This window comes from Electrona antarctica (assembly GCF_951216825.1).
Source record: "Electrona antarctica genome assembly, chromosome: 10".
Classification (NCBI taxonomy): Eukaryota; Metazoa; Chordata; class Actinopteri; order Myctophiformes; family Myctophidae; genus Electrona; species Electrona antarctica.
In genome coordinates, this window is record NC_136791.1 from 16241285 (window position 1) to 16370108 (window position 128824).

General features: G+C 43.6%; 9 protein-coding genes and 1 pseudogene across 11 annotated transcripts; 7 read left to right on the top strand and 3 right to left on the bottom strand.

Moving 5' to 3' along the window:
- Positions 1 to 7227: 7227 nt before the first annotated feature.
- crls1 (cardiolipin synthase 1) lies at positions 7228 to 13835 on the bottom strand. Its single transcript, XM_079512537.1, has 7 exons — positions 13207 to 13835; positions 11957 to 12094; positions 10793 to 10922; positions 10259 to 10344; positions 9912 to 9980; positions 8919 to 9010; positions 7228 to 7745 (listed from the first exon to the last, which is right to left on the bottom strand). The coding sequence occupies exons 1-7, from the start codon at positions 13654 to 13656 to the stop codon at positions 7643 to 7645; spliced, it is 1068 nt and encodes a 355-aa protein (XP_079368663.1). The 5' UTR covers positions 13657 to 13835; the 3' UTR covers positions 7228 to 7642.
- Positions 13836 to 26548: 12713 nt separating this feature from the next.
- Positions 26549 to 54122, bottom strand: mcm8 (minichromosome maintenance 8 homologous recombination repair factor; the record flags this gene model as incomplete). The annotated part of the gene is made up of 21 exons (XM_079511822.1): positions 26549 to 27438; positions 28430 to 28619; positions 29052 to 29128; positions 29540 to 29749; positions 30949 to 31168; positions 31459 to 31654; positions 33895 to 33975; positions 40889 to 40949; positions 43303 to 43440; positions 44057 to 44087; positions 45221 to 45377; positions 46900 to 46974; positions 47828 to 47973; positions 48438 to 48523; positions 49097 to 49295; positions 49825 to 49922; positions 50871 to 51020; positions 51318 to 51400; positions 52049 to 52117; positions 52607 to 52660; positions 54113 to 54122. The coding sequence occupies 21 exons, from the start codon at positions 54120 to 54122 to the stop codon at positions 27346 to 27348; spliced, it is 2424 nt and encodes an 807-aa protein (XP_079367948.1). The 3' UTR covers positions 26549 to 27345.
- A 1092-nt stretch (positions 54123 to 55214) lies between these two features.
- LOC306931255 (uncharacterized protein) lies at positions 55215 to 63033 on the top strand. Of its 2 annotated transcripts, none has more exons than XM_079512551.1 (5): positions 55215 to 55309; positions 57290 to 58153; positions 59745 to 59935; positions 60525 to 60651; positions 61672 to 63033. In XM_079512551.1, the coding sequence occupies exons 2-5, from the start codon at positions 57294 to 57296 to the stop codon at positions 61823 to 61825; spliced, it is 1332 nt and encodes a 443-aa protein (XP_079368677.1). In that variant the 5' UTR covers positions 55215 to 55309; positions 57290 to 57293; the 3' UTR covers positions 61826 to 63033. The 2 variants fall into 2 exon arrangements, with proteins under 2 accessions (XP_079368677.1, XP_079368676.1); XM_079512550.1 differs by having other exon boundaries at positions 55232 to 55408.
- A 1722-nt stretch (positions 63034 to 64755) lies between these two features.
- On the top strand, positions 64756 to 65757 carry LOC306930728 (putative E3 ubiquitin-protein ligase makorin-1; the record flags this gene model as incomplete). Its single annotated transcript, XM_079511823.1, has 1 exon — positions 64756 to 65757. The coding sequence occupies one exon, from the start codon at positions 64756 to 64758 to the stop codon at positions 65755 to 65757; it is 1002 nt and encodes a 333-aa protein (XP_079367949.1).
- A 3467-nt stretch (positions 65758 to 69224) lies between these two features.
- On the top strand, positions 69225 to 70499 carry LOC306930729 (phosphatidate cytidylyltransferase 2-like; the record flags this gene model as incomplete). Its single annotated transcript, XM_079511824.1, has 1 exon — positions 69225 to 70499. One exon carries the CDS (start codon positions 69225 to 69227, stop codon positions 70497 to 70499), a length of 1275 nt encoding a protein of 424 aa, XP_079367950.1.
- Positions 70500 to 75008: 4509 nt separating this feature from the next.
- On the top strand, positions 75009 to 76703 carry LOC306930730 (uncharacterized protein; the record flags this gene model as incomplete). The annotated part of the gene is made up of 5 exons (XM_079511825.1): positions 75009 to 75357; positions 75443 to 75673; positions 75835 to 75918; positions 76092 to 76220; positions 76423 to 76703. 5 exons carry the CDS (start codon positions 75009 to 75011, stop codon positions 76701 to 76703), a joined length of 1074 nt encoding a protein of 357 aa, XP_079367951.1.
- Positions 76704 to 78978: 2275 nt separating this feature from the next.
- Positions 78979 to 81884, bottom strand: rps27a (ribosomal protein S27a). Its single transcript, XM_079512417.1, has 6 exons — positions 81838 to 81884; positions 81672 to 81736; positions 80962 to 81016; positions 80344 to 80429; positions 79877 to 80008; positions 78979 to 79185 (listed from the first exon to the last, which is right to left on the bottom strand). Exons 2-6 carry the CDS (start codon positions 81717 to 81719, stop codon positions 79036 to 79038), a joined length of 471 nt encoding a protein of 156 aa, XP_079368543.1. The 5' UTR covers positions 81720 to 81736; positions 81838 to 81884; the 3' UTR covers positions 78979 to 79035.
- Positions 81885 to 82258: 374 nt separating this feature from the next.
- On the top strand, positions 82259 to 93478 carry LOC306931183 (clathrin heavy chain linker domain-containing protein 1-like). Its single transcript, XM_079512413.1, has 11 exons — positions 82259 to 82301; positions 83843 to 84030; positions 84708 to 84847; positions 89407 to 89608; positions 90049 to 90164; positions 90400 to 90502; positions 90706 to 90812; positions 91125 to 91347; positions 91561 to 91763; positions 92467 to 92655; positions 92956 to 93478. Exons 2-11 carry the CDS (start codon positions 83969 to 83971, stop codon positions 93150 to 93152), a joined length of 1542 nt encoding a protein of 513 aa, XP_079368539.1. The 5' UTR covers positions 82259 to 82301; positions 83843 to 83968; the 3' UTR covers positions 93153 to 93478.
- On the top strand, positions 87103 to 87984 carry LOC306931429 (beta-1,3-galactosyltransferase 2-like; annotated as a pseudogene). Its single transcript has one exon. The product of its transcript is annotated as a beta-1,3-galactosyltransferase 2-like (transcript).
- Positions 93479 to 99515: 6037 nt separating the features above from the next.
- LOC306930731 (uncharacterized protein) lies at positions 99516 to 121406 on the top strand (the record flags this gene model as incomplete). The annotated part of the gene is made up of 20 exons (XM_079511826.1): positions 99516 to 99621; positions 100223 to 100425; positions 100830 to 101024; positions 101435 to 101653; positions 101885 to 102111; positions 102527 to 102685; positions 103236 to 103404; positions 103569 to 103640; positions 103820 to 103865; positions 106000 to 106188; positions 106526 to 106718; positions 113564 to 113574; positions 115181 to 115318; positions 116142 to 116344; positions 118471 to 118689; positions 118939 to 119165; positions 119577 to 119735; positions 120567 to 120735; positions 120903 to 120974; positions 121201 to 121406. The coding sequence occupies 20 exons, from the start codon at positions 99516 to 99518 to the stop codon at positions 121249 to 121251; spliced, it is 3027 nt and encodes a 1008-aa protein (XP_079367952.1). The 3' UTR covers positions 121252 to 121406.
- Positions 121407 to 128824: the final 7418 nt, after the last annotated feature.

The window sequence follows — 128824 nt, forward strand, 5'->3', positions numbered from 1 at the left end:
TCTTGGCATCAAAATGTATCAAAAGTAAATGTCCCGTTTTCTAATGTATAATAATCTTTTAAAAAAAGCCCATCTGCAAGCTCAAAATGTGCCGCATTGCGCCGCATCTTTTCTAATGGTCGGAATATAGTGCTGAAGTGCTTAATGTATGTTTTGTAATAATAATCAAAATCTACAAAGTATCTACAGTAGTAACTAAAGTTTTCAAATAAATGTAGTGGAGTAAAAGTACAATATTTGGATCCGAGATGTAGTGGAGCAGAAGTAAGTATTGGAATGGAAATTGTACATACTCAAGTAATATACAAATACCTCCAAATTGTACATTACTTAAGAAGTGAATGTACTTTCTACCACTGCATGGTGGTTGGGTTGGTTTTTCGGCTTCAGCGTTGCCTCCAGCGTGACCGGGCAATTGATCGAGAGTGGGAACCGATCTCTCTTTTGCATTTTAGTTTTTTGCATTACCAACTCCTACAGGATTTGTTCGGGGGGTTGGATGAGTGTTCCTCCCCACACGTTGCTTACGTCCTCCTGGTGTTGAGACCTGAGACCAGAAAACCTACGTTTCTATGTCAGTGGTTCTCAAACTATTTCATGTCACGGTCCCCCAAGATGATATGTTATTGGCCGCCGACCACCATCTGAAAATATGTTGTTCCAGGGACCCCCAGAAGCAAAATTTGAGTTAAAAACGTTTGCTGTGGCCTGGGCCGTGGCTCAGCGGTCCAGGCACCTTGGCTGGCAATCCAGTCTGGCAGTGTGCCGCGGGTTCCACTCCCGATCCCGACGGCCTTTACTGCATGTCATCCCCCCATCTCTCTCCCCATTTCCTGTCAGCCTACTGTCTGTCCCTCCATAAAAAATATAAAATAAAGGCGAAAGCCACAAAAAAAAAACATTTAAAAAAAACAAAAAAAGAAAATAAACGTTTGCTGTGAAATGATATATATTCAAATATCGTTTTCACGATAAAAAAAAATAGCATGCTATTTTTCCAACAGATAAATAATAGATCATCTTTCACTCAATGGGGCAAAACTGTCGCAAGTTAACAATGTCCATATAAATGGTAAATAAATGGCAAATCTGCATTTATATAGTGCCTTTATCCGAGGCGCTTTACTGTACAATAGATTGTGCATTACATTGGGATCCGCTCGTAATAATTAGTCCGACAACATGGCTTCGCATGCGGTTTGCTCCATAGTCTGGTGGAACGACTATTGATGCATATGGTGTTGCTTACACACGACTGTAGTTCCTTTTGTCTTCCCTTTCTCTTTTTATGGAAACAACAAAAAAAGGATGGGAGCTTGCACAAAAACAAATTACACCAGTGTTAATTCTGTCTTTTGAACAACACACCATTTAGTTTTAGTCCACATGTAGTCATCTGATATTGTTTATACTTGAGTCCAAACCACACTAGTTGCCGTTTTAAGGTCAATCACACCAATGGAACTCCTTGAGTTGCATTGGTGTGGTTGACCTTCAAGCCTCATCTTAGTCGACTAAATATCCCAATCTTAGTCTTTTAGTGTCTTATTTGACAAGCAAATACTTGTACACCTGTAAAAGCAGCTCACCTGTCAGATGGTGCAGTGCAGTGGTTCGTCCTCACCACCCTCTGCATCGCTGGACGGTCAAGATGGCCGTCACCACCACCCTCTGCATCATTGTACAGTCAAGATGGCCGTCACCACCACCCTCTGCATCATTGTACAGTCAAGATGGCCGTCCTACCCACGGCACCCTCTGCACCGCTGTACGGTCGAGGGGCGTGCAGTGGGCAGTCCACACCACCCTGTTCATCCTCACACTCAGCTGGTGACGCAGCTCATTGGGATGCAGTTGCAACCTATGAGGATGCATGTTTCTTCAGCCAGCTGACTCCACCCAACACTTTTAAGATGAACACTGTGTCGGCAAAGCTCTCAATATCAGCAATGATCACAGGCCCCTCCTGCAAACTTTGTAAGCAAATAATAGACAGAATATTCGCACCGATACGTTTATCGCATTAATACAGAGATTATGTGTACTGAATGGATTTGGGTGAAATTTGGACAAAGTATGCAGGAGTTATAGCAAAAGGTGTGTTTTTCTTAATGGCATAATAATATGGAGAATTGCGTTTTTTATGATGCAAGGAATCATGGGGAAATATGTTTTGATTGTACAAAATGGTTCAAGAGTTATATGCCAAAATGTACAGCAGCCGGGTATAGGACGACAATGAGGCCGATTTGAAAACACTGGTGTGGAGTGTCATATCCTTGGCCTATTGTCATAAGATGTACAGTTTCACATCGAATGGTCTAGCGGTGAATACACATGGGGACAAGGGAGAAATATAGTATTCGCCTCTCGACCCAGCAAAGACAATTACAATTTAACTCACCTCAACTCAACTCAATTGAACCGCTTCCGTTCGTTTTTTGCTCCCCAGGCAGGCTCTCTGTAGCCTGGCTAATAAGCCAGACCGAATCAGCCATTGGCAAAAAAAATAAACGGTCTGGAGAGGCTCAATTGTACGCCCATTTCCTACACCAGAGAACTGGTGTGGCCAATCGGGACACGGTATGCAATATGGGCGGGCTTTGGTACAGTGACGTTCAATGCTTGAGACCTTTGACTGACAGTAGCTCTGACCAATTGCGTCAAAGAGAAAATGTTTGAACCCGCCCCCCGGGAAACAAGATCCATACACAGCATCTCCAGACTCAAATACCACACGACAGTGTGATTTGAGTCTGGCTTATTAGCCAGGCTAGGCTCTCTGACCATTCAGATATGCCGTCCCTATTTACAATGGCCCTGCTTAAAACTGGTGGAAATGCAAGTTTGCGGCCGGTTCCGTGAAAGAAACCAAGGTTCCAAGAATCTAGAATGGAACCAGTTCTAGAACCAAAGTTATTTTGGTGGAAAAATGTCTCTATATAGAACTGCTATTCATTCTATGCCATCCTGCCAAGTTGGGGCACCCATGCTAAGATTCTGTCATCTTATTTTCTCTTTCTAGTATCATTTCTAAGTCTGGCAGAAACCTCCATATAGATGGTATGCACATACATAAAATAAGTGGCAAATCGAGTGCCAAAGTGAATTTAAAGGGGAATACCACTCATTTTCAACATTTTACTGTCATTAATATACCTTAGAGCTGTTGTGTGGAAACTATAAAAACGTCCCCCCCATTCTGTGTTTCCTAGAACTGTAGGTCTGAAAAGAATCATTAACATTGTGAATCACATCTTGATGACATTGGGACGTTTTTATTATTTCCACACAGCAGCTCTAAGGTATATTAATGACATAGTAAAATGTTGAAAATGAGTGGTATTCCCCTTTAACGTTGTTTAATGCAATCAGATAGGACTTTAATCTGTTTAAATGTATGGGCTGAAAGTATTTTTTTTGCCACTCAGTAGGCGTATAACTTGCGGGTATGATGATGTCACGCACAAAACCTCTAACTTTTAGTTGTTTGTTTTTCCGTAAAATGAATGCCCTACAGCTTCACACAAAAACATTAAAAGTAGCAGATCTCTACAAGCTCTAAATGCTCCGATGCTTTTTGAGCTTGTAGATCTGCTACTTTTGCTATTTTTGAATTTCCACCCGACAGAGAGGATATGGTATTTTATTTCTGAACGTGTCCAACAGTAAGTGGATCTCAGCCCTGTGGTATTTTGCTCATCAACAGCAACCGGCTCATTTGCATGTAGACAAAAATCACACCCGTGTGAAGTAAGTGGTGCAACTCCGTGTGGGGGTCCCCGGAACTTCCAGACCCGCAGGAACGCGCACAGGGTGCCGGCCCGGTTCCGGCGATAAATCGGTCGATAAATGACAGTTACCGTGTGGGGGTCCCCGGTGGTCCCCGGAACATCCAGACCTCCAGGGGGCCGGGCTGGTTCCGGCGAGCCGCCCGCGTCCGAAACGGTTGAGAAATGACAGAGTTACCGTGTGGGGGTCCCCAGGGGTCCCGGCCTCTACTGTACTGATACACCTGAAATCATCATATACAGTTAATATGTATGTGTGTGTTAGGCTGCACAACATAGACACTTGGTTTTGAAAACCAACCAGACACGCTCAGACACGGCCAGCCAGCCAGCCAGCCAGGCACACACAAGGCTACTTAATGAAGTGGTTGCACCACTTATTTATTTTTTTGCATAATAGTTAAAAGGTAGTCAGGGGCAGCCATGAGCACTCTGCCTCCATCCTTACCGGAAACCACAGACCTACAGATCTATTCAGAACCACAGATGTATTCTCTCTAAACCTCCGCCTCATCTCCTCCTCACCCCGTTTGAAGCGAGCTGTTCAAGAATAAATCTCCCTCGCTTAATAAGCAGCGGGGGCAACCCACTCCTCTTTTGAACATGTTTTTTTCCTTTTTCTTCCTTTGTGACAAACGTTATAGGAAAGCAGAGAGGGAGACTGCGTAGGGGGGCGACAAGAGGAAAGGCGGTCTGGTGGGACTGGATTCTAGGCCAGTCATGTAGCGCGCAGTTCTGAACGAATCTGCAGGTGAGCAACAACACACTTAATAGGCGTGAGTAGGAGCTTGGGTTCATGGAGCAAACTAAATCTTAAAGGAGCACTATGTAACTTTTTTTTAATAACTAAATAATAAAATGGGTATGTTAAGACAATATAATTATATAATAATAATAACATATACAATTGGGGTGGTTATCGTTTGTCTCCTCTTTTATCAACATATTGGGATACTGTCAAAGGTCATGTCTCACCTAGACACAGGATCTGACACAAATTCAATGTATCCCTGCCTAAGCAAGCAGGCAGGCTCTATTAGCTCGATGGTGAAACATGTCAGCACGTGCGCCCGAAACCAGGTTCAAATCCGGGGTGGAAGAGGAAAGTTACAGAGTGCAGCTTTAACCACTTAAACCGTATGCACTTTGTCGTAGGAAGAATAGTGCAGACAGCGTGTCACAGGTTCCAATCCCGACGACCTTTGCTGCGTGTCACTCCCCATCTCTCTCCCGATTTCCTGTCAGTCTACAATCCTATCAAATAAAGGCATAAAAAGCCCCAAAATATAAAACAATATATAATTAAAAACATAATAATAAAACAATCTGTAGCATGTGTTGTTTCTCGTTTTGTATTCGTTTCATAACTACTAGATCATAAAACAGCGTCACACAAAAGTATCAAAAGATATGCGACACGCTTTGAGCTTGTAGATCTGCATGCTGCTTTTGTTACATTTCAATTTGAATCCTGAAAATTAGCAGTTTGGGACATAATGAGGTTTCCACCAAACCTCATTGAGTGGATATATAGCATACGCACATTGGCCCTCATTTATCAATCGAGTGTAAAATCTGCCCCAAATTCGAGTGTAGGTTTTGTAGTACACTCACGTCGCCACGGCATTTATAAAGTGATCGCAAACAGCTGATCCTACCTTAATTTCATTCCTAGCAGTGATAAATGTGACGGCTGAAATCAATCTGGCAAAGCCTATGAAATCAAGCCTCGCCCTCGTTTTTGCGACATGCACAACTGCAATACGACCAAACAACGTATGGAAAACATAGTTACACGATGGAAAAAGCCAATAAAAAGATTTCCCCCGCTTGCCTTGCTAGCATGTCGTCAAGGCAGTCATAATCAATGTTTATGGAGTGATTTGATCATTGATGAACGACTCATAAACATATGGATGAAAGGCTTGCATGTGTGCTGGTATGTGCTGGCGACGCACGGCGCGGTCCCGTCCCCTCGACTTCCCAAAATTATCTCGCTTTTATCTGAATGACTGTCAAAGCACTTATTTAAATGGTGAATGATTAAGCCCCTTACGCCTATAGCCTACAATTGCAAATAAGCAAGCTGTATGCTTGTCATTGTCACTCGGAAATAAAGGCGTGCAGTCCATTTATGCTAAATATTTTTTTTATAATATCAGTGATTATATAGGCTGCATCTGATGTCACGCTCATGCGCTCCCAAATCATCTCACAAATGCGCTCGCATTAACAAGGCCACTAAAGCACTGTTTGATTAAGCACAAACTAGTACATTGTAAACATGTTATAGTTTTTAATTGCGTGTAAAGTTGGAAATCTTACTTTTTTTTTTACATTTATACAGTACATAGTTTTATATTAACATTTTAGGAGTGAATACATACAGTATGCTTAGATGCCTGTGACAGGAAGTCAGCAGTTCAGACAAAGCTGCTCCGCTTTTCTACGAGAGAGAAAAAAGCTGAGGACAAAGCCTACAGCTCCCGACCTGACGTGATTTTTGTCCTGGCTCACGTTCAAGGTTTTGCGGAAATGGTAAATGTAATTCCGGCGTACACCCATATTTTGGCATACGCTGAGTTGATAAATGAGGGCCTATATATATAATATAAACTAGGGCCAATGACTATAGCAGTTAGCTCCACAGCGGTATAGTGACTAACAGCTACCTACCAGAATAACAGCGAGTCTCTGCGTGGGCCACTGTCTCCTTGATGTCTTTCCACTGGGTAATTAGCAGCAGTGCCACAAGGAGTTTCAAATACGATTAAAAATAAATCTCCTCCCTTGTTCTTAGCTTTGTTTTTACCCTTGTGCTTTACACATACAAATTTGACACATACAATACTATGTGTACAAAAAACACATTGTTACCTCTTTAACTTGGTGTATAACTCCCCTCCTTGACTCAAAGATGGACTTTTTGACCCAGTCAAAAAGGGTGCAAAACTGTTACTTTTCAGGATTCAAATTCAAAACAGCATAATTAGCAGATCGGTTGGAGATAAGAGGTTTCTGCCTGCAAAGACGATAAGAAATCCAACACAATAACTGGAAAACGTCTCTGCACAAGCTGTAGGAAAAGCTTTTTTTGGGGTTTGGTTGAAACTTTTGGGATAATTTTAGTTCGGTGTGACAGTACCATAATACATTATTGAAGGTGGAATCCATTCAAGTGTTTGTGCTGGTTCTTGCTCATGCTAAAAATGCATGTCTATTACCATGTTGACTTAACGCTGCTGATCTGCTGAAAAACCCAGTTTCAACCCTATCCATGTGAGCCAGTCTGCCACACACACACACACACACACACACACACACACACACACACACACACACACACACACACACACACACACACACACACACACACACACACACACACACACACACACACACACACACACACACACACACACACACACACACACCCTTTTTGTTTTTTGCTTTTAATCATCGCTTTACAAAACCGTTAATCACATGACAATGATTTTGCTTGGCATGATAACCATGCTAAACTCTGGGTTTAAAAACAAAACAAAACAAAACTCCAGCCAGAGGACTTGGTATGCGTGCGTGTGTGTGTGTGTGTGTGTGTGTGTGTGTGTGTGTGTGTGTGTGTGTGTGTGTGTGTGTGTGTGCACACGTGCGTGCACTGTGCATATCCACACAGCTTTAACTGTGGCTATGTCTCTTAAGTCCACAGCCAGTCAAGTCATTAGTCCCCCGTCATCGTTGATAGCGTGCAGCATCATCGGGCTTCCCCCAACCTTCCATCCGTGCGTACGGGTGACCGTTACATTTCCGTGACATTCCTGGCGGTTGCTTCGGTTCAGACTTATTCCGACCTACTGTTCCGGTCGTTTTTGGGCGTTTAGCACCTCGACCGTCTTGCGCCCGTAGTGCCAGTAGCTGTAGCCTGACGCAGCCGTGGTCACCGCTGTGATGTACCTACAATACAAGACACTGTAGTCAGTCACCACTGTGAGGTACTTACAATACAAGACACTGTAGTCAGTCACCGTTGAAAAGTTAACCGGCCACAGGCGATCAACGGACATGTTTCGGCTTCATGGCCAGTGTATGGAACTCCAACATACCCCATCAAATCAAACTCAGCTTCTTATATGCAACGCAGAGTAATATAGTAAGAGAGTGGCGACACTAGCGTCGACTCCCATTGTAACAATGGAATGCGGAAGTGCTCAATCTATCTCAATAGGATAGATCCAGCCATAGGACCAATGTTTGGAACTATAGCCCATAGGCACCCGCTTTGCGGGGAGATCAAAGCGTGTCGCTACTCTCCTACTCTACACTCTGATGCAACGGTAAGAGTCCGTTCTCCTATACGGCAGTGAATGCTGTACCCTGAAACCAACCCTGCAGAAGTCTCTAGGAGGGTGATACTGTATACCAGAATGTTGCGTTCAGTACTTACAGACACAAATATGACGTTTAACCGCCTGGCCGCCTGGATTAATTAATCTATCCATCGCGCATTTCCAAGGTTTTATCACGCGCAACCCTTATTTTGAAGAGCCAAATATCCGTAACTGGATGTTACAATGACAAAATGCTGTGTGATGTCTTCACCGGTTGTTGTTCTCTCGGTCGGTGGTGGAAAAACCCAACCGTGAGTATCACAGCGCCTGCTGTCGGCCGTTTTCACCAGAATTGTGCCGATTTGGAGATAAAGGCCATTGAAAGCAGCACATAAGAGTGCAAGTGGATGCTCGCGCACTTTGACTGTTATGCTAACGAGAGGCAGCTAACAATTCGATCGGATCAAAACATGGATTAAAGAACGATCTGATCTGCAGTTCTGGCAGGCTAGACGATTAATTTAATCCTACGGTTACTACGGTTCTGGCGGGCTCCGTGTTAAGACGAAATAATTGCGATTATCTCAAATAATTGCGATTAGACGAGTATGTAATAATTGTGACAGGCCTACACAACGTGGGCGCTGGCAGCAATCGTTAGGCATTAGTATCTAACTACTGTCTAATGACTGCTTACAGTATAAGGAACCTTTCGAGTGTGAAAATAAGGAAAGAACTCCAACGTTGAGACTAAAAGCATGGAATGTAATGTATGTGTTATGAGTGTGTTGTTAGTTACCATAGTGACTGCAGCAGCATACTGTCTGTGTAGTGGAAGACCGGAGAGGCCAGCGACGCTGCCACCAGGAGGAGCTGGATGGCTGTGTTCACCTGCAACACACACACACGCACACGTCATGTTTATTATTTGTGAGCCATTTTTCACCCCAGAAGAACTAAAGCCAAAAAATAGCAGATCAACAAGCTCTGCGACACGTTGTGAACTTGTAGATGAGCTATTTTTAGTGCACAACACCAGCACGAATAATCAGCCATAACCCCCGCGCTAACCCCCAACACCTACAACTAACCTCTAAGTGACTAATCCTAGCCTCAACACAACAAAATCCTAATCCCAGCCAGAATGTTTTCCTAATTGTAAACCTAACCCTAAAACGTTTTTAATCCTAAAACAACCATTCCCTTGTGAATACCAGGTCTATTTCTCAAGTTCTACCATACCTGAAGGAGATTTGGTCCTCACAAGTATAGTGACAAAAGTAAGCTCACATGCATGTGCACACAGTTAACACAACGGTGCCACCTAGTGGCAGAATACAATCTAAATCAAAGCTTGGTTGTTGATAATTCTATTTTTATCACTCTCTGCCTGTCATACTAATCTAAAGTAGAGACTTCAGTCTAAACTAGCTCAGACTAACTGTTAATAAACAGCAGTAATCAATAGTGTCCTGTTCTGTTCTGTCTATCTGACTTGTTGCTACATATTCACTTCTGTTCTGTTCTGAGTTACTTATTGCAGTGTCCAGTGGAAACCTCATATGTCCAAAACTGTTACTTTTAATGCTTTTGTTTGACGCAATGCTTTTGTATGATCATATATAGAGTGTTAATTTACGAAAGAACACACAATTAGAATATGTAGATAAGAGGTTTCTTCCCGACAGCAACGATATCCATGCAGGTGCAGTACATGATCTCTAATGTGTTCAAAGTCCAGGAGGCATGGGCGGTGTGTGTGTGTGTGTGTGTGTGTGTGCGCGCGCCTCACCTTGCTAAACAACGTGGGTTTGAGCTGGGCTGTGGCATAGCAGGGATTAAAAAACTTGCTCAAGGTCACCTAGAGAAAGAGAGAGGTCAAATAACAGTACTTAAAAGTGTATATTTAACAGAGAAGGAAAACACAGAGTAAAGCTGCACTATGTAACTTTCCTCTTCTACCCCGGATTTGAACCCCGGTTTCCTGTCCAAGTGTTGACATTTATACCATCGAGCTGTGTGTGTGTGTGTGTGTGTGTGTGCGCGTGCGTGCGTCTAATGTGTAAAAGATGTGTCCATAATTGTATTTTGTACCACTAAATAAATAAACATTTGAATTATAAATACAGTATGTTTTACCGGTGGGGGTACAGTCTTGTATCGGACCCAGAACACTGCAGCTATCAAACCAACGTCTCTGAAGATCACCAGCGCTGTCAGAGGAGCTGGGAGACGTACGAAGATTATTATTGTTTTCTATTTCTATTTATTTAGTTACCAAGGACAATGAACATTTCAGTTTTCACATCCATGTAAATGTGCCACAGTTAGCTAAGAGCTGTAGTCCTGAGCAGGCTGTTAAAAATAGTGAAAATACGTAAAGCGAAAAACGGCACAAAACACCACCACAAAACACAAGTACAAAAGATAAAACAGTACAGTAACAGTATAATGTCAACTTATAAGAAACATGACAACAATGAAAATTGAGGTGATGATAATTATCACACACACACACACACACACACACACACACACACACACACACACACACACACACACACACACACACACACACACACACACACACACACACACACACACACACACACACACACACACACACACACACACACACACACACACACACACACACACACACACACATCATACCTGGTATAAGCTGAGCGTAGGTGAGGCTGACATATAAAAAGCTGATGAGGATCTTGTCAGCCAGCGGGTCCAGAGCACTGCCCATAGCCGATTTCTGACTGGGCCACGTCCTGGCGATGTAGCCATCTAACTATAAGTAAGTAAGTAAATTTTATTTATAAAGCACCTTTCGAAACAAAGTTACAAGGTGCTGAACAATTAACACCGTATAAACAATAGAAGCAAATTAAAAACAAGGAACATATCACACAGTTTGTGACAATATAATACAGTGGTGCAGTGAGCAGAACAAAAACAAACAGCAGAATAAAAACATAGGGCTATAAACACAGAGAACCAACAAGAGATGTACTGCAGCCGTCTAACTGTGAGACACAGAGAACCAACAAGAGATGTAGCCTAGGGCTATCACGATTACACATTCAAGTTAATTGTCACACAAATAATTGCAATTAACGATTTAATTGTGTTTACAATTTGTATTTTTGTTTGTCCTTTTAGGCTTCATAATCAAATTGCACAGGGCAGATATGACAAATAACTTAAATATACAAAGAAATCACTGACATACAATACATGTTTCTTTCCAAAAAAACAATAGTGGAAGTGGAAATAGTTGATCTACAAGCTTACAACATGTCACAAAGTGACGTATTTTTTTGAAATGTGTGAAAATGAATGGACATTCCTCTCTACTACTGCACAAGATCACAAGCTCAGTGTGATGCATTGTGATCTTGTGCAGTAGATATTGTAGATTTCTCTACTTTTTGGTACATTGGAAAAGCTTTGGTTAAAAGAAAAGCACCCTTTGGCGTTTGGCCCCATCCTACCTGAAAGACGGTTGGATATTTCCGCTATTACAAAGATATAGGGCTTAATGGTAGGGCACGTGATTTTCTCTTGTTAAAATCGTTAAAAAGCGTTAAATAGCTCTATTGTGATAGTAATCATAATCTTTGCTATATATAAATAGTATAGAGTGTTTGTTCAGTAACAGTAATGAGTTTGGCGTTTTGTTTTAACCAATAAATATCTCTTACTCTACCCAAAATAGGGTTAAATCAAATGACTTGGTGAAATGTGTGTGCACAGTCGCACACATGCACAGCTTTACTAGTAGTAAACACTAGTGTGTGTGTTTGTTTGAGGTGAGATATTTACCATGTCCGTAGCTCCAGCCAACGTGAACAGAACAAGGCTCAAATGAAAGTGCTGTTCGATGATCAGGTAGCCCAGGTACGGCGCCAAAACGATCCGACACACACACAACAGGTTTGGGATTGTCCAGGGATTCTCGTACTGCAGAAACACAATGAGTTCACATCAAGAATAAATGGATACAGGTGAATAGGTATTCATTCACATATTTATTCAGAGACTAGTCCCTACTAGAGGCCAATTCTACAAATGGCTTCTTAATCAGTCTCCACTCGAACTTGTCAAGGACCAACAGACCCTACCCATTAGAAAATGTTTTGATTTTGCAAGTGTGTGTCGCTGGGACAGAGAAAGGTCGATGACGTTTATTTTCTCCTGTTTGTCACCCTGAAAAATGCCATTATAGGGTCAGAATTTTGGGAAGATTGTGGGGCTTGTGACGATCGGGTCGGTTCCTAAGTGTCCGCTCTCACAGCCTACTACTGGTCTCCTAAAGAGGCAAGCGCCACCTACGTGACGTCATATGGATATGAGAAGTAAAAGCGAGACTGACTGTCCTTTTCTATTGTCCTAGTTTTCCAGAAGGTGGCATAGATAGTAAGATACCCATTTCCTGTTCCAGTTCATTTTGGGACGTCATGTAACGAGTGAGTGAGTGATAGTCAAGAACCAAATGGACCCTAATGTAAGTTATTGATCTGTAACTCTGAGTGTACAAATTGAACCAAATGGAGCCTTTTATATAGCCTGATCACAGCTGATCAGGCTATATAAGACCTTGCACCACTCAGTTCACACGGGTGTGATTTTTTTTATTTACCCAGGGTAGTAGCTGAGCACAAGTGCTCATTTTCAGCAACGCCCTGCACACACACAAAGCCTGGGAGCTGACCACCAGTACAAACATGTCTTATACTGTCTGGCTCAATGGCACTTCGGCTGTGTTGGAGGAGCATCTGACTCCAACAGTATATCAATTGAACCAAAAACTGGCCCGTGGATCTTATGATGCATAACAAACTGGGGACAGTTCATTCCTGTATCATGGAATGTACAATATTGTTCTATGTGATTGTGAACTTTTCTTTAATGGCATTCTATTTTTCTAGATCATGCACACGTTTTGTAACTTTTGTAGGTGAACTACAAGTCTATCTGTTGTACGTAAAGTAAAGTTTGAGAACCACCAATGGGACATATCACATAATTTCCTTCCCTCCCAGTCAGTCAGTAGTCATACCACTATTACGTACAAGTTCTTTGAATTTGAACAGGCCTTGTCCCGCGTCTGTTGTTGTTGTTGTGGTGGTGGAATCCTCCCGGGGCTCGTGGGGTTGTTTACCACCGGGGACCTGGCTGCACAGATCCCGTGTTGTTGACACCTGAGACCGGCGTAGGCCACCATGGTGACCTCCTCCCAGTCCTCCCCCTCCTTCCCAGTAGAGCTGCCGGTGGTGGAGCGACCAACGGTGTCCAGCAGCGCGCCGCAAGGACGACCTCCACGGGTCCGACCCGTGGAAGTTGTCCGTGCGCGCTGGTGGAAACGCCGTGGGAGTCGGACCACCGCAGTGTCTCTGTCTGGTGACCGTGACGGGTGCGCGTCGTGCGGCCTCCTCCTCCAGAAAACAGCGGACTCCTCGCCTGCACAGCAGCACGCTGCCGTGACTCCTTCGAGCGCACAAGAACAACACCTCGAGCCCCATTGTTTTCTTTTTTGTTTTAGCGAGCGGACGACTGAGGTCTCTCGCTGTCCGTCAATGTTGTTAATGTCTTCATGTTTTTATTTATTTATTATTAAACACAAAACTTTGTTTCCTGGCCGTTCTTCTTCACGAGCGAACGGACGACGCCATGTTGTTGCCGTATGTATGACGGAGCTGTGTTTTACTTTACGGCAGCGTCGTGAAGCTGTCATCATGAGGGTGGAACTTTATCCATCCAGTTTTTGTGCACTGGTTTCATTAACAGCCCTTACATCTACATAAACGTTCATAATTTCAAATGTAAAATGCTCACCTTAGGGCCACGGATGTTACAATTCTCATCGGCGGGTATAAGTTCCGTAATGTTGAATAAAAATCATTTTTTTCTCCGATCGGTGGCGATTTTCTCAAAAGGTTATAATGTATCAGAGTGCAATACACCTCCCAACCGATAGGGTCGCGTAGTTGAAAGCATGGTGAAAAACTGATAATCTGATGTAAATGCTTAGCTTGTGTGTGTGCGTGTATGTGTGCGTGTGTGTGACATCAGGGATGGAGATGTGGAGACCCTGATGTCATAGTAAATGTGACCTGCTGTCGCAGTTATGCCCATATATGGAGATCCCTGATGTCATAAATATTGGCAACTCTACATCTGACCTCAAACCCTTAGATCTCCATATATGGATATATTGTCAGAACCTGTTCTGACATTCCATATGTTGATCCTTCCCCATCAACCCTTCCTCTTCGATGTCTCCCTTTTGACTTATACCTGTCCATTCAAATTTCAAACTCTTGACAGGCCTGCCCCAATGTTATGAACCACACTGAACCAGGTGGGGGTAAACGGTAGAGAAGTTGGAGTTTGAAGCATCATTCCAGGGGAATCATTTGGACATCAGGGGATTGCCACCACTAGTGTTCACATTTAACCTTAAATTCAGTTATTTTATACCCCCCCAACTCTGAATATGTGTGCAGATTAATCTGATTTCATCACAATCGATGCCTGTCCATCTAGGGACTGTGACAATTTTGATAAGCATTTTATTGTATGCAACCATTCATTTATTAACCACTTTCAACAACGTGGCATCCCTATCTTGGGAAGGTGATTATAGGCAAACATTTTCTCTTTTCGGCCCCAAACAAATAGTGAAAATAGTTGATCTACATGCTCTCAACGCACATAGATCCTCTATTTACGCTATTTAAGAAATTATATGGTAACTTATTTTTTGCCACCCCGTATTTCTTTCTGAAATTATGCCAGGCTCTGCAACATTCACCAGGGTTGGTCCACAATTTGAAACATGCAGGAAACCACACTGAGCGAAGGAGGAAGGAGTGCACGGGTGCACACTGGACTGGGGAGGAAGTATCGCCCTGAGTTCGTTCACATTGAGCCAGCCGTGTGGTTACGAACAGTGACAGATCTCAGAGTATGTGCACTCAAATTCGTCGAGTTATAAGCTGTTTCTGTAAATACACTTATGTTAAACTACAGTGAGAAGCAAGAAGAGGCGCACAAATGATTATAATGACGCTTGGTGGTCAGGCATCATATTGGGGGACCCTCTCTCCCCTGACTCACCCTATATTAAAATTGGCCGACCACACGGTCACTATGACTCAGACGTAAACCACATATAGATGCCGGCTGTCAGACGTAATAACCCTGTGTCACACACGCATATGGGCATAAAGGGGACAACGGCTGACACATACAGAGATCTCCATACATGGTACAGACACATGCAGAGGGGGTTGCTTTGGGTGCTTGGGCACCTGCCCCATTGCTTCTGATGCCCAAAAGAAAAATTGAATATTTATTATACTGTATACTAAATGTAATAAATACCCATTTTTCCGGTTTTCAATTATCTTTTGACGCAGAATCAAATGTTTTATGGTCATGATTCACCAGGAGCCGGGATGCCGTGGTTCCAGACTTAAAATAATTTATATAAATATTTTCAGAAATATCAATCTTCGCTTGGAAAGGAGCCAGCTTAGGTGGTTCGGGCATCTAGTAAGGATGCCTCTCGAGCGTCTCCCTAGGGACGACCTTGTTGCACATCCCACTGGAAGGAGACCCCCAGGCAGACCAAGGACCAGATGGGAGGATTATATCTCCAAACTGGCCTCCGAACGCCTCGAAAGGTAAGTCTGGAGCTCTCTGCCGGAGCTGTTGCGTCACACGTTGTGAGCTTGTAGATCAGCTATTTTTGGTGAACGTTCCCCCCGGGATAGGGATGCTGGGTTTCAAGTGGTTAAACGTCAAGTATAAAAGTTATTTTCAGTCTATCCTATAATGGAAACTGATATCCTCTCAAGTTTTACTCCATGACATAGTGTATCTTAGGGGGAAAGATTTGCATATTTATGTATACCGTAATATAACATAAGAGTCTAAAGATTAACAATGTAATTTAGGGGTGCCGTGAGTGCCCTGAGTAAAAAAAATTGAATCTATTGAATTATATTGAAACTATCATTCTTTGTTTTCTGCATAATGAATGGCAAAATGTAGAAACTAATTGAAAATACATTTAAAATCAATAGTATAATTTGTCTTTGATTGGCACCATAATATGTGCTAACACACATCTAGAACAAACAATTACTAATTGTACTATTTGGTTAGATTTGAACAAAAAGGTACAATTTAGGCATTTGGCAGAGGTTCTTTATCCAGATGGATTTACAGTAAGCAAGGTACAGTAAACACAAGGTAAAACATTGAATGCATAGAGACAGTGTAGTGCCTCGGTAATCTATAGTATCATAGTTCATAGGTAAACCAAACTAAACATTAATAATATCAAAAAATAATAATATGTACATTAAAACTATAAGATGCCAGGTCAACAAATGAACCTGCCATCTGTCTACATAACATAACAAATAAGATAACATAACATAACAAATTACATCTTAACCGTTGTATAAGACTGCTGCTTGCATGGTTGTCAAGGCTAGGAAAAGTGCTAAGGCAAGGTGTCTGAAGAGGTGAGTCTTCAGATTACGGTGAGAAATTGGGAGTGAGTCTGCAGTTCTAACTGCAAATGTACCCTTTACTCCACTACATTTGTTTGATAGCTTTAATTATACTTTGCAGATTTAGATAAATATTGTAATGTTAAATTGAGGACATTATATATACATATATACATATTACACCAGTACTTTTGTACTTTGACGTAACATTTTGAATACAGGACCTTTACATCTATCAGATTATATCTACACTGGTATTGTTACTTTTACTTTGGGTACTTCTTCCACCACTGCTCTGCAGAACATCTTCACTCTCTCTGTTCTTTGGCCAAATCTTCCGGAAAGAAAAGGCGTAGAGAAATGGGTCGATGATGGCACTGAACACTGGCAACCCGTCGACCACTCTGGCGTTGTCTGTGAAGCGCAACAGTTTAGAGGCCACGTCGGGTTGTGATGTACGGAGTGAAGTCCCCACTAGCCCCACGATGCTGACGATGTGACTCGGAACCCAGAGAACGACGAAGGTTATGATGATTCTCGAGATCAGCTGGCTTGTTCTCTTGTTGCTGGACAGAGTTGTCTCTTTCACCTTCCGGTAAAGGCAGACGTAGAAAGACGACATGACAGAGAAGGGCACAATGAAACCCAACACTAGCTCAACTACGGTGGCGGTCAGATTTTGCCCTTCCAGCTCGACTGGTCTGCTGCAGACCGGATGTCCATTCTTTATCCTGCCCATTGAAGCAACTGATGGCCATGTCACAAGACAAGACACCACCCACAGTCCCACCAACAGAGCCCTCTCACCCTTTCTACCTATTCGTGCCCAGCTTCGATGATGAAGGACCTTCACAAAGCGCTGTACGCTCATCAGAGTTATGGTGAAAATGTTGGCGTAGAGGCTGCAAAAAACCAAGAACGAGATAAACTTGCAGAGTCTATTGCTTATGTCCCACGGCCGTAGCAAGTCAACGATCCCCGCAGGAACAGTCATCAGACACAGTAGGTCACAGCAAGCCAAGTTCACCATCAAGAGTTGAGTGAAGTTGTTTTTCTCCAGTCTGCGTAATAGAAGCACCAGCACAGCCACATTCCCAGGAATGCCCAAAGCACAACACAGGCCTAAAAGCACAGCTGTGGTCACTTCTGCCGGGCTTCGGGTAAGTTCCACTTGGGTTAGGTTGGTTGAAGAAGCCGGGAGACTTGAGTTGTAGAAGAGGGAAAGCTCTTCCATTTTGGTGGAGAACGGAAGGTGTTGATGTTGATGACTGACGAGTGGTTTGGTCTTTGGGGTTTATATAGGACAGCACATACAGCAATTCTCTTATACCACTCCGCATCACATGACGTCAATCAATGCAGGAAGAAAGAACAGTTAGTCCATGAGCCAGACAAGTTTTCATTACGAAATGAGTGGGCAAAACCATACCTATATTAAATTGTTTAGAAGGTCAATATAAGTAAATTAATATATGATAACACTTCCACAGGAGCAGCTTTTTCATATTTATCACACATTTTGTTATTTTCACCTATATACAGTACATGTGAATAGGATGAAAAAACTTAAGAACTAGTGATCACCATGAAACTTCCCTAGTAGGCCACATTGAAATGCTCTGATGTATGATATACATCTATCTAGAACACTCTAATATACACATTCATATTGATACAGATAGGAGTATTAAATAATTAATGCACAAAATCTCTGTACGTGCATACACACGTCCATCTAGTAGACCATGGGTTTTCAACAGGTGGTCCATGGACCACTGGTGGTCCGTGGAGGTATTGCATGTGGTCCCTGACCATGCATTTAGTAATGTAGGATTTGTTGATTTTTTTAAATGTTCTTTCCACTAGTTGAGAAACCGTGAACTGAATGACCTGGTGACCTATGATGAGTCCATCCATGTCATTTACTGACAAGTTGGAGTTCAAGAAATTCAACAGAAAAAGGGAGTTAGAATCTCAAGAAAGGGGAAGTGCACTGAATGACCTGGTGACCTATGATGAGTCCATCCATGTAGTCATTTACTGACAAGTTGGAGTTCAAGAAATTCAACAGAAAAAGGGAGTTAGAATCTCAAGAAAGGGGAAGTGCACCGGATTGTCTGGTTGAGTCATTATTATTAGGACATTTTACCAGTAGTAGTCAACGGTTGAGAAACAGTGGGATGTTGTATACACATGGGATGCATGTTAAGTTACAAAAGCACTAATCTTAGCCCATATCCCCACCCAACACAATAGTGGTCCCCAGGTTGATTTGAAAAAATGCATTGAATGAGTAGTGCCCATGACGCGGGAACGAAATTCATTTTCTAGGCACTTTTTCTGGGGTCCCAACACGGCCTATAGTTGATTAATTACATGAAAACAATGATTTATTGTATTACAAGTTTTCTGAAATTGTATATTTAAATATGCAAATTAGGCATTACATAGGAAAATATGCCTGATTTTGCATGACTGTCAATTGAATATTGTATTGACAGAGTCAACATTCTTATTTCATTTTGTTAACATGTCAAAATCAAAGGTTTTAAATGAGGGAATATTCAATGTCCATATAGTAGCCAATGTATCATCTAACTATAAATGCAAAGTCTCTGTGTCTGTACAGCTGTACGTCTGTAATACATGTAACACCAAAACCGTTCGCCCCACCTACTTCAAATTCGACACACGCGTTCTACACCCCCACAGGGAGTGCAGTGCCCGGTGTTGAGTTGGTCGGACCCATGATTGTCCAGAACCGCCACAAAAGGCCTCTGCCCGGGCCACAGCTGACATCACAAGGCCTCTGCCTCTGCAACTCCATATTTGGGCACCGACTTCTGACATCTGCATAGACCCCATATTTGGGCATGCCTGACAAAGATGGGCATAAAAGGTGATACCGCTGACATCACCATGACTTGACCAGCTCAACAGAACGATGAATTGGCTAATAGATGGCAGTTACAGATCACCTTTTTTACATGCCAATATGCCCAAAGGTACCCGAGCCTATACTGCAACCGGATGCGTGACGCACAACAACGTGCATAGAGAGCTGAGTCAGACAAAGCACGAGATGCACGCCTAAAGCTGCAAGATCTGTGGTTGGTGTCAATGCGGGATGCAGTCCACGGCCACGCAGTGTGTCCAACCAACATCATCTATCCATTCACTCTGCCCCACCAGTTTCCAGTGAGACCCTGCTTCGGCATGACTGTCAATAAGTCTAAGGGCCAGACACTACAATGTGTTGGGGTCTTCTGCATGAGGAACTTCTTCAGCCAGCCTGGTGTCGAGTTTTAAGCATATATGAAAGTATTGAATAAGTAAAATGACTATTCCAGTCAATTACCCATACTTGAATTATGCAGAAAGGTGTGATTATAGGTCTCTACACAATAATGGCTCAAACGTTTATCATATATTTTTGTAAGAATGTGTGTGGTAATATAGGGGGCCACATATTCAATGCATGATAACGACCACTAAGCTATGTGTCTGCAATGGTTATCATGCCAAACTGTGAAGTAGAGATGCACAACAAGTCAAAAAAATCACACCAGCTTTGCCCACCGATTTGATTCTATAGCTATGGCCCTGGCTCGTGTTATCACACTATAATAGTGTTTCTGATTGTATCTCTAGAGTTACAAAACGTACAAACACATGTTACCACTCATATTAAAGCTTAGAATGGTGAGCAGTTTTCTATAGCCATTAGGAACATGTTGGTTCTTAGCACACACTTCCAAAATGGGGATATTTGCAAGCCTTATTTTAAATTTCTTAGATGTGTGTGCAAAATACTGCATTAAAAGCCCATTTAAGCATATATGGAAGTTTTGTGGAAGTAAAATAACCATTCCAATCAATTCCCCATATTTGAATTATGCAGAAAAGTGGTTTCATTGGTCTCTGCACAAAGTAAGGTTCAAAAGTTGATCATATATTTGTTGTCACAATTTGCATGTGGCAATATAGGGGTGCATGTACTCAATGCATGATAACTACCACTAAGCTGCTAGTCTGCGATTGTTATCATACAAAAATGTGAAGTAGACAAGTACAGCTAGTCAAAAATTCAAACAAGAATTTGCCCACCCATTTCGTAATTAACGCGCAAATTAGGGGGGTCTGGCTCATGGACTAAGTTAAGAAATGGTCATTCAGGAAGGGGAAGTGGTTTTCAAATTGTCAGCATACAGTACAATGTCAAAATAGAATCAAAAAGGCCCTGCCCCGAAAAGGATATTGACTGAGTCATTCTTGCTCTTTCAGGTGACAATGACAATTATCTGGATAAACCTTACCCCTATCTGAAAGACTATATTTCTTCTAATTATACTGTACACCCCTAATTGCTAAGATAAAGCAGGATTTTTTTTGACTATTGGTCAGCCATTCCAAATTCCTTTCTTGATAGAATTAATGTAACCTCAACTATTTCAAAACCTTACCTGTCATCTATCACACACATTATTTCAGAAGATCAATGATTCTAAGTATGTGTAGAACGAGAAAAAGGCCAGATTAAAGCTTTCCATGGTTGAAAGTTAAGCCTGCGGAACCAAGCCATGTGGCTCCTGGTGAATCATCATGACCAGAACTAACACATTTGATTCTAAAAACTAAATACGCATTTTTTGTGATGTTTTGTGACATGTATATGGTCATGATTCACCAGGGGCCTGGATGACTTGGTTCGAGGCTTAAATCATTCATATAAATATTTTCAGAAATCTCTATGGGACAAATGAATAGGGTTTCTATCTGTGGCACAGCAAATGGACCACTTCTATATACCGTGTATATACAACTAGATTAGACAGCCTTGCTGTTATTCTCACTATAATACATTCATTGTTTGGAAGGATGAGGAAACATTTTAATTGGGTTTACTCACCAATATTGCACAACCCATATTTCCCCCAGCAATTAAGAAATATTGTACTTTCTGTTTTGAGGGGCGTTAGCTAATAGCGCTATAGTAATAGTGGCTGGCTCTAGTCAATGTGCATAGTTACACATGCACTGATGCACATACTGTATATATGCATAAACATTGTTCAGTTGGTCAGTAAACATCTGTACACAATTTCACATACATAAAAAGGTGTACATGATCACAGAGCAGATTTGGTCATCTTTATTGTCCCAAAAGGGATATTTCTAAATAAAAATAAAATCACCCCCATGTGAAGTGAGGGGCGCTCTTATGATTATACATCATCTCATGAACAACTGAATTTATTTGATTGGTTAGCCGATTTGCTCGTGACGTACATTTTCCCTTCATTGTCAATGGCATTTAATGTTTGTAACTGCCACAAATTTCCGTCATATTTGACGGACATATGACCTAATTTCTCCTTTCATTGTTAATGGCAAATATGAGACGTGTGGGGACAAAAGCTGTATATAGGAGGGGCTAAAACAAACAAAACAAAAAAACCACATGTGAAGTGAGGGGAGCTCTTATCATCATACATCATCTCATTCTGGCCAATCACAATTTGCGCCCTCACCTTTGTCTTCAATGTTTGTGTTTACACACTTTTGTCAAAGCTGGACATAGGAGGGATAGGAGGACTAGAACCCCTAAAAAAAAGAAAAGTAGAAAAAACAAAACAAAAACAGCATACAACCATAACAACATATCACACGACACACCACCAAGACAATAAATGAGGTCCCTACTACACACAGAACAACATTCTATCAGCAGGGTTGTTTGTTAATGTTTTATGGCTGAGGAGACAAAATCCCTGCTGAATTTTTTTTTCCCTAGGTTCTGTATCTTTGTCCAGATGGCATGAGTTTGAAGTTGCGATACAGGCGATGATCAGTGTCATTTGTTGTTTTAGGTGCTAAGCGTGTGATGGCCTTATTGTTCATATCAGAAAGTGTGGGTGTCCTTGGAAGAAGTACGGACTACGGGTAATACTGAAAGTTTTTTAGGCATGGACAATATAGTGAAAAAACATGGGGAACAATACAATGGAACAGGTTAAAGAATGCTATTATCACAGAAAATGAGGGGCAACAGATAATAATCTTAATTTATGGATTACATGAAGTCTTTGCTGTGTGAAAGAGTGTATAGACGTATAATGTGTTGATCAAACCTAAGTCTATATTGTCCAAAGTGAGTCCAAGATATGTGAAACTATCAACCTATTTTACTGTTTTACCATGAATGGGGAGTGGTGTGGGTTTGGTTTGTTTGTTTCATGACCACTTATTTTGTTTTGTCCACAACTCACATTCAAGTTGTAAAATGAGAAATGGTGAGTTATTGTCATGAAGCAGTCAGAGAATGGCAGTGTCAGAGTATTTAAGTATGTGATGTTAGTGGGTGAAGGGCCAATACAGTTATCTGTGCATAATGTGTAGAGGAAGGGACTGAGGACACAACCCTGAGGGGCACCGTGCCTGTGTTGATGAGAATGCGGTAGGCTACCTACATTATTTAAACTGTTTGTGGTCTATTACTCCAAAAGTTGTGAATCGGGAATGCTGAGGTGATGCAGTTTCTTAATCATGTGGTAGCGTCAAATGGCATTGAAAACAGAACTAAAATCAACAAAAAGAATAGTGGAAAATGGCCTCCAGGTGGAATAAAACAGATACCCGTTTCCTTTCAGTGTGAATCAGAATTCTTCCAGTTTTATGTAGGATCTTGTGTACTGTGTAGCTATTGCATGAGTGAAGGTGGACACATATCTTTGCACTGCAACAGTAGGCTATACTGTACGTCACCTTGCAAGTATAGAGTTGAGAAATATTGGACTTCTTGTTCTAAAATTACCCAATCGCTGCAGACAGGATGCCTGCAGCGTTTCATGAAAAACATGAAACATTGTAATATGAAGAAGATACGAAGACGTTTTCTCAGGAGGACAGCAGCTATATATTGTGGCCAGAAACCTCTTAACTCATATTATAACTTTATAGTTTTTTTGACCATAAGTCAGACATCCCGTTAGTCAGATGTTAGTCAAATCACCTGTGGCTCCCGACATGTGTGGCGTGTTACAACTAATCTGTGCTGCGGGTTAAAAATCACCCATGGCTTTCTGTGAGGTTAGGGTTACAGTATTTGATCATACTACAGCCTCACACAAAAGCATCAAACGTAGCAGATCTACAAGCTTGAAGTGCGGCTTGAAGCAATGTGTTTTGAGCTTGTAGATCTGCTACTTTTGATATTTTTGTCCAGCTTTGAGGGTTTGTGTAAACACAAACATTGAAGACAAAAGTGAGGATGCAAATTGTGATTGGCCAGAATGAGATGATAACATATGATGATAAGAGTGCCCCTCACACGGGGGATTTAAAAAAGAATGAATCCTGAAAAGTAAGTTTTGTACATAATGGTTTCCACCCAACAGAGAGATAATATATTTTATGTTGTTAGTACGGGTGCCTCTGTAGCAATAGTGTCTCAGATCCTCTGCCTGAAGACCAAGAGCCTAATATCTCCCCCGTCCAAGGGGAATCAATGGGGATTCCCCTTTAGACTAGCATGTAATGCTGCGTTCACACGGGCAGATGTAAAGATACAGTCTACCATTCACTGTCAATGGAAGCCAGCGACATGACGGTACAAAGAATACGTCAGTGTCTGAGCAATCGGCTTAGTGTCTATTTTACGTCATGATGGTGCACGATGATAAGAGCGCCCCTCACTTCACACGGGTGTGATGTTTTTAAGTTTAGGTTAGGTTTTAAGTGGTTAGAAATACAGACATCTCCATGAAAGGGACACAGATGGACAAACGGGTATTCTGACAACGGGTATTGCAAAACCAAGTGGGGCACGCATTAGCAAAGGCACCGTTTGGGTGCCTAGTATTTCCACCTCCCATTATTAAATTGTTTCCGCTGTGTTGAAATGTTAACTGTGTACATGGCAACAGTGTGTTGTGTGTGACATCGAAGAAGAGCTCTTCCTATATAAGGTTTGAAGATGCCTTTACACTTCCACGTACCACCAGGCGACAGCTGGAGTCACACAGAACCTGGAGATACAGATAATCATCCAGGAGGACACTCCCTTAAGGCTCATTCATAGTCTGGATTTTCGGTGGTGAGGTGACCACCGAACTACAACATGACGTCACGAGCCGCGGTGAAGAGCAAACCACCGCCCCAGCCCTTCTCGCTGTTTTTACTAACCACCTCTTTAACCAGGCAGGAACAAGGAGACACCGACAAAACAATTAGATCTTACAGTCATCAACCGTTGAGAAAGACTTCAACTCAGCTCAGGGAACAACCGAGTAAACCGTGTGAAGAGAGCCTCACTTCAGGGGACTTGAATGTACACCAGCGCATCAATACAGGAGAAAAACCCTTTGTCTGTAAACAATGTGACAAGAGTTTCAGCCACTTAAATAATCGGAAGACACACCAGCGCATCCACACAGGAGAAAAACCTTTCTTTTTATTACGCTAGGTCACCTGAAGGTTCACCAACCAGTCCACACAGGAGAAAAACTTTTCCATCGTGAACAATATGAAAGAAGTTTCAGTCTGTTAGGTCTCCTGAAGACACACCAGCGTACCCACAGTGGAGAAAAACCTTACGTCTGTAAACAATGTGACAAGAGTTTCAGTCGGTTAGACAGCATCTCCACACCAGAGAAAAATCTTTCCACTGTAAACAGTGCAACAAGAGTTACATTGATTTAGGTAGTCTGAAGAGACATCACCGTATCCATTCCACACTGGAGAAACACCTTTCCACTGCAAACAATGTGACAAGAGTTTCGGTCTGTTAAATAGCCTGAGACACCAGCGTGTCCACACTGGAGAAAACCTTTCGTCTGTAAACAGTGTGACAAATGTTTGTGTTAGGTCACCTGATGAGACATCATCGTACTACACGGCCTACAGCCTAGGCGAAGGCTACCTAGCGACGGGGGCACTGGCTGCTAGACGCTAGTAGCTATCACCGATCTCTTTCTGAATGAATATAAAGTCGTCAAAATCGTCTTTGGCAGGGAGCGCCATTGGGAAAAAGGTCATAAAAGCAGTCTTCGGCAGTAAGTTAAAGGGACAGTTCTACCGATTGCTCACCCCATTTGGTCTTGAATTCATAGGGATTTATTTTTGTATTTGTCGCATTCCTAAGGCAATAATTTGATGACCGGCGGAGACTCAAAGAATCCCTTACTGGAGCTGGTCATCAATCAGAGAACAAGACTTGCATGAAATTTACATGTAATTTACAGCATGGTACTGTTGTAAATTATAAAAATGCTTTACCTACTCACCAATACAAAGGCGGTTTGTGTTATTAGAAAGCCTACTTTCCTTAGTGGACGCACTCTGAGCCCCCCACCACATGTATAAAATGCACTTTTTAGTTACTCCACTGCACCCTATACCGATATTGTCAAGAGAACATCAGACAAGATGTTTCCTTCCGGTGAAAACAAAATCCCCTTCTGGCAAAAAACTGCATTTTATTTGTACCTTCTTGTTTACTGTCAAATGCACTCTTTTTGCAGAAGGGGGTTGGGTGGGAGGGTTTGTGTTTGTCCTGCAAGCTTTTTTATTTTTTTTACTTTCACTGACCGTCCTGTGAAATTCCTTCAATAAAGAATATGTGAAAATAGGCTTCATTTGCTTGTCCACTTCACTTACTACATGTACGCACACACAGTATACTGTATATACACACTACTGCTACCACCCTAAAAAGGGATACCTCGAGACTGTATCTCAATAGGACTTCACTGGCACGCGCACACAAAATGCTTAAACTTTACAGCATGCCCCTTACCTTAGAAAGATTAAGGAATTCCTAACAAATTATTCAAATGTTTACAACTGATGTCATTAGCATTACCTTAATTTGTTTCATTGTCATACACACTGCTTACTATAATAGTAGGCTATACTACTATACAAAAAAAGTCAATTTATTCAACAGAACATCGCACAGCTTATATTAGTTAGAATATAATTTACAAAACAATAAGCACTTATTCAACCATAAGAGAACCACAGCTTTACAATAGTATACTTTACAAAACAATACGTCCGTATTCAACTTTAAGAACATTCAAATCATATCCACTATTACAATAGTGTTAAAATGGAAGAAAAGAAAAGGGTCCTCGGCCAAATGTTAATACAGTATCACTATCATCACACTTTATCCATTTATATGTTGACAATTAAAAAATAGCAGATCTTCAAGATCACAGTGAGTCACTTTGTGACATGCAAGCTTGTACATCTGTTGCTTGTACAACATAATTTTGCATTTTTTTAACACAAATCTCCTATCCTGCAGGTCCCTGGCACAGAATATTTTCAAATGAGGGTCCTCGACCAAAATACATATCATGCTGGTGCCTGGTGGTCTTTGACAGGAAACGGTTTGAGAAAGACTGGCCTAATTCACTAAACTGGGGGTCCTCGTAATGAAAAGGTTTTGGTGCAGTGCTTCCCAAACGTTTCAGCTCGAGACCCAAAAGAGAAATGTGATGTCTTCCTGGGACTCACTAGGTAGTGAAAATAGCCGATCTATTTTTCACTACTAAAAATAAAGAGGTATTCGCCCACAACCCACATGGGTCCCTCCCGAAGCACTGTTTGGAAAACAGTGATTTAGAGTGTCTGTGTGTGTGTGTGTGTGTGTGTGTGTGTGTGTGTGTACTGCCATGCTCAGACAGTCTGCAGCTGGTACAGCTTGGCTCCTCTCTTCAGCAGGAAGCCCTGCTCATTTAGAGAACACACCAGACCTTCAAAATCCAACACCTGAAATACACACAAGAACACTCAATAGAGTATGCAAATGCAATTCTCCTTGTTCAGAGGCCGACCTCCACGCAACGAGGGGCAGAGGTGCGGTGCCGCTCTCTCTCCTGGACACCCAATGGTCTGTGTCATGGCCGTTTTTTTGCGGTCCACTCCCTATCGGTCCCGCGCCAGACACACAGGCAGACTTTCTGACTGTTTACAAAAATAATAAGTTATTGCTTGTGTGAGCTTGTAGATGGGCTATTTTTGGTGAGCACAGTATGGACACCCGACCCACACAGTGCGCTGCGTAGCCATAACGCATTGAATAAGCGTTCTTCTATTGGTTCATTTAATTCAAGTTTTGTGAATTGAATTCATTAATAGAAGAATGCTTATTCAAGACTATTTCAAGACTAGCCTATTAGCTTATTGCTAAATCCGATTGCAATGTAGGCTATCATTTGATTATATATTGTATTAGCCTCGCGTAGCGATACTATCATCACTGCGTGGATATTAGTCTCGTCCCTCTCAGTTTTGCAATGCCCTGCCCCATATTGCATACTGGGCCCTGGTTGGTTATAGCCTGGTTCCAGACGAATCTGGTTGGCTCGTCACCACTTCGGCCGTGAAGTCCTCCCACAATTGAGAGGGGCCAGACTCAATCTGCCTGGGTCAATATGCATAGCAAAAGCAGATTAAGGCTGGCTATGCAAGGCTATAATTCTGTTTAACTTTAGATTCCATGACTCCAAGAATACATGTCAACACACTAGAATTGGCCTGAGTTCTAAAAGGCCATAATATTATACATTATACATTAACATTATACATACTTATACATACATTCCATGACTCCAAGAATACATGTCACACACTAGAATTGGCTTGAGTTCTAAAAGGCCATAATATTATACAAACATCAATACTGAGTTGACCGTTTTAGTATGTATGGGTGTGTGCGCGTGCGCGTGTGCGTGTGCGTGTGTTTCTGTTTTAGTGATACCTGTATGTTCAGTCTCTCTGCCACTGATCGGAGTTGCTGCAAGTCAAACAGCTTCTGATTGGTCCTCTGGGCGAGTGAATGCAGTGCGTTGATCAATCGCTTCGCAACGCTCCGCTGACTCATGCCCGCACCCAGCTGAGAACGCTGGAAGTCCAGCCCTCCCAAACCGTCCGAGTAGGTATCAGCTAGACTACAACATGAAGAAACAACAATCTGAGTAGGTATCAGCTAGACTAACATGAAGAAACACCATCTGAGTAGGTATCAGCTAGACTAATATGAAGAAAAGCAATCTGAATAGGTATCTGAGCCTATAAATAGCAGCCCGTCATTGACTGCCAGTGAACTTCTGTGTTTTGGTAGATGACTATGATTGATGCACGACTACCGCGTGACCCTCCCCACCCCTCTGTCCACAGCCCTCCTCTGAGACGCAGAGCAAGTAGACAGAAATTGTGCTATTTTATTAGCAAGTGAGGACCAACTATATGAAGACAATGTGACAATATGACAAAGTACAGTACAAAGAAAATGGATGGATGGATGGATGGATGGATGGATGGAAATAACCTCTTACACACGGAAACACACACACACACACACACACACACACAGTCATTACCTGTGTTTCATGATCTCCACCACATCTTCTGCATCACTCTTGGAGGCACTTTCTCTCAGTTCCAACCTGGCTCTGGCCTATAAGTTTTGTGCGCACGCACGCACGGATGCACGCAGGTCATTTCTTTGTGTATTTAAGTTTTTATCATATCTGCCCTATGTGCAACTTTTGTTTACAAAGCCTAAAAGCCACACAATTAGTTAATCGCAATTATCTGTACATTGTCAAGTAACATTTCATAATTGTGACAGCCCTATACCTCAGCAGTGTTAACAGTGTTTGACAGCAAATTCAGATGTAGTCTTAATCTTAGTCTTTTGAATAACACACCATTTAGTTTTAGTCCTATTTTAGTCATCTGAAATAGTCTAGTCTTAGTCGACTAAATATCAAAATCTCCTCCGTAATTATTACAAATCACCTGAGGTCCCTACATAATACTATTGTGCTTACAAATTGGGTGTTAGTCAACAAACTTAGCACTGCACCTCAGTCAGTCTGACCAGTGACTCCAGCTGTCGAGTGGTGATGGGCGTGGCGTCTGCAGACTGGGCCTGGGAGCGCAGCTTGAGGTAGAACTCCTGAAGTGTCTGCGCTGCGTCCGCCGAGAGACGCGGATGCACATACTGGCGAGCGTAGCTGACGTACTTCCGCAGCAGGCACGCGGGAATCGGGTCCACGGCCTCGGCGGCAGAGATCTGTGAAATTAAACACGACAACTGAATGGGTCTAACTTCTTGGCAATTATCTTTGCCAATATGATAGAGCAGTGATTCTCAAACTCGTCTGTGGTCCCCGAGACCCCAGTGGTCCTTGTGGAGTTATGGGACTGTAACTCTGAGAGAGTACAAATGGAACCATGTCCAGACATCCATTTGGTTCCATTTGTACACTCTCAGAGTTAGGATTTCATAATATAGATTGCAGTCCCTGAGATAGAAAATGGTATCAAATGGGGGTCCATGGCATGTATGCTACTTTATCATATTCATATAGGCTAGTGTATGTTTATATATTATAATATACAGTATGCTCCCAAACCTTTCACGGCGAGACCCAAAAAGAGAGATTAGATTTTTGCCTGGGACCCAAACTAGTGAAAATAGCGGATCTACAAACACCCAACACGTTTCTTCGCGCCATGTTGCATGCTTTTAACTATTCAGAAATGTTTTTCAAAATAGAAAAAAAAAAGAAAAGGCAAAGTAGTTTAGGGATAAGGGGTTTAGCATGGACCTAGATAGAGCCCTTGGGGCTATATCGTGCGCCACCCCTTAACCCTTATTCCTAAAATAATTTGCCATTTTTTACTATTTTAAAAAACCTTTTAAAATAGTTCAAATAGCCGATCTACAAGCTCACAATGTCTCGATGTAGATCGGCTAGTTGAACTATTTTAAAATATTTTTCAAAATAGTAAAAAATGGCAAATACGTTTAGGGATAAGGGATAAGGGTGGCGCAAGATGGAGCCCTTGGTCTCCATTCTCTTCCACTGAGACAGTTAGAGCCAGTGGTCAGGTGGGACACCTACTGGTTGAAAAGATGTACTGCATTTCCATCCATTCCTTAGAAATAGAAATTAGAAATACTGTGTGATGGACACGTTGCGAGCATGTAGATGCTTTCCCCTATTTTTGCGTTTTAAGAATAGATGCAGTGGTGGAAAAAGTACTCAAATTTTTTACTTAAGTAAAAGTATCAATACTACAATGTAGAAATACTCTGTTACAAGTAAAAGTCTGGAATTTAAAATGTACTTGAGTAAAAGTACAAAAGTATTGGTATCAAAATGCACTTAAAGTACCAAGTACTGAAAAATCGAAACACTATGTACTGAGTTACTGTACACCACTGAATAGATTCGTGTGTATATATGTACGGTACGGTGTTCCAACCTGCAGACGTTCAGAAAGGGGCGCGTCCGAGGCCTCCAGCAGCACGGAGCTCTCCGATTGGCTGACGTCGGCCCTGGTCACCACTGCGCTGCTGCAGGCTCTGCCCCTCCCCGTCCTGGCCGCCATGACGTGCTCCGACAGGCGGCGGTCATGTGACTCCTCCGGGACGTCCAATAGGAGGAAGACGATGTCGAAGCGGGAGAGGAGAGCCGAGCCCATTCTAGAGGGATAGTGCACAAGGGATAGTGCACAAAACAGGGTCACTGAAGGTGGGTGCCTTGGTTTCTGGTTGGATAAACACCTACATTTTAAATGTGATATTGATTCCTTGAGCAAAAAGCTTAAATTCACTTTGGGCTTCTTCTTCTTAGTTTTAGTCATCATAGATTCGTTTTTATTTCGTCAGTGAAGAAGTAGTCAACGGACAAATTTTTTCAGTTTTAGTCGACATAATCAACACTGGTCTTGAGCGATTGAGGGAGGGCTTTTGACAGACTTAACTAAACGTACTTCAGATTCTCTGAGACGGTCTTGGCCCTGTTGTAGTGCCCTCCGGTGGGGTTGGCAGCGGCTATCACCGAGGTCCTGGCGGGCAGAGACGACACGATGCCAGCCTTGGCCAGACTCACCGACTGCTGCTCCATGGCTTCCAGCAGAGCCTGCTGCTGCTGCCCCAGCTTGTCAAACTCATCGATGCAGCACAGACCTGCACACGCCAGAGAGAGAGGGAGAGACAGAGAGAGAGAGAGAGGGGTTACAGATCAAGTATAGATGGAAACCTCACATGTCCAAAACTGTAGCATATCAAAATGCGGTGCAAATCTGCTGCTTTCGATTATTTTGTGTGACGCTGTACTGTAGTATGACCAACAAGTAGGGTGTTAATTTCTGAAACAAAAATCACACTCGTGTGAAGTGAGGGGAGCCTGGTAATGTTTGTTTAAAGTGATCTAAACAAACAAGTCCACAGACTTGGCTGCCATAGGACGTGATTTCAAAAGTCAGACGTTGGAGGGGCTAGCACCAGCAGTGCAGTGGACGTATAGTCACAGAGCCGAATCCATGTATGTGGAGCCCTACTGATAGTACTGATGTCATGTTGTTTTGGTCTGCATCTGCAATCCCGATATGGATGCCAGCATGCCAGGATGCTGGCCTGCTATTTATGAAAAAGCCCACACAGGGGCAGTATTATGCTGGCTTTGTTTGCACTTTATACCACATGTATGCACTCACCACTATACACCAGGGTTTCTCAAAGTGGCTATGAGCCGTAAGTCCAGGGGTCTCTCAGAATACTTTGTTAATATATGGAATTCTTTTGCTATTTTGAAAAACCTTTTAAAATAGTTCAAATAGCTGATCTACAAGCTCACATGTTGATGTAGATCAGCTAGTTGAACAAGTTTACAAATATTCTCTCTAGTTTTCCTCGTGACATACTGTATCTTTGGGGGAATGATTTACATATTTACCGTTAGTATGACAAAAGGTGCTATAATAAAGTAACAATGTAATTCAGGGATGCTGTGGATGAAAACGGTATTTACAGGGGTGACCTGAGCCTGGCTTGGCCAGAATAATATCACTGCCGAGCACATTCTTTTTTTCTTCTTTTCTGCAATGGTAGATTCATCTGGTTTTCAGGCTAGGGGTGACCTGAGCCAAAAATGTTTGAGAACCACTGAGTAATGTCATGCACCACCATGCACATCTCATACTAATGAGTAATGTCATGCACCACCATGCACATCTCATACTAATGAGTAATGTCATGCACCACCATGCACATCTCATACTAATGAGTAATGTCATGCACCACCATGCACATCTCATAGTAATGAGTAATGTCATGCACCACCATGCACATCTCATACTAATGAGTAATGTCATGCACCACCATGCACATCTCATACTAATGAGTAATGTCATGCACCACCATGCACATCTCATACTAATGAGTAATGTCATGCACCACCATGCACATCTCATACTAATGAGTAATGTCATGCACCACCATGCACATCTCATACTAATGAGTAATGTCATGCACCACCATGCACATCTCATAGTAATGAGTAATGTCATGCACCACCATGCACATCTCATAGTAATGAGTAATGTCATGCACCACCATGCACATCTCATACTAATCAGTAATGTCATGCACCACCATGCACATCTCATAGTAATGAGTAATGTCATGCACCACCATGCACATCTCATACTAATCAGTAATGTCATGCACCACCATGCACATCTCATACTGAGTAATGTCATGCACCACCATGCACATCTCATACTAATGAGTAATGTCATGCACCACCATGCACATCTCATAGTAATGAGTAATGTCATGCACCACCATGCACATCAATTTACAATTACAATTTAGGCATTTAGCAGACGCTCTTAATCCAGAGCGACTTACATTAAGCAAGAACAAAAAGCATGGGAATACATCACATATGTAAAATGCATTTATCGCGAAACATGCGTAAGCTAAGAACGTGACTAGAACATATCTATATAATGACACTATACATATAAACTATAACTAGAACATATCTATATAATGACACTATACATATAAACTATACATATATGCTATACTATGCTGTACATATATACTATGAAGTGCTATGACTACATACAATGCACTTATTGTGCTGTCTACATGACATGCTATAAGTCTGTTTCAAATGCTATATAAGTCTAAGAAGTGCTGTCTAAGGGGGGTAGGGTAAGTGCTATGGGCCATGATGGAGTCTGAAAAGGTGGGTTTTCAGACTACTACTACTACTCATAGTAATGAGTAATGTCATGCACCACCATGCACATCTCATAGTAATGAGTAATGGCATGCACCACCATGCACATCTCATACTAATGAGTAATGACCGCAATTGAAACAAGCTGCGGTTATGCAGTGTTCATTCTTCCTACCTTGGTCGGCCAGGACCAAGGCTCCAGCCTCAAGAGCATAATCCCCCGACCCTGGATCTCTGGATAAACTCACAGTAAGTCCTGCACGCGCACGCGCGCGCGCACGCACGCGCGCACGCGCGCACGCACGCACGCACGCACGCACGCACGCACGCACGCACGCACGCACGCACGCACGCACGCACGCACGCACGCACGCACGCACGCACGCACGCACGCACGCACGCACGCACGCACGCACGCACGCACGCACGCACGCACGCACGCACGCACGCACGCACGCACGCACGCACGCACGCACGCACGCACGCACACACACACACACACACACACACACACACACACACACACACACACACACACACACACACACACACACACACACACACACACACACACACACACACACACACACACACACACACACACACACACACACACACACACACACACACACACACACACACACACACACACACACACACACACACACACACACACACACTCAATCAATCAATCAAAAATGTATCTTGTGATTATTAAAATGTTCAATATAGGCATTTAGCAGAATAGAGCACCTTTAAAACTATAGGTTACGAAGGTAACCCTGGTTAATTAAATAAACAAGCGAGGAAGCTCGCTATGAAGATTGCGTCTTCTGACGTGATCACAGAAGCATTCTAATACACTCACAGGCAATCCATTGGCTGGGTCTGAGACTAAGGTGCACCTTGACCACCCCCCCAGGTAAAGGTGATAAAGGTGCCAATAAACCAATTAGTCTCCACTTCAAACATGTGGAACCTTCTCATGAGGCATTGCCTACAAGAAGGGCGTTTTGGCGAGCTTCCTCGCTTGTTTATTTAATTAACCAGGGTTACCTTCGTAACCTATAGTTAATTTAAACTAAACTGCACGAGGAAGCTCGCTATGAAGACCCGATACACTCCCTTCTTGCCACCACAAAGTCTAGACTCACGGGTCCCGACCTCTGCCTGTAGGGTGACGGGAGCGAAAAACCACCCGGCTCAAGGGGCCGGCGGAAAAAAGGAAGGAACCTCGGACCCAGGGCCACTCCAATCAGAGGCCCGACAGATCCAAACCTTACTTTGAAGCCACGCTGAGGACAGCATGCGCCACTGGCGCAGCCGTCACATCCAATCTGTAAAAATTGGCAAACGTCGAGGAGGATGCCCAGCTTGCAGCCGTACACACCTCCTGGATAGACACTCCCCTGGAGAGAGCCCAGGACGTCGCCATACCCCTCGTGGAGTGCGCCTTCACCCTTATGGGAGGCTGCAAACCCCTGGCCGAGTAAGATCGTTCTATGGCTTCCACTATCCATTGTGAGATCCTCACCTTGGATACTGCCTTGCCCAAGGTCTTGGGGCCCCAGGACACAAACAACTGAGTTGTCTTCCTGTGTGCCGCCGTCCTGTCCATGTAAGTCCGTAAAACCCGTACAGGGCACAGAGTATGCCTCCTCTCATCCTCTGCCGAGGAAAAGGGAGGAGGACAGAATTCCACCAGGTCCACCGGTATACAGGTGGTCAACTGGTTCTTAGGCACAAAAGCCGGGTTGGTCGTAATGACCACCCTCGTCCTGTCCACGGAAAAACGTGTGCACTCCTCGCTCACTGAAAAAAACCGCTTAGCAGTTACCAACGCCAGCAGCAGCGCCGTTTTCAACGACAAAAACTGCAGCTCCACTGACTCCAATGGCTCGAATGGCGGCCGAGACAAGGAGTCCAAAACCAGTGCGAGGTCCCACGAAGGAACCATAGACTTCGGTACCTGGAGAAGGCGCATGGCACCGGCCATATATCGACGCACTAGAGGGTGCACCCAGACAGTGCCATTCCCAAATCCAACATGGCAGGCTGAAATAGCCGCCAGGTAGACCTTCAGGGAGTTGTAAGACAGGCCCTTGTCCATCAGACTCTGAAGGAAAGACAGAATCACTTTCACAGAAGCCTGAAAAGGCACCGCCTGCGTCTGTAGACACCATTTCTCAAACGCACGCCACCTCCCGTCGTAGGCCTCCCTGGTCGACCGAGCCCTCGCACTCTGTATAGTGTCGATGACACCCTGCGGCAGGCCCTCCGCGTCCAGGTTCATCCTCTCACGGGCCAAGCCCATAGATCCAGGTCTTCCGGCCGTGGATGGAAGATTTCCCCTTTCGCTTGCGTCAGCAGATCCCTGCGCAGCGGGATTTGCCACGGATGGTCGTAGAGGAGAGGTGATATCTCCGACCTCCAAGAGCCCCACCCTGGAGCGATCAGTATTACCGCCAGGCCCTGGGTTCTCACTCTCTCCAGGACTGGAGATATCAGGGAAATGGGAGGGAACGCGTACAGCAGACTTCTGGGCCAGACGTGCGCTACCGCGTCTAGGCCCAGAGACTCCTGTCCCGCTATGGAGAAGAACTCCGGGCATTTCACGTTCTCCCCCGAGGCGAACAGGTCCACTTGTGGTCGGCCGAACCTGTCCCAGAGCTGAGCTGCCACCGCGTCGTGTAGGGACCAGTCCGCATAGTGGCACCTCCCTCTGGACAGAAGATCCCCTGTTCAGTATCCCCGGGACGTGGGAGGCTCTGATTGACCTCAAATGCGTGTCGCACCACAGAGTCAGGTCTTGTGCTAGCGCATGCAGCAGACGGGATCGTAGACCCCCTTGCTTGTTGACGTAGCACATGGTCGTCGTATTGTCCGTCCTGACCAGGACGTGACAATCCTTGATGAGGGGTTCGAAGTGTCATACGGCTAACCATACTGCCATCAGCTCTAGGTAGTTGATGTGGGCGGTCCTCAGTTCGTCGCCCCACACTCCTCTGGCGGTTCTGCCCTCGTGGGTGGCGCCCCACCCAGTCATACTGGCATCCGTAGTGATGATCTTCCTCAACACGACCAGACCCATGGACACTCCTTCGGAAAGAAATGACCTGTCTCTCCATTGATGTAGCGCCGATATACACTCCGTTTGGACTGTAACCAGGCGATGACGACGATCGTTGGGCACCCTGAGTGAGAGCATCCACCTCTGAAAAGGTCTCATGTACAGTCTGCCTAACCGTAACACGGTTATAGCAGAAGCCATGAGTCCCGCCATTTTTTGGCACGTACGAAAAGGGACCCTGTGTCCCACCTGGAACGAGCTCGCGCACTTCAGAACGGAAGTCATTCTGTCCTGTGACAGCCGAGCCGTGAGGGTGACAGAGTTCAGTGTCAAACCTATGAAGTCTGTTGACCTCGCTGGTATGAGCACGCTCTTTTCGTAGTTCAGACTGAAACCCAGAGACTGCAGGTGACTCACTACCCAGCTGGTGTGGAGTCGTGCCTCGCTTTCCGACTGCGCAAGCAGGAGCCAGTCGTCGATATAGCTCGCTATGCGAACTCCCCGTTGTCTCAAAGGGGCTATGGCCGCTTGAGTACACTTTACAAACACTCGGGGGCTCAAGGACATCCCGAAAGGGAGAACTAGGTATTCGTAAACCCGTCCTCCGAACCCGAACCGCAGGAACTTCCTGTGCGGCGGGTAAATCGGGACATGAAAGTAGGCGTCCTTGAGGTCCACTGACGTGAACCAATCCCCTTTGCGTATCATGCGTAACAGTGCCGCATTTGTCAGCATCTTGAAACGAAAATCCTTCAGATATCGGTTGAGGTCCAGAATAGGACGCATTCCCCCCCCTTTTTTCTTTACCAGAAAATACCGACTGTAGAAACCGTTTAGGCTCTGATCTGGAGGTACTTCCTGAATGGCATTCTTGGCCAGCAGGGAAATTATTTCGTCTCGCAAAATGACGGCTGCCTGTCCGCTTGCCTGAGAGAATATTATCTTCTCGAATGTGGGTGGTTCTGCGGAGAATTGCAGCTTGTAGCCTTTTCTCACGGTGTCCACCACCCAGGTGTGTGCGCCGCACTCTATCCATTTTGAAACGCACCGCGTCAGAGGATTTATTGTCAGCCCTACTCTTTTTTGAGTTAGAGTGGGTGCCTCCCGCGGCAGGCATTGTGTTACCTTGGTTAACACTGGCACCATGTTCTGCCGTGGTAAAACGGCGCCCCCTAGCGACGGGGCCATCAAACTGGCATGGTGCTTGTGCCTTTTTGCAGCGCTCTGATGAGCTGTCAAAATATCTGCGTTTCGTCCGACTGCCGCGGGTCGTTTCATTGACCTGCGTGGCAGTGGGCTCATACCCCGTGTGTTCTGGTAAGGATTCAAACATTTTGTTCCACACAACATTTTTATTTGAATCAGGGAGGGGGACAGGGGAGGTACAGTATGCAACGACATTTTTTCCGCAAAAATCGGTGCAACAACGCTCATTCTGTCCGGTGCTCTCTGCGCTAGTGGCGTAAAGCCCGAGGCTACTACGCCGCCAGCGTAAGCTCTTCCCAGAACGTGGGGGCGGAGGGAGACGGATTCCATCAACGTCTCCCCGAGGCTCGGCGCAATGTCATTTACGCTGCTGCTTGTTGTTGTTGTGCGCGTGGCGTTGACGCTTCCGTCCCGCCGCCGCGGAAGGAGGCTGACCGTGAGGCCCGGTGTCCTTCTTGCGATCCTGCTGTGACTGCTGTCGGTGTTGGTACTGGCCTCCCGAAGCAGAGGGGGCTCTGGCAGCCGCTGGAGCTTTGAAAGGAGGCCTGGAGCCGCGCTCCCTCTCGTTGTCCCTCCGGTTCATAGAGCGGCCGTACGAGGATCTATTTCTTTTGTTACCTGGCGGAGGCTTTTTCTCTGTCGGCATGAAAGCCTGCGCCGCCTGCTTCTTTTTCTCTCTATCTTCGTGCCTGGCCGTGAGATCGGCCACCGTGCCAGAGAAAAGATTATCTTGCAGGATGGGTTGGTCCAGGAGAGTTGCTCTCTCTTTGGTTTCGGAGTGGTTTAGCCATCTAGCTCGCTCTAGTACTACTAGAGTAGCCATTGCTTTTCCCGTCATCTCCGTGTTGTACCTCGTCAGCGCGAGCGCCTCTTTATGAAGTCTCCGTAGCTCGTAGAGCTGCTCCAGATTCAATGCCTCACCCGATGTTTTGAAGATGTGGGAGACAGAGCCCTGGAGTAGTGTGATGGCGTTGATGGCTTTCACGGAGCCCGTCAGCGTCGCGTATGCCTTCTTCACCATTGTGGACATATCGTTTTCCTGTGTCAGAGCGAATTTTGGCTCTTTTGGTGGGGCGACTTCGGGGACATGTAGGAGATGAGAAGCCAGGAATCTGTCCATCTCGGGCAGAGATTCCAGACCCACTTTCTTCATAGCGACACAATCAAGCTCTTTCTTATGTGTGGGTAGGAAGGAGTGGGTGTAGGGGTGCTCCCAGGATTCACCGAGCGCCCCCGTGAAACCCTTAGCCAAGGGTAGGATTTGTTTAGCTCGGGGAGCGTCCGGATCCTTGCCGAAATCATCCCAGGCCGTGTCCGTCGCAGCCGCCGCAGGAGTAGCTTCAGCTGGCCATGTTAGACCGCTGCGTTCGGTAGCCCTCTTGAAGACATCAATCAGCTTTGACTTGTCCATCTCTAGGAAGACTTGGGACTTCTGAACATCGGTCTGGGGTGCCGTGTCGGGCGCCGCCGTGCCCTGTGGCTCGGCTTCATCCGGAGCTGTTGTAGCCAGAGCCTCGGTCCCATCCCGGGGCTTGGGCTCAGTCCGGGCCGCCGTCTCAGGCTGCATTCCTGCGATGAGAGTGGCTCTGAGGCGTCCCTCAGACTCCGATTCTGACTCACTCTCAGAAGAGCCCTCAGAGTAGGAAGAAGAGGAGCTACCGCTGGAGCTCTGGCTCTGATCTCCCTCCGAGGACTGTTCTTCATCGCCGGCGTGTTGCTTGACGGGGGAAGGACGATCTGTGCGCCTCGTACGTTGGCGAGGCGGGGAGTGCGGGATGTCGGCAGCCGCTGGAGCCGTAACCTCGTCAGCCGGAGCTTTCCTAGCTGCTTGTTTGGCTTTCTTAACCGCCCGCTTCGCGCGGGAAGTAGACGGTAGGTCGGCATAATCACCCTCAGAGTAACGAGCGGGGTCCAATGCGTCCCGTCTCTCCTCCGCCAATTGATCGTCCACCTCTCGGTCGTCTACCGGCTCTGGTTGTCGGATGGCTCCGTCGAAGAACTGCTTAGCACGCACTAGCCTGCGGGTTATGATGCGTGCGTCGACGCCGTCACACAGGGAGCAGGCACCCGGGTTATGAACGGCGTCGAAGGCGTGCTGCAGGCCCAAACAACGGACACAGTCCTCGTGTTTGTCCTCGCCGGCCATCCAGTTGGAGCATGTCTCACAGTGCTTCTGCAGCACCGCGGGCTTATCGTTAGCCTTGCGACGTTGGTTTCTGCTCTTCCCCGACATCACTGCTTTGGCGTTCTGCAGGCCGTTAGCAGGAGTAGTACGAGGGGAGGGTAGCTTAGCGGGATGCTAACAATAGCTAACACCGGGCGTCCTTTTGCAGGAACCACGCTAAGTTGTTATTAGCTTAGCTTTAGCAGGCTTGTGGCTAGTCAGGGCCGTGTGCTGGCCGTCCAACTAGTAGCCAGCAGCTAGCTTAGCTGTCACTAGAATATAGAATATAGTGTAGCTGTAGCTGCTAGATTTATAATCAGGGCCGTTTGCTGGCCGTCCGATTAATAGAATTTTATAGTGCAAGGAAATTCTTAACCCCAAAATCAGGAACTCACCAGTGGTGCAGTTTGTGGAACCAGAATTCGCTCCTGTCCTAGTAAACTCAAACACACTGAAATCAAGACTTTGTAGCAATGCATGTGATCTTCATGAGAAGTTACACAGAAGTGGAGACTAATTGGTTTATTGGCACCTTTATCACCTTTACCTGGGGGGGTGGTCAAGGTGCACCTTAGTCTCAGACCCAGCCAATGGATTGCCTGTGAGTGTATTAGAATGCTTCTGTGATCACGTCAGAAGACGCAATCTTCATAGCGAGCTTCCTCGTGCAGTTTAGTTTAAATTAACTTAGTGTTATAAAAAGCACTGATACAACATAACTGCATTTACCTGATGTGGTGGTGCTGTTTCCACACACATAGATTCCTCTGGGAGCCACGTTGCATACTGCCTACACATGAGCACATGCACACACGTACGCACACAGACAGACAGACAGAAAGACAGACAGATTGTTGTCTAATCAAATCATCAAGTAATATCGCCTAGCCCATATTCATGCATCTTTAATGTGTACTCAGTAGGGGTGGAAATCTCTAGGTACCTAGCAATTCCATTCCGATTCAATTATGAATCGATAATTGAATCGTAGCCCTTTTTTTAGATTTGTTTTTTGGCTTTTTGCCTTTATTGATAGATACTAGTGAAGATAGACAGGAAAGAGGGATGGAGAGAAGGGGAGAAACATGCAGCAAAGGTCGGCATGAACTGGACTCGAACACGCAACACGCTGTCAGGCCTACTGTATATGTGGCATGCGCCTGGGTCACTAGGACAGGGCCTATATGTGGCATGCGCCTGGGTCACTAGGACAGGGCCTATATGTGGCATGCGCCTGGGTCACTAGGGCAGGGCCTATATGTGGCATGCGCCTGGGTCACTAGGACAGGGCCTATATGTGGCATGTGCCTGGGTCACTAGGACAGGGCCTATATGTGGCATGCGCCTGGGTCACTAGGACAGGGCCTATATGTGGCATGCGCCTGGGTCACTAGGACAGGGCCTATATGTGGCATGCGCCTGGGTCACTAGGACAGGGCCTATATGTGGCATGCGCCTGGGTCACTAGGACAGCAGGCGCCACCCATGCGCCTGGGTCACTAGGACAGGGCCTATATGTGGCATGCGCCTGGGTCACTAGGACAGCAGGCGCCTGGGTCACTAGGACAGCAGACGCCTGGGTCACTAGGACAGCAGGCGCCTGGGTCACTAGGACAGCAGGCGCCTGGGTCACTAGGACAGCAGACGCCTGGGTCACTAGGACAGCAGACGCCTGGGTCACTAGGACAGCAGACGCCTGGGTCACTAGGACAGCAGGCGCCTGGGTCACTAGGACAGCAGGCGCCTGGGTCACTAGGACAGCAGGCGCCTGGGTCACTAGGACAGCAGGTGCCTGGGTCACTAGGACAGCATGCGCCTGGGTCACTAGGACAGCAGGCGCCTGGGTCACTAGGACAGCATGCGCCTGGGTCACTAGGACAGCAGGCGCCTGGGTCACTAGGACAGCAGCCTGGGTCACTAGGACAGCAGGCGCCTGGGTCACTAGGACAGCAGCCGCCTGGGTCACTAGGACAGCAGGCGCCTGGGTCACTAGGACAGCATGCGCCTGGGTCACTAGGACAGCAGGCGCCTGGGTCACTAGGACAGCAGCCTGGGTCACTAGGACAGCAGCCTGGGTCACTAGGACAGCAGGCGCCTGGGTCACTAGGACAGCAGACGCCTGGGTCACTAGGACAGCAGGCGCCCTGGGTCACTAGGACAGCAGGCGTCTGGGTCACTAGGACAGCAGGCGCCTGGGTCACTAGGACAGCAGACGCCTGGGTCACTAGGACAGCAGGCGCCCTGGGTCACTAGGACAGCAGGCGTCTGGGTCACTAGGACAGCAGGCGCCCTGGGTCACTAGGACAGCAGGCGCCTGGGTCACTAGGACAGCAGGCGCCTGGGTCACTAGGACAGCAGGCGCCTGGGTCACTAGGACAGCAGGCGCCTGGGTCACTAGGACAGCAGGCGTCTGGGTCACTAGGACAGCAGGCGCCTGGGTCACTAGGACAGCAGGCGCCTGGGTCACTAGGACAGCAGGCGCCTGGGTCACTAGGACAGCAGGCGCCTGGGTCACTAGGACAGCAGGCACCTGGGTCACTAGGACAGCAGACGCCTGGGTCACTAGGACAGCAGGCACCTGGGTCACTAGGACAGCAGACGCCTGGGTCACTAGGACAGCAGGCGCCTGGGTCACTAGGACAGCAGGCGCCTGGGTCACTAGGACAGCAGGCGTCTGGGTCACTAGGACAGCAGGCGTCTGGGTCACTAGGACAGCAGGCGCCTGGGTCACTAGGACAGCAGGCACCTGGGTCACTAGGACAGCAGGTGCCTGGGTCACTAGGACAGCAGGCGCCTGGGTCACTAGGACAGCAGGCACCTGGGTCACTAGGACAGCAGGCGCCTGGGTCACTAGGACAGCAGGCGTCTGGGTCACTAGGACAGCAGGCGTCTGGGTCACTAGGACAGCAGGCGCCTGGGTCACTAGGACAGCAGGCACCTGGGTCACTAGGACAGCAGACGCCCCGATGCATTTCAATTCCAATCCATGATTTGTTTCCCCCTCACTGTGTGACTAATAAACAATGTGCTTTCTCACCAACATTCATTTGTGAATCGATCCCGATTAATCTATGAATTGTCCACCATAGTACTCAGTGTGTAAAACAAAACACCTGTGGTCTCCGAGGCTACTACTGTGTTACCTGTAACATCTGGCTCTTTCCCAGTCCTGGGTCTCCCACCACCAGGATGTGTGGGTCCGCTCTGACGGAGATGCCACTCCTCTCCATCTGCTTCTGTCTGCCTCCAAACAAGGCCAACGCTAGGCCCGCTTTCACTAGCTGCACGCACGCACAGACACACACACACACACACACACACACACACACACACACACACACACACACACACACACACACACACACACACACACACACACACACACACACACACACACACACACACACACACACACACACACACACACACACACACACACACACACACGCGCGCGCACACGCACACGCGCACACGCACGGATTGGATTGAAGCAAAAATAATATCTAACAACCTAGTCCTGTTATTATGTGAGAGGAGCACCCCACACTAGAGCTGGTAAATGGTGCATTTATATAGCGCCTTTATCCAAGGCGCTATACATAGATTGGCGGCAGTAACCATGCAAGGCACCAACCGCACATCAGGAACAATTAGGGGTTCAGTGTCTTGCTCAAGGACACTTTGACACCAACTCTGGAGGAGCCCGGGTTCGAACTGGCAACCTTGCGGTTACCATCCGGCCACTCTACCCCTGAGCCACAGCTGCTGTTACCTTACCAAGACAATTAACACAATATGTAAAATGATGATGTTTTAGTAATATTGTTCCTGCTGTTTTCACTAGTTTGACCACTTCAAGTAGGCTAAAAAAAAAGTAATACATTTAAGCCAATTTACCAGATGTCCATAGATTGCAGGGCACAGAGAGCTGAAACAGAAAAGAAAGAAAGAAAGAAAGAAAGAAAGAAAGAAAGAAAGAAAGAAAGAAAGAAAGAAAGAAAGAAAGAAAATGTTTAGCAATATTAACAAGTGCTGTGTTAACACACTGTTGAACATAGTGGTTTTAGCATAATCATAAAGCTTTCCTTTCTAAAAATTAACAGTTAACTCTTTCAAATATAATCTAACCATTCATTTAGATCAATACTATGTCAGTGGTTCATAAAGGGGGGTCTGGGGACCCATAAGGGTCCTTGAGGAGGTTCCAAGTGCTTCAACAGAGTAACGAACCAAATGGACCCTTAGGGGTGCGTAACTCTGAGAATGTACAAATGGAACCAAATTAATCCGTAAGGATTTGCTTTTAACCATTTGGTGGGGTCCGTGGCATACTGAATTAGCCTGGCGCAGCCACACTTCACCCGCCCCTATTGCATATGCATATGCCCTGAGGCGGATGTAGCCCAGCGCAGTGGTATATTAGTATCGCAACGCGAGGCTAATACTGAATACAGCTGGGGGCCCTTGCAATTTTGAGGACTGCTGATCTTTCAATGTCTTTAATAAAGTATAAATAGTAGCATATAATCATATCATTCAAAGCAGCAAAACTAATCAGTGTTATCGTCTCTGTCGGGTGGAAACCTCATGTCCAAAGCTGTTACTTTTCAGGATCCAAATGCAAAAGCACCAGAAGTAGCAGATCTACAAGCTCAAAATGTGTTGATTCGCACCGCATTCCGAGCTTGCGGATCTGCTACTTTTTTATGCTTTCGTGTGACGCTGTATGATCAAGTAGGGTGTTCATTTACGAACAAAAACACAAAAAGTTAGAATATGGAGATAAGAGGTTTCTGCCCATCAGCAACGATAATCATGGTGCTATAATACAGTAGTACCAGGAGTCTCACTGTACTACAAGCCTCAGCAGTATGTTATGGTGCTGTATACAGTAGCGGTGTTGCCAGGTGTACGATAATTAACGTATCTGTACGATGAGTTTACCCCCCGTACGATGTACGATCCAGAATTCCAAAAATGCCCAAATGTACAACAATTTACTACAAGCCTCAGCAGTAGGCTATGTTATGGTGGTGTATACAGTAGTACCAGGAGTCTTACTGTACTACAAGCCTCAGCAGGTCAGGCTGGGACTGGATTTCCTGGATGGCGTACAGCTCCTTCAAACTGAACTCCTCCCCTCCGGAATGACCCGATGACCCGGAAGCACTGTCGCCCGACTCCCCCCGACCTCCTCCTCCCGCTGCCGACCGCCGACCTGGAGATTAAAAAAACGACGACAACAACAACAACGCTTTTGACACGGGATATTAAGCCAACCACACAATCCTCACGACTGTTAAAAATGATAGCTTAGAGCTCTAAGGCTTAGAGCACACAATTAAAAGCAAACTTTGCCAAGCTTGAACATGATTCTCATTGTTATAAGGCGATCTTACATAATTTCACCTAGAGGTGTACCGATACCAGTTTTTTATTCCTGATACCGATTCTGATACTCATAACTTGCTTATCGGCCGATACAGACTAGTACCGATCCGATAGCAGTGTGTAATTTAATCTAGGACAGTGGTTCTCAAAGTGGGTTCCAGGGACACTCGGTGTTCCTTGACGGGATTCCAAATGGACCCTCTCAAGAGCTATGATGGTCCTTGAATGTTTAATAGTTTGAGAGGCACAGATCTAGGAATACATCTACAAAGCTACAAGTTAGTAAACAAATCATGGAAATAGTACAGTATAAACCAGTTGTGCATTACTGTACACGAAATATCATGTTTCATCCACTGTAAAAATGTGATGTGACAAGATTCTGATTCTGATGGAATTCTTAGAGACAGACACACATACGGATACGGGTATTTTGGGGGCGTGGCCAAATCAGCCGTTCATTCGTGGGGTAAAACAACACCGCTTTCACCACTGGAATGGCATCACGCAACGTACTGTACAAGTTACATTTTATGGGTAAATTAGTCGTTCTGCAGTAGAGTTCTCAACGGGCCTGGAAATTCGGTCGGGTAGGGTCGAGTTCGGGCAGAATTTGAGAACGCTATTTTGCGGGCGCAGTTAAAACTGTTTAAGTGCCAGGGACGTTAAGACGAGCTGAATCTAATTATGCACTGATTTCTTTTGTTTTTAAATTCTTTTTTTTTTTTAATCCATATTTTGAAAATTCCTCTAATCTGGTGTGCAGTTGATGACATGCACATGACATCAATAGAATTACATTTTCTTTATTTTATTTATAATGGGCTTCGGTGGCACCAAGGACCTAGCCTGGCTAATAAGCCAGACTAATATCACACAACACTGTCGCGGTATATCAGTCTGGGCTGGCTCCACTTGGATTTCATTTCCCGGGGGGCGGGTTCAAACATTTTCTCTTTGACGCAATTGGTCAGAGCTACTGTCAGTCAAAAGTCTCAAGCATTGAACGTCACTGTACCAAAGCCCGCCCATATTGCATACCGTGTCCCGATTGGTCCGACCTGTTCTCGATTGTAGGAAAGAGGCGTGCTACTGAGCCTCGCCAGACCGAAATCCGCTGGTAGGCAACTTTTTTTTGCCAACGGCTGATTCGGTCTGGTTTATTAACCAGGCTACCAAGGACCAAAACTGGTGTCCACCAGGTGGCACTGAAGGAGTGTTAATGTCCAACATCAGAAGAAATTCTAAGCAACCAGAAAAAGGTCGAAAATATTGAAGGTTGAGAGTTTATCGACAGACAGGTGATGACAAGGGAATAGGAGACGATGAGAGGAAAGCAACACACACACCTTTACTGTTGCTGACTGAGTTGGCTTCAATGTAGAGGAGGAACATACACTGGTCCTTCTTGCCCTTGGAGCTGCCTGCCCACAGAACACACAGCGTTAGTGTTAAATCACAGTATATTTAGCCACGAACCCCCATCACACACCTCCGCACTTTGTAGATTTTCTATTTTCTAAATTTTCTTATGTGAAATTCGAGTATTTGGACAATGTTTGACCATTTTTATAGTACTAGAACAGTTGGGCACCGGCCTACTCGTGAATGATTGGAAATGCATGGCACACCCAGTTATGCAATGATTTTTCTATGCAGAATTATGTCTGTATTCCTTTTCTGGCCTTATATATGGCCAGGGGTCGGCAACCTTTCTGACATGAAGTGGCAATTAAGGACGAGGTTGCCCACATTGTGATGTCAGAACAGGCCAGCTCCATATATGGAGATCTAGGGGTGATCAGGTGCGATCAATTGGAAGTTTGGGCCCTGTCCAGAGCCTGGGCAGAGGCTTTTGTGCTGGTTCTGGACAACCGGCTATCCGACTCGAAGTTCAACAGACTCAAATTTGAAGTCGATCGGGCGAACGTTTTTTTGAGTTACATGGATTACAGAAGTACGTACATACACGCGTACAGAAACTTGATTCATTTATAGATACAGATAGATACTATTGTTGTTTACCCTTGTTTACAAAGGGTCTTAATCATTCATTTATTTTTCATTTTAGAGGTATTAAAAAGGTTGAAAAAGTCCTTAAATTGTCACTTTAGAAATGTGCGGATACCCGCAACAAACCAACATAGAGTATACCGTACAGGCGTACATCAATGGCGTACATACATGTATACAGCTGTATGTTGCTCTGTTTACTGAATTACAGAACAATGTTGTTGTGCACAGTCTGAAGAGGTGATGACATATAGACACATGTACCGTCGTTGGTGACTCTGACTATCCCCGTCACCGTCACCGTGTCGCCGGGGACGCAGCTGTCACACAGGTCGGAGGTCAGGTGACACTCTACGGTGCGCGGGATTCGTCCGGCCTCCCTCCGCTCCCCACCAATCAGCTCCTGCACCCTGTGTCGGCATGGAAGGTACAATTAATGTACGCTGAAATATGTGTTTCTTCATTACCAAGCAAAATATGTGAAATGATGATTATGTTTTGGTAGCCATACGGTCAGGCAGCCAGTTGAAGAAATTGCAGCATTGATCATTACTTTTATGAAACATCCGTGATCAAAAGGATTTTCTGGATGATTGGACATGTATTCTATCGCTAGTTTGACCACTTTAAATACGCTTTAATCTTAAAACTAATTACTGAGAATAAGTCATTAGTAATTGGACAATAAGCTTTGTAGATTGTATTTCGGTGACACAAACTCATGCTGACTATTATGGAATCCAAATAACTGAAATCAATTGTGGCGACTGAGAACTTTATCTGTGTGTGTGTGTGTGTGTGTGTGTGTGTGTGTGTGTGTGTCTGTGTGTCTGTGTGTGTGTGTGTGTGTGTGTGTGTGTGTGTGTGAACCTACTTGATGGTCTGCCAGTCGACAGTTTGTGTGAGGGGAGAACTTCTATTGGGAATGAAAGAACGGCTGCGACACTCATGCCCGAGACACTAAGAACACACACACACACACGCACACGCAAACGCACACGCACACGCACACGCACACGCACACACACACACACACACACACACACACACTAGTGAATATAAATCACTACTAGTACATAGCATGCATTCAATCCTCTATCAACTATACTGCATGCAGTAGTGTAAGTTAAGGGGGCCTTCGCCAAAAATTGTTCTGAGCTTGTAGATCTGCTATTTGTGTAGCGTGAAATAAGAGCGTACCAAGTGCGCTGTTTACAAGTTAGTTTTATCAATTAAACATGGCAGTGGCTCAGGGGTAGAGTGGCTGCTTGGGAACCGCAAGGTGTACTTGAGAAAGATCGTAAATTATCGTCCCATCCCTGTGTGTGTGTACCTTGGAGGGCAGTGTGTATCTGCCATGGGCCAGCGTCTGTGTGTGTGTGTGTGTGTGTGTGTGTGTGTGTGTGTGTGTGTGTGTGTGTGTGTGTGCGCGCACCTTGGTGGGCAGTGTGTATCTGCCGTGCGGCAGCGTCACAGCCTCTGTGTGTGTGTGTGTGTGTGTGTGTGTGTGTGTGTGTGTGTGCGTGCGTGCACCTTGGTGGGCAGTGTGTATCTGCCGTGCGGCAGCGTCACAGCCTGTGTGTGAGAGCACCCCTGGCACCGGAAGGCCAGACGGGCACACAGAGGTCTGATGTTGCTGACTCGGACCACGGTGCCTCTCACGCACACAAAGCGACCGAACACGCTGGCGCGCAGCGTCCGCAGGGCCGTCAGCGGCTCGTAGTTATACAGCCTGGAGAGACAGGAGGGACAGACTGGGAGAGCTAGCAACCATTTTCATGTCAAGGTCAATCATTTATTCAGCATTTGAGTCAAGGATGGGATTGATGAGATTTAGCATCTCAGACCCAAGACAGTAGAATATTTTGTTATTGTTGGATACGATTTTTTTTGTTCACAATTCCATAAACGTTGATCAAAATAACAATTCTTCTACATTCTCTAATTGTGTACATAATTATGCATTACTTAATTTACAAGACACTGTTCTTGTAAATTAAGTAATGCAGATGTCAAGTTTAACAATAATTGAACTCTTAGAAAGCGATTCGCACCACGTTTCGCGCTTGCAGATCTACTACTTTTGCGTGTGACGCTGTAGTATGATCAAGTAGGTCAGACAATAATTTATCAAAACACAAAAAGAATATGGAAATAAGAGGTTTCTCCCCAACAACAACGCTATAATAACACGGTCAAAATAGGGAGGCCAGGAAGAGAGAGGTTAATCTGTGGCGTAAATGGGTAGGTTTGGGTTTCACCTGGCACTGATGTGAGGTATGCTGATGATGGCCGTGGCTCCAGGTAGCTCCTCTCCCTGCAGCTCTGCAGCTTGTTTCTCAAGGTCTGAGGTCAACACCTGAAAACGCACGCACACACACACACACACACACACACACACACACACACACACACACACACACACACACACACACACACACACACACACACACACACACACACACACACACACACACACACACACACACACACACACACACACACACACACACACACACACACACACACACACACACACACACACACACACACACACACAAATTTATTTGGATCTGCGCAAGAAGCACAACATAATACATCCAAACATTGGTCAGAAGGTTATACGGACTATGGTCAAAATTCAAACCAGATAAAAGCATGTGCTTATTGACACACAGAGGGGAAAAGAAGATAACATGATTTCTTAAATGATCATATAGGCTACAGAAAATGGCATATGAACATTTCTACTACGCTAGTACGCAAGGATATATGAAACATTGTCTTGTCCAGACAGAAGGTAGAGCAATATTTAGCCAATTTTTCCTCCCAGCTGCAGTCAGAGCAATTCAGTCAGGAGAGCAATTTTGTGTATTGTATGTATGTATGTAGAGTAACTGATTTATCAGCTTAATTTTTATAGTGTTCAAGTTCCAATTTTGCCTGCTCATTTCTCTGTGTCATCACTTCCAATGTCATGTGTTTAATCTGTATCTTGACTGAGTTCTCTATCTATTAACTGGATAAAAATGGTATCCCTGAATATGCATTTTCTGTTTAATAAAGAGCTGGAGAGACATGGAGACTCATGTTACATAACAAACAGTAGTATCTGAATATAGAGCTATTTAACAATTATTTCAACCAAAGAAAATCACTTACACTACCTTTAATGAACAATATGTGGGGTATTTGGAATAACCTGCAATGTATTGTGGTGTGTGAGTGTGAGTGTGAGTGTGAGTGTGAGTGTGAGTGTGAGTGTGTGTGTGTGTGTGTGTGTGTGTGTGTGTGTGTGTGTACACACCTGGTTAACAGCCAGCCCCAGACAGTTGAGGATGTTGTCTGGCTGCTCATTCAGCTGGTTGGACAGCTCTGGCAGCGCGTCACACACCAACATGTTCCCTGTCAGGTCCTGGAAATCCACCAGCACACTGCCCTGACGCTCTATCTCATCCTGTCACACGTGCACACATATGCGCGCACACACACATACACACACACACCACACACACACGCACACGCACACGCACACGCACACAATGTATGTATTTTATTTATGACCACCATGAGAGCAGTGCAATCTATTATGAATCAAATTAGAATAAATTCCATTCATATACATTTCTTGTTTTCTTTTCTCATTTTAACATCACAGTGATTGTGCTGACAGAATTACATGATCATGGCGGCTAGCAGATCAAGCAGTTAGTCATACAGATAGACATACAGACAGACGGGCGGACAGACGCACCTTGTCATAAAGGTGAATCTTGGAGGTGAAATACTTTTCAAAGACTTTGATCTTCTCCACACATGGTGCGCTCTCAATGAAGCCTGCACAGAAACAAAACACGCACGCACGCACGCACGCACGCACGCAAATTAGGGACGCCAGGTTGGAAGTTGTTAAGTGCGTGGATGACGTGGAAATAATGGAAATATGCAATCACCAATCAGTCTATTGTGTAATAATAATTGTGACAGGCCAATGAAGGCTAGTGTACAACTCATTCAGTTATGCCAAATGCAAAAGTATCTCTACTATAACATGCATACACATTACTAATATCTTTGCAGTCGGGCAGAAACCACCGATCTCCAAATTGTAACTTTTGGCCTACTTGATCATACCACAGCGTCACACAAAAGCATCAAAAGTAGCAGATCTACAAGCTCAAACTATCTGTTACTTATTATATTTTAGAATTTGAATCCTGAAAAGTAACACTTTTGGACATATGAGGTTTCCACCCGACAGAGACAATATGCAATCGTGTCCACTTTTTACTCTATGCCACTTGTGGATGTACCAATACATTGTACTCAAGGGAGCTACTGTGTGCTGACATTCTTTCATATGTATCACTTTTCATTGTCAGACCTATCTGCAAATCAATGATGTAAAGAATCTATCGTTTTGCATTCAATTATTCAACATAATAATGTGTAGTCTTTTAATACCGACCCACAGGTCTACAGTACCTTCCGTAAAGTAGAGGGCCCATCCTTTATAGGGACACAGCCGGTCTAGAGTGGACTGGCACACACCTACTGTAGAAGAACAGGGTGACAGCAAAAATGTGTACTTGTGACAGTCGTGCAATATCATGTAATATCATAAACGTCAATGGAACTGGATTTACAGGCGTGTAAAACCTTTGGCTTAAGCCCCATTTTATAATTTGAAAATGCAGACTACAAGTTCACACTAGATCATCTATTTCGAAAAGAATTATGTTGAAAGTGAACTGTGCAATTTCACTATCCTGCATATCCTGGATGAATTTTCGGTACAATTTGTTTCCGGATCCAGAAATGTACTAGGAGAATATAGTGCTATTCAACACTTTAGGTTGTCAAATATCACTTCAATAATTTCACTTCAATTCACTTAAAACCAGGATAAGACAGCACGTATCACAACATATCACAACATTACGCCCAGACAATATCTAGTCTCTTATCACAATACCGATATTATATAAATATTATTGAAATATTTCCCAGCCCTAGCAACAACTGTGGGAAGACTGAACTCACCTCGCTGACTGCTGAGGTATTGGCCACCTCCTCTCCCTCCTCCTCCTCCTCCACCTCTAAACGGCCTACTCCCCCTGCCTCTCGACTCACTTCCTCTCCCCCCTCCTCCTCCCCCTCCTCTCCATCCTCCTCCAGACCCTCCCCTCCACCCTCCTCTTCCTCCCCCATTCCTCCATGCTCCGCTCGAGCCCCTCCACGTCGTCGAGCCTCTCCCGGAATGCTCTCCGCTCATCTTTAGCCTGAGAGTTGACAGGATGAGGAGAAGTATTTTATTTATTAAAGAGACTGCAGAAAGATGGAGAATGACTGAAACAGTTTGAAGGGAGACCTCACTCAGTCAAGTGTCGACTTATTATCCACCTAAGCCCGCCCACTCACAAATAGAAGCGATGCGTAGTGAGTTTGTAGATCTTTTATTTTAGAACATTTCTGAAATCTTGTTGAAAATGTTCAAGTTCAACTATAACGACTTATCCAAAATAGGGATGCTCAATGGTTATAATTGACTTATAATACCAGTACAGTGAACAATTCAGGCAGTTATCAGACGCTCTTATCCAGAGCAAATATTGCAGAGTCAACAAATGACAGGGTGATGGTCATGTTATGTACATAGAAAATAATGTAGTGCTTCACAGAAACTAATACTAGTTTCTGTGTTACTGCAACATTAAAGTGACTGATGAACACACTATTTAATATAATTAAAAATGATAATATAATTAGTTACAAATTTACAATTCAATATTGTGAAATTGTGTGCTATGCAGGGTACATACGAGTTGTTCTGGTTTCCATATTACATTGTAGTAACAAAACTTTAGCCTTTAACAGATAATGTCCACAGACTAGTACTTGTGGTGTATATTGCTATACATATTATTATTATTTAAATGGAATACAACAAGACAACTATAACCAATATAAGTGATGGAAAGTAACTAAGTACAAGTATTACAAGTACAATTTGGTGGTGTTTGTACTTTACTTGAAGTTTCAAAAGATTATTATTATACATTTGAAACTTGAGTTGGAAATTGAATGGGGCATTCATTCATTCAAGTACGAAGATTTTGATACCATTATACATATGCATACTTTTGTACTTTTACTCAGATAAAAGTAGCCTATATTTTGAATTCCGGACTTCTACTTCTGCATTGCAGTAGCTGGGCTATCGATATTTATTTATTTTTTACATGTGAGTACTTCTTCCACCACTGAGTGCCAACCTAGGTGCCAACTATCACCATCACTATTAAAGTATAACTATCACTTGACTTTACTGTACACGTATGCAAAACGTTCGGGTCTTGTATTATATTGTACAGCCTGCCAGACTCACCCAATGACAGCAGAAACACACGCTGTTGTTTGTTTATGTGTGTGTAGTCCTGTGTACTGTGTTCGTAAATAAATAGTAGTAAATACATTGATGAACTCATTGCGCTATTTTGACTTTTTGTAAACAAACTTCCCTCCAACGTCGCAGGGATATGACGTTACCGCGTCCCATTGGTTACGCAAGCACGTCGCGGGGCTGGCGAATAATATTCAACAAGCGGTGTTGCCATGTCCGCTTGTTATAAGCTACTTTGGGATTGTTTTTCTGTGAAGTTACTTTTAAATATTGGTGGTTGATTGATTGATTGATTGATTGATTGATTGATTGATTGATTGATTGATTGATTGATTGATTGAAATATTTATTAACAGTTTGCAGAATTACAGTACATTTCAAGCACAACTCAATACAAAGACTGTTAACTGTGAGTGGACGACCCAATAAAGCATTGATTGATTGATTGATTGAAATATTTATTAACAGTTTGCAGAATTACAGTACATTTCAAGCACAAACTCAATACAAAGACTGTTAACTGTGAGTGGACGACCCAATTAAGCATTACACTTGTTTACAAGAGGGTCCACCTTGTTCAAATCATCAAAACATTTAGAGACGTACAAATAGACACTTCTATATAGCAAAAAAAAGAGAACAGGAATTCATCATAAAGGAGGTAAAAACTTAGAGTATACTCTAAGGTTAAAAAGGGAAAATAAACATATACAAGTGAGAGGAAAAGGGGTGGGTGGTGGGAGGGCGTTTTACGGGGCCAGTTTCGAATTGCAGTCGTCCGTAGGTGCCAAAATGCAGTCGTTCCTATGCCACCAAAATGTGGAACGCCCTACCTACAGTCGTTAAGACATGCGAATCCCTTGACTCCTTCAAAACTGCTCTCAAAGGGCACCTACGGACGGCTGCAATTCGAAACTGTCCCCCGTAAAATCTGAATCCCCCACCCACCCCTGTTCCCCCTCACTGTATATGTTTCTTTTCCCTTTTTACCTCCTATGATTATTTCCTGTTTTGACTATTGTGTATATTCGTGCGTCTCTAAATGTTTTGATGAATTGAAAATGGTGGGCCCTATTGTAAACAAGTGTAATGCTTTATGGTGTTGTCCACTCACAGTTAACAGTTTTTGTATTGAGTTGTACTTGAAATGTACTGTAATTCTGCTAAACTGTTAATAAATCAATCAATCAATCAATCAATCAAATATAGTGGCTTAGCCTCGGTGACCGCAATGCGTTTAGTTTTCATAGACCTGATTCAATTGCTTATTGCTGTCGCACATTCTGGCAACACTGTCAACCCCACCACATTCTGGCCTTGTTTCTGGCAGAAGCCTTTGACGGGTGATTTCTCTATTATTCTGTCCTCAGTCCTGCATGTCTGTTCTGCTGCTCCATTACAAAGTTATTTACGTTACACATACATACAAGCTTTATTCATTGGTAAGTACATGTTTGGAGAAATGCTAGCTCTGGTCCATAGCTCTAATGTCTTTGCATTAGAAGCATTAGAGCTATGGACCAGAGCTAGAGAAATGCTACATTTAATATAAACATTATTGGTCCCTTAGTGTAACTGCTAACTAGTAAGTGCGTGCACTACTAACTTAAGTTAGTAGTGCACGCACTTACTTGAACTAGTCTGTAGGCCTACCCATTCTGCAATCTGTTAATAAAATATTCAATCAATCAAGCAGTTGAAGGCAAATTTAGTACTGTAACATTTCGACCATGTTCTCTTGTAAGAAAATGCTACTACTAATTATCTTTCTGTAGTCTTTTTGCTAGTGATGTTAGGAATTTATCACTTTGTATTACCCCTTAACAGTTTAGGGTAAATTGTGTGGACAGTCTTTGACGTGGGTTTGGGGGAACCCACGTCATAGTAAAATATCCATAGACATGACATCACAGGGACACGCACAATGCAAGGGCACACAAAGCAAGGCATTGGAAGTGTTGTATAGTTCCTTTATTGTAAGAGAGCTTGTGGATCTGCTATGTTCACTAGTTTGGGCAGGCAAACGTCTAATCTCTTTTTTTGGGTCTCGAGATAAAAGGTTTGGGAACTACTGCTGTATACCACCTCTCTCAGGCAGACGATTGTAGTTTGAATGAGCTTACATGTTTTGTCAAATGTTGCATGCTTTCTTTCTCTTAACCCATATGGAAAAGATGTAACTAAATGTGTATGTTTTACATGAAACTTGTAGTTAATATATTATGACAGTCAAAGCACATAAGAGCCATAGCATTGTTTTGTAAAGTGAAACCTATATAATTTTGTAACGTATAAGAACTATATGTGGCAGTAAATCCACATACAATAAAAAGTGAAACGTATATGATTTGGGAACTTATAATTTCTGTATATGACAGTAAATCCACATACAAAAATCCTTAGTATTTGTGTGTTGTCAAACTTATAGAGTGTCCCCCCAGCCAGTCCCCCCCCAGCCAGTGCCCCTCCCCACCCGGCCAATGCCCCCCCCCCCCCCCCCCCCCGCATAGTTATCAAACACTTCACATATGCCTTTAGACCACAAGATCATGGGTTCGATCCTGGGCACTGGCAACTCAGCATATGAGTAGCACGGCTTGTGTGCGGCAAGTGATGCGGGAAGAATTGGGAGCTGATGGTAGGTCTGGCGCTCCATCTCAGCAACTATCTCCCAGGGGTTTATAGCACATTGTATGTTAGTTATACCTATACACTTCACAAAAACTTATATATAGTCATAGATAAAACATATGTTTTTTTTTAATACCTATAAGGTATAATGTATTGGCTGACATATAACAATGTTATAAAAATCATATAAAAGAAGCATACTTTTCTTGTAAATTAAATGGATACCAACATATAAAATACATACTATAATGGTATTTATTTATATATGGAAAGGATATATCTCATATAATTAAAAACTACAAACATTGTATGGAACATGTAAGGAAAAGACAATTTGCCATGTACTTACCTCAGATCACATACATGTTTACTTGATTCATACATGATTCACTTTATTGTCTTATATGAGGATTGTATAAAAGGTGTCACTTTCAAGAGTTCACATATCAAATGTATGTACTTTACATGACATACATGTAAATGACATACATATAAAATGTAAAGACTTACTATTGGAGGCAACAGGACAACATATATGTTTCTTCTACTTTCTTTCCATATGGGACCATGACACACACCACATTCTATTGTACTGTTGTAATGAATCACCTACAATTCCTTAGTGTTATGGTTGTTAACTCGTTATAATAATTATCTGACTACTTAATACTTATTTTCTTTTTGTATTTCAGTGAAATGGAGTCTCTCTGGCAGCAGAAGATCGACCGCTCCCTGAGGAAAGACAGAAACCTCGGCGTCAAAAGGACGGTACACGTCATACCCAAGAACCAGACTCGAGACGAGTTCATGGACAGACACCTGACTCAGTTAAAAGACGAAGGCGTCGGGAAATTCTCGGCCTTGTGCAAGAAGGGAGTGGACCGGATCCACTGGCGCTGCGAGAGATCCAACAAGTGCAGAGGGAAGTCGACTGGGGATCCCGCGACCACCAAGGCCAACGGCTGCAGAGCCTACGTGTCATTTTCGTTCGCTAACAAGGACACGTTCAACAGCTGCGTCGTGCGCCTAATGGACACGCACTCTGGACACCCCCAGGAGCGTTGTTCGGATTGGATCGTCAGTGATGTGATTGCTGCTCATCAGCTGGGAGATTCCAATGAAGATGCCGTCGCTTCTCATCAGCTGGGAGATTCCAATGAGGATGCCATGGCTTCTCATCAGCTGGGAGATTCCAATGAAGATGCCGTCCCTTCTCATCAGCTGGGAGATTCCAATGAAGATGCCGTGGCTGCTCATCAGCTGGGAGATTCCAATGAAGAAATCTCCACACAGCACACTCCCTCGACTACTACTACCACCAGTACCGCCAATGAAGAAATCTACACAGTTGTTGTCGGTGGCACCAGTACCGACAACACCACTGCCACCACCTTCACCACCACCACCTCACAAACAACAACAACAGCGCTCGCCATCCCCGATCCCTCCAAACATCATCATCACACTGATGCTCCTAACACCTCCACCCCTACCCCTACCGTTTTTAAAGAAATCGCTATGGTTCTTCCTTGTTTATCCGCTGGTAAAAAGAGAAGGTATGGTTTTCCTAACTGTGTTTTCATATTAACGTAGCGATGACCGATAACCAGTTTTCCTTAAATTCCCCGATACCGATTCCGACACCTGTAACTTGCACATTGGTGGATAACTGTAACATTTAATACAATCTAGGACAGTGGTTCTCAAAGTGGTATCCAGGGACTTTCAGGGTTCCTTCAGGGGGTTTTCAAATGGACCCTGATGAGTCTGTAAGACTGAGAGTACAAATGGAACCAAATGGACGCGTAGGGTACATTGGTTCCATTTGTACACTGTCCTTGAAATGAAATCGTTTGAGAACCACGGATCTAGGAATAAATAAAATGTCTATTGTTAATTGTTAAAGTGCAGCTACAAGTTAGTAAAATAATGTAAATACGGTAGTACAGTAAGAGTATAAAACAGTAGGGTATATGAATAGCCCCAGAATGTCTGTGAACTTACATACAAAGTATTCCAAATACACAGCCATAGGTCGGTCCCATCCCTGCATCCCTGTTAGCAGACTAAATGGCCCATGGTGCATTTATATAGCGCTTTTTATCCAAAGTGCTTTACATAGATTTTGCATTACATTCACCCATTCGCACACACATTCATACACCGATGGCGGAAGAAACCATGCAAGGCACCAACCTGCACATCAGGAGCATTTTGGGGTTCAGAGAGAGTAGGACTCTTCGGCACTAACTCTGGGGGAGCCCGGGATTGAACTGGGAACCTAGCAGTTCCCATCCAGCCGCTCTACCGGCCACTCTACCCCTAATTAGCCCCACAGCCCCAGACTAACGTGCACAGCATAAATCTGCTCCGCACGGTGTGTATACTCGCCCAATAATTCATTCCTAAGACTTGGAGTCAGATATTATCCTCTCTAGATTCATTGAAATGTGTTTAGTAAAATATCTCCACTTTTCCACGGTCTGCTCACGGTACTCTAAGGGCAATGGGGCCCTAAATGAGTGCAAGAGTGAACATATCAAAACTGTCAATTATGTGCCCCATCGGCTGTTCCCAAAGGAAGTTTTCATATGTTAAGTTCTGCACTCATGTCGGGTCCGGCCTCGTCGCTGACAGAGAACATTATCCGTGCGAAAAAGTGGAGATATTTGACTAAACACACGTTTTCTGTCAGGGTGAGTACACACTCTGTGCGGAGCAGGTTTATGCTGCACACATTAGACTTCTAACCGCACAGCGCGCACAGATGGGGCCGATCTATAGCTGTGTATTTAGGAATACATTAAAATGAATAAATGTATATAAGATCACAGACAGGGTTAGGTTATGCACAGCAGCCATTTTGGAAAGAACTCTTCCTACTTCCAGGCCCTTCTGGTCCACCCTTACGGGTCCATTTGATTCTATTTGTACACTCAGAGTTACACACCCGTACGGGCCCATTTGGAACGCACTCAAGGACACTTCTGTTTGACCAGAATGGAACAGAGCCTTCATTAGTATAACGTAGTAATTAGTATAACATTAGGTAATGGTAACACCTAGGAATCGCCTGGAAGTTACCGAGTTATTCTGTGTGCCACTGCCTATTGTACTGTTTTTCATGTAACGCAATGTGATACGCAGATGCAACATCACAGTGGAGGAGTTGGGCCGGCGGGTTGGTCCTCCAGAACACATGTCTCTTGCAACCCTCGTGGGGTACCTCAGGACCGACAACAACAAGAGGAAGGAGCTCAAAGAACAGCTTCTGGCAGCCGGCATAAAGCCCAGCTCGCACACAACCGAAACGTCCATGTTTTCTCAGCTCTGTGAAGGCAAGTCTATTGACAGACAGCACATTTTGATTTATTTAGTTTAGTGTCGACGTGTTGTGAGCTTGTAGATATGCCATTTACAGAGCGCAACACCTCAGAGCACAACCACACAGAAAATTACTTTTCTTTTAGTTCTACTGGATCTCTTCTCCATTACACTATACTAGTCCCTCCCTAACATTTTTGCCTAGTTTTTATTTGTTGACTAAATTGTAAATATATTTAGTTTTAGTCATCATAGCTTAGTTTTTATTTCGTTTTTCCGTCATCGTTTTCTGTCATAGTTTTCCGTCATAGTTTTAGTCGACGAAATCAACACTTAGGAGAAATTAATGCTCGCACACGGAGGGCTCCAAATAAGTAAGCTTTGAGCTCGAAATGTCACAGCTTTTTGTGGTGCAATAAAGCATCTGTCGCATCGGAGCCCTCAGTGTGCGAGCGTTATTTTTCTCTGCTTACTGTTTGTCGCTCAGCACCTGCCCAAGTTCAGGTTGGGGATGTGCATGTCGTTTACCTTTTTTCATGTATTTTTTTTTACCCCATAATCTTCATAATATCCACACTTAACGTAAAAACTTCCTCTTTTCAGAAGAGGTAGATGCTTTATGCCAAAGCCTGGCTGGCCTGGTGCAAAGCCATCTTCCTTTTGAAGAGCTCAATGTCATTCCTGAGGCCGAGGATGTGGAGCTGACTCTGGGGAGCCTGTTGGTGTTCAAGTATGTTTCACGCTCCGTATAGGCCTGGCCAGGGAATAGCAGTGGAGGCCATTGACCTTTTGCAGACCGCAGCCATCTTGCCGTCAGAGTTTGGAAGTGCTCATTTTCAGTAAAGCAACGTCCTGCTGCCTCCTGCATTATGTGCAAATTCAAAACAGGTGGTACGCAAGGCAGTTGAGTGATATCCAACAAGCACTTCCGAACTCCAACACTTAGAAAAATAATCACCTGCAAGGACAGAAAGTAACTCATAATGTGTCTACAGTGGACAACAAATTGCACTTTACCACCCTGCATATTAACTTTAATATTGCAAGTTGTCTGCGGTGTGCATATGGTCAATTGTGTGGTGCCGCTCGAAAATAGGCCATTCATTTTTTTCCATAGAGGTTTCCAAAACCAAGCCATCCAGGATCCTGTTGAATCATGACAATAAAACCTTTGATTCTGTGAAAAAATATTTTGGAATATTTAATTATAGATATGCTATATTTAAATTAGCGTTTTTCCATTTTATATATTTTTTTTTACAGATTCAAATGTTTTATTGTCACGATTCACCAGGATCCTGGATGGCCAAGCTCAAGCTCACAATGTGTTGCGATGCAACGCATTGTGACCTTGTAGATCGGTGATTTTCAAATGGCCGAAATGTATATAAGGCTGAAGTATAGTTACTGTATATTTTGTAATAATAATTACAATCTACAAAATAACTATTAACTAGTGTTGTAGTATTCGAGTCCGGTCTCGAGTCCACATTTTAATTTACTCTCTCGTCTCGGTCTCGCCCATAATTTGACTCGGTCTTGACTTGGTCTTGGACCAAGGGACTCAGGATTCCTCCCCCACCGAGGCCAATATTTGGATCTAAAATGCAGTGGAGTAGGAGTAAAAGTATTGGAAGTTGGAAATACTCAAGTAAAGTACAAATACCACAAAATTGTACTTAAGTACAGTACTTGAGTAATTGTACTTAGTTACTTTCCACCACTGATGTATGTATTCTATTCACTACAGGTCCCACCTGAGGAGAGCCATAGAAGCCATTAAAGACAAGGTGCAAGTTGTGGACCTGTTCTCTCATGGATTTATGTCCAAAATGTTGGACATAACACTGTCCATATTTGACACATGTATAGAAAACCAAATCAGCAGTTTAAAACAAAATTAAGTAAATTGGGTAACTCAAGTCATGGGGCATTCAACTGATTTTTTATTTTACTTGTATTTTGATTATAAAGAACGTGAAGGACTGACAGTCCAGAGAGCTTTGCGTTTCGTTTGTTTCCGAAGCACACAGCCATTTTTTCCCATATCTCTAGGGCAGTGATTCTCAACCTATGGGCCGTGAGAATACTTCAAGTGGGAAGGTTTTAATGATTTCATTGTGATACCGATAAATAGGAACTTAAAGTATACTACGTTTAGTCCCACTGGTCAAACATGGAACACTATCGATTGATTATTGAAATAAACATGCTCTGAAAATACATGCGGCCCAAGATGTTCAAGTGGGCTCTGGTCCAGAAAATGGTAAATAAATGTTGCATTTATATAGCGCTTTACATAGATTGTGCATTACATTCACACACACATTCATACACCGATGGCGGAGGAAACCATGCAAGGCTCGTACGAACCTGCACATCGGGAGCAAGTAGGGGTGCAGAGTCTTGCTCAAGGACTACCTCTGGGGAGCTCTGTTTCAAACTGGGAACCTTGGCTCACCAGTCTACCCATGAGCCACTGCCGCCCCAAGAAAAGCTTGAGAACCGCTGTCCTAGAGTAAGAGGACGTTTATAATTTTATTTTTGTTAATACATACTTTTATGTGCCATATATAATCCTTTTCGGGAAGAAAAGAGCTGTGACAGGCTCTTTTCCAATTCCAATTATGTAGCCATTGTAGTCACATGCTTTTGTTAATACTTTAGTCTTAAGACTGACAGACTTGACCACGTTCACTTTCAAAAGTAGTGAAAATAGCAAATATCTATATTGTGGTTTCATTGTTATCTGGATCAAAGCAAAGCAAGCACCAATGGTGGACAAACTAATCAAGATAGTCCTGGTCAAATATTAGATAGATAGTCCTGGTGAAATATTACTCCACTACAAGTGAGAGTGTCTCAGTCAATTTTCACTCGACTTAAACTGCTGTTTGGGTTTTTGCAAAAGTACCTATTACAAAGTTGCTGTGTTAAAAGTTTGTCATTTCCCGGGGTGCGTATACACTTTTCTGACCAGTCATTGGTCCGACATGCGGAAAACGACCAGATTAAGGTTGGCAAACGTGCCCCATTTCCCCCCAAAAAACATTATCAATAGAAAATGGAACTACAATCTCACAATGCAGTGAGCATGTAGATTGCTGTTTTCATTATACAGTATTTGAAAAGGACTTGCTAAGTACAGATACTCAAAAAATCACATTACAATAAAGGTAATGGGTCGCACACACCAAGGCCTCACTCAGACCTTTACTGCATTGCTGTATGCTTGTTGGATGAATGTTGTGTAGTGTCATGGCCGCCCCAATGCATTTCCAATGGAAGTCACATGGTTTGTAGTCCACATTTTGGACTACAAGCTGTTGTATGGCTTTCGTCTGTGTTTCGACTGCGCCCCTCCCCCTCATACAACACAAATGTTGTGTCAAACCATGTGACTCCCATTGGAAATGCATTGGGGCGGCCATGACACTACACAACATTCATCCAGCAAGCATACAGCAATGCAGTAAAGGTCTGAGTGAGGCCCAAGGCTGAGCTCACACCTTTCATGCAATTCTCTGCTCGTTGGATGCTCGTTGGATGCATGTTGTGTTGTGTCATGGCCGCCCAATGCATTGCCAATGGAGGTCACATGGTTTGACCCAACATTGTGTTGTGTGAGGGGGAGGGGCGTTTCGACTGCGCCCCTCCCCCTCACACAACACAATGTTGGGTCAAACCATGTGACCTCCATTGGAAATGCATTGGGCCGCTGGGCGGCCATGACACAACACCCAACGAGCACAGAGAATTGCATGAAAGGTGTGAGCTCAGCCCAAGACTGCGTTTTAGTTTTTATTTTTGCATGATGGAATGACAGGCATTTCGGCTATCCAGCCTTCGGCTATCAGCCTCTTATCATACATTCTGTGCTCAGCCAATCAAATCATCACATTCCGTGGTGCACAGACCTACAAAGCTGAGCATAGGAGGGGCTATAGCGCCCCTCAAAAAGTAGCAGGCCTACAAGCTCGAACGTGTCGTTTCAAGCTGCTTCTGCTACTTTTGATGTGTTTCCAAGACGCTGTAGTTGTAGTATGATCAAGTAGTGCATTCATTTACAAAAAACAAGACAGATGTGTTAGAGCAGAGGTAGGCAACCTGCAGCTCTACAGCAGTGGTTGACAAACTTGCAGTGGTAGAAAAGGTATTCACATTTGTTAATTAAGTCAAAGTATCAATGCTGCTAGGTAGACATATTCTGTTATTCTGTTACAAGTAAAAAAAAAAGTCCAGAATTTAAAATCTACTTGAGTAAAAGTACAAAAATGTACTTAAAGTACAAAAGTAGAAACTAGAAAGTACTCGTTATGCAGAATTTTGCAGAAGTTTTCAAATGTATAAAATCTTTTGAAAATAGCAAGCATTGTGAGCTTGTATATCGGCTATTTTAAAATGGCCAAAATGTATAGGGCAGAAGTGGTTAATGTATGTTTTCTAATAATCAAAATCTACAAAATAACTATAGTACTGGAGTAGAAGTAAAAGTATTGGAATTGGAAATTCTCAAGAAAATACAAATTCCTCAAGAATAGAGCATCTTTCGCAGTAAATTACAACCTTTGATTATCAAAAACACCTCAATGTGCTGAATATACTGTAAGTTCCGAAACTCCCACCTATCACACCATTGAAGCTGCCCGGAAGTCCATTTCTGAGCAACGGTTTGTGCTGTTTGTGTTTACGTCATGCCATGTGCATATATAGCAATGTCCAGTTGGGTGTGCACACTCAATTTACGTTAGTTAGTTTAAATGTAGTTTATTAAATGTAGTTTATTCCTCCATTTTTAAATACAGTGCACCCTTACACTTGCACCTCAGACCTCATGCCCAGTGCACCACCCCATGGCTTAGGGGCTGTGGACTGGGTCAATGCTGCCGAGTTCGTGCCAGGGCAGCCCTACACCAGACGGGCCGACCCCGTGAAAGCCGAGAGTCCCTTCCTTCTCGTTGAGGATTTTGAGACGGACCGGGCTGTCGACGACAAAAAGGAACCGATGACCCGGCTGTGTCCTTACGCTGCTGAATTTGTACCCGGGCAGCCCTACTGTGGACGGGCCGAGGACCCGAAGAACCAGTTCTGTCCACGCGCTGCGCTGGGCGAGTGCCGCCTCGGCCTCAGCTGTGCGTACCTCCACGGCGACGTCTGTGACATGTGTGGCCTGCGAGTGCTCCACCCCACCGACGACGCCCGGCGCTCAGAGCATACCAAGGCTTGCGTCGAGGCCCACGAAAAGGACATGGAGATCTCCTTCGCCATCCAGCGCAGCAAGGACATGACGTGTGGCGTGTGCATGGAGGTGGTGTACGAGAGGGCCAATCCCAGCGAGCGCCGCTTCGGGATCCTCTCCAACTGCAGCCATTGCTACTGTCTGCGCTGCATCCGCAGGTGGAGGAGCGACAAGCAGTTTAAGAGGAAGATCATCAAGTCTTGCCCCGAGTGTCGAATCACGTCCAACTTTATCATCCCGAGCGAGTACTGGGTCAAAGACAAGGACGACAAGGAGAAGCTCATCCAGAAGTACAAGGACAGCACGGGGAGGAAACCATGTCGGTATTTTGCAGAGGGCCGGGGATCCTGCCCCTTCAGCCCAAACTGTTTCTACAGGCACGCCTTCCCCGACGGTCGCCTGGAGGAAGAACAACCCAGGTGGAAGCATTCGGGATCCAACAGGCGGAGGCAGAACTCGAGGCGAACAGCGTTGTGGGCCAACGAGATGGTGACGTTGGATGAGATGCTTCTCATGCTGCTGGCCGTGGGCATCGATGACGACATGCATACCGAGTACGAATGGTTCCACGAGGAGATCTGGACCATACCCTACTAACCACAGTCAAAGCAAAGTTACTATATTTACCCAGGGTAACTGGACTAAGCATCAGATACTTGTTTACAGCCCTGCTCATAGAACATTTCATGGTAGTGGTTAAATGCCTTGCTCAAGTGCACTTCAGCGGTGGTAATTTTAACGTGCCGGTCCGGGGATACGAACTGGCGACCTTCCGGTATCAAGACCGCTCCGCAAACCGTTCGGCCACCCCATCCACACCTAACCCGATTCTAACCTAAGTCTGGTAGGTGATTTGTTTGTCATTTGCTTTATTTTGGTTTACTCAATTTATTTGACTTATATTGTAGTCTTGTCTCTCGTTAATGTGTTTTAGTGCATAATCCAAATAAATGAAGTTGGGCCCTCCAGAAGCAAGTTGATTAATTTGTACATGGCGCTGCGGTAACAGTAAAGCAGCATTTAGCAAAACAAAGTTGTTAACTATGTGAATCGGAGGATGCACATGGTACTAACCGTAGTCTACACCTCCCCAGGCCAACAATGGGGATTTGCAAATCATAAATACGTGAATTGTATTTCTTTATTTTTACAAAACAAATACATTACCCCCAACAATATTGTCTTTCAAAATCCAAACCTATGTCCCTGACATGAGAGTTGGAAACGGGTAACCCTGACTAACAGGGCTCTAGTAAATATAGGCCAATTAATACTCACCTATGTAGTGGATAACGTTTAGATTATTAATTAAACATTGCATGAATGAATGTCGACGCCATTGTGAACCTGGGATCTACAAAGCCTTACTTGCTTACTGAAATGTCTATTATCTTGTAATGTATTTGTGTTTAAAATGTATGCTATGTTTTCTGTAACAGGGTGTCATTGGAAAAGAGAGCTGGCTCTCAATTGACCTTCCTGAATAAATAAAGGTGAAAGAAGAACAGAATGCATTAATCATGCATTAGGACCCCATTTGACATGACTTTGATTCCTGGGACCTCTATCTACACTAATTTGAACTCTGAGAGTACTCTCAGAGTTACACACCCGTAACTTAAGGGTTCATTTTGTTCCTAATAAATCAATTTGACCCCCGTAAACCCCCTCAAGAACCCGCATGGGTCACTGACTGTTTCTCAGCATGTTTTTGTGTTGAGAAACGGTGCCATACAGAGAACAGAATGGTTTCACCCTGCAGTGGCCATCAATATGGCCTTGTCCGTGGCAATTTATTTCTTTGATTTTCTGTTTTACACACCATTATAATGTTCTTATTATGATCCAAATAGACCCGTATAGCCTACTGAATGTCAAGTCTCCAGGTTTTCTTCAGAACATGTATGATTGGCACATGAGTCCACTAGCACTAGTGGTTCTCAAACATTTTATTTGGAAGGATCACCATAACTCTGAAAGTATAAAAATGGTACAAAAGTTACAGACCTGTTATGGTCATTCAGGGACTATATGTATGTGTTTCTGGTAATATCTGTCTACTCATTTTACTCATTTATTTTGTATGTCTGGCAAAAATGGAATTTAGACAAAAATGTCCACGACAAGCCAACATGGTGATGACCCTTCACTACTGAACAGCATGACCTGTCCAACCACAGGTTTCAGTCCAAAGAGCTTGGCTCGTTATACCTTCTCATCTCTGCTGTGTTTGCTGCCCTCTCACTACCAATGAGCGTTCCCGATCGATTCCTACATCCTCGCCGCATCCTCCACGCCTCCTTCATTCCTCGTTTAGAGTTGGGGCTATGGTCTGTAAAGGTATTGAGACAAACACTGCCATGGTTTGCCACGGTACCTCTGTCCCTCCCAATTCACCTAATTCCTCCCATCAACCCATTATCATTATAATTTTATTTATTTATTAGATCCCCATTAGCTTCCTGTGCATCACAGCAGCTACTCTTCCTGGGGACTATCACGTCTTCTGTTGTACTTGTAGGCTATTGAGTATAGAGCGGCTGTAAACGCAAAGTTACAACTTGTAACTTTTCCTTTTTTGTGTTTTTGAAATATTTTTTGACACAGAATCAAATGTTTTATGGATTCACCAGGAGCCTGAATGCCTTGGTTCCAGGCTTAAAATAATTGATACAAATGTTTAGAAATCTCCATGGACTGACTGAATGGGCTTTCTACTTAGCCACTGCTATGCTCTTTATGTTTACTGGGTGTATGTTCTTTCAATGTGTACTTTTTAGTTTACTGTCCAAGTAAAGTCTAGTCTACCTTTAATTCTTGTCTTGAGTTTGGGTTTTGAGTTGTTTCTCTGTTTTTCTGCATTTGAGTTTTCCTTATAGTTGGGTTTCTGATACACACACACACTTGCTCGCTTACCTGCTCACTCACAAAGATAATGAGGGAGTGATTATATTGGTGGCATCAGGTATCTACATATGACACAGACAGACATACACAGATCTGTGGATTAACAGAACCGTTGATCTGACTGACTGAAGTCACATGTAGCTTAACCACTTCCGTCATTGTAGAGTCAATGTAGACAAAAAAATCACACCCGTGTGAACTGAGTGGTGCAAGGTCTTATATAGCCTGATCAGCTGTGGTCTGACGTAATGTCAGTGACCATAGTAACCATGCTCATTCTTTTGAGGAACAGGTACACAAACACACACACACACGGGTACTAACAAAGCCAGTTGTTGGAGTGGTTTGCACCACTCAAAAATCATCTTGTTTTTTGTTGAAAGTATATGATTGTATAGTAGATTGTACAATATAGTATAAAACTAGAACTGCACTCTGTCGAGTGCCTACTTGCTTGTTGCACACAAGTAGGCCATAAATGGCCTACTAGTGCGCAAGCAGAGTGTGCAAGTACTGTCGACCGCTACAAACTGTCAAATCTCAGCTTCTCTGTGAAAGAACGTTTGAAATATTGAATTATTAGGTTTAGCTATTTGCTACGTACCTAGTTTTTGCATGTAAAAAAGTAGTATTGTGAAGTATGGTAAAAGTTTCTATCTATAAAAGAAATACAGTTCTATCGATTTATAAGTTGATTAGCGGTGTACTGTGGTTACTTTGCGCCCCGTAAAGATGTGGATTAAAGGACCCAATGCCAGGGTGTAATTGGTTTTCGATGGTGATACGACGATATGTTTTAGTGTTGGGTAAAGCTAATGCCCCATTGTATACATGTATGTAATCTGGCACCACTGCCATATCAGGCACAAGTAGTCATTACGTCATACGCTGGCACGGAGCATACGCATCAAACATCGTCCTGGACGAAAACTATTACTTGCACGCTCTGCTTGCACAAGTAATAAAACTTAAGTGGTTTCATATGTTTCAGCCAATCAGCAAACCGGTGCAAAGTCTGCATGCTCACAAGTCCATGTTTGGGCAACGATTTGTGTCACCTTGGCGTGACACCACGCCCAAGGCATATAGGGAAGGTATATATATGTATCAATACCATAAACAATGTGACATTCACGCCATTATTGGTAGATGTTAAGATGACCGAGCGAAGGCACAACGGAACGACAGTCGACCAGCAACAGGGGCAGAACGAACCCGCCGACAACACCCCCAATGTTCTGAACAAGGCCCTGTCTGGACTCACCCCACGATGGCGGGACTGGTGGGTGCGAGGAATTGTGGCCTTGGGTCTCATGTTAATATTCTTCCTGACAACCTACCTGGGCCCCGTTGCGTTCATGCTGGCCGTGCTGGTTGTGCAGATCACGTGCTTCCACGAAATCATCACCATCGGATACAGCGTGTACCACTCCTACCACCTGCCCTGGTTCCGAACGCTCAGCTGGTACTTCCTGCTGTGCGTCAACTACTTCTTCTACGGCGAGACGCTGACAGATTACTTCTTCACCTGGGTGCAGAGGGAGGAGCCGCTGCGCATCCTCAGCCAGTACCACCGCTTCATCTCCTTCGCCCTCTACCTCGCCGGCTTCTGCGTGTTTGTGCTGAGTCTGAAGAAGAAGCACTATCGTCTGCAGTTCTATATGTTCGGCTGGACCCACGTGACTCTGCTCATCATCGTGACCCAGTCTCACCTGATCATCCACAACCTGTTCGAGGGCATGATCTGGTTCATCGTGCCCATATCCTGTGTGATGTGCAACGACGTCATGGCCTACATGTTTGGCTTCTTCTTTGGACGCACGCCGCTCATCAAGCTGTCGCCAAAGAAGACGTGGGAGGGCTTCATCGGCGGCTTCTTCTCCACCATCCTGTTTGGGCTCTTGATATCCTACGGGATGTCGGGCTTCCGCTACTTTGTGTGCCCGGTGGAGTTCAACAACGACTCCAATAGTTTCCAGGTGGACTGTGAGCCCTCGGCGCTCTTCCAGCTGCAGGACTACGCTCTGCCCGGCGTAGTGGCGTCTGTGACCGGATGGAGCACGGTGCGCCTGTACCCCTTTCAGATCCACAGCATCGCCCTCTCCACCTTCGCCTCCATCTTGGGACCCTTTGGCGGCTTCTTCGCCAGTGGTTTCAAGAGGGCCTTCAAGATCAAGGACTTTGCCAACACCATCCCCGGTCACGGTGGGATCGTGGATCGTTTTGACTGCCAGTACCTCATGGCCACCTTTGTCAATGTGTACATCGCCAGTTTCATCCGGGGTCCCAACCCTGCTAAAGTGCTGTCCCTCATCTGGACCCTCTGTCCAGATCAACAGCTCTCCGTCTTCAACTCCCTCAAGGAACATCTGACTCAGAAAGGCCTGCTGCCAATGCTGGAGGCTTCCGGGCCCCCCGACCCCATACACTGACAGCCGTTAGCGAGAACAAGTCTACGAAAACCGAGAGACTACGTTATCATCATCATTGAGTTATTCACAGAATCTGTTCGGTATCAGAAGGTAGCAAAGCCTGAATCATTTTTATTACTACTCAGGAATGATGCAAGTTACTTGCTGTACACATTGGTGCACGTACACCTTACCAGTACTTAGAGGCTAGTCTATGACATCAATACTATGATGATATTAAGGATCTCCATATATGGGTAGACAGACACTGTTATCTTGCTCGCATCGCTCTCGTCTCCCATAGCTAGTTGATTGGTGACTGGTGCTTCCATGCACTGCCCGAGTAACATTACTCACAGCTGTGTAAACACAAGTCATTCGATTGTACATGCCACTTATTGGTTAAAGCTTGGCTGTTCCGTTCAGGGAAGCAGATGCCCACAGACAGACAAACATTTTTGTCAGGCTGAATTTTGTGAATTTAGATAGAAGATGCAATATAATGGGATTTTTTTTGAGGGGCACTAGCCCCTCCTATGCCCAGCTTTGTGTGTCTGTGTGTACCACGGAAATGATTGGATTGGCTGAGCACGGAATGTGATGTATGACGATAAGAGCGCCCCTCACTTCACACAAGTGTGATTTTTTTACTTTTTTTTTTGGTCAGTTTTGCCTTATACTGAATCTTATCTGACTTTACAGTCTGGTGAATGTATTGTACTGCTTAATCCATAAACAAAGTAAGCTGCACTGTGTAAAAAAAAAACATAAGAAAGAGGAAGTCAGGGTCTAATAACGCCACGTGCATCTTGGACTTCCTGTGGCCAGTATAACATCAGCACTTATTCTGCATTCACATGGAATCAGGCAAGCGGTAGACGGCACCCGGACTTCATTTTAGTGGACAGGAGCAGGACTGTAAACGGAACAGGACGGTAAACGGAACAGGACGGTAAACGGAACAGGACGGTAAACGGAACAGGACAGCACGGCAGGCAGAACCGGCGACGGTAATGGCAGACGGCATCAATGTTAAAATCGTGTTGATTTCGTCGACTAAAACTAGGACGGAAAATGTTCGTCGACTACCTTTTTTCACTGACGAAAACTAAATGGAATCTAAATGAAAACTAATCCATGATGACAAACTAAGACTAAAAATACTGTAAATTTCGTCAACAAATAAAAACTAGACTAAAATGTTAGGAAGGGACTAGTGGACAAGAGATCCAGTAGGCCTATAAGTCATTTTATACTTGGTTGCATGCTGAAAATAGCCGATTTACAAGCTCGCGCTGCGACGCGTTGTGAGCTTATAGATCGGCTATTTTCAGCAAGTGTAAAATCAGCCGTTATGATGGCATCAAGGCCCGCCAAAATACATTAAAAGTCGACTAAATCAACTAGATTTTGACGACTATATTCTTGTGACATTTAATCGACTAAAACTAGATTAACACTAAATCATTCCGGGTGACTAAATGTGACTAAAACTAAATTTAAACTATTCAAGAGACTATGACTAAAATAGAAATTTGCTGCCAAAAACAACACTGGCAGGTTTTGCCGTTTGCCGTCTACGCTTGCCTGATTCCATGTGAATGCAGCATTATGCTGCATTCACATGGATCAGGCAAGCGGTAGACGGCAAACCGGAACTCATTTAAGTGGACGGGAGCAGGACGGTAAACGGAACAGGACAGCCCGGCAGCCAGAACTGTTTTAAGGTTTTTAGATTACTTTTAATAACAGTGAGGGGGCCAGCTTCATAGGGCAGGGGGGGTCATTCCAGAGCTTAGGGGCAACAACAGAGCAGGTTTGATACCCCCTATGCTTAAGCTTTCCCCTGATGACAACAAGCAGCACCTTGCCATGCCATCTCAATGACCTTGAGGTGACATATTTTAAGGAGGTCAGAAATAGAAAATTAAAAACAAACAATAACAAATTTAAATAAATCCTAATGTGTACAAGAAGCCAATGAAGGGAAGCCAGCATGGGAAGATCAATCAATAAATTAAATCAATCAATTGATCAATCAATAAATCAATCTCTGGCCAAAGAAGCTTTTCAACATTTAAGAAGGCCGAAAATGCATTACATTTTATACAACAGCCTTAGACTCAATGCACCAACAATGGCAGATCTACAAGCTCACACAAAAGTACCACACCACAAGACACCTATATAAGTCTGGTGTGTAGAGTAGTGTACATTGCTGTGTGGATTATGTAGGCCTTTTTTAAATTAGGAAAGTTCAATGACAAAAAAAAACCCCAGACATCTCCCGTTTATATGATATTGCATGAAGAAAAACAAAGAGAAGCTCCGTTTTGCACTCAAATCTGTGCACAATTAATTTATTTGCAGGCTTTCGGTCTATACTGACCCTCTTCAGGCATGAATATTGCATAAAATATTACAAAAATAAATACAGTTTAAAAAGTTTTTATGCTCTGTTCAAATCAAGGTAACAGCATCATTACTGCTTACAGTAATGATACACAAGTGTGTGTGTGTGTGTGTGTGTGTGTGTGTGTGTGTGTGTGTGTGTGTGTGTGTGTGTGTGTGTGTGTGTGCGCGTGCGTGCGTGTGCGTGTTTTCACATAAGATGCACCTCTGACATTGTCCTCCATTCTTCTCAGATCAGTGGAGAGAATGAAGAAATATTATTATTTTCTATTGTGTGATCATTTCCTTTAGCTGAACATCTCAAGGCACATTTCATTCAGACACATCACACCAGAAAAAACAACCCTTCTACAATTATTTCAAATAACAGCTGATTACATTAAATATTTTCGCACCCACTCTCTTCAGAGCCAGGACATTCAGCCTTGCAGCTCTTATCGTGTACCACATGTCGGAGCTCCCAGAGGGTGTTACTTTAACGTCCTCTCTCAGAGGACTCACACAGCGAATGTGGGATAGCGAACAAGCAACACTTATATTTCAAATTGCAACCTTTGACTGGTGACACAAACGTGAGTGGCACAAGGAATTAACAATTGAATGACATAAATCTGAGAGAAAGATGGGGGAAGGTAGACAATGAATGTACAGATGACAGTGGAGATGATGTGCAACTGGTAATCACATGCTGCACTACTTTCATATAAGTGTAGTCAAGTTTTTAGTTGAGTTGGCAACACTTTCTATTAGAGATGCACAATATTGAAATATCAATATCCAATCTATGATTATTTGCAGGGTCATCGGTCCGATACCGATATATTACATTATTAAAGTATATTATATTTATATTGAACTAATTGCTGAATTGTTTTATTTAGATCTTTTTGTTTTGCTGGCGAAAGAGATGTTAAGACAGCTGACTGACGCTCTTAAAAAGACAGAGACAGGCAGACTGGCTGCTCTGCGAGTACAAAGCCATTGACGGTCACATTATTATTGTGTCATCAATATTGGTGAAAATAAACAGGATTTTGAGACCGTTTCGATACTGATATGGCTTTTTTATGGCCGGTATGGCCGATTTCGATACGCTACCAAATACCAATTATATCGTGCATCTGTACTTTCTATGAAACCCATGCTATAATGTAGTAGGCCTACTATAAAGATACTTATAATGTGGGTGAGTGGGTATAGAGGCTGTCTGACAATCAGAAAATCACCAGTCCCCCCTCCCACGGCCACCACCCTCCTACACACACACACACACACACACACACACACACACACACACAGCGAAATCCACACCCACAACACCAGAGGGAGTTCAACTAACCATGTGCAACCCAGATTCGGCACAAACAAGGGACTACATTTATTTCGCTCCTATGCCACCAAAATGTGGAACGCCCTATCAACAGTCAAGACATGCGAATCCCTTGACTCTTTCAAAACTGCTCTCAAAGGGCACCTACGGACGGCTGCAATTCGAAACTGGCCCCCGTAAAATCTGAATCCCCCACCCCTTTTCCCCCTTACTGTATATGTTTCTTTTCCCTTTTTACCTGATGATTTCCTGTTTTGACTATATAGATGTGTATATTTGTACGTCTCTAAATGTTTTAATGAATTGAAAATGGTGGGCCCTATTGTAAACAAGTGTAATGCTTTATGGTGTTGTCTACTCACAGTTAACAGTTTTTTTTGTATTGAGTGAGTTGTACTTCAAATGTACTGTAATTCTGTAAACTGTTAATAAATCAATCAATCAATCAATCAATCAATTATCTGAAAAACACTCGAAACACAGTAAGGTACACCACACCAGAAAAAACACATCCCTATTGCATTTTCTTTTTCAATAACTACAGCTGATTAAATTACATATAGCCTATTCACACTCACTCTGTCCAGAGCCAGGACAGCCAGTTTTTATCATCATGTACTGTACCACATGGTTGAGCTCTCAGATGGTCCTTGACTTTATTTTTTGTCTAGCTTGTCACTTGGGTCACTGGGTAAAACGACGTGTCCAGTGTTTGTTTGTAAGATCGGTGGGTAGGGCCTATATAAGGACATGCATTTGCCCAATATCTGCAGTCACTCTGTTTCAGAATGAAGGGTTGTGGTGGGGCTTTGCTTGTCTTGCTGTTCTGCCTGTCGCAGGTTGGGGCTCAGGGAGAGAATGGGTGGATCAAGGAGAGGGAGAACAAGGCTGACCCAGGTACCCCTTCACCATCTGACCTCCGGTTTGAGCTGAACACGCTTAGAGATATGGTGAATGGGATAGGAGCCACCATGGTAGACATGAAAGCAGAGACGAGAGAGAAGCTGCGAAGCATCGAGGCCAGGTTGGCAGCCAGCGAGGCAGAAGCCAAGGAGCAGAGGAACTTGGTGACCGATCTTCGGGTGGAGCTGAGTGTTGCCAAAAAAGAGATGGAAGGAATGGCAAAAGAAAGTGCAGGTTAGGATGATCAAGAGGCTACATGCTTGTTGTGCAAAACATTATTCGCACATTGTTTAACATGTTTCTGTGTGATATTTTTCAGAAATGGCTTCCAAATTGCGTGCCACTGAAGTCCAAGTGCAAGACCTTAAAACCAGACTAGGTGCTAGTGAGACCGAGCTGCAGAACCTTAAGACCAGACTGGGTGCTAGTGAGACCGAGCTGCAGAACCATAAGACCAGACTGGGTGCTAGTGAGACCGAGCTGCAGAACCATAAGACCAGACTGGGTGCTAGTGAGAGCCAGCTATTGGACTTGAAGAAAGAAAGTGAAGGTAATTTGATGTCAGTGGGTTCAGGTACTGTAGGAAAAGTGTTGAAAAACAACTCACTTTATTGTTAATTACTTCAGTTGAGCTCATATAATAGATGAAATAGAACTCAAATGAAGCATAAGTATGAATGACTTACTGTCATACTAATGTACTGATTACAGCCCACGTTGCTCAGCTGTCCACTGTGGAAACGAGGCTGACTGCTACTGGGAACGAAGTAGAGGAACTGAAGAGACATAATGCAGGTAATTGTAAATTCATAATATCAACACACATGCACGCACGCACGCACGCACGCACGCACGCACGCACGCACACACACACACACACACACACACACACACACACACAGTTATTCATGATGTTAAAATATTACTAACAATTTGATAATTGTTTTGGTTTGTCTGCTCCTGTTCAGACAAACCAAAGGTGGCCTTCTATGCTGGTTTGACTAATTCTGGACAAGTTGGACCATATGATGCAGAAACCACTCTGGTCTACACCAAAGCCATCACTAACATCGGCAAGGCGTACAATCCAGCTACAGGTATATGTCAAGGAACTTTACAGAATCAATATTATCTCTCATCATTTTCAGAACTTCCATCTATCAGGCTATCAAACATTACAAAATGACAGTACTCAAAATAAATATTCAACTGTTTCCCATTTAAGTTATGAGAAAACATGTTGTTGTCTTTGGTTTTAATGTATTATAATAGTAAAACTTTATTTGTATTCTCTCTCAGGTGTCTTTACATCACCGGTCAAAGGACTCTATCACTTCAGATTCACTGCATGCCACCTTACATCATCAAAGTATGTGTATGCCATGTTGTATAAGAATGACCAGAGACTGATTTATAACCGAGCATACAATACTGGGGGTTATGAATATGTTTCTAATGGCATCAACATTGAGCTGGAGGTGGGAGACATAGTTTACATGCGTATACCTGGTGGGAACTGGCTCTATGATGACACAAACAACCACAACACATTCAGTGGCTTTCTGCTCTATCCTATGTAACTGATGGTACATTAAAGAGATGTTTGTTGGCCCACATTATGTTCAAATTCATCCTGTCAATAAACACATATTCAAAAGTAGGCTACTGCTGTCTGTATTATTGATTATTTGAAAGACATGTAAAAGATTTTGTTTTTGTCACATGAGAAACCTGACATCCATTTGTATTGTAAGAAGACTACCATTATTATAGAAACAGACACTCATTGAACGATGTAAGAACTTTAACAAGATGCTGTTCTTTACCTTGTCTGACATTCTTTGTGCTTTATTAGATCAGTGGATACAATAAATGCAGGATTTGACACCTGTAGAAGACAGAGAAAATGTACATGGACAGAAAACATTTGTGTTTTACGTTTATTGAAAAAGTCTATTTTCAATCATATATTTTATCTGAACATCTAAAGACACTAAATCTATTGAAAAAATACCAGTCTGTTTTCAATCATTTTTTAGGCTATTTTTCTTGTTAAAAGTTTTTGCCTGGCATGCAGAAAATAGGGATGCCAGGTTGAAACAGGTTAATTTTCATTACAATTTCACCAGCTATGAGATAATCTGATGACGTAGGCCTATTAGTCCGGCAGCCGACAGACTTCTTTTGTTTAAAGCGGGAAATGTGGTATATAATAGTATTTTTTATTGGCCTCAAATATTGTCTATATACATACATTGATGAATCCACTTGCTGACCGGCTGTTAGTATTGGGCAATCTTTTTTATAGGGGTTTCCCGTGACCCTACCATTAACATCCTATGGCTGGCAAAAATGTCAAATTTTCCTTTTGCTTTAAGTAGCATGTGACATGTCATGATTCTGAATCCATTCCAAGCATTCGTTTTGCACAAAATACACTCCTTGGGCTAAAAGCAGCCATAGCCACTTGCCCAAATGTGCCCAAAATGTGCTGACCTCATCACATTTGTCATGATGTCTATGGCCGTTTTTAGAACCCCCTATAAAAAAAGATTGCCCAATACTTTCAGCCGGTCAGCAAGTGGATTCATGAATGTATGTATATAGACAATATTTTAGGCCAATAAAAAAAGACTTTAGGCCTATACCAAATTTCCCACCCGTCCACCTCGGCTGCCGGACTATAATTTGTCAGACTCACAATGTACTGTATAAGAATGACAAGGTTTCACTGAGTCTCACCTGGACAGGTCTATCAATTATATACTAATGTAATCTATTAGGAACTAATGTAATACATGAAAATATGTTTGAGAACCTATAACCTAGAAATAGAAAATGCACGTTTGAGGACGTTTATGCCATGTGTGGGTCTATGATCAAAATAAGAACATTATAATGGTGTGTAAAACAGAAAATCTAAAATTTACCACAAGGCCTAGTCTTTGCGTGTTGACGACCCCTGACTGGGGGCCTCCCCCATAGATATATATAAACTCTCTATGGCCTTCCCACCCTGGCAAGCAATTGGAATTGTAGGAGTTACATTTACGGTAGCCTCGGAAACCCAGACGTTTTTATACATTTACGGTAACCTCGCCTCAGCAGCCTTTCCACCACCTCACATTTACGGTAGTTTAATCTGGGAACCCTTCAGCAAAGACCGGAGAACAGCACCCTCTGCTGTTTATTGCATCTCAGAATCTGTTCTTGAGATATTACAGTATTAAGTGACCAGTTAAATTATGTGAAAATAGAAGATCTACAATCTCACAACGCCTCACATTGCATAGACTATTTTCACTCTTTTTGGTTGACCAATGTTATTTTTTTATAGTATAGTTTATTAGTTTTGATGCAGTAATGGTCTCCATTTTTTAGAGATAAGGCAATGACCCTGCAATGATTTGGCCAATGCTCAAACCAACAAGGCCTACTGATAGATACCATGTCAGCCAACAGAAATGTCCCATCCACTTATAATTTGGTCCAAGAGCCATCCCTTTCCAAATTATGAATTTAGCTGAAGTGAAGAACCCTAATTTCAAGAAACTGAAATACAATAAAAAGTAATTACTAGTCAACAGACCGTTACAGACGGGCAGAAAACTTTTCTACAAATTTTAACTTTGTGATTTTTCATAAATTGCCCTACTTTATCATACTACAGCATCACAAAAGTAGCACATCTTGTAGATCTGCTACTTTTGCATTTTACTCCTGCAAATCAGTTTGACAATACGGAGACAATATGCAACCTAAGTATAACTCATTATCCATAATCTATACATAACACCACCTGACTGATATTATATACACTCAAGTATACACCCAATTATGGAGACATTACAAACATTTTGTCAAACATTTTTTTATTAACAGTTTAACACCATTCAGACCATGCCATGTGGTTTACTTGTCCTCGGGCTTGTTGAAGCAGTAAGTGAGGCAGCATTTTCCACAGTAGTGCCTGTCGAAGTGGCTGGCCATGAACACACCAGCGCCGCACTCGTCAGCTGGACACTCACGCCTCAGGCGGTGGATTTTGCCATTCTCGTCAACCTGGAGAGATGAGACATACACATGGGTTCGATCTCACGACTGAAATATGTCTGTTCAAGTCCTATTATGCGATTTATGAAACAGTGACCCTAACCCCACACTAGCGCTGTTTCCTAAACACCACAAGATGAAAAAAAATATGTTTTAGTTCCTGCTGTTCTACATACTGCCAACCAAGTGAAGAAATCACAGACTGAGGCAAAACTGAGACAAAATATCCAAGACCATTCAAGTTATATGGAAAATGCTTTGAAACAATTTAGTTTGACCACTTCAAATGCTCCAATCAAAAAGAAAAAGAAAAAAAAGAAGCCAATCTACAAGTTCTCAATGCATCGTAGATGTGTGCTCAAATTCAGGTCAAGTTGGAATTCTGTACAATAAACATTACATGGATCATCTGTGATATCTATCCAAGCATGATCTAGCAGTGCTTCAGACCTATGAGGCCTTTGAAACTGCACCCATCACAATGCCACATAAACCCTGGCACCCCCAAAACTCCAGGACAATACATTGTGAGCTTGTAGGTTGAGTATTTTCAAATAGCTGAAGAATAATAGACCGTTACGTTAACTTCCTTTCACATGTTTAAGTGGTCAAATAATACACACAACTTGCGACTGACAGCAGGGCCCCAGGCAAATATCAGTGGTATCCTTATTCTAGGTGGTTACAGATCAGATTTTACCTTGTAGTACTTCAGCACAGCGAGCTTGACCTTCTTCCTCTTGTGCTTGTTCTTCTTGGGGGTGGTGTAAGACTTCTTCTTCCTTTTCTTAGCACCACCACGCAGTCTCAGCACCAAGTGCAGAGTGGACTCCTACAGCACAACAGAGGTTTGACTTAGTAAATACTCCAAAATGTAATGATTTGATTTAGATTTGACCTGTGTGCATCTCAATAATGGATCAAACAACTTTTCTAATTTTCTAAGATTTAATCGAATAATTTAGTCAAAGACAAAGCTAACACAAAAAAGTCCTGCTTAAGTGCGTCTTGCAAAGTCTGGGGTGTCCCTGAGGCCTGACAATTAACCGTCACCCAGGGTCTGTATTAAATGCACTTCTCCACTGCAAGTTAAATGCAGAGGACACATTTAATAATATGTGCAAAAACATACTAAATCATTTAGACTGAGCAAATAATGTTCCTCACCTTCTGGATGTTGTAGTCAGACAGAGTACGTCCATCCTCCAGCTGCTTGCCAGCGAAGATCAACCTCTGCTGATCAGGAGGGATACCTGCACACAGATGAGCAGAATCATTCAAAAAAGGTTCATATTTGCCCAGACAAGCTCTCAATAAAAATACCAATTTCAGTTTTTTAAAGTTTTAAACCAATTTCAACCAAGTTTCAACTTTGTTTATTTTAAGTTGACACATTTATAAATGGGGCTTTGTGATATACATTGCCAGAAGCTGCTTAGTGCTTCGTTATTATTAGTTTATGAGCCATCTGGTTTCATTGTGCATACAAGGCATTACACAAGTTTGACTGTTCCAGTTAAATAATATGAATAGAAGACAAGCTCACACTGCACCTCACAGCAAGACTGTGTGAGCTTGCAGACCATCCATGTTAGCCTCCTTTTTAAATATTGACAATTTGATTGTCCTTCATTAAATTGTCGCTTTAGAAATGTGCAGAGCTATTAAGGTGTCTTTCAAATAATTTGGCACTATATAAACAAAATGATTGACTTCCTGGAATTGCAAATTGCAATCATTTAACTTCTAGCTGGCGTGAACATCCCTTAATCAACAGTAACTTACCCTCTTTGTCTTGGATTTTGGCCTTGACATTTTCGATGGTATCTGAAGGCTCAACCTGTGTAAGAGATGGAAAGTACTAAAAACATTACTATCCTAGCCATCAAACTCATTTAATCTTCACTGACAAACTGACTTGACATGTTGGTCAACGATGTGGCCAAATTCAAACGTTTATCGTGTCTCAGCATCTTTGAATAATTTATAGTGAGAAATGTAAACAGCACGAGGTACAATCAGACCTTTAGGCTAAAAGTAACACAAAAAATGATTGAGGACTTGTGTTTTCATTGTAGTCTTATGCATATCCTATTGAACTTTATACAGTAAAATCAAATAATTGTAAAACTCAATGCCATTACTCTTTTTATCCATTGTTAATGTATCCACTTCTAACACTTCAGTCAAGTTAAATTGACTTTAAATGATTTCACAGTATTCTAGCATTTTATAGCGACTTGCATTAAAAACATCTACAGTGTAGCCGGCCACACGTGCATGTTTCTAGCCGGTAGCTGGTTAGCTTCACGTTCACATAGTCAACGTGTTTACTGTAGACACGTTATGGTCAGTCGATGACATATTGTTATTATTCATGTTTGGTAAATAATATGTTTAAAACAACGTGTTATCTGTTGTCTCCCAGCATGAAGGCACGGGAAGTCCCGTTAGCACAATGCTATTGCTAACATTGCTAACGCAATCTCACCCACCTCGAGGGTTATAGTCTTCCCCGTTAGGGTTTTCACAAAAATCTGCATCTTTGCGTTCAACCCACCTGCGTACAGACATGATAGAGACAGGTTTTAGTGTTCAGAAATGCACGAAATGTTGTTATTTGAGTGAATAAATGTGTGAAATCAGAGAGCACGACATTACCACTGGTATGCTTCTAATGGCGGATCATGTGAAGAGGGCTTTCTGAGCGTCGCACGGGGTTTTCTGCCCCAGTTTGCACGGAGTGGATAGGTGGCCGTGGCGCATGCCTGATGATCCAAAAGACGAATTAATGTGTGTGTGAAACTGTGAATGGAACAAGAAACCACAAACGAATGTATTATTATTATTATTATTATTATTATTATTATTATTATTATTATTATTATTATTATTATTATTATTAATAATAATAATGAACTAGAAGTTATTTTTTGCCGATGGGTTCCCAGATTGTTTTTTCTTATTACAATAAGTAAAGTAAATACTATATTCATTTAACTTGACGGACTGTGTATGAATTATATGACAAACGTCAAGGACTAAACTCTTGGCCATGACAAAACTACATTTTCCAGGCGCCCCAGATGTTTCGAGCACCATAGCAACCCCTCCAGCAACTTGTGGTTTGTTTGTGTACATTTTTTTCTGTGTCAGCGTTACAAAAGGGACGTTCATTTGCGAGGAAAGTTAAATAAAAAGTAACGCTCGCTATTAAATATTAAAATGTCTGAGATGAGAAAGTCCAGATATGAAGATGAGACTGAACGTGATGTCGCTGACGACGGTGATGTCTGTGAAAGTGACAGGAGGTTTTTAGAGTCTATTTCTGAAAACATTAAACGTGATAAAGATCATCTCCAATGTCCAGACCAAGGACCTGATGTTCATCGATACATTATTTACAGTAATGCATTTGACGAGGTAGATGCTGCTGCTGCTGATCTTAATGAGGCTATTATTATTATGCATTCTAAAATGCACTGGCATTGTCAATGCAGGTCATTGCATGCAATGTTGATCTGTTGCACTACATTGAAGTAGCAGCCTAACTCAGTAAAGTTGCACTTTAATGCAAATGTCATGTTCAAAATTTAAAAATGTAATAATTTGCAGTTCAAATATTTTGCCTTGCCTCTGAAATGTAGGTTTTGTGAACCAGGTTGGCCGACATTTTCATGTCAAGGACTCCCACATTGATCCAGTAGGCTATATAGGACATCAACCCCAATTTAAAAATACTTTGTACCAGTAACCCCTATAACAGAAGATTTTAGCTATTAGATTTAGTACAGAATTCTACAACTTTATATATGGTACTGTAAGTGTAGAGAGTGAAACCTATGATCTGAATGTTCACTCTTCTAGCCTACATTCTCTCATTGGAGAATGTAGCCGTTATGAGAATGAGCTGTAGCTCATCTAGCCGCTGAAATAATGGCCAAATTAATTTATTTGTCATTTTTGCTGGGGTCCCCCTCTAACTCTCCCAAGGACCCCTACGTGTCACAGGACTCCCACTGTAAGAACCACTCTGCTATAGGTCAAGGGTTCCCAAACATTTCAGTGCCACGATCCTCCCCAAAAAATATAACGGTACAAATGGAACCAAATAAACATCCATTTGGTTCCATGGTTGATAATTCCATTAGAACAGTTACAGATGTAACAGACCTGTTATGGTCATTCAGGGCTAGATCTTTAAGTGTTTCTGGTAATATTATTGTCTGCTCATTTTGTATGTCCGTGGCAAAAAAAGACAGAAAACGCCCACCACAAGCCAGCATGGTGATGACCCATGCTCAAACTCCTCGAAGCGCTATAACTATTTTCACAATTTTTCATTAGGTAACTTTTTTCCAATGTTTGCCAATGTTTTATAGTATGATTTGTTGGTTATAGCCTACTTTTGATGCAGTGATGGTCTTATTTTGCTTATGTTTTTGCAGTATGAAAAAGGTCTTAAAAGTCCTTTAATGTCACTCTAGTAATGCAAATACTAACCCTGTATACTGTATGTTGGTTTGTTACTGTTGAGTGAGAAAACAATGTTTCGCATGAAGCTAATCATCTAGGGACCCCCCACAAATCCACAAACTTATACAGGTTGAGAACCACTGCTATAGGTTAGCGTATGAATGATGCTTTGCTGTTCTAACCTAACCAGGTCATTCAGCGTGCTACAGTGTACAAAGGCCTGCTGTCAGCCATAAAGAAGGAGTACGATGACGCCATCAGTGTTGTGAAGAAGAGTCAGTATGAGACCCGGGTGGCTCAACGTAAACGCAACGCCATGGAGGCACAAGCACCGTCTCTGGTCAACTACCACAGACAAGCTGCACAGCTGAAGGACAGGTGAGAGAGGATTATTATGACTTTGTTCATGACATGGACACAATCTCATTGGACAAACCAGATGCATTGTTTAAAGATATAGCACGAATGCTAGATCTCAACACCTCTCCACAGGAGGGGTTTCTATATAGAATAACACTAATCTAAAACCCAATCAAGTTAAAATCAAGCTCAGACTCAGACCCAGTTGTGATACCAGTAAGACTCCTGAGGGCGAGAAGCACGCATCCGCCTTGTTGACGGCAGACTCCTGGACGAGCGCTGGCACTTTGGCATGGGGGGTCAGATCAACATGGAATTAATTCTGTACTGGCCATATAAGGAGCATGTCTTGAGTGTACAGGGTTTGATGAGGTCAAATCAACATATGGAATGTCAGAACAGGTCAGCTCCATACAGTATATAGAGATCTAAGGGTGGTAGCAGGGACATTCTCTTGAGGGGTTTGATGAAGGCCCAGGTTGGGCCGGGCCTTAATTTCCGGGCCTGTTGAGAAGTTTTCGCCGGATGGCGGGTGTGGCTGCACTAATAACTTTGGGGCAGGCCCGTCTAGAGTTTGAAATAAGTCTAAATAAGTCAAAATCGCAGAGGAAGGATGGATGGGGAATGTCAAAGTGAATAATGTGTCTACTCTGAAGTCCACCTGACTCTCTCTCTCTCTCTCTCTCTCTCTTTAGGATTGCCATCATCCAGAGAGACACAGCAGAGGTCCAGTCCAAGTTGGACAAACTGCAGCAGTCCAGCGGAGACAAGTCGTCCTCCTCAGAGAGGAAGAGTGCGGATGAAGCAGAGACACGGCTGCCCAAACAGATACCTGGTAGACTAATATATAAAACACTGTCAACTCATGACATTCCATTTACTTTCTGATATATGCAATTGGTAATACTAAAGTTGTTAAAGTACATAGACATAGTCAGAACCTATAATCAGTCTAACAGTATAATAACATATCATCCATCTTTCAGTAGAATATCCATACATTGAAACTATAAACATTATAGGATGCCAGATCAATAATGACCTGGCATCTGTCTACATAACATGCTATCTAAATTATGTTTTGACAGAAGTTCCGTAACCCGGGGCACCACGAAGGGTTACTCACGTCAATGAACGTGTGCAGTGGGTGAGGGGGGCAACCCACCCCTAATCGCCACAAGATGCAGTGTCGTCTGTCATACACACTGCTCTCACCCATCTTGGGGGGGGGGGACTCGTAATGTCAGGCTGCTGTTTCTGACTTCAGTTCTGCGCTTAACACGATCATCCCGCAGACTCTTGCCAATAAGATGCTGCTGCTCGGATTAACACCAAATCTGTGCAACCATGGGGTCGCAGACTTTCTGACCACAGTCAGAATCCACAGCACTTTGTCCTCTTCCATCATCCTCAACATCGTTCCCCCACAAGGGTGTGTTCTGACTCCTGAGCCCCCTGCTGTACACACTGTTCACACATAACTTCTCAGCTAAACATCCAGGCAGCCATATCGGGAAATTTGCAGAGGACGCAGTTGTAGTGTGACAGATATCCTACAATGATGAGTCGTCGTACCGGAAGGAGGTGATAGACCTAGTGGACTGGTGTGCAGAGAATAATAATATTAGAAGGAGAGACCATGCTCCCCTCCCCCTGTTCATAATTGGAGCTATGGTGGAAAGGGCCCCTAGTTTTAAGTACCTCGGAGTGACCACATACACCGACATCAAACATCTTAAAAAAGTTCCCACCAACGCCTTTATTTGCTCAGGAGGCTGAGGCAGGCTGGCCTCAATACTTCAGTGCTGGAGGCGTTCTACAGGTGTAGAAAGGTGTACTCTCACATTCTCTGTTACCACCTAGTATGGGAACGTGCTCTGCTGCGGACAAGAAGGCGCTGCAGAGGGTGGTGAAAAATGTAGAATAAGAGAAAAACGAGCACTCTCAGTCTGAATAATGCAGTTTACCGGGTGCACGGCTCACGAATAATCACTGTAATAGAGAAACAGCCAGCACTCCGAAGTCCTTCTGGTACATTTATTTCATTGTGCAGCACGGACAGAAAAAACACAGATGCGTTTCGGCATCAAGCCTTCCTCAGCGTGTATATGTGGTGGTGAAAAACGCCCAGAAGATCACCCACAGTAGTTTCCCTTCCTTCGAGGACGGCTACATCAGCAGGTGCAGGAGCGCAGTGCTCACATTATGGAGAACCCCACTCACCCGGCCCATGAACTGTATGACCCGCTCCCCTCGGGTAGCCATGCAGAACCAAAAGGCTCAAATGTAGCTTCTACCCAGGGACTGTTAGACGGTTGAACCCTTAAGCCCCAATAAATGCACTTTATCTGTTTTCAATATATTTGAATAGGCTGCTCAGTTTGAATGCACTGCACTTTAGGATTGTATGCTTATTCTTTTATTTATTGATAGTTATTTGGTTTATCGTACACTGCTGGTTTTGAGTGTGAAATGACATGTGAACCTTGAACCTAATACACTGTTGACACTGTCCCCTTGCCTTGTACTGACTGGTTTGCAGTGAAGGCTACAGTATTGGGACATTTGTGTGAATCCCCTTTGCTTTTGTACTGGGTCGTGTGGGCCGCATACTGTGAGTTGTGATGAGTTGAGTCGTGATCAACACTGTTATCTCCACGGGTTTCTGCATCTATGAGAAGCCGCTTGAAACGTCCCTGACCAACGTGACTGCGGTCCAAGTGGATTAAAGGTCCCACGCAGCCACTGGATGCCATGCAGTGGAGGAGACGCCACTGCTGTACACACACCGCTGGGCTCCTGTGTCTCCTCTCGCTCCTGGGGGTCGTGGTCTTTCTGCTCCATCATCGCCACTCATTGCCAGGCCTCGCGGGGTCGCCGTGATGGAGAGAGCATCCCACGGACCATGGAGGTAGCGGACCACACTCCTCCGCCAACAAGGCAACAGGAAACCAGAGCCACGAGCAGCAACATATCAACAACGCCAGCTCCCGGCAAGATGCCGATGACTCCTCTCCTCGGGGGGAGGCAGGTCAGGGGAACATTCTGGCAGCGAATGCCAGCCAAAGAGTAAAGGGCGGCCCAAGTGGCATGCTATTGCCCGGGCCGTACCCCTACATCATTAACGAGGCAAACAAATGCCCAGAGGAAAAAACACAACCATTCCTAGTGCTGCTGATAACCACCGTGGCTTGTCAAGTAGAGGCGCGGGATGCCATACGGCAGACGTGGGGGAATGAGAGCCTCGCTCCAGGCCTAGGATTAATCCGGCTGTTCCTGCTGGGGACGAATTAAGGCAAGCTGGGGCGCCTACAGCAGAGGACCTTGGAGTCGGAGAGCCTGAGGCACCACAACATCCTTCTGCAGGATTTCTTGGATACCTACAACAACCTGACTATAAAGACACTGATGGGGATGAACTGGGTGGCCATGCATTGTCCACGGGCCAGCTATGTTATGAAAACTGACTGTGACATGTTTGTCAACACAGATTACCTCATCCACAAGCTGCTCAGACCCGAACTGAATCCCAAGAAGAACTACTTCACGGGAGATATCATGAGGAACTATCCACCGCTCCGAGACAAAAACAGCAAGTGGTACATGTCCCCGGAGCAGTACCCAAGCGAGAAGTACCTGACCTTCTGCTCCGGGACAGGTTACGTGTTCTCTGGAGAACTGGCGGCGAAAATCTACCGAGCCTCCCTGAGCATCCGCCGCCTGCATTTGGAAGATGTGTACGTGGGGATCTGCCTGGCCAAGCTACGGATAGAGATCACATCGCCGCCCAACGAGTTCCTGTTCAACCACCTGCGGGTTTCCTACTCCAGCTGCGAGTACAGCCACCTGATCACGTCCCACGGGATTCATCCCGGTGAGCTGCTCAAGTACTGGCACCACCTGCAGAGTAACAACACCTGCATCCATCCACGCCTAGGGTTGGGATCAATAAGCGCTTCACCGCGGTTATGATGCATACCGTGGGCCGTACTAACGACCGTAGCGACTACTGTAGTGGACACCTTTTCATGATTGGCTGCCTCTAGGCTGCCTCTAAGCCAATGGGAGACTTACCCGTTAAACCCATAGTCTGAACGGCATAAAAACCCATACTCTTTACACCACAACATGATGGAGGCTGTGTTGTGAACTTGTGAATCAATACAGCCCCCACCTGGCGGAGTCAGGTTAAGTCTATTTATCACCTCGAGTCTATTTATCACCTTGAGTGCTATTGCTGAACTTTTGTTTATTCCGGTTGATCGGGGGCAAAAACAAACTTGCTTCAAGCTGATATCATATGACTTCAGTCATTTCTTGTTTTTGAATTACTGATTATGATTATGGTTGGTAAGTTACAGGAGTGGATATGTTGTGTATATGATATACATTTCTAAGCTTACCATATAATTTCTATGTGCGGCAGAAATCTCTCCATTATTCTAACTTTTTGGAAAATGAATGTCCTAATTTATCGTACAGCATCATACAAAAGCATCAAAAGCAGCAGTTTTTCCATTTTTGAATTTGAATCCTGAAAAGTAACAATTTTGTATGAGGTTTCCACCTAACAGAGCTGACACAATAGTTGTTTAGTTAATATCACTAGGGCTGACCTTGAGGATTTCTTTTGTCCTTCAAAACTTCTAGACCAAAGACTTTCATTTGAACGTTCGACAACGTTGATTACTTTAATAATGTATAGTTTCCCAGCATAAATGTAATTGTTGAAGCTGCAATTGATAAAATAAAAAATAAGGTCTGCATACTGGCAAATAAAAATAAGGTCTGCATACTGGCAAATAAAAATAAGGTCTGCATACTGGCAAATAAAAATAAGGTCTGCATACTGGCAAAAAATATAAGCTGTTTATATTGCCATTTGATCACACACAGATCTTTGTCAGGGATCTTTAAAACGAAGAATTCCTGATGATCAGTGTGTGAAACTAGCAATACACAGTGGAGCATTTTCTTTTTGCCAGTGTGTGTCTTTATTAGGCTACATGTATTGTCGTTGGTCCTGTACCTGGACGCTTCATGTGCATCAGTGCATGCACTACCCTTTCTCTGCAGTTGCAATTGAGCCAATATTTATTTTATTTAGATTTTAATTTCTTTTTTTCCCTTCATTATCCTTATTGTATATTGTTATCTATTGTATAAAATACATTTCTACTAAAAGGCATTTCGTCTTGTCAAGGAAATATTTTAAAAAAAAAATGTTTTTGTGTTTTTTTTATTTGTGACTTACAGTCCAGACAGATGTCACATATGTAACCTACCATCATGTTTATTGCTGTATCAGCCTCATATCCACTGTCCATAGACTGACTGACTATCCATCCATCCATCCATCCACCCACCATTCCACCTCACCATCTGTTCTCCCAGGCCTGTCGCTGGAGCAGTCTCTAGACCTGGAGGCGTTGGAAGGACATCTGCAGTGTCTGGAGAGCAGGAGAGATATGCTCCAGGACAGGAAGAAGAGTCAGTACGTTCCTCTGGAGGTCAAACAGCAGCTGGACAGTAAACTGAAGGCTGCCCAGGCACAGACACACCCACTGACTTCTGAAAATGACCGCCTGCGCCTACAGTAAGAAGCTTATTTCTATTTTTTTTAATGGTTTAGCCAGTTTTTGCTTTTTTAAATGTAGATATGAATTTTGATATGTTGAGAGTACGTATGGAAGTCAGAATCTTGGACCACATTGACCCCCCACCAAAAAAACATTTATTTTTGCTACTAGGGAGCCAGAAGATAAATTAATTGTTAAAAGATTTCCAAATTATTGCAAATATTGTCAGCTTCTAGTGAGTGAAGCTATCTTTAAATAGCTGTCGTATAAAATATGGTTGAAATGGTTAAGCTGATTGTGATGTTATATTAACTAATTTATAGGGAACCCCCCCAGCTGTTACACATTCAGGGACTCCTGTCAGGTGTCCCCGGACTCCACTGTTATATTATATAATCTTTTAGAAATGGTCAAAACTAGGAAGTGAGTCCAGTGTAATCCCTTCTCTGTTGTACAGGTACAGGCGCCTGAAGGTTGTCAGTGACTCTCTGAGCAGATGGAAGGATTCAGGAAGGCCGGTTCCTCTGGCAGAGCTCCTCACCGCCACCTTGGAGAACATCAGTCACATCTCAGGTTCACACTCCACCGTTCATTTGTTCTCAAACATTTGCATGTCCAGGACCCCCAAATTAATATTTATTTGGCCGTGTTGGATCGCCAACTGTAAAACCTTGACGTATGTGTGTGTGTGTGTGTGTGTGTGTGTGTGTGTGTGTGTGTGTGTGTGTGTGTGTGTGTGTGTGTGTGTGTGTGTGTGTGTGTGTGTGTGTGTGTGTGTGTGTGTGTGTGTGTGTGTATGTGAGAACAGATTCTGACTGTGACGGTAGTCACGGTACTGACTGTGTGCTGTTAGAAGATGAAGATCCAGCTAAAGTGAAGGAGTCAAAGCTGCTGGTGGATTACGTAGACAGGTACTGATCCGCACTTTTCAAGATATGATTACTATGTCTATCTCTGGGACCACAATCTACACTGTAAAGTCCTTTAGGTGGGGAAAAAAGAACAGAACCAGTTCAACCCTGGTGGAAAAGGGGCCTGTATGTGTCGACTGTCGAGTGACATAGCCTCCCCTCTCTCTCTCTCTCTCTCTCTCTCTCTCTGTTTCTTACTATAGCTTTACAGAGTTGTTTGAGTCAGGAGACTATGAAGCAGCAGCGTTCCATGCTGCCAGGTCTCCTCATGGAGTTCTGCGGAACCAGCACACTGTGGACAAATTTAAATGTAATGCACGCACACACACACACATGCGTGCGCACGCAGATATACATATGACAACATTCACACTTTATTATTAGTTATTAGTACTTACTTACATTATAACTCGTATCGCCTACCTTACTTTATTTTACTGTGTCCAAAACTGTTACTTTTCAGGATTCAATTTCAAAAGTAGCAGATCTACAATAGCCTACAAACCAGACAAATTAGCTGATCTTTTTTTGCTGTGATGTTGGAATCTGTTTGTAACCACACCTTGAAAATACATCTTCCACACCAAAGTTCTGTTCCTCTCTGCTCTCCTGCTCCCTCCAGTGGTGAAAGAGTATGATGGCAGGATGCCTCCATTCCTCCACTTCTTCCAGGCTCTGATGGTGTCGTGTACCCAGAGAGAGAGGCCTCTCCTGGGGGAGGTGATGGTGTCGTGTACCCAGAGAGAGAGGCCTCTCCTGGGGGAGAGTTTGTCCGTGGACGGGGTCCGTTGTGCACTCCAGCATAACGTCATGGAGCTGGTCATCCACGGCATCACCCTGCACAAGTACGTAGAACACAGTGTGTGTGTGTGTGTGTGTGTGTGTGTGTGTGTGTGTGTGTGTGTGTGTGTGTGTGTGTACATGTACGCGATATAGCATCAAACCTCTTGTGTACACTGACAGTACGCCACTCATTTTCACATGTTTCACAAAATTGACTAGCTGTCTATGACTCTGTTACTCTCTTTTTCTGTGCGTGCGTGCGGCGCTGCTTTCAGGCTGGCGTTCTCGGAGGCACTGGGGGACGTGCTGACTGAGCGCGCTCAGACGCACCCCGGGACGGCAGACATGTGTCTGACCCTGGCCCATGCCGTCTACACAGCCTGCCGCCTCCACAGGAAGGCCGCACTGAGCATGTGCAAGAGGGGCATGCTCCACGCCGCCCTGGACTACATGTACCAGTGTCCACACTTCACCGCTGGTACGCACGCACGCACGCACGCACGCACGCACGCACGCACGCACGCACGCACACACACACACACACACACACACACACACACACAGGAATTTGAAAAATCCCCAAAAGGTAGCACATCCCAAAATAAATGGAGGACAAAGTACTCACATTTACATTTTTTTTTTTGGCACACACCAATAAATGCTTTTATGCGTTATGAGCCTTCATCAGAGCATTCACATCACATAGATTCAACTCACATCATTCATACACACGGTCAGAGTTATAACCTACAGCTGAAACCAATCACCAAGGACCAATCATTTGTATGCAAGAACAAACACTGAGCAACTAAATCGTCGCTATATCGTCGGGCAGAAACCTTTTATCTCTATATTCTAACCTTTTGTGTTTTGCGTAAATTAACACCTTACTTGATCATACTACAGTGTCACAAAAAAGCATACAAGCTTGTAGATTGACTACAAGCTAATTTTGTATTGACTAATAGTTGACTATATTGACTAGTATATCATCTCTGTCCAAATATATATGATCATATGTCATATATTTATATATCATATGTCATATGTCCCAAACTGTAGGCAGGTAGATAGATAGATAGATAGATAGATAGATAGATAGATAGATAGATAGATAGATAGATAGATAAATAGCAAAAGTAACAGATCTGCGAGCTCAAACCCTCCCTCCCTCTCTCCAGAGGACAGCATGTGGTGTCTATCCATGTGTCCTAGCCTGTCTCTCCTCCAGATGTTGACGACAGAGAGCCTCCAGCACGGTCAACAGGCCATGTTGCCTGTGGGACTCACCTGCTACAGTCTGCTGATGGATAAACAGCACCACCTGCTGGCCGTACAGCTACTGGACTCCCTCTGCAGCAAGGGAACAGGTCTACAGTCTCTACACACACACACACACACACACACACACACTTTATACATTTTGAAACTTGTGAAATGGGACCTTCTGCATAATGAGTATACTTTCTGCTTTTGATACAGATACATTTGTAGGCTACTTTTAGTCAAGTACATTTTTTATTCTGGACTTTTACTTGTAACAGTATTTCTACATTGCAGTATTGATACTCTTACTTGCGAAAATAATGTTTTTTCAACCACTGTTAATATCTCTCTCTCTCTCTCTCTCTCTCTCTCTCTCTCTCTCCCTCCCTCTCCCTGCCACCCAGGTGTGTTGGAGCAGGCCATGGTGTCAGACAGTAGGGGTTGGGTGGAGCTTTGGGGAGAGATCTCCACATGCTGTGCTGAGCTGCAGCGCTCTGATCTGTCCCGCCACATCCTCAGTGTCCTGCTGGCTCACACTGGGACCAGCAGACTGTCCCCAGACCTGGACGGACTGTCCCTCATGGACCATGTCTTCCTGTAGCCATGGTTCACATGACGCTCGTACTTCACGAGCGTCATGGCTTAACTTCCGCCTGTTTTACGCGATCGCTACATTTACATTGTAAACGTGTGTATATAAACATTCAGATTTCAAATATAAAGTACTCACCACGTGGGCCACGGGTGTTTAGCATTGCTGCACTCCGCGTTGTTTAATAAAAGGCATTTTTATCCGAGCTGTTCTTTTTGCCATTGGCTTTCAACTACGCGCCCCTGTCGGTCGGGAGGAGTGTGGCACTCGGTGTGTTCGATATCCGTATTGACACGCTTACCGCACTGACAATACAGACTAATAGGCAAGTGCGCTCCCGGTATGCAACTGTGAGTTTTCCAAACGAACCCCGTTTGAGAAAAGTAGCCGGGGTGCTCGGATAAAAATTAGACAATGTGAGATGCAGCAATGCTAATCGCTGTCCCAGCAAATTCATAACACCCGTGGCACACGTGGTGAGGACTTTATATTTTAAATCTGAATGTTTATGTACACGTTTTCCGTGTAAATGTAGCGATTGTGTAAAACTGGCTTCAGTTGTGTCATGTTTCAGGGCTAGTCTTCCTGTAGCCTCGGAAACCCAGACGTTTTTATTTCCTGTAACCCAGGGCAGGCAGTGGTGTAAAGTAAGTAACTAAGTATTTAAGTACAATTTTGAGGTATTTCCAATACTTTTACTTCTGCTCCACTACATGTCAGATCCAAATATTGTACTTTTACTCCACCATATCAAATAAATTCCTGTCATTTCTATGTCAATTACATCCATTAAAACTCTGAACTGAGTCTAATGATCATTAAACAATTTGAAAGAAAATATTTTAAAAGGTTATATTCCTGGACGATCAAAATATGTTTAAAAAAACTGCTTCTTTTCACCTGACCGGGGAGAGTTTCCCCGGCCGGACGTAGCGCGTGGAAGGAACACGTTATTCCGACCAGTTCCTTTCCCCTCCATCAGGCGCCCCGGCTGGCCAGGGGGAGGAAGTTTAGAGACCAGGATTAAAACAGCATGAAAACGGCATAAAAACGGCATAAAAACGCCATGAAAACGGCATGTTTTTGCCGTTTTATTTTAGCGTTTCTCCCTGCCGTTTGGTGAACATCCCCCCACAAGGTTGGTGTCCTGTGCTGCAGCATCTATAGTGCCATTTTTATATCCACGGAACGCAGCAAATCAGGCTGGAACCCAGGCTACCTGGTGAGTCCTTGATTGACACACTGGGTTCCACCTAGGTTCACAGGTAACAAGGTGCTCTTTGGTACAACTCAAGCCCCCAGTAAGGCTATCCAACGTTGAAGATGCCACTACCTACTGGCAAAATGAGGAATTGCAGCACTAATGGAGGTGGACGTCACGTGCGTAAGCCCGGACCTCAAATCTGGGCCTTGGGCTAGGCTAGGTTAAACCTCCGCTCGCTCGAGCCATTGAGTTATAATTATACTTCCGGCAGTCTTCCGGGTGCTTCAAAACGCCACTGAGCAACTTCCACTGAAATGAATATCAGGGGGGGCGGGGGTAACGCTCCGGTTCGGTCTCTATTCTTTATAGCTCTATTCTTTATAACTGTGTGACAGAATTGATGCAACAACAAAAAAAGATGATATAGGAAAGTAAAAAGCCTTTCATAAAGTGGCTAATGCATTTGCAAAAGTTAAAATGCACTTACACGTTGGGGCTAAACTTGCTAAATCCGATTAACAGAAGTTGTCATTTCAGTTCACAATTTTATTTTATTTTTTTTATTTCCATTTTTGCTAAGCAGCAAGCTATACATGCTTAGATGATTTTTAATTTATGTTACAAGATGAAACAGAAGTGGGCAGAATTAAGGCTTCACTTCCCCCTGCTTCCTAATCATCTAAAGAGCTTCCGTGCCCCAGATTGTATGACCAAGCATTTGAAAATTGTGGCAGGCAACAGTCTGGCCATGCGAGACTAGACTACAGATTTGTGGTAGCCTACGTGCGTGTGGTTTACATGTGGGTACAGTACGTGACAGTTCAACAGTGTCATATAAACCGTTGTCTTCCTGTTTGCTTCTTTGCTTTTGCTTTCTCTCCCACCGTGTAGCTGCACAGGATGTTTAGGATTCTACAAACTATATAATGTTTAACAAATGTGTAGGGCTAGTCTCAGAGGCTGTGGTATAGGTTTCTGATTCAGTATTCAAGTTAGCTCAACATGGGACTTGGGAAGGCCTTACTGATTGTGGGTAAGTCTATCAATTATTCCTGCATCTATCGGCTATTTTCGAAGTTACTGATTAATGAAACGGGTTATTTTTCACTGAATCAAATAATCTTAAACAGTTTAAATTATTATATTACACATCAACTGAAATTACGAATAGATTTTTATGATTGATTAAATCGATTAGTCCGACTAAACACTTAAGCCATATTTTACACTTTACCAACAATGGTGTTGAGCAAAGTGGTGCATTGTGAGCTTGTAGATTTGCATTTCTGTTTTTTTTGTACGTTTCGAATATTGTGGGCCTTTTTCTGCCGTTATTGATAGATACAGATCTACAGATAGATCCTAGATGACAGGAAATGAGGAAAGAGAGATGGGGAGTGACATGCAGCAAAGGTCGTCGGGATAGGGAGTCGAACCCGCGACACGCTGTCAGGCATTGTCAGCCTATGGCCCCAGACTGCTACGCCAGCATCGGGACCTGGCTGTAGCACCTTATCTTACAGTAGAGTAGTCAGTTTATGAAGGGAGAAAGAGAGGTATCTCCAGAGCTCAAAAGATTGGGAGAAAGTCAAGATGCACTACCTTGGAAAAAAGAAAACATGCCAGTGCAATAAAAGAAGAAAAGAAAATAGAAAATAAATAGCCCAGTGATATTAGTCTGGCGGGGCCGTGCAGGCTAAAGATGCACCAGTATAGTTGTGGAACACAGAATGTTTGTGGATACTGCACTGCCTGCTTGTTGTCATGTGATGTGAAGAACACAAGATTAATAGAGTCCTGTCTTATTCCACAGGGCTACTGTGTATGCTGAGAAGATGTGACTCTACTGGTGAGCTGTGAAGATGTTTTAGTGTCTGCCACTGCCATGGTGGATCATTTGTTTCTCACTTCTGTTTATGTTTCATGTCATTCACTTGATGACAGTTGACGTTATTCCCCTGGATCACAGTTTAAATGTATTGTGCTATTGTGCATAATCGTATTATTTTAAACAAGTCTCAGCCTCAACCGGATTCCAACACAAGTATACTTCAGCACTTTCATTTTTAGGTATAGACTATAATGGGACTGACCATTGCTCAGGCAGACTGGAAGTCTACCACAGCAGCCAGTGGTTACCAGTAGGCTATATGATGTTAACTGGGGGATAAGAGAAGCTGGAGTGGTGTGCAGAGATACACTACATTACTGCAATGTCATACAGAACAAAATATGTCCCTTAAGCCCACTTCAGGTGTCGCGCGCGTGTGTGCGTCTGCTCTTATAAAGACTGGACGCTTGGGGGTCAATACCTGTGCACTACGGGTTTAAATCCACTACAGTTCATGTGGTTTGGCCGAGCATCTAAACGAGCACAATTGGCCTGTGTTTAGGGGAGAGAAGCCAGGTGGAGAGCATGATATTTGTGTCTGCGGTACACAGGCTGGGGCAGTGTCTGTCAGCAGGGGTGTTGAATGAGTAGCATGGGATGACTAGGTCTTCTCGGGGAGGGGGCTCCTCACTGGCAGGTCAGCCACGACAGCCAGTAGGGTATACAACAGTATTGTGGCAACACAGAAATGTGTGGGGAAGATTTAATTGTCATAAAAACTACTACATTGAGAGAATAAAATTAGTTAAAATCATAATTGACTACTCATAAGTATTGGGGGGGGGAAAGAAAGAAGAAAGAATGGTCCATATTACACTTACACATATTATTACACTTCACACTTAACACATTATGAACCACTGATACAGGTTTTCTTTGCTTCAAAGCCTCGTCTTGTAGCCTGCTGCATTTGGTACAAAATGAAAGTCATTACATTTGGATTGTTCTTATATTCCCTATTTGTTTCAAAGGTTATGCACATGTGCAACGTGGACGGAGCTAATCGCTCTCTCTCTCTCTCTCTCTCTCTCTCTGGCAGACATTACGTGTTTAGACATATGTGGTCATAATGCCTACTGTACTTACCAACTAGATAAAACCACCTGCAACTGTAAGTCAGGATTCACTAACCGGTATGACAGTTCCACCGATCGTGGCTGCATAGGTGAGTTAAAAACAGAAAGAAATGGGAATTGTATCGTTTACTGCCAGGTATTCATTAATTAATTATTTCGCCCCTGCCAAGGTCTTTTCAGTCTGTGCCTTATTCAAGGCGAAAAGATTACCCCAGGTCCGTGAACCGGAAGTTAAATCTATCGCACTCTATTTTTGTTCACCCGAAACATCAATTTTGTAACCGTGATCGGCAACGGTTTAGTAATCGGCTGAGAATAACGTTTATTTTATTAGAAGCTGAATCTGGAAAAAGAATCCAAGATAAAAAGCATTTAAAAAAAGAAAAACAACAGCGAGTCGACAGGCGCGGCCATCTTGGACCCTGCTCATTGTCTGTTTACTGACCATTCCTGAGCATTCCGGAGCTAATCAGATGTAGCATACGACCGGGACCTAACTTAATCAATATAAAACATGAATTGACGGAATATTTCATCAATGGCAGTGAATGGTTGGATTTGAATTGACGGAGATCTCCGTCAATTCGAACATGCATTAAGGTTGGCGAACCTGCATTAAGGTTGGCGAACCTGCATTAAGGTTGGCGAGCCTGCATTAAGGTTGGCGAACATGCATTAAGGTTGGCGCTGCTCCCGTGCTTCTGTCTCCAACCCCCGTACCACCCACTACCTCCACCTCTCCTGTCCTGAACCATTCAGATATAGATGAATGTGCAGCTGAAGACATTTGTGGCGGGAAGGGGACTTGTGAAAACCGCGAAGGAAGCTATTGGTGCAATTGTTCAGCTGGGTACAGTAACTATGGCAACGAAAGGACCCCATGCTCAGGTGAGATCCATGACATGATTATGATTTTAAATTCCCGTTCAGTTTCTGTTTTGGTGTCATCCACTTTTGTTTCGTTTTGTTGCATTTTCAACCCAGTATCTTCAAATTCAGTGGTTCTCAAATGGTTTTGGCTTTGATTGATTGAATGATTGAATACTGTATTAATTATTTGCAAAATGTACAGGTAGAGTTATACAATAATGCTAACGGTCAACACAAAAAGCCTTGATGGCGGGTTTCCATTGTTGTCATTATTATTATGTATTGTATGTTAATTGTATTGTCATATAGTGCTGTGTTGCTGTATAGCTCTTATCAGTTCATAGTGTTCCCCTTCTCTTCCATGCAGAGTTGCAGTGTGACGACCAGTTCAAAGCAGACAGTACACAGGTGAGTTGTATCTACAGTATATTCAATTTAATTACCTACAGAATCATCTGTGTCTGTCACCCTGCCTGTGGTTTCCTGTCATTTCAGCTACAGTAAGTTTCCAGCTAGGCTGTTACTATACCACTTCCCTATAGTCTTGTGGTTAAAGCCTATAGTTGACAGTGCTTTCTCAGCTGCACTTGATTATGTCTCTATAGGTCAAGGTTAGACACTTTAAATCTGCAATATGGATCTAACTTGTGAGATCTTTAAACACTGCTAAAAACAAAACATTAAATTGTAAAAAGATGATAATGTGAATTAGACAATAACAGAAAGCAAATAACAACACATTGATCATGAGCGTGTAAAACATTTCCCTCTGAACTCCAGTAGCCCATATGCATCCAATCCTACCCCACATCCAACGTGAGGGGTCTGTCTTTATGTCTCTCTCTCTCTCTCTCTCTCTCCCCCTCTCTCTCTCTCTCTGTCTCCATCCATCCATCCATCCATCCATCCATCCATCCATCCATCCATCCAGGCTTCATCAGGTGTGTCTGACCTGGCTGAAGGAAAGCAAAGTAATGGACTTGTACTACTAGAGGTACACAGTACATACGCGCGTGCACGCACACACACGCACACACACACACCATATTCTCCAACATTTCCTGGTTGTTTTCTCTATTGTTTAGAGGATGTTTACAGCAGTGGATGCCATGCTGGAGTCATGCCCCAGTCAACTCGACAACATTGTCGTGACTGGGTTGCTTCAGACAGTGGAGGATGCTGTGAGGCTATACGGACCTCAGCTCCAAAACAACTACACCTACATAGTGAAAAAACATACAGGTACACACACACACACACGCACACACAAACTAAACTAAACTGTGTGGTGCACCGCTTTTGAAATGGGTTTTGTGTTGGTTTAAAAAGAGATGGCGCTTGCTGTGAGGAATTCATCTGGACCAATTCATCTGAGCAGTCACAGCGCTGCTCTGGACACTGACTGGCAGACGGCTACTGGGAATGGAATGTACCCTGGTAAACTGCACTCCACTCCTTTAACTCTCTAAGTTCATTTTCTGCCCATATATCGGTCACTGTCAACCCCTACTGTTGGTCTGTGTAAGGTGTACACTGTAGACAGACACCTTTCTCCAATAGAGTCACAGAGCCAGGACCGGTTCTAAGGGAGGCAGGGGTGGGTACAGCCCACCCAAACATGTGTCCTGCCCACCCAAAAGTTATGGGGACTATATAATGTATTTTGCCAATAAAAAAACTACCACAATATATCTGTACCATTTCTCATTTCTGATTGGGTGGGCACCAGTTTTTAGACACAGGTACCGCAAAAGAGTGTCTTGCTACCGGAGGGAGAGACTGTGACGGGACGGGGGGACGGGGTGGGGGCAGGGGGGGGGGGGGGGGGGGGGTCCTGCTTTGCGGCACGCTCTGGGGGTCGCCCCCCATATATTCTTCCTGCTCACCCGAGTGGACCAGGTTTAAACCGCCCCTGGTGGTCAGGAACTTTCCCCCTGTGTTACTCACATTGCCTCCTCTCCTAGTCTACTTTGATGCACAATTCTTGTCAACAAAGACCTTCTCATTTCTTATACAGTATTCATGGGTTATTCTACAGGTTTTGCGCTCGCTGCGTTGGTGAGCTACAAGAATCTGGAGAAGTCTGTTAACCACTCCTTTGAGCATCTCAGCGGACACCAGAAGGATGGTGTGGATCCTAACTACTACCAGGTCTACTCTAAAGTTGTGTCAGTTGTAGTGTCCAACCCTTCCACAGAACTCCTGGACACACCTGTCAGCCTCACACTGAGACACCTGCAGGTAAGTTAAGGCTCTGTTCCATTTTGTGTACAATGGTTCTCAAACTTTTCAAGGACCCCCATAACTCTGAAAGTGTACTATTAACCAAATTAGTAGGTTGTAGGCCTATAGCTGCTATTGTTACATTTTGTAGGCCTACATTATGATATATCCACACCCAATGCTATGAATGAACGATAACCCACCTTTTGAAGAATATCTTGAAGTAATATAACATTGTAATATAAGTTACATTACAAATAAGAAAAGACTTGAAATTAGACCATTCTGAGCACGTTAACTATAAGCAGTTTGTTCCACTTCCTCTGATCTCCCTGTAGTACCTCTGCGCACCCCTAGGGGTACACGTCACGTACCCCCATTTGAGAACCACTTCGCTATAGGATGTGTTTATTGTGTATTAGGAGGACAGGGAGAAGAATACTTCTGTGAGCTTCATCTGTGCATACTGGAAGTCTGGACCACAAGGACAGGAGGGGGAGGAAGGGGCATGGGCCACAGATGGCTGCACTCAACAATCTACCAACTCCACACACACCGTGTGTGGGTGTGAGCACCTTAGCAGCTTTGCTGTGCTCATGGCCCGCTACCCCTTGGAGGTGAGGCATGGCGCACACACACACACACACACACACACACACAATTTCATTTAGTTTTCATATTTTTAGTCACTCGAAATATTTCAGTGTTAGTCGAGTAAATATCATTTAGATTTAGTTGACGATTTTAGTCAACTAAATCTACAGTTGATCTTGAGCTATTTTCAGAGTGCAACACCCGAGCACAACCAAACATAAAATTATCTCTTACCTCCCTAACATTTTAGTCTAGTTTTTATTTGTCAGTATATTTAGTCATGGTTTTAATCATCATGTCTTTATTTAGGTTTTATTTAGGTTTTCGTCAGTGAAAAACAAGTCGACGAACATTTTTCGTCATAGTTTAACCACCAAAATCAACACACTGACGCACACGGACGCACAAACCTGCTGTCTCTTTCCCTGTGCAGGAGCTCTTTGAGCTGCAGTTGCTGACAAAGTTGGGCCTTGTCGCCTCTCTCCTGTGTCTGGCGGTGTGTATCTTCACCTTCTGGTTCTGTCCATACTTCCGCTCCACCTCTCCCGCTCTGGGACCTCTAACCCGCACCACCATCCACCTCCACCTCTGCATCTGCCTCTTTATCGCTGACGTCACCTTTCTCGCTGGCATTTCACAGACTAAACCTGAGGTTTGTAGAGTACCCAAAAGTATTGTTGAAACTTACTTTAAAATACTAATGACTCAAGTAGACCAAGACTTGTAACCTCTGACTTAATCAGGGTTAGCTAGGATCCCATGGTTGTTTAGTACCATGAAAGAGACCAAGACAAATTCCTTGTGCAGGTTACATTTCCTGGTACATTTTCCCATTGAAAAAAATACATGTGTGTGAAATAATTGTATCAATCCAATCTTTCAGGTTGGTTGTAGGCTCGTGGCAGCCTTGCTCCATTACTTCTTCTTGGGGACGTTTTGCTGGATGCTGTTAGAGGGGGTCCTGTGCTACCGCATGGTAGTAACGGTCATCCATGCCAGCTTGATTGGGCCTCGGTACCTGTACACTGTGGGTTACGGAACACCCCTGGTCATAGTGGTGATTTCACATGGCATTCTGAATGGCATGGGAATAAAGGGCACTGGACGACAGTAAGCGTGTGTGTGTGTGTGTGTGTGTGTGTGTGTGTGTGTGTGTGTGTGTGTGTGTGTGTGTGTGTGTGTGTGTGTGTGTGTGTGTGTGTGTGTGTGTGTGTGTGTGTGTGTGTGTGTGTGTGTGTGTGTGTGTGTGTGTGTGTGTGCGTAAATTAATTCATGGTAGAATGAAAATGCATTATGCGAATTTGTGCACCTTTGAACATTATCTTTGTGTAATATGTCAGCAGCTGTATGTAAAATGCATCTCTCTCTCTCTGTCTCTGTCTCTCTTTCGCTCTGGAAGGGGTCCCCTCTCTTGGGAACCGTCCTGAGGTGTTTTAGTTTTCTTTTGTTGAGGGTTTTTTATTGACTTGACTAGTTCTTCAGTGAGGGTCCTAACATAAACACCTGTATTGTCCCTCCCTGTCAGCTGCTGGCTGCCTCTGGACCGTGGCTTCATGTGGAGTTTCAACGGTCCCGTGGTTCTCATCGTCGCCCTGAATGTGTTCTTCTTCATCATCACCATCTGGAAGCTGGCCCAGAAGTTTAACGCCATCAACCCAGACCTCGCCAACCTGCGCAAAATCAAGTCAGTCTGCTTGTGTGTGTGCGTGTGTCTGTGTGTGTTCTGAAAATGGTCCCACAGGAGAGGAGGCTTTTGGAGATTCTAGGAACCACTATAGGCCTGCATTGCATTGTGGGAGTGCAGCATTCTAGTGGGGTAATAGGATACAATGAGCTCTTTTAAGATATGCAGGTATGCCTGACCAGATAGGTGAAAACTATAGTATTTTAAATTCTGTTCAGGATTCGACAGGAAGTCGGTGCAGAGAAGCCAATTTGGGAGAGATACGTTTTGTCTCACATGCAGCAGTGTTTTGGACCAGCTCTAGAGTCATCATTAAAGTCTCTATAGAGACTTAAAATATGTAACTAGCATTTTCTTGGGGGGGTGGCGTTACACAAAGGCATCAAAAGTAGCAGATCCACAAGCTGTTTTGAGGTTTTGGCATTTGAATCCTGAAAAGTAACATTGGACATCTCATGAGCTTTATACCCAACACAGACAATGTATTAATATGGTTAACTTTCTCCCTTGCTTCCCGTCCCTCTTCCCTTCACTGCTCCCCCCTGTCTAGATGGTTCACAATTACAGCCGTTGCGCAGGTGTGTGTGCTGGGTCTGACGTGGGTGTTTGGGATGCTCCTGTTCACAGACGGGACAGTGGCAGTGGTCTACATCTTCACTATCCTCAATAGTCCACAGGGGGCGCTGATATTTATCTTTCACTGCCTACTGTCTAAGAAGGTAATGGGTTTTGTTTTGTATTTAAACACATCTTCACACACCAGAGAAAGATGTAGTGATCGGGAGGATCAGATAAAAAGATAAAATAAATCTAAGAAAAGTAAGAATGGAGTTATGGTGACATTGCTTGTCATCATTTAATGATGTTATGCCGCCCTCTACAGGTAAGACAGTGGTACATCAAGAAACTGTCTATCTGCACAGGACAGGAGAACCATTCTTCCAGTCAATCACAAGTAAGCAGTATATGTGCAGTGTAATGCAGCTGCTTTTGTCCTGTTGTACACTCAAATATTCACAATCACACATGCAACCACGTAATTTGAGCTTGTCTATCTCTCAATGTGTGTGTGTGTGTGTGTGTGTGTGTGTGTGTGTGTGTGTGTGTGTGTGTGCGGGTGCGCACGCATTTTAGGAGAGTCGCAGTCCTCAGACAAGAGAATCAATCCGTCTGACCCAACGTTAACAAAGACATTGTTGAAACATTGTTTTGCTGTTGTCTAATGTAATCTATAGGGTGACATGATCCCTTCCCACTTTTTTGTGGAACTGCTTGGTATGGAGGGGTATGCATGGGAGGCATGTGTGGTGTGGGTAATAGGGCTTTCAGGAAGAAAGGGGCCAAACATTCGATGGGCCAATCAGTTATACTGAACATGATGTCATTTTTTATGTTAATATAACTTATACAATTGGGGTGGTTATATTTTGTCTCCCTGCTCTTCTATTTCTCTCTCTCTCTCTCTCTCTGGGGGAAGTATTCTCTAATGAACTGTTTGTGTTTGGGCCAAAATATTCCTTCCGGAAAAAGGTTGTACATACCATGATTAATTGTATTTCTGGCACAGCAAAAACGGCTATATGGCTGTGAAAAAGAGGTGTTGTCATCTTTATCTCTAGTCTTTTCATATGAGCTAACTGCAACTGTGAAGCGACATTCTTATGTACTGCAGAGTTTTTAATAAAGGTGCTTTTAAAGGTAAAAAATGTCTCTCTCTCTCTCTATCTCTCTCTCATCTATTATTGGTTGTGTTTATTTGTATTTTGGATATGTATTGTTAATTAGAATGTGACTAAATGGTGAATATAATGTGGTTCTCTTTAGTGAGCAACACTCAGTATGGGGACCCACGTCTGTGTGTTCAATGACCCACCGTGTAGGCCAGGTGTGCCCAAAAGGTAGATCGTGATCTACCAGTAGATCACAAAGGCTGTGCATCACATGCCCTAAAGAAATATATAATACAAAAATAAAAATCTGCCACTTGAACTAAGGTGACTTCATTGATTGACATCAAAAAGGGCCTGACAGCTCAAACACACAATGCAGTAGGCCTACTTTGTTTTCAAGAGTCGTCAGTAGCATTACAAAGTTATACAAAACAGTACTAATTCCATTTCCCCTGTTTTTTTTGCCTATTCCGAGTGTGTCATCTACAGTATATGGGTTACATGATCTCCCATCAGCAGCAGACGCTGGTCAGACTCATCAGCAAACAGAACCCCTTCCCTCTCTGTCATCTATCTCCTATAGAGAGGAGTGATTCTCTCAACCTTGTTCACATCCATATAGTTGCATTTATACACTCAGAGTTATTTACAGACCTGTAAGGATCCATTTATTGGACCACTGTTGGTCCCTGTTGAGAAGAAATAAAAACGTCCAAGGCACATATTGTCCAGTCCATTTGACATAATAAGGTGTCCAGGAGGATGCCGAAACATTGGGACGGGGAGAATCATAATGCTTATCGAGCCCTACCCAGCCCCATGCTCAGTTTGCATAAATACATGAAATTCAATTGTCACAGTGTTTACAGTGTGAAACATGCAGAACTACCACACACAATGACAATTGGACACACACGCATGTGTTCTATTGATTTTTTATTTTATTTTTTTCATTTGTATTACAGTATTTCATATCACACACACACACACACACACACACAGGAATTTAAAGAATCCCCAAAAGTTAGCACATCCCAAAATAAATGGAGGACAAAGTACTCACATTTACCCTTTTTTTATTGGCACACACCAATAAATGCTTTTATGTGTTATGAGCCTTCATCAGAGCATTCACATCACATAGATTCAACTCACATCATACACACGGTCAGAGTTATAACCTACAGCTGAAACCAATCACCAAGAACCAATCACTTGTATGCAAGAACAAACACTGAGCAACTAAATCGTCGCTATATCGTTGGGCAGAAACATCATATCTCTATAAACCTTTTGTGTTTTGCGTAAATTAACACCCTACTTGATCATACTACAGTGTCACACAAAAGCATACAAGCTTGTAGATTGACTACAAGCTCATTTTGTATTGACTATAGTTGACTATATTGACTAGTATATCATCCCTGTCCAAATATATTATATGTCATATATTTATATGTCATATGTCCCAAACGGTAGGTAGGTAGGTAGGTAGATAGATAGATAGATAGATAGATAGATAGATAGATAGATAGATAGACAGATAGATAGAAGACAGATATATTATGAATAAGCAGAACAAACGATTCATAAATAGCAAAAGTAACAGATCTGCAAGCTCAAACCCTCCCTCTCTCTCTCCAGAGGGCAGCATGTGGTGTCTGTCCAGGTGTCCCAGCCTGTCTCTCCTCCAGATGTTGACGACAGAGAGTTTCCAGCAGGGTCAACAGGCCATGTTGTCTGTGGGACTCACCTGCTACAGTCTGCTGATGGATAAACAGCACCACCTGCTGGCCGTACAGCTACTGGACTCCCTCTGCAGCAAGGGAACAGGTCTGCACCTTAGAGGTCTGCACGCACGCATGCACGCAGACAGACACACACACTTTATACATTTTGAAAACTTGTGAAATGGGACCTTCTGCATAATGAGTATACGTTCTGCTTTTGGTACTATACTCTTAAGTGCATTTTGATTCTGGACTTTTACTTGTAACAGTATTTCTACATTGCAGTATTGATACCCTTACTTGGGAAAATTATGTTTTTTTCAACCACTGATAACCTCTCTCTCTCTCTCTCTCTCTCTCTCTCTCTCTCTCTCTCTCTCTCCCTCTCTCTCCCTCTCTCTCGCTCTCTCTCTCCCTCCCTCCCTCTCCCTGCCACCCAGGTGTGATGGAGCAGACCATTGTGTCAGACAGTAGGGGTTGGGTGGAGCTTTGGGGAGAGATCTCCACATGCTGTGCTGAGCTGCAGCGCTCTGATCTGTCCCGCCACATCCTCAGTGTCCTGCTGGCTCACACTGGGACCTGCAGACTGTCCCCAGACCTGGACGGACTGTCCCTCATGGACCATGTCTTCCTGTAACCCAGGCAGGGGCAGGCAGTGGTGTAAAGTAACTAAGTAGGCTACTTAAGTACAATGTTGAGGTATTTGCACTTTACTTGAGTATTTCCAATTTCCAATACTTTTACTTCTGCTCCACTACATCTCAGATCCAAATATTGTACTTTTACTCCACCATATCAAATAAATTCCTGTCATTTTTATGTCAATTACATCCTTGCACATAATTCTGCATTCATTAAAACTCTGAACTCCGAGTCTAATGATCATTAAACAATTTGAAAGAAAATATATTGCTGATAGTGGTCAATATCGGTATCGGCAAATAAAACTGACATTAACCGATGGCAGTAGTCAATGTTTATCTGTTGTTGAGGCATACATTTTGCATTGGCTATGTTGGCGTGTTGGTTATCTGTAGTCTACCAAGTATGGTTGATTCAGAACATTTATTTCTTGTATTGAAGATGTATTTGTTTCCCTGGCACAAAAGGGGAAATAATATAATAACAAAAACTAAATAAACATATATCGGTACATATATGTACCCCCCCCCCCCCCGCCCCCCCCCCGCCTCATAGTGTCCGACTGTCCGAAAGGGTTGGATAAAAAAGTTGAAGAAGAGTCCAGAGAAGGATGTCTATTAGAGATGGCATGCACCTTTGACCTTAGCCTAAAGGAAGCCTTCATGACTAATGTCATTAAATACCAACCACGTGAAATGAAACCAAATGGACAAACCAAATTGTCCATTTGGTTTCATTTCACTCTCTCAAGAGTTAAATTATTGTTTAAAAACTGCATTACTTAATTTCCAAGAACTCTACACAATTTGTGAATGACTGAATGTAGAATAAGAATTGTTATATGTTGGCCTGTTAAATTTCCATTTCTGCTAAGCAGCAAGCTGTAGATGCTTAGATGATTGTCTCCACCAGGCCGAAGGCATGGGGAGAGAGTATGTTTTGCACTCCGTCCGTCCGTTCGTGTGTCCGTGTGTCCGTGTGTCCGTCCGTCCGTGTATCCGTCTGTGAACAGCTAATCTCCGGCACCGTTAACCCGGTCGATGCCACATTTTGCACACACACTCCCTGGATGCCATCGATGAACCTCTGCCCCAAAAATTCCAGAACGGCCTGTTATAGCGCCACCAGGAGGCCGCTTTGTGCAAAACAAGTTTTTGGACAGTACACCTACAGATTTTGTCCAAACATCACGCAAATTGGTACACAGTCTCTCTAGAGCCATTCAACGAAACAGGTCTTTCAGATTTCTCAGACTCCATCCTGATTGGCTAGTTGGCTAGAGTGCTCAGTTTCAAACAAAATGCTGCAAATCATGAACACATCGTGTGATTTCCGTGAAATGGTGCACGCACATTCCCACTAGGCCGAGGAGGAAATGCCACATGAAAATGTTCAACTCAGCCTCATGGTGGCGCTATAACTGGCCGAAAAGTGTTTTTACCTCTAACTGCACGGATCTGTGGATAACTTTGTATGTCAACTCCCTAGAGGCCAAGGAAAAACCTTTCCCTGGAATTTTTCACATCTGCTCTTTATAGCGCCACCAGGAGGCCGACATATGTAAAACACATTTTCTAATATTACTCCTTCAGATTGTATCCAAATTTCACGCAAATCGGTACACATGCTCTTCATAGTCATGTGATCAAGACAGGTTTGTTTGATTTCTCATAATCCACCCTCATTGGCTACGATTGGCTTCTAAACTTTTCAGGAGTAGCCCGCTTTGTACCCGCTTTGTACAAATCGCCACAACTACTCAACGCAGCGTCCGATTGTGGTGAAACTGTGCATGCATATTCCCACTAGGCTTTGGAAGAAATGCCACTTGACAGTTTTCAAATCAGCCTCATGGTGGCGCTACAACAGGCCAAGCCGCGTCACACACACACACACACACACACGTTTATATTGCTCCTAAACATTTTGCCAAACATCACACACACACTCCTATCCTCCTGGTGGAGACCTGTGCCCAGGAGGGCACTTTTTCTAGTTTTAATTTATATTATGAGACTAAACAGAAGTGGGCAGGAGGCTTCACTTCTGCTTTCTCCCTAAATCATCAAAAGAGCTTCCGTGTCCCAGATTGTATGACCAGAAGCATTTGTAAATTGTGGTAGGTAACAGTCTAGCCATATGAGACTAGTTTTTTATCTTTGGTAGCCTATAGGGCACATGCACAGTGCACAAGTTTGTTGTGAGGGGCTTACAAATGGCTGGCCTCTTCAAAAGGAGGGCCAGACAGTTATTGAGGTACTCACTGCTAGTGCTACTCAGTATCTGCTATTATACGAAGCCGATCAATTTGGAGGAGGCGTTATTTCCTTTATCCATGATTGACCATGATTGATGTCTGCTGTGTCTGACAAGTTTGTCAGCTGTATTGTTTGTTTGATTGATTGATTGAAAAATGTATTAACAGAATTACAGTACATTTCAAGCACAAACTCAATACAAAGGCTGTTAACTGTGAGTGGACGACCCAATTAAGCATTACACTTGTTTCCAATAGGGTCCACCATGTTCAAATCATCAAAAACATTTAGAGACGTACAAATAGACACTTCTATATAGACAAAGGACAGAACAGGAATTCATCATAAAGGAGGTAAAAAGGGAAAAGAAACATATACAGTGAGGGAAAAAAAGTGGGGGGGGGGATTCACGTTCAGCTCCGTTAATTTGTTTGTTTTCCTTGGAGGAGCTGCGTTGGGTCCCCAAGTCGGCTCCGTGGCCGTACCTTGAGTTGGCTGTGTGGCCGTGACCGGTACGTGTGTAACAATGTTCTGCCTTACATGCACTTGTAACTGTCTGTTTTCCTATTGTCTGAATTCACTGGCAGTGTGTATACCGGTATGTATTCTTCTACTAGCCTACTTCTGTTTATGTGGACATGCATGCGTGTGTGTGCTGCCAAGTTTCAGAAAATGCCAAGAGTGAGACCTTAGTGTCTTAATGCGTTCGACGCCGCCCGCTGGGCGGCGTCCGCTGGGCGGCGGCGAGTAAAATTGGACTTTTTTAATGTCGATTTGGCCTTTTTTAACATTGATTTAGACTCTAAATCAATGTTAAAAAAGGCCAATTTTAGAGGAATACAGACATCCCACCCTAGAGTGGTGCAACTCCGTGTGGGGGTCCCCGGGGGGGGGGGGGAGTTTCAGACCCACAGGATAGAGCCCAGGGTGCCGGGCCGGTTCCTGCGAGCCGCCCCGCGTCCGAAACGGTAAAGAAATTACAGAGTTACCATGTGGAGGGCCCACTACTGTACTGTACTGTACTGTACTGTACTGTACTGTACTGTACTGTACTGTACTGTACTGTACTGTACTGTACTGTACTGGCACACCCGAAATCATCATATATACAGTTAATATGTGCATGTGTGTTTGTGTTTGCGTTTGGTTGCGCACAGGTGGTGAAAAACAACCACGCTGTTTTCGTGGTCAGACCCAGCCAGCCAGCCAGCCAGCAAGCCACACACACAGTGCTCAGACCCAGCCAGCCAGCCAGCAAGCCACACACATAGTGCTCAGACCCAGCCAGCCAGCCAGCCAGCAAGCCACACACATAGTGCTCAGACCCAGCCAGCCAGCCAGCAAGCCACACACAGTGCTCAGACCCAGCCAGCCAGCCAGCAAGCCACACACATAGTGCTCAGACCCAGCCAGCCACACACATAGCTCCGTAAGGGAGTAAATCTTCAAAAAACTGAAGAGGCTACTGGAGATTGGAGAACCTGATTTGGACATGATCTGATGCAGGACAATGTCACTATGACAGAAAGAGAAGATGGGTCTGGCCACATGCATTCACCCCATAATCTCAGTGGAAATTGGGGAATATGTTGTGAAATAAAAAGTCAGAAAACTGGAATTTGGAAAAATGCCTTATTTTTAATTTCCCCATGCCCACACATCTGTTCTCTCTCTCTCTCTCTCTCTCTCTCTCTCTCTCTCTGAACAGAACTATAACGACAAGTTGCGATGCGGCCCCTTCCCCTTCACACACACACACGACTTTGTCCCTATAATGTGCGTAGGCTACTGGCATCGTTCCTCATATCACGCAAGAGACACCACACACCAGTATAGAAGAGAGATAGTCACTTGTGACTTACTCACTTAATGTTGTAACTTGTGGAGGCTATATTGTCTTCCATGAAAAATATTTCTAAGCGATGTTAAACTCTGCATGGCTCATTTCCATGCGTCACAGTCAGGGACCCTGCTGACGATTTGGTGTCCACTGCCTGGTTACCCTTCTACTGCATATAACAGCGCTGCATGATCTCCTGCAGATCGGCTATTTTGCCGTTTGTGAGGACGCACACATGGGCGCGCGTTATTACGCGGCGGAGCCGCGGAGAAAATTGTTATTATGATAGCCGGCTTGGCTTTTTTGGCACATTTTATGGCCCCCTCGGCGTGCGTATTGTGCGTGCGTGAGAAATGAGAGGTGTGGCGTGGTGCGTGGTAAAAGGTAAAATTGCGTGACTCTCACTCTCAAAGCGTGAGACTTGGCAGCCCTATGTGACGGTTCTAGCAGTGTCATAGATCTTTGTCTTCCTGTTTGCTTCATTTCTTTTGTTTTTTCTACCACCGTGCCATCTTGAATGTTGACACTGATTCTACAAACTATATAATTTGTAACAAATGTGTAGGGCTAGTCATCTTGGCAGAGGGCCAGAGGCTGTGGTTTAGGTTTCTGATACAGTATTCAGTTAGCTCAACATGGGACTTTGGAAGGGCTTACTGATTATGGGTAAGTCTTTCAATTAGACCTGCATCTATCGGTTATTTTCAAAGTTACCAATTATTCTAACAGGTTACTTTTCAATGAATCAAATAATCTTGAAGAGTTTAAATTATATTATAGATAAACTGAAATTTGTGTTATAATTGATTAAACCGATTAGTCAATTAAACACTTAAGCCCTATTTTACACAACACACTGGTGTTGAGCGAAGCAACGAGTGCTTTTGAAATTTTAAACGTTTAGATATTTGTGGGGCTTTTTCTGCCTTTATTGATAGATACAGTAGTCTGACAGGAAACGGGGAGTCGAACCCTTGACGCGCTGTCAGGCATTGGCAGCCTAGGACTGCCCAGACGGCTAAGCCAGCCATCCGGGCCTGTAGCACCTTATCTTACAGTGAATATACAGTCTGTTTATGAAGGTAGAAAGAGTGGTATCTCCAAGATTCTCCAGAGCTCAAAAGATGGGGAGAAAGTCAAGATGCACTACCCTGAAAACCAGAATTGGCTAGTGATATTAGTCTGACCATGCAGGCTAATGGTATAGTTGTGTATAGTTGTCAATCACTTTGTTGGTGGATACTGCACTGCCTGCTTGTTGCCATGTACAGTATAGTGAAGAACACAAGATTAATAGAGTCCTGTCTTATTCCACAGGGTTACTGTGTATGCTGAGAAGATGTGACTCCAGCTGCAGAATTGGGAAAGAAAATGTTATGGGAAAATGTGTGTTGAGCTGTATCTTTATCCAGGCATCTGTTTTTAATTATTTATTTGGGGCAATTCTGAAAGGCTCTATGTCCAATAATTATTGTAACATTAATAGCTTTAGTCTGGCATCCGGGGCGTGGAGTGGGAAATTTGGTATAGGGCCAGACTATAGTTTTTTTTGGGCCTAAAATACTGTACATTAATGAATCCAAATACTGTACATTAATGAATCCACATGCTGACCTTATTTTTGTTATTTTTTGTTTTTTATAGGGGTTTATGTGGCCATATCATTAACAACCCATATAAGGCAAAATGTTCTACATTTCATTATGCTTTTAGTGACTATGCATGTGACTATTTTCATAATTCTGAATCCATTCCAAGCATTAGATTTGCACAAAAAACACAAACACTAAAACCCTTATCACAAATGTGATGAGGTCAGCACAGTGGCTATGGCCGTTTTGTTTGACATGTTACATGCTACTTAAAGCATGATGAAAAATAAAAAAGTTTGCCTTATTGCGATCACAGGTCGCATTTACTATGAAATCGTATTTCATAGTAAATGTCTGTCAGTCAGTCAGTCAGTTTATCACTCAAAACCCCCATACATGGGAAAGCCCCAATATATAGTGCCCAGTTCTCGTGACATCACGTGACATCATCAGCGATGGAGATCCCTGATGTCATAGTAAAAGCGACTTGCTGTCGCAATTAAGCCCATATATGGAGATCCCTGATGATATACATCTGACCTCAAACCCTTAGATCTCCATATACCTGTATGGATATATATACTGTATGTCAGAACCTCTTCTGACATTCCATATGTCCCCATCCATCCTTCCTCTTCGATGTCTCCCTTTTGACTCATACCTGTCCATTTAAACTCTAGACGGGCCTGCCCCAAAGCTATTAATGCAGTCGTGCCCGGCAGCCGGCAAAAACTAGAGTTCTCAACAGGCCCGGCCCTACCTGGGCCCTCATCAAACCCTGTACACTCAAGACACTGCCTCCGCTGCCACCCTTAGATCTCCATATGGAACTGACCTGTTCTGACATTCCATATGTTGATCTGACCCCCCATGCCAAAGCGCCAGCGCTCACCCAGCAGTCTGCCGTCACTTCGGTGATGTTCGGTGATTGAACAAAATAAATTGAACAAAAGTCATTGAACAAAATAAATTGTTCAATGATGACAGCCGGTCAGCAGGTGGATTCATGAATGTATGTATATAGACAATATTTTAGGCCAATAAAAATAAACTATATACCAAATTTCCCACTTTGAACAACAAAAAAAGCCTGTTGGCTGCCACACTATTTTGTAATGTATATTAACTTTATATTACTGTCCTCAGGTCCTCTGCAGGTAAAACTTGTGAATGGCTCTGATGGATGCTCTGGCAGAGTGGAGGTTTATCATGATGATCAGTGGGGAACCATATGTGATAATTGGTGGGATCTCAGTGAGGCTCAAGTAGTGTGTGGACAAGTTGGTTGTGGAACAGCTCAGGCAGCCACAGATGGGGCATTCTTTGGTGAAGGCCTTGGTCAAATCTGGTTGGATAATGTGTACTGTAATGGAGAGGAGAGCTCCCTTGATGACTGCGCTCACAGGGGATATGGAGTTCATGACTGCAACCATTCTAAGGATGCTGGTGTGATCTGTTCAAGTATGCTTCATGTTTTATTGTCTGCTATGGATAATATGTTTCCCACTTCTGTTTATGTTATCATGTCATTCACAGTTAGCGTTATTCCTTTGGATCACTGTTTATAAAATTGTCAAAATTATTATTTCAAAAGACATGTCATTGGATGACTAATTATTTTTGGTATTAAACCCTGATCATAATATGTCCTTCAGAATAACACACCCTTTCCAGACCTATTCTGATTGTTAGAGACCTGTACATGGTCTTGGCATTAAACAGTGGCATCACCACAATTTAAACATTTAATTGTATGTCTTGTATAGTTGTATTGTATGTTAATTGTATCGTCATATTGTGATGTGTTACTGTATAGCTCTGATCAGTTCCCCTTCTCTTCCATGCAGAGTTGCAGTGTGACAAGTTCAAAGCAGACAGTACACAGGTGAGTTGTATCTACATTATGTCGCCTGGTTCCCTTTCTTGGTTGACATGGCATTGTTTTCAGAGTCAAAAAATGATTATCAACCACTTACAAAATAAAGACACACAATAGAGGGTATGCGCTCGCTTGAAATCATCATCATACCTAGAAGTCATACCACTTCCTTAGTGTTGTGATTAAAGCCAATAGTTGACACTGATTTCTCAGCTGCACTTGATTCTTTCTCTAAAGCCCAAACCACACCAAAGGGTTGGGTTGGGACAAAACGTTTTTTAAGGTAGACTACACCAATGCAACTCACTACCTTAAAAAACGTGTGGTGTGGTAGACACTTTAAATCTCCAATATGGTTCTAACTTGTGAGATCTTTAAACACTGCTAAAAACTAAACACTAATTGTAAAAAGATGATAATGTGAATCAAACAATAATAAATTAATAACAGAAAGCAAATGAAACAACACAATGAGCGTGCAAAACCTTTCACTCTGAACTCCAGTAACCCCTGCATATGCATCGATCGAACCCTAACCCGCTGTCTGCTGTCTTCCTTGTTCTCAAACTCTTCACTTACATCCAACGTGAGGGGTCTGTCTATATGTCTCTCTCTGTTTGTCTCCATCCATCCATCCAGTATCTGATGTGGAACAACTGCACTGACCTGGCTGAAGGAAAGCAAAGTTATGGACATGTACTACTAGAGGTATACACGCACGCACGCACGCACGCACGCACGCACGCACACACGCACGCACGCACGCACGCACACACACACACACACACACACACACACACACACACACACACACACACACACACACACACACACACACACACACACTTTTCTCTTCTGTTGTGTATAGAAGAACATTACAGCAGTGGAAGACCTATTGGAGTCCCCCGGTCAGCTCAACAACAGTGACGTCACTGGGTTGCTTCAGGCAGTGGAGGATGCAGTGAGGCTAATTGGACCTCTGCTCCAAGACAACTACACCTACATAGAGACAAACCAGACAGGTACACACGCACGCATGGACGCACACACAAACTAAACTGCATGGAGGGCAGCATTTGAAATGGGTTTTGTGTTTAAATAGAGGTGAAGCTTGCTGTGAGGAAGGGAAAGACTCCACCCACTGGACCAATTCATCTGAGCACTCACAGTGCTGCTCTGGACACTGACTGGCAGACGGCTACTGGGAATGGAATGTACCCTGGTAAACTGCACTCCACTCCTTATTAATGTAATAATGTAATGTAAAGTTCATTTTATCCCCATGTATGTATCGGTCACTGTCAACCCCTACTGTTGGTCTGTGAAGGGTGTAGACAGACCTTTCTCCTTCATGCACATGGAGTCACAGAGCCCCCCCCCCCCCCCCCCCCCCCCCCCCCCCCCCCCATTATATTTTTCCTGCCCACCCTAGTGGGCCAGGTTAGAACCGCCCCCTGCACAGAGCACTTATTGTCAACTGACAGTGAGCAGTTTAATGCGCGTGGAGGAAAACACTGTCCATCCCAGTTTCATTCCCTGCTGAACAGATGCCCCAAGACCAACCTGTAGCTGTTGTTAGCATGGTGGAATAGAACTCCTCCTTCTGCTGGCTTTCCACACATGAACAAAACAAAACAAGTGTGTGCCAGGCCAGAGGCCATGTGGAGGAATCCACATTACAGGCGTAATTTCAGAAAGACATACTGTAGGCGTGGTAAAAATGGTGCACATGGTCGTGGTCAGGAACTTTCCCCCTGTGTTACTCACATCCTCTCCTCTGATGCACAATTCTTGTCAACAAAGACCTTCTCATTTCTTATACAGTATTCATGGGTTATTCCACAGGTTTTGCGCTTGCTGCGTTGGTGAGCTACAAGAATCTGGAGAAGTTTGTAAACCACTCCTTTGAGCATCTCAGCGGACACCAGAAGGATGGTGTGGATCCTAACTACTACCAGATCTACTCTAAAGTGGTGTCAGTTGTAGTGTCCAACCCTTCCACAGAACTCCTGGACACACCTGTCAGCCTCACACTGAGACACCTGCAGGTGGGACAATAGCAGCAGTCTATAGCGTAGTTATAGATAGGCATGTAACGATTCACTCAACTCACAATAGGATTCGAATCACGATACGAGTCACGATTTTTTAAACACAAATTTTTTTTCCAGACAAAATTACAGAAAAAGATATATTTTAATTATTTAAGATCCTATATTTTCTTCACGATTCAAATTGCAATTTAATCGCAATTTAATTGTCTGTTGTTTGAATAGATTTTAATCGATTTACGATATATTGTTACATGCCTAGTTATAGATGTATGAAAATGATGTGTGTACTGTGTAGCTTGCAGTATAACACACAGTTGTGATATGATATAACCAGGCTATAAAGCTAACACTATCGTTGGACAAGAAGTTAAAGAGTGTGCAGATGCTTGAACTCACCTTCCATTGTCACACAGTTTTATTTGGACGTATTTTCATACAAAATATGGTGATAACACAAATGGAACAAGGTATGCACAGCAGCCATTCCCTTCTTTCGGTGTTACCGATGATGCTAATTAAGGCTCTGTTCCATTTTGTGTACAATGGTTCTCAAACTTTTTAATTTCAAGGACCCCCAGCCATAACTCTGAAAGTGTACTAATGGAACCAAATTAACCCTATTTGGTTGTAGGCCTATAGCCTTGAATTTGAATCCTGAAAAGTATCCGTTTTGTACATATGATATATCCACACTAGGCATGTAACGATACATTCACGATACGATCACGATATGAGGTTCACGATACGATTTTTCACGATATTTTCAACACAATTATTTTCCAGACAAATGACAAAAAAAATCTTTTTTTTAATGATTTATCTTCCCCCCCAAGCTTTTTTCACAATTTTTATTTAACTACATTGCAAACACAATTGCCTTCCTTGATGTATTAATGAGCATCAATAACGACCATCACCTGGGCACAGTCACACACCTACAGCTCCCCTCTGCAGGCCTCTACTACTGACAGTGACTGCATGGAGTCTGTCTCATTTCTCTCCAAAAGCATGTGAATATGATGGAATATGATTACAGCTCACATTTCATATCACACACTAGCCACACACTAGCCCCTAAAAAAGAAAGGGGGGGGGGTTGAAAATCGATATATCGTTACATGCCTAATCCACACCCAATGCTATGAATGAACGATAACCCACCTTTTGAAGAATATCTTGAAGTAATATAACATTGTAATATAAGTTACATTACAAATAAGAAAAGACTTGAAATTAGACCATTCTGAGCACGTTAACTATAAACAGTTTGTTCCACTTCCTCTGATCTCCCTGTAGTACCTCTGCACACCCCTAGGGGTACACGTCACGTACCCCCATTTGAGAACCACTTCGCTATAGGATGTGTTTATTGTGTATTAGGAGGACAGGGAGAAGAATACTTCTGTGAGCTTCATCTGTGCATACTGGAAGTCTGGACCACAAGGACAGGAGGGGGAGGAAGGGGCATGGGCCACAGATGGCTGCACTCAACAATCTCCAATCTCCAACTCCACACACACCGTGTGTGTGTGTGAGCACCTTAGCAGCTTTGCTGTGCTCATGGCCCGCTACCCCTTGGAGGTGAGGCATGACACACACACACAAACACACACACACACACACACACACACACAAACACACACACACACACACACACACACACACACACACACACACACACACACACACACACACACACACACACACACACACACACACACACACACACACACACACACACACACACACACACAATTTAATTTAATTTTCATATTTTTAGTCACTCGAAATATTTCAGTGTTAGTCGAGTGTTAGTCGACTAAATATCATACGATTTTAGTCAACTAAATCTACAGTTGATCTTGAGCTATTTTCAGAGTGCAACACCCGAGCACAACCAAACATAAAATTATCTCTTACCTCCCTAACATTTTAGTCTAGTTTTTATTTGTCAGTATATTTAGTCATGGTTTTAATCATCATGTCTTTTATTTAGGTTTTATTTAGGTTTTCGTCAGTGAAAAACAAGTCGACGAACATTTTTCGTCATAGTTTAACCACCGAAATAAACACACTGACGCACACGGACGCACAAACCTGCTGTCTCTTTCCCTGTGCAGGAGCTCTTTGAGCTGCAGTTGCTGACAAAGTTGGGCCTTGTCGCCTCTCTCCTGTGTCTGGCGGTGTGTATCTTCACCTTCAGGTTCTGTCCATACTTACGCTCCACCTCTCCCGCTCTGGGACCTCTAACCCGCACCACCATCCACCTCCACCTCTGCATCTGCCTCTTTATCGCTGACGTCACCTTTCTCGCTGGCATTTCACAGACTAAACCTGAGGTTTGTAGAGTACCCAAAAACTGTATTCAAGTCAAAAGTATTGTTGAAACTTACTTTAAAATACTAATGACTCAAGTAGACCAAGACTTGTAACCTCTGACTTAATCAGGGTTAGCTAAGATCCCATGGTTGTTTAGTACCATGAAAGAGACCAAGACAAATTCCTTGTGCAGGTTACATTTCCTGGTACATTTTCCCATTGAAAAGAAAACATGTGTGTGAAATAATTGTATCAATCCAATCTTTCAGGTTGGTTGTAGGCTCGTGGCAGCCTTGCTCCATTACTTCTTCTTGGGGACGTTTTGCTGGATGCTGTTAGAGGGGGTCCTGTGCTACCGCATGGTGGTAACGGTCTTCCACGCCAGCTTGATTGGGCCTCGGTACCTGTACACTGTGGGATACGGAACACCCCTGGTCATAGTGGTGATTTCACATGGCATTCTGAATGGCATGGGAATAAAGGGCACTGGACGACAGTAAGTGTGTGTGTGTGTGTGTGTGTGTGTGTGTGTGTGTGTGTGTGTGTGTGTGTGTGTGTGTGTGTGTGTGTGTGTGTGTGTGTGTGTGTGTGTGTGTGTGTGTGTGTGTGTGTGTGTGTGTGTGTGTGTGTGTGTAAATTAATTCATAGTAATAGAATGAAAATGCATTATGCGAATTTGTGCACCTTTGAACATTATCTTTGTGTAATATGTCAGCAGCTGTATGTAAAATGCATCTCTCTCTCTCTCTGTGTCTCTGTCTCTCTTTCGCTCTGGAAGGGGTCCCCTCTCTTGTGAACCGTCCTGAGGTGTTTTAGTTTTCTTTTCTTGTTGAGGGTTTTTTATTGACTTGACTAGTTCTTCAGTGAGGGTCCTAACATAAACACCTGTATTGTCCCTCCCTGTCAGCTGCTGGCTGCCTCTGGACCGTGGCTTCATGTGGAGTTTCAACGGTCCCGTGGTTCTCATCGTCGCCCTGAATGTGTTCTTCTTCATCATCACCATCTGGAAGCTGGCCCAGAAGTTTAACGCCATCAACCCAGACCTCGCCAACCTGCGCAAAATCAAGTCAGTCTGCTTGTGTGTGTGTGTGCGTGTGCGTGTGTCTGTGTGTGTTCTGAAAATGGTCCCACAGGAGAGGAGGCTTTTGGAGATTCTAGGAACCACTATAGGCCTGCATTGCATTGTGGGAGTGCAGCATTCTAGTGGGATACTGTTAAACAAAGCTAGCGTATAGCGTCAAACAAACAACAACCCAGAGCTAGCCGGAAACATGACGGAGGACAATAAAGAGACTCAGAGAGCAGATGTGCCTTTGCTTCTTAGACCATGGCTGAGAGAGCAGTGTGTTTATTTTCACTTCCTTATATACAGATCACATGATCACGTGACCGGTATCAGGTCACGTGCTCTCAATAAAGGTATATATATAAATATACATACAGTGATATATATATACAGGCAATTAACGATCATACATTCCAACAGATACAATGAGCTCTTTTAAGATATGCAGGTATGCCTGACCAGATAGGTGAAAGCTATAGTATTTTAAATTCTGTTCAGGATTCGACAGGAAGTCGGTGCAGCGAAGCCAATTTGGGAGAGATACGTTTTGTCTCACATGCAGCAGTGTTTTGGACCAGCTCTAGAGTCATCATTAAAGTCTCTATAGAGACTTGCAATATGTAACTAGTTTTTCTGCATTTTCTTGGGGGGGTGGGCGTTACACAAAGGCATCAAAGGTACCAGATCCACAAGCTGTTTTGAGCGTTTGGATCCTGAAAAGTAACATTGGACATCTCATGAGCTTTCTACCCGATACAGACAATGTATTAATATGGTTAACTTTCTCCCTTGCTTCCCGTCCCTCTTCCCTTCACTGCTCCCCCTGTCTAGATGGTTCACAATTACAGCCGTTGCGCAGGTGTGTGTGCTGGGTCTGACGTGGGTGTTTGGGATGCTCCTGTTCACAGACGGGACAGTGGCAGTGGTCTACATCTTCACTATCCTCAATAGTCCACAGGGGGTGCTGATATTTATCTTTCACTGCCTACTGTCTAAGAAGGTAATGGGTTTTGTTTTGTATTTAAACACATCTTCACACACCAGAGAAAGATGTAGTGATCGGGAGGATCAGATAAAAAGATTCACAAATAAATCTAAGAAAAGTAAGAACAGAGTTATGGTGACATTGCTTGTCATCATTTATTGATGTTATGCCGCCCTCTACAGGTAAGACAGTGGTACATCAAGAAACTGTCTATCTGCACCGGACAGGAGAACCATTCTTCCAGTCAATCACAAGTAAGCAGTAATGCAGTGTAATGCAGCTGCTTTTGTCCTGTTGTACACTGAAATATTCACAATCACACATATGCAACCACGTAATTTGAGCTTGTCTATCTCTCAATGTGTGTGTGTGTGTGTGTGTGTGTGTGTGTGTGTGTGTGTGTGTGTGTGTGTGTGTGTGTGTGTGTGTGTGTGTGCGTGTGTGTGTGTGTGTGCGCACACACACACACACGCATTTTAGGACAGTCGCAGTCCTCAGACAAGAGAATCAATCCGTCTGACCCAACGTTAACAATCAAAGACATTGTTGAAACCTTGTTTTGCTTTTGTCTAATGTAATCTATAGGGTAACATGATCCCTTCCCAATTCTTTGTGGAACTGCTTGGTATGGAGGGGTATTCATGGGAGGCATGTGTGGTAGGGCTTTCAGGAAGAAAGGGGCCAAACATTCGATGGGCCAATCAGTTCTACTGAACATGATGTAATTTTTTTACATGTTAATATAACTTATACAATTGGGGTGGTTATATTATGTCTCCCTGATCTTCTATGTATCTCTCTCTCTCTCTCTCTCTCTCTCTCTCTCTCTCTCTCTCTCTCTCTCTCTGGGGGAAGTATTCTCTAATGAACTGTTTGTGTTTGGGCCAAAATATTCCTTCCGGAAAAAGGTTGTGGTACATACCATGATTAATTTTATTTATGGCACTGCAAAAACGGCTATATGGCTGAGAACTGGGAACACAGACCCAGTACAAGTGCTCGAAGGACTGGTGACGTGCTGTGTGTGGTGCAGGACGGGGAATTGTGCCTTTCTTTTTGAAAAAGAGGTGTTGTCATCTTTATCTCTAGTCTTTTCATATGAGCTAACTGCAACTGTGAAGCGACATTTTTTATGTACTGCAGAGTATTTAACATAGGTGCTTTTAAAGGTCAAAAAATGTCTCTCTCTCTCTCATCTATTATTGGTTGTGTTTATTTGTATTTTGGATATGTATTGTTAATCAGAATGTGACTAAATGGTGAATATAATGTGGTTCTCTTTATTGAGCAACACTCTGTATGGGGATCCACGTACATATATAATAAAAAATATAATATATAATAAAAAAATAGAAATCTGCCACTTGAACTAAGGTGACTTCATTGATTGACATCAAAAAGGGCCTGACAGCTCAAACACACAATGCAGTACTTTGTTTTCAAGAGTTGTCAGTAGCATTACAAAGTTATACAAAACCGTACTAATTCCATTTCCCCTGTTTTTTTCCCCATTCCGAGTGTGTTTGTCTTATATGCGTGTTTCTCCTCCATTCTCGTGTCATTATGGTCCTATATAAATATTTATTGCTGTCTGGTGGAAACCAAAACTGTTGCATTTCTTATTATTATAAAAAAATACATTTTAAAATAGTGAAAATAGCCCATCTACAAGCTCACATTGCGATGCGTTGTGAGCTTGAAGATCTGCAATTTTCACTACTTTTGTGTGACACTCTTGTATGATTAACTTAATCACAAGTATATCTGGGTTCAGTTGGTTAGGGCGAGCAATCATTATGTATTTAATCTGTCTATTTTTATTGTTGAATTTGTGGTCAATTTATTGATATTATTTTTATATTAAGTACTTTCAACAAGATTCTATATTTTATAATAAGAATAGTAAGTCCATCTAATATGTGTCCTAAGCCTCTGAAACAAGGTTCATATTTTAGGTTATTAGAGGCTAACCTCATCTATATGGGTTACATGATCTCCCATCAGCAGCAGATGCTGGTACCCCTTCCCTCTCTGTCATCTATCTCCTATAGAGAGGAGTGATTCTCTCAACCTTGTTCACGTCCATATAGTTGCATTTGTACACTCAGGGTTATATACAGACCTGTAAGGATCCATTTATTGGACCACTGTTGGTCCCCGTTGAGAAGAAATAAAAACGTCCAAGGCACATATTGTCCAGTCCATTTGACATAATAAGGTGTCCAGGAGGATGCCGAAACATTGGGACAGGGAGAATCATAATGCTTATCGAGCCCTACCCAGCCCTACATGCTCAGTTTGCATAAATACATGAAATTCAATTGTCAGTGTTTACAGCACACTTCAAGAACGGTGTTTTTGCACACATACATACAGCATACCATCCCACACATGTGACCTTTTCAGGCTGTGACTCCCCAAATAATCATATTTGAACTGTAGTTGTATAATATGTACTGTACTAGTTAGGGCTATTGGCCAGCAGGGGGGACCAAGTACACAGACTGAAACATGCAGAACTACCACACACAATGACAATTGGACACACACGCAGTGTTCTATTGATTTTTTATTTTATTTTTTTCATTTGTATTACAGTATTTCATATATAAATCCATTCAGGTGCACTATAATTCAATTGTATTATATTTTCCATTATACATTGTTATCATGTTTTGTGGTGTGTGTTTTCATGCAGTGATTTCATATACAGTACAAGCACAAGCCTGTATTTGCACTTACAAATACAGGCTTACCCTTCACCTACTGCCAGCGGAATTGATCTGTAGGCTACATCATGTGCAGTGTGCGCACACTGCACTTTGTGTGTGTGTGTGTGTGTGTGTGTGTGTGTGTGTGTGTGTGTGCGTGTGCGTGTGCGTGTGCGTGTGCGTGTGCGTGTGCGTGTGCGTGTGCGTGTGCGCGCGTGTGTGAGAGAGAGAGAGCATGTGCATCATGTGCATGTGTGTAAATTCTTGTGCAGAGGCAGTATATTGTTGCTGTTGTGCAGAGATCTCCATGTTTTACTTTTTTTTCTTCGTAATTTAATGCCCTACTTCATCATACGCACAAAAGTAGTGAAAATTGCAGATCTTCAAGCTCACAACGCATCGAAATGTGAGCTTGTACATGGGCTATTTTCACTATTTTAAAATGTGTTTTTTTATAATAATACAAAATGCAACGGTTTTGGACATACAAGGTTTCCACCAGACAGCAATAAATATTTATATAGGACCATAATGACACGAGAATGGAGGAGAAACAAAAATCTGTGTGATAGTCAAAGTTTCAAGTGTGTTTGTTTTCTCCATGAGCAAACAGCCATGGTTGCTTCTTATCTGTTCCTCTGTTGTAATCTGCTCTGTGAGCCTTTTGTTCCTTCAACTTTATTGAGTTGACTCATGCACGCACACACACGCGCACACACACACACACACACACACACACACACACACACACACACACACACACACACACACACACACACACACACACACACACACACACACACACACACACACACACAGTCACACACACATGCACGGGTATTGATCCCTGTGGGGAAATGCAGGTGTCATAGCAGCACTGCAGTAGTCATGAAACAACAGGACAAATAGCCTACAGGTAAGAGTAGAGAGAGAGCGAGCGAGCCAATGGCTCAGGGAATTGAGCAGCTGTTGTGCTATGGAAAGGATAACTTATATTTTGAAGAAAAAAAGTGTAATGTATGATGAAGTCTGGGGACCCTTCACCCAACTCTTAACGAATATTGATGTGTTGAATATGCTTCGTAATGATAATGGAAATGCCTCATAATACTGTAGTGATCTTAAACTATACTCTCATTTATCTGTTAAATATACTGACTTCTGCTAAATGTTTTGTTTTTGTTGTTGTCATTTTGTCTTGTTTTGTCTTTTGTTTTTGTCTCTTGGTCTGCTGTATTGATCCTCTCCGCTCCGAGTCCTATATTTCAGCATCACCATGTTGTGTACATGTATGAAAAACGAAAAAACCAATAAACATATTGTTTAAAAAAAAAAAAAGAGTAGAGAGAGATACAACTATAACTAGAATTATTAAAATAAAGAAAGAAAGGTCTTAACCTCTGGCCATCTGCACTTGTTGTGGACTGTCCAGGACTCCAGGTTATGTTTCATTCCCCAAATAATCATATTTGAACTGCTGCCACCCCCCCCCCCCCCCCCCCCCCCCCCCTGATAAGCACTTGGAATTGTAGGAGTTGAGGCGTTACGTTTAGTTTGACTCGGTTCCACAGATAAATATTCTGGAAATAGCAGATCTACATTTGGCCAATGTCCATTTTTAATAGTACAGTTTGTTGATTACTTTTGATGCAGTAAAGGTCTTTTTTTCATTTCTTTCTTTGTTTTTGGAGGTATTAAAAAGGTCTTAAAAGTCCTTAAATTGTCACTTCACTGTTACCTGAGAACCCCCTCAGAATCATGCCCCCTGGGGTCCCGACCCACAGGCTGAGAACCACTGCTGTAGACTAGAGCACTGTTTCTCAACGTTGAGTCTGGGGACCACCAGGGGTCCGAATGGACCCTTACAGCACAAACATGGGGATGAATTAATTCTATGCTGTACCAAAACGTGGAATGCCCTACCGCCAGCCATCACAACGTGTGACTCCCTACCTGGAAACTGGTGTTCTAGCTTGCCAAAATAAACCACATAATGTGCGGGCACTGTTTTTCGGTAAATATACGTTTACTGCTCCTAGTATTGATGACTTCTCGCATATTAGTATTGTAGGCCTATGTCTTCATGTCTTGATGAATTGAATACACAGGACCACAGGTAAACAAGCACGTCCGCAGAGCTTTTTGTGTTATATCCTTGGCTTTTAGCATTAACTGTACCTCTGTAACTTTTGCAAACTGTGAATAAAGTCATCAATCAATCAATCAATCAATCAGGTCTGTAACTCTGAGAGTGTAATGTACCAAACTTGTGTTCCATTTGTACACATGGCGATTGGAGTTGAGTGACCTCTTCTTGCTCTATCAGTAGTCTTCCACCCAGGTTGCTATAGACTATAGAGGGTAGGTATGCGCGTGACATCATCAGCATCATACCCGGAAGTTATGCGGGAACGCCTACGGAGTGGCAAAAAAGACTACTTTCTGGACTTGACAGCTCATACATCCAAACAGAAAAGTCTGATTGCATAAATCGAGGTTTAACTCACTTTGCCACTCGATTTGCCACTCACTTTATGGATGCGCATACCCTCTATATGTTTGAGTAGCGGATATATAAAAGTAGGGCTTAAGTGGATAGCCACTTATGTGGTTACCAGCTTGACGGTAAAATGAGCTTATTGGAGGGCTGAGGAATCTCATACATCCTTAGCAAACAGCAGGTCCAGGAACTGGTTCTCTCTCATCTTGCTTTTATTGATTTGATTGATTGCTTTTCAGTTATGTCTTCGTTTTACAATCGTGGTTTGTTAAGCTGTTGTATGTTTTTCATTAAAGTGGAGCTTTCCAGCTTAAGATTTCCACAATGTATGTGAACCTCAACAGTGCATCTCGGCGACAATGAAACTAAATCTGCGGGTCACATGATAGTGATAGTCAACATGAGGAACACTTGAAAGTTGAAACACTTATGCCATATATTATTTTCCGGCTATATTCGAAAAAAGTTGTGAGGTTGTAGATGTGCTATTGATGTACTATGAAAAATGTTGACAAAATGTTGTCAATTCTTCTCATATGAGGGTCTATGGTCCCAATACATATAAATTAGGGGGTCACATGACATGAAAATGGTTGAGAACCATTGCATATCGTATGTCCAAAACTGTTACTTTTCAGGATTCAAATTCAAAAGTAGCAGATCAAGCTCTAAACGTGTCGCTTCACGCCATGTTTCCAGCTTGTGGATCTGCTTCTTTTGATGCTTTTATGTGACGCTGTAGTATGATCAAGTAGTGCATCAATTATTTTAAAAGTTAAAATATGGAGATAAGCGGTTTCTGCCCAACAGTAACGATATGGCCTCATTCCCACAACCAGCAGATCAATGTCCGGGTTTCAGATACGCTCCTTCTACGGTTTCCTGGACTGGCTAACACACACACACGCACACACACACACACGCACGCACGCACGCACGCACGCACGCACGCACGCGCGCGCACGCACACGCACACGCATACGCATACGCACACGCACACGCACACAGACACACACACACACACACACACACACAGTTTCAAGGTCATGAGTTGAAAGGTCAGGAAGCAGGTTGGGTATAGACCAATGGTTCTCATGGTGGGTCTCAGGGTGTTCTTGGGGGGTTCCAAGGGGTCCCCAGGAAACTTTAACCCTATTTTATACTTCAACTATTCAAAAATGATAGGTATATAATCTCGTAGACAGTAGCTTGTAGATTTTTGAAACATTGAAGCCTTTGGAAATATTTAGACATTAATGTTTTTAACACCAATCTTCGATTGTGGGGGTCCCTGGCCCCCATAATCAAATAAAAACTAAAGCAGACGATATGAGATCAAACCAAATACATTAACCTCTAACATGATCTGCTCACTCAGTAAACGTCACTTACTTGTCCTTCACTTCACTCGTCTCAAAAAACAGAATAAACTGAACCAAATGATTGTTAGCTATATCCTCTTGCTCTTTGTACAATATATAATTGGCACAAAACAGCTGGTCTTATACGTCTGCTCCTCTGTTCTCTTGTCTGTTTCATGTGCATAACTGCATAGGCACACGCACGTATACGCACGCACACAGTAGAAACACAGACAAGCTTTTGTATCTAGTACCAACAGTGAATGGAACCCACACGCCCACACATGCACGCACGTACGCGCACACACACACACACACACACACACACACACACACACACACACACACACACACACACACACACACACACACACACACACACACACACACACACACACACACACACACACACACACACACAGAATAAACAGATAGCGTCCAGTCTATAAACAGAGCCTGCAGTCTTCTCTCTATCATAACTGACACCCATGCACAGTGGGAAGCCTGTTTACCCATAGTGTAGCCTTTCATCTATTCTCTTCATGTCCACATAGTCCCTATCACGCACGCACGCACGCACGCACATGCACACACACGCAAAAGGAGACCAAGGACACAAACATTAATGTGGTGGCTATGTCAAGCTAACTGCGTGCGTGCATGCGTGCGTGCGTGCGTGCGTGCGAGCGTGCGTGCGTGCGTGCGTGCGTGCGTGCGTGCGTGCGTGCGTGCGTGCGTGCGTGTGCTGAGTCAGAGTTGCATCCATCAAAGTATTGATCTCTGCAGCAAAGTGACTGTGTGCGTGCGTACGTCCATCTCTCTCTTCCATTCCTCCCTTCTTTTCTTCATGTTCCGGCCACCCCCCCCCCCCCCATCACCAACGCATCTATGATGACCCATTCTACCTCTCTCCTAGTCCTACACAGCCACATCCTCAGTGTTCATTTACCGACTGTGACCAAATGAACCCGTAACAGTGATCCACTAGACTACACAATCTGGGAACCCATCGACAAAAAAGAGCGCCCTGGTTTCCTTTGAATTTGCCTCTGGGGGCGATGCACCAAACAGAATGTTGGCCGTTTACTCCGCCTGCTCTGTTGAGAGATTACCACACCAGTGGTTCTCAATTTGTTTCATCTCAAGGACCCCCAGTTTGGTATGCATTGATTAGACCACCACAGGCCCCCATAACTCTGAGAGTGTTCAAATGGAACCAAATTGACCAGTAAGGGTCCATTTGGTTCCGTTTGAAGAGTGAGACTGAGAGCTGCTGACTTGTAAGGGTCCATATAGTTAATGATCAATCATTTTGAACACCCTCAAGGTCCCCAGACCCTCCACCAGGGCTTCTCAAAGTGGTCCAGCAGGACCACAGAATACTTTGATAGTATTTGGAATCTATCAATATCACTTCAGTTTAACCACTCAAACCCTCTACACCTAGTGGGACGGCCCACCAAACCTCCTCACCAAAAATAGCCGTTCTGCATAAGCTCACAAAGCGTCACATTGTGAATGGGTTTGGGCAA

Coding starts and splice junctions, on each gene's coding strand:
- crls1 (XM_079512537.1), bottom strand. CDS start 13,656: ATGGGGCTCGAGGTGTTGTTCTTGTGCGCTCGAAGGAGTCACGGCAGC. Junction 10,923..11,956: donor TGGCTGGAGCTACGGACATG/GTAAATATCTCA, acceptor ACTTACTTATAG/TTAGATGGCTACATCGCCAG. Junction 10,345..10,792: donor CTACGCTCAGCTTATACCAG/GTATGATGTGTG, acceptor TACGTCTCCCAG/CTCCTCTGACAGCGCTGGTG.
- LOC306931255 (XM_079512551.1), top strand. CDS start 57,294: ATGGAGTCTCTCTGGCAGCAGAAGATCGACCGCTCCCTGAGGAAAGAC. Junction 58,154..59,744: donor TCCGCTGGTAAAAAGAGAAG/GTATGGTTTTCC, acceptor TGTGATACGCAG/ATGCAACATCACAGTGGAGG. Junction 59,936..60,524: donor GTTTTCTCAGCTCTGTGAAG/GCAAGTCTATTG, acceptor TCCTCTTTTCAG/AAGAGGTAGATGCTTTATGC.
- rps27a (XM_079512417.1), bottom strand. CDS start 81,719: ATGCAGATTTTTGTGAAAACCCTAACGGGGAAGACTATAACCCTCGAG. Junction 81,017..81,671: donor GGAAGACTATAACCCTCGAG/GTGGGTGAGATT, acceptor TCTCTTACACAG/GTTGAGCCTTCAGATACCAT. Junction 80,009..80,343: donor CTGACTACAACATCCAGAAG/GTGAGGAACATT, acceptor GTTGTGCTGTAG/GAGTCCACTCTGCACTTGGT.
- LOC306931183 (XM_079512413.1), top strand. CDS start 83,969: ATGGAGGCACAAGCACCGTCTCTGGTCAACTACCACAGACAAGCTGCA. Junction 84,031..84,707: donor GCTGCACAGCTGAAGGACAG/GTGAGAGAGGAT, acceptor CTCTCTCTTTAG/GATTGCCATCATCCAGAGAG. Junction 91,348..91,560: donor CACGGCATCACCCTGCACAA/GTACGTAGAACA, acceptor CGCTGCTTTCAG/GCTGGCGTTCTCGGAGGCAC.